Source organism: Cervus canadensis, chromosome X, assembly GCF_019320065.1.
Source record: "Cervus canadensis isolate Bull #8, Minnesota chromosome X, ASM1932006v1, whole genome shotgun sequence".
Classification (NCBI taxonomy): Eukaryota; Metazoa; Chordata; class Mammalia; order Artiodactyla; family Cervidae; genus Cervus; species Cervus canadensis.
In genome coordinates, this window is record NC_057419.1 from 5,363,324 (window position 1) to 5,507,502 (window position 144,179).

The following is a 144,179-nucleotide window of genomic DNA, read 5'->3' on the forward strand; positions in this document are numbered from 1 at the left end:
TAAAAAAGATTTTAGGATTTACATTGGAGAGCAAGGATGGGAAATGTGTTTTCAGTTCAGTTCAGTCACTCAGTTGTGTCTGACTCTTTGTGACCCCACGGACTGCAGCACGCCAGGCTTCCCTGTCCATCACCAAGTCCTGGAGTTTACTCAAACTCATGTCCATTGAGTCAGTGATGTCATCCAACCATCTCATCCTCTGTCACCCCCTTCTACTCCTGCCCTCAATCTTTACCAGCATCAGGGTCTTTTCCAGTGAGTCAGCTTTTCACATCAGGTGGCCAACATATTGGAGTTTCAGCTTCAGCGTCCGTCCTTCCATTGAATATTCAGGACTCATTTCATTTAGGCTGGAGTGGTTGGATCTCCTTGCTGTCCAAGGGACTCTCAAGAGTCTTCAACACTGCAGTTCAAAAGTATCAATTCTTCGGTGCTCAGCTTTCTTTAAATGTGTTTTACGTGTGGGTAATTTCTGGAAAATTCCCGGCCGGAGAAAGAACTGTACTGGGCAAAGTCATGCAAGGTCCCATCTGGCCTTACGGGCCCGAGGGCTGTCTGGGGGACTAAAGATTCTTGACTTTGACTCCTTTGCCCTCCGACTGTGTCATCGTGGCTCCAGGGAGAGGAGAGGTGGGAGACGATTTGACGGTCCAGAGTGGGGAGGTGACAGTGATGTCGTAGGGAGATTACGGCAATGGGGAGGGGGCTGATGTTGGAGACACTGGAGGGGAGACCCTCATGGAGGGGCCGCTCGTCCAGCCGGGAGGTGCTCACGGCCAGGAAACGGTGCTTGCTTGGCCTGAGAGGCCGCCACTGATGTAAGGAAAACACGCCCCAGGGGTCTTGTGAAGGCCTCGCTCGCTCGCTGCCTCCCAGGGAATGAGAGTGTTTATTTTACAAACACAACGGGTAAGGACGTTCATTCTGAAGCCGCTCTGCGAAGCACCGTAGTGAGGCTGACGGGCAGGCGGCAGTTCCGGTAAAACGTTTCTAGGTACCAGGTTCCTGGGGCCTGGGGATGCATTGGACACAAAATAGGTGGCTAGATGGATAGACACATAGATAGATGATAAAGATGGATAGGTGGATTGACTAATGATAAAGATAGATGATAAAGATGGATGATAAAGATAAATGATAAAGATAGAGGGATGGACTGATGATAAAGATAGATGATAAAGATGGATAGATGGATTGATTGATGATAAAGATAGATAGGGTGATAGATGATAAAGATGGATAGATGGATTGACTGATGATAGATGATAAAGATGGATGGATGGATTGATGATAAAGATAGATGATAAAGAAAGATGAATGGATTGATGATAAAGATAGATGATAAAGATAGATGGATTGATTGATGATAAAGATAGATGACAAAGATAGATGATAAAGATAGATAGATGGATTGATTGATGATAAAGATGGATGCATTGATTGATGATAAAGATAGATAGGGTAATAGATGATAAAGATAGATAGATTGATTGATGATAAAGATAGATGATAAAGATAGATGATAAAGATAGAGGGATTGACTGATGATAAAGATAGATGATAAAGATGGATAGATGGATTGACTGATGATAAAGATAGATGATAAAGATAGATAGATGGATTAATGATAAAGATAGATGATAAAGATGGATAGGTGGATTGACTGATGATAAAGATAGATGATAAAGATAGATAGATGGATTGATGATAAAGATAGATGATAAATATAGATGGATGGATTGATGATAAAGATAGATAGGGTGATAGATGATAAAGATAGATAGATGGATTGACTGATGATAAAGATAGATGATAAAGATAGATGGATTGATTGATGATAAAGATAGATAGGGTGATAGATGATAAAGATGGATAGGTGGATTGACTGATGATAAAGATAGATGATAAAGATAGATGGATTGATTGATGATAAAGATAGGGTAATAGATGATAAAGATACGAAAATACTCAGATGATAGAGACAGATGATAAAGAGAGAAATAAATAGCTTGATAGATGATAGAGACAGATGATAAAGATTGATTGCTTGACTGGTAGATGATATTGATAGATAAATACAGATATAGATGGATAGATACTCTAGTATTAGGATTTACCAGATAAAGATAGATTGATAGATGATAAGGATAGATATATTGATAGGTGATAAAAATAGATTGATAGATGATATAGATAGATGATAAAGATGATTGATGGACTGACTGCTAGATGATATTGATAGATAAATACAGAGATAGATGAATGGATAGATATTCTAATATTGGGATTTAACAGAATATTATGGAAACAAAACAATAAGTAAGTAAGTAAGAGTTAGTTGCTCAGTTGTGTCTGACTCTTTGTGACCCCATGGACTGCAGCCCACCAGGCTCCTCTGTCCATGAGATTTTCCAGGCAAGGATACTGGAGTGGGTTGCCAGTTCCTTCTCCAGGGGGTCTTCCCAACCCAGGGATCGAACACAGGTGTCCTACACTGCAGGCAAATTCTTTACCGACTGACCTATAAGGACTTAAGTGAGATGACTGTCTATTTCTCTCTGGTGTGACAGGAGGCCAGAGTGAACTGTTCAGGGTTGCTGTGGAGATCCAGGATGTCAGGCATCCTCCACCTTATGGCTCCATCATCCTCAGTATGTGACTTTCTACTCATGGTCCAATGTAGCTGCATGGACTCCAGCCCTCATGCCTGCATTCCAGTCAGCAGGAAGAGAAGAGAGAACAGCTCACACTTACTCTTCAGAAAGTCTCTTGAGAGTCCCTTGGACAGCAAGGAGATCAAACCAGTCAATCCTAAAGGATATCAGTCCTGAATATTCACTGGAAGGACTGATGCTGATGCTGAAGCTCCAGTACTTTGGCCACATGACAGGAAGAGATGACTCACTGGAAAAGAAAGACGCTGATGCTGGGAAAGATTGAAGGCAGGAGGAGAAGGGGATGACAGAGGATGAGATGGTTGGATGGCATCCTTGACTCAATGGACATGAGTTTGAGCAAGCTCCAGGAGATAGTGAAGGACTGCATGCAGTGAATGGCATGCTGCAGTTCATGGGTCGCAAAGAGTTGGACAAGACTGAATGACTAACGTTTTCACATTTGCTCATAATGTAAAGTTCACCCTGTTAACCAAAGGGGACAAGTCAGAGGCATTTTGTGCATCCACAACTTTGTGCAGACACCACCTCTGTCTGGTTTCAGAACCTTCTCACGCCCTCAGAAGGAGACTCCAACCCCATGAGCTATCCCGCCACCTCCCCCAGCCCCCGCACCACGAGCCCAATTTCTGTCTGTGGAGTCACCTGTTCTTGACGTTTCCTGTCAATGTCATAACACACTGTGTGTGTCCTTCTTTTTTTTTTTTGATCTTTGCATTTCCACAAATGTTTTTTTTTTTTATTTTTTATTTTTTCCAGTGGGTTTTGTCATACATTGATATGAATCAGCCATGGATTTACATGTATTCCCAATCCCGATCCCCCCTCCCACCTCCCTCTCCACCCGATTCCCTTGTGTGTGTCCTTCTGTGTCTACTTCTTACAATATTTCTGCTGTCTGTTTTTCAAATCACAGGAAATCAACACCCCATGCTCAGAAGATTCTAGAAGGTTCTAGGTTTGCAAAAAATGGAGAGGTGGTCCCCAATCTGAGTGGGGGTATCCCACGTCCGGTCCCGGGAGCAAGGCATCTCATCACCTTCGAAAAATGTTTGTGCTTTTCTCATGATTATACTTTTTATTTTTTTTTTAGTTAAATGATCCCCATCCCATGATATCATTTGCTAAGTTCCTTCACTCATGTCTGACTCTTTGCGGCCCCATGGACTGTAGCCCACCAGGGCTCTGGAAACCATGGGATTCTCCAGGCAAGGATACTGGAGTGGGTTGCCATTTCCTGCTCCAGGAGATCCTCCAGACTAAGGGACTGAACCCACGTCTCCCTCATCTCCTGCACTGCAGGCAGATTCTTTACTGCTAAGCCGCTGGGGAAGTCCTGTTAAAGGGAAACAATTTCAAATCACTTCTGACAGTATTCCGTGAAAACGGTCACTTGTCTTTCTTTAAATCGTTGCACTTATTTTTCCAATTGATTCATTTCCTCATGTCGCTGGACCAACTTGAACCTCTTCTTTGAATAAACCAATTGTGTCTCTGTACATATTTCTTTTAATAAGATCAATATTTTTTAAAGTTTTTTTTTAGTGTGGACCATTTTCAAAGTCTTTATTGTATTTGTTACAATACTGCTTCTGTTTTATATTCTTCGTCTTTTGCCCATAAGGCATGTGGAATCTTAGCTTCCCAACCAGGGATCAAACCCACCGCCCCTGCGTTGGAAGGTGAAGTCTTCACCACTGAATCACCAGGAAAGTCCCAAGGTCAATATTTTTAGGTTTAGAAACTCTAAAAAGTTCATAAGTAAGCCAAGACATTTTACTGTGCAAGCCACTTGCGGCAATTGGCTCCACTCAACACTAGTTCATCATTTTTTTTTTTTTTTTCATCAACGTCAGTTCATTTTTTTCCACCCAACACTGCCGGTTTGTTCAGCAGATAGGCTCTGCATCTTAGAAATAACTTGCTGTGAATTTACCCAGCTGGACAGTTCTGGAACCAGAGAAGTGCTGCTTCCATGGTGACCAGCCAGCCCCGCCCACCCTGTGGTCCGGGGATTAAAAAAACAGCGAGCGTGTTAGTCGGTCAGTCATGTCTGGCTCTCTGCAACCCCGTGGGCTGTAGCCCGCCAGGTTCTTCCGTCCTTGAAATTCTCTAGGCAAGAATACTGGAGCGTGTTGCCATTCCCTCCTCCAGGGATCCAGGGATCAAACCTGGATCTCCCACGTTGCAGGCAGATTCTTTACCATCTGGGTCGCCAGGCAGCCATCAGGGAAGTCCAATAGCTCTGACGGCTCGGTCCAGGGATAAGGCAGCATCTTTACCTGAAGGGCTGAAGAGGTGCAGAAAGCAGAGAGAATCACACGGAGGAGACCAAGGTGGGATTTTGAATAGTCTAAGCCAAAATAGGAAAAGGAGTACATCAAGGCTGTATATTGTCACCCTGCTTATTTAACTTATATGCAGAGTACATCATGTGAAATGCCAGGCTGGATGAAGCACAAGCTGGAATCAAGGTTGCCAGGAGAAATATCAGTAACGGTCAGACATGCAGATGACACCACCCTTATGGCAGAAAGCGAAGAGGAACTAAAGAACCTCTTGATGAACGTGAAAGAGGAGGGTGAAAAAACTGGCTTATAACTCAACATTCAAAAAACTAAGATCCATCAGGTCCCATCACTTCATGGCAAATAGATTGGGAAACAATGGAAACATTGAGAGACTTAATTTGGGGGGGCTCCAAAATCACTGCAGATGGTGACTGCAGCCATGAAATTAAAAGACGCTTACTCCTTGGAGGAAAAGCTATGACAAAAATAGACAGCATATTTAAAAGCAGAGACATTACTTTGCTGACAAAGGTCTGTCTAATCAAAGCTATGGTTTTTCCAGTGGTCATTATGGATGTGAGAGTTGGACCATAAAGGAAGCTGAGCACCAAAGATTTGATGCTTTTGAACTGTGGTGTTGGAGAAGACTCTTGAGAGTCCCTTGGACAGCAAGGAGATCCAACCAGTCCATCCTAAAGGAAATCAGACCTGAATATTCATTGGAAGGACTGATGCTGAAGCTGAAACGCCAATCCTTTGGCCACCTGATGCGAAGAGCTGACTCAATGGAAAAGACCCTGCTGCTGGGAAAGATTGAAGGCAGGAGGAGAAGGGGACGACAGAGGATGAGATGGTTGGATGGCATCACCGACTCAATGGATACAAGTTTGAGCAAGCTCCAGGAGTTGGTGATGGACAGGGAGACCTGGCGTGCTGCAGTCTACAGGGTCGCAAAGAGTCAGATACGACTGAGCGACTGAACTGAACTGAGCTGAAGCCCACTGGAAGTGTTGAGGGCTCTCTCTTGCATCAGGCCTGGGGGTCATGTTGGGAGTATCCTGAGACTTCACAGACAGGCCTCCACACAGTCAACACCCTCCCCTGCCCCCTCTTCCTTCTCCAGGAGGGGTGGGGGACGCATGTGGGCCGAGTCCGTTCCGGCCCCCAGCAATTTCAGGGTGAGTAATTTCCGAGCACGCAATTATAAGTGACTCCAAGACCAAGTGGTCCCTGAAGCACTATGGAGATGCCTGGATCCCGCCCGTAATTGCATCCAGATCTTAACCTCAGTGTGGCCTGTGTCCTGGCTCTAACCTGGGGCCCCCCGCTCCATGCTCCGACATATGGGATGGTTTTGAAAGTTGATTGCTGCGAGCTGATGAAGGGGAGTTATGCAGCATCTCAGGAAGGCCCTCCAACAGCTGCTCCGAGAGAGCATCCTCTGCCCGATCAAGCTCAGGCTCGTCCCTCAGAAGGAAAGGGATGCCCCCGGGTGTACAGGAGGCAAGTGCTGGGGTGGGCTAAGGGTGAAATGCAGTCAGACCAAAAAAAAAAAAAAAAAAAACTCACTGTTTCCAAAAGGTGGGAGCAAGAGGGGGAGATAGAGGAGGTGGAAGAGATGGAGGAGGAGATGGGGAAGGAGATGGAGGAGATGGGGGAGGAGATGGAGGAGGAGAAGGAGGAGAAGATAGGGGAGGAGATGGAGAGGATGGAGGAGGAGATGGAAGGGGAGATGGGGGAGGATGGAGGAGATGGGGGAGGAGATGGAGGAGGAGATGGGGGAAGAGATGGAGGAGGAGATGGGGGAGGAGATGGAGGAGGAGATGGAGGAGGAGATGGGGAAGGAGATGGGGGAGGAGATGGAGGAGGAGAAGGAGGAGAAGATAGGGGAGGAGATGGAGAGGATGGAGGAGGAGATGGAAGGGGAGATGGGGGAGGGGATGGAGGAGATGGAGGGGGAGATGGGAGAGGAGATGAAGGAGGAGGATGAGATGGAGGAGGAGATGGGGGAGGAGATGGAGGAGGAGATGGGGGAAGAGATGGAGGAGGAGATGGGGGAGGAGATGGAGGAGGAGATGGAGGAGATGGAGAGGGAGTTGGAGGGGGAGATGGGGGAGGAGATGGGGGAGGAGATGGGGGAGATGGAGGAGGAGATGGGGGAAAAGATGCAGGGGGAGATGGAGGAGGAGATAGAGGAGGAGATGGGGGAGGAGATGGGGGAGATGGAGGAGGAGATGGGGGAAAAGATGCAGGGGGAGATGGAGGAGGAGATAGAGGAGGAGTGGGGGAGGAGATGGGGGAGATGGGGGAGGAAATGGAGGGGGACATGCGGGAGGAGACTGTGAGGGAAGATGGCTGATGGGGAAGCAGGCCTTGCTTGCTGTTCTGCACCCCTTGGCCTGTGGCTCCATTACGCCACCACCTCCCTTCAGTCCCTCTTGGTTTCTCCTCTGTACCCCTGTCTGTGACCAACCTCCCCCTCTTATAGGGACCCCAATCATATGGAATTAGAATCCACCCCCACGACCTCATTCTGCCTCCATCATCTTTACAAAGACCTCCGTCTCCAAATACAGTCCCATGCTGACGTTCTGGGGATGAGGACTTCTTCATATGAATCTGGGGTCACGGGATCCGCTCCCTGGAGGGTGTCCAGGGGACAGACACTGGCAGCCGCAGGAGAAATCTCCCCTGTTCATCGATGATGGAGGGAGTTCCAAGCATGAACACCTGTATGGGGACCAGGAGCTCTGCTGGGAGAAACATACGGGCCAAAGGCTAGATGTCAGAGTTTGAAGATCCCTCACCAGTGGGTTGAGGGTCTTGTAGAGGGAGACAGATCTGGACTGCTCTGAAAATGAGAAGGTGACAGCCCTTCTCTGGGCCTTTCTTCTTCCTATTCCCATTTTGCTCTGTAGGCAAAGAGCTGGCTCATTGGAAGAGATCCTGATGCTGGGAAAGACTGAAGGCAGGAGGACAAGTGGTTGGCAGAGGATGAGATGTTGGGATGGCATCACTGACTCGATGGACATGAGTTTGAGCAAACTCCGGGAGATGGTGAAGGACAGGGAGGCCTGGTGTGCTGCGGTCCATGGGGTCACAAAGAGTCGGACATGACTTAACAACCGAACAACACAGAAAGTTATTTGCAGAGAACCAAGATACTTCACAATTTTTCACACCTGGACGAATACACTCACTTTTTCTTAATGTTATATTTAATTTTGATATTTGTTATTATTGTGGTAAAATGCACCACACAATTATAGCCTATAAAATATACCTTAGGTATATAAAATACATCATAAAATTTAGCACTGAAACTGTTTTTAACTGTATAATTCAGCTGTGTTAACATTCACACTGTTGTGTAGCCTTCCCCACCATCTGTCTCCAAAAATTTCTCATCTTCCCAAAATGAAACTCTGTCCCCATTAAATACTATTTTTTCATGCCTCTCCCCTGTCCCAGATGATCACTCTTCTAGTTTTTGTCAGTGTTTTGCCTCTATGAATCCTGGGGACCTCTTATAAGTGAAACCCTGTACTATTAGTCCTTTTGCATGTCTGACATTTCATTTGGCATCATATTCTCAAAGTACATCCACATGGTATGCATGTGTGCTCAATCGCTTTAGTCACGTCCGACTCTTTGGGACCCCAAGGACTATAGCTCACCAGGCTCCTCTACCCACAGGATTCTCCAGGCAAGAATATTGGAGTGGGTTGCATGCCCTCCTCCAGGGGATCTTCCCGACCCAGGGATCGAACATTCGCCTCTTAAGTCTCCTGTATTGACAGGCGGGTTCTTTACCACTATCGCCACCTGGAAAGCCTCTATACTCCAATAATTAAATTAAAAAGCAAAAAATAGGAAACAAAAGAACTCAGACCAACATAGGAATTCCCTGGCAGTCCACTGGTTCAGACGCTGAACTTTCATGATTGATGGTGTCGATTTGATCCCTGGTTGTCGGGGAGTCAAGATTCCAAAAGCTGCACGATGCGGCCAAACACACAAACAAAAATGGGCAAAGTACCTGAATTTGTCTTTCTCTGAAGAAGAAGATATACAAACAACTAAGAAGCACGTGAAAAGATGCTGAACATCTATCGGTTCATGTTGATGTATGGCAGAAACCAACGCAATACTGCAAAGCAATTATCCTCCAATTAAAAATCAATAGTTTTCTAAAAAGGTGCTCATCATCATTAGTTATTAAAGAAATGCAAGTCAAAATCGCAGTGAGATGCCACTTCACATCCATTCAGGATGGCTGTCGCCAAAAGTCGAAACCCAGCAAGAAGGGTTCTCCACGTTGAGAGTGTGGAGCAAGGGACACCTTTGTGCACTGCTGGTGGGATGTAAGATGGAGCAGCCCCTGTGAGGGACAGGAGGACTGTCCTCAGAATACGAAACACAGAACGACCGTGTGATCCAGAAACTGTGCTTCTGGGTGTGTGACTTCTCAGTGGGGACTTGGACGTGTATTTATACCTATGTATTTATATGTGACCTATGGTCACAACAGCATTATTCACAAGAGCCAAGAGTTAAATGCAACCCAAGTGCCCATCGATGGCTGGCTGCTGGAATTGGGGATGGATGGATGGATGGACGGACACATGATGGATGGATAGATGTATGGATGGAAGGAGGTTATGGATGGGTGGATTGATGGATGATGGATGGATGATGAATGGATAATGGATGATTGCTAGATGGATGGATGGTTGGGTAGAAGCATGGATGGATGGATGGATGGATGGATGGGCATAACAGTGTGGTCCATGCACACAGTGGAATATTATTCAGCCTGAAAAAGGAAGGGAACTCTGACACCTGCTACTACGTGGATGCCCAGAGGAGGGCATAGCAACCCACTCCAGTATTCTTACCTGGAAAATTTCATCGACAGAGAAGCCTGGCGGTTGCAGAGAGTCGGCCACGACTGAAGTGACTTAGCATGCATAGCATTGGAATATAATAATTTCACAATTTTATCTTGGTCTCTTCTGCACAGCAACATGAGAATCAGACATGTGTATACACATCTCACCTCCCTCTCCAGACTCTGTCCCACTTATCAACTGAGCAAGCTCTTGGTTAAGACACAAAAATATGGCTTTCAATAAAGCCCACTACGCCAGCATCAGTGTGGTTCTGCGTTAGAGAACCAGAAATAGGAATTATCAACTTAGGGCTGGTTAGTAAGAAGGCAAGACCTTGCCATCGCCACCCATGGGTAGAAATGTGAAGACCCCTCCTCAATACTCTCTGACATTGAAGGTTCTGGGGGGGAAAAATGTCTTTATTTACACTTTACAAAGAAAAGAGAAGCAGGACAACATTTACTGAGTCATCACTGAGCTATGGCCCAAAGCACCACGTATCTCGAGTCCTTTATGATGGTTTGGGGGAGCACAGGGCCGTATTCCCATTTTACAGAGAGACATGGGAGACATGCGAAGGTCTGATGACTGATGCCCACCATGCAGTGTCCAAGCTGATACTGGAAAAGTGAAAGTGCTCATTGATTAGTCATGTCCAACTCTTTGTGACCCCCTGGACTGTAGCCCGCCAGGCTCTTCTGTCCATGGAATTCTCCAGGCGACAATATGGAGTGGGTCGCCATGCCCTCCTCCAGGGATCTTCCCCACCCAGGGATCGAACCCGGGTCTCCTGCATTGGCAGGCAGATTCTTTACCAGTGAGACACCAGGGACTGGATGCTAGTGAATTTTCCTCGATGGACATTATTTTTTTCCTCAACGCATCCAAAATAATCTCCATCCTGAAATCGTCTGGAAAGAAAATGTCACATTCACAGCTACGGAGAAAAGATACGCTTGTCTTTCTACGGAGGGACTAATATTTATATAGCCCTTTCATGTTAAAATTTCAGCTCAGTCCCCAGACACCCGTGAGACATTTCAGAGAACCACGCCGGCATTTTAAGGAAGCGGCTCGGAAACTTCAGAGGCGTAGGAGGGGGCTGCCCAAGGCAATTCAGAGGGTGAGCTATAACGCTCGGGAGACTCGCAAGTTCTAAGTCGAAAAATCGAGCCTTATTGAGTCATTCTGTTCCCTACACCCAACGTCTTATCTGTTCCTCCTCCATAAAAGGCACTATGATTCAGAGGGATGCTATTGTCCTTATGAACCAATGGCTCAGTAGTAAAGAATCCGCCTACCAGTGCAGAAGACTCAGTTTTGATCCCTGGGTCGGGAAGATCCCCTGGAAAAGGGAATGGCCACCCACGCCAGTTATTTTTGCCTGGGAAATCCCATGGGCAGAGGAACCTGGTGGGTCACAGTTCGTGGAGTTGCAAAAGGGTCGGACAGGATTACAATGACATATTGTCCTTACAATTTTACAAAAAAAGACAGATGCCACCTGGCATATTCACGGGCTCCTTGCTGGGTCCTGCAAAAGGATGAGAGGGTGATGGTTGGAGCCTCACCCTAGTGATGTGAGTTTCAGCATCACAAACGCCATGACTATTAATCAAGGCTCATGGATCCAGAGAGTTTTGGCAAAGCATTCCTGTTTGCTCATTCCTCATCATCCGTGAAGCAAAACGGACTTTTCAAGCCACGTTTTAAAGGATTAGTGTGTTTACTCAAACAGAGGTTAAGCCCCAAATGGAAGTGGTTGGAAAATGCTTCCAAGTCTTGTAGCATTCACAGTGTTGCAAGCATTATACCAAGCCGGATAAAGACGGTGTTTCCTCCAAAGTCCTTCTTTAGGAACTTTGTGTGGGCTATTGTCATTCACTCACTCAGTCATGTCCTACTCTCTGTGACCCCATGGACTGCAGCCCTCCAGGCTTCCCTGTCCATCACCAACTCCCGGAGCTTGCTCAAACTCATGTCCATTGAGTCGGTGATGCCATCCAGCCATCTCATCCTCTGTCGTCCCCTTCTCCTCCTGCCTTCAATCTTTCCCAGCATCAGGGTCTTTTCCAATGAGTCAGTTCTTCACATCAGGTGGCCAAAGTATTGGAGCTTCAGCTTCAGCATCAGTCCTTCCAATGAATATTCAGGGTTGATTTCATTTAAGATAGACTTGTTTGATCTCCTTGCAGTCCAAGTGACTCCCAAGAGTCTTCTCCAACACCACAGTTCAAAAGCAGCAATTCTTTGGCTTTCAGCCTTCTTAACTGTCCAATTCTCACGTCCATACATGACTACTGGAAACTAGGGCTATTTGATGAAGAGTCGCTTTGGGGAAGTGAAGGTCCGTGATCCAATGAGGGCTGGCTCATGGAAAGACCAAGAATAGTCAGGGGATTCACGGGACTGGATTTGCAGGTCAAGTCTACAGCCAAGGAATCTTCAGATGAAAGTGTTCTCTCTCAGCTGCTGGGTCAGTATTACATGTGAGTATGCCATCAATATGGGCTTTCCAGGCAAATGGGCAGTGATATGAATGCACAGCAAAAATAACTATCACGGGCGTTACAATCTCCATGAATTGGTGGCATGGTTAAGAGGTAATAGAGACTCTGGTATCTACATGAACTGCTTTTGCTTTATTTTATTTATTTTTATTTATTTGACTGCACCAGGTCTTGGTTGCCGCATGTGGTGTGCAGGATCTAGGTGCTTCCCAGTTGGCGCTAGTGGTAAAGAACTGCTTGCCAATGCAGGACACGTAAGAGACACAGGTTTGTTGCCTGGGTTGGGAAGACCCCCTGGAGGAACTCTCTGCGACCCAGTCCAGTCACAACCCACTGAGAGGCATGGTAACCCACTCCAGTATTCTTGCCTGGAGAATCCCATGGACAGAGGAGCCTGGTGGGCTACAGTCCATGGGGTCACAGAGTCAGACACCACTGACTCTGTGTCAACTTAGCATGCATGCGGGATCTAATATTCTGACCAGGTATCAAATCTGGGCTCCCTGCATTGGGAGCAAAATGGCTTAGCCACTGGACCACGAGAGAAGTCCTTGCAAAACCGAGGTTTAAGAGAAAACACTAATAATTTCCCAGAAACCGAACAGAAGGTGGAAAGTTCTGGAATGAGAACCATCCTTTGGTCTTCGAGAGCACCTCTGTGGACTGCAGTACGGGAGCATCTCCCATCTTTGTCTGTGGGCAGGTGCTTGCAGGAAGCCTGCCTCCCTGTATCGCAAGGGAAGAACAAGTCTGGCTTCCCATGGGAATCTGTTTCTTTTACTTCAACCTTTGCATTCTACTGCTTTTGCTACAAGATAAGAATGTTGCCTATAGCCTAAAATATACAGAATAGCCCATTCTCAAGGCTCTGATCATTAAAGGTGTAACAAGTTTCCATTCATATAGGGATAAGAGGTTGCAGAACAAAGGAGAACATGTTGGAGGTTTACAGGAACGTGGTGCAGTGACCTGACCTACTTGGACAGTTGCAAGAACCAAGGATTCCAGCCCGGACGAGTTTGCAACAATAGCCACACCGTCTCCCCTTTTTGTATCAAAGAAGCCTGAATTCCGTCTTGGGGAAGATGATTCTTTGGGACGCTAGTCCACCATCTTCTTGGTCTGCTCAGTTTCTGGACAAAGGGCTCTATGCCTTGCCCCAACAACGGTCTCTCAGCTTTTACTGGCCTAAGCTGGATGGGCTTGGATGCAGTAACACCTGTTTCTGTCATAAATTAGCGTGTTAATTGCATGCACGGGGCTGTCTATTTGCGAGGTGTGGGAGTGAAGGCCTCCAGCTGGGATTTCCAGAGATCCTGTTGCTGGCTTGCTTAGGAGAAGTGTTTCACAGCCCTTCTTAATGTGCTCCTAAAAGTAAGTGACAGACGTTTTAACATCTGCCGAGCTGCAGACGTGTGTGGAGCATGGCTCCCTTTGCTGGCGAGGACGAGATTCATTTTTGACATGTCCACGGTTGCCTCAACACCGCCCATCAGGCACCCCGTTGGGGCAGGCTGACCACTTTGCTACTTTTTTTATTGCCTTTTCTTTTTTAAATAAACCTCTGTTCGAAAATATACTCAGACATTCTCTGTCACAGACTGAATCTGTTACCAATTTCTTGTCCAAACAATGAAAAATATACAAGCGCATTTTCCCGAGGACCCTTTCTGACCTTTTCAAAGGGAAACGGCAGCCGGCACAGAGGTTGATGCTTTCTAGACGTTTGATCTGAAGTGGAAGCCACCTGTTTCCACAACTCATCGGCTAACATTTGACTACGCTCCCCAAAACTGACATCCCAGAAGGTTGTAGATCTAAGCTTAGGAAAACAGGCATTCAAAGATTTTTGAAGTGTTTAAATGACTTCTGCTAATTTGATGGTGTTGACTATGGAGATAATCGGTACCAAAGTGAAATGGGCGGTTATATCATTAGACGTGTTCCCCAGATCCTTGGAAACAGAAATTATGTGTGTGTGTGTGTGTGTGTAGAGAACAGAGGGAATGATATAGTAGATCCATAGACAGATAGAAATTAGATGAAATAGATGATAGAGATAGATAAATTTAGATGATTAGTTGATAGAACATGATAGGTAGATAGGTGATAAACAAGTATAGATTCATGGATAGATACATGATACATGATAGATACATGAATCAATACATGATACATAGATGATATGAAACATAAATGATAGATAATAGTGAGATAGAAGATAGATGACAGGTAGATTGATGCAGGATCGATAGGAAAGATATATAGACAATAATAAGATAGAAAGATAAATGACTGATGATCGATCAGTTGATAGATGTTTGATACATAGCTAGATGGGAAGATAGAAAGCTAGCTAGGTAGCTAGAAGGCCCCATGGACCGTAGCCCACCAGGCTCCTCTGTCCATGGGATTCTCCAGATAAAAATACTGGAGTGGGTAGCCATTCCCTTCTCCAGGGGATCTTCCCAACCCTACAGGAGCAGGGCATAGCAACCGTCTCTAGTGTTGTCACCTGGAGAATCCCATGGACAGAGGAGCCTGGAAGGCTACACTCAGTAGGGTCGCTGAGACTCGGACACGACTGAGCGGCTAGTACTTTCTACTTTCTGCCTGGTCGAGCTGGCCATACACGCACGGGTCAGGGTTGAGGGGGAGGAGGCATTTGTACCTCTCCATCTCAGGATGACTATGCCCAGCACATCTTGCAACTGACGAACCAATGTAGGAAAATGTAGGAAAAATAACAGCAACTAACGCCCAACAGCAGCGTGGGGTGAATCCTCAGGTTTTCCCATTCAGGGCCAATGTTCTCAAACCAGGTTGACTGGAGGCCACTAAACTTTGTTTCCAAAGCACTCAGAACCTCTCGCCTTCGTGGTGAATTGTGTGTCCTTCTGTTACCCTGCGGACACCCATCAGGCGCTGTTGGGGGGCACCCTTCTGGAATTCCTCCACCCAGGACCTCGAAGCCGGAAACAGCATCAAAGCTACCCCATGGGACAGGCGGAGCCCTCCCCCTGCCTCTCCCAGAGGCCCCGAGGTGCTATGCAGTCCCAGCCCTGGTGGAAAATAAATTTGTTAATGCGACCGGGATCAACCGGCGGGCTTCTCTCTGTGATACATGCAAGCAAATTGGATGTAATTGGCTCAACGGAATTCCGAGCAAGTCCTGGCCTGACCTTCTGCCTCATGCTCTGCTGGCTCGGGGGGAGAGAGCTGGAGCTCATGACATCATGCAGGCAGTTGGCACACATTTATACAATTTGTCGTCATTCTGTCCTTATCATCTGGAGGCTGAAGGATTTGCCTCTGGCGTCCCTGTGAAGTCGGGGATGTGAGAATCACATGCTGGACGCACATGTGTGGTATGTGTGTGTGTATGTGTGTGGAGGGGATGTGTGTGTGTGTGTGTGTGGTGGGGATGTGTGTGTGTGTGTGTGTGTGGAGGGGATGTGTGTGTATGTGTGTGTGTGTGTGGTGGGGATGTGTGTGTGTGTGTGCTGGTGGCGTGGATCTGCTGGGCATCGGTGGATACCCCCCGACAGACACCAGAAAGTATCTTAGGATCTCAGGGTGCCGTAACGGGCACAGACGCGCCCGTGAGGCCCCCGAGCCAGTGGATGCACTGGGCCACAGGGGCGCCTCCCATGGGCCCCGCTGCTCACACGGCCGCAGGTCCCGCCGCGGCAGGTCAGACCTTGTCCGTCCCGAGCCCCACGCCGTATCCACCGGGAAGGGGCCCCCTGCCTTCGCCTAAGTGGTGTCTTAAGGTTGAGCCGGCACATCGGGCTTGCCAGGGAAACGCAGCATCGTTGGCAGAACGTGAATTTCAGGAAAGCAGAAGTGACATTTTCAGGGTCAGCACGTCCAAAGTGAAGGGCTTCCCCGATGGCTCAGCGGGGTGAAGAACTTGCCTGCCAAAGCAGGAACTGCAGGAGACGCGGGTTCGATACCTGGGTGGGGAAGACCCCCTGGAGGAGGGCACGGCAACCCACTCCAGTCTTCTTGCCTGGAGCATCCCATGGATGGAGGAGCCTGGTGGGCTACAGTCGGAAGGGTTGGAAAGAGTCAGACAGAACTTCGTATGCACACACACACACACACACACACACACACACACGTGCAGTCTTGACATGTGCTATTTGCCTGACATCCAGCTTCAGCGGAGCTTCCTGCCCGTGTAAGGGCCAGCCATAGCCACCTGCAAAGAAAACGAACAATTTTCAAATCTGCCTGCCCCCCGACAAAGTTGCAGATTTGTTTAAACAAAGCCAAGCAATCTCTTGCATGCATGCTATGTCTCTTCAATTGTATCAGAGTCTTTGTGACCCCGTGGACTGTAGCCCGCCAGGCTCCTCTGTCCCTAGGATTCTCCAGGCAAGAATCCTGGAGTGGGTTGCCATGCCCTCCTCCAGGGGACCTTCCCGACCCAAAGACTGAACCCACGTCTCTTATGTCTCCTGCATTGGCAGGTGGGTTCTTTACCACTAGTGGCCCCTGGGAAGCCCCCTGAAAATCGTGTACTTGGCATGTATTCCCTGCAGAGGTTGGGAGGGCCCTGGGTTACCCAGCGGCGGCAAGTCTCTGGTGGAGTTGGGGACGCAGACAGAGGGGATGGGGTGGAGGACGCGGGAGGGGCGGGTGTGAGCAGGACGCCCCCGTGGAGACCGGCCCGCTGGGGGCGGGCTGGCGGGGGCCATCTTCGGGCTGGCCCGTCGGGATGGAAACCTCAGAATGCGTTTGTGAACTCGCCACAAAGGAGTGTATAAAAGCAGATGAGGCATGACGGAATTAAAGTCTTTTTGAGTCGCGGGCCGGCCGTGGCACCCCGCCAGCTGCGAGGCAGCCGGCTGGCCCCGCTGACCCACGGTTCCAATTAGATGCCGGGATGACCTCATGCACAGGGTATACTGCCCGAATATTAAAAATTCCTGGGGCAAGTGGCATTAGGGAGAAGGGAAGGAGGGGTGTGTGTGTGTGTGTGTATGTGTGCATGTTTCATTTTATTTCAACACCCGCTCCGCAGACCGGGGCAATGGAGAGAGGAAATTGCTAGGTCTCGGCTCCGTGTTTGAGTGGATGGAAGACAGATTTACAACACATGGAAGAAACAATTAGGACGGGGGGCTCCGCCGACTACAAAGTGAGGAAATAAATTCCCATAATGAGATGGTGTGGTGGCGGGGGGGGGGGGGAGCGCGGGGCAGGAGAGAGCCGTGTGCTGGCGTCCAGAGGCTGCGGCGGGTCGCCGTGGAGCTGCCCTCAGCCACACATGGCCCACACATTCCTCGGTTCCTCCCGCTCACGGTTTCGTGAGGCGCTCCCTGCCGCCCGGCCCCAAACTCTGGCCCAGAAATGTCACCAGAGCACACAGGCATCTGTGGAACGAAGCCTTGATGGTCGACTTGGACGTCAAGGAGGGGACAGGAAAGAAGGTGAGGGGCTGGGGGTGTGGAGTGGTGCTTGTGATGTGACGCTGGGCAGATGTGTTTGTCTGCAAGGGGGCAGAGCCTCTCAAATGCAGAGGAACTGATCAGAGGTGCCTTCCCCAAAATATACATATATATGAATGAATGCAAGGGAATAGAATACAGCCACGAAAAGGAGGGAGGCTGGTTGTCTCCTGTAAATGGAATCACCCACTGTGTGTTCTTCTGTGTCTGCTTCTCTCACTGAGAATCATGCATTCAAGGTCCATTCACATTTTAGCCTGTGTCAGAGTTCCACTCCTTTTCATGGCTGCATAATATTCCACTGTATACATAGACTCCGTGCTGTTTATCCTTTATCCATCCATCCAACCATCTATCAACTCATCCATCCATCCATGCATCTTTCCATCCATCCATCTATCCATCCACCCTTCCATCCCCCACCCATTCACCCACCCATCCGCCCACCCATCCATCCATCCATCTACCCATCCATCCACCAACCCACCCATCCATCCATCCATCCACCCACGCATCCACCCATCCACCCATCCATCCATCCACCCACCCATCCACCAACCCACCCATCCATCCATCCACACACCCATCCATCCATCCACCCATCTATCAACTCATCCATCCATCTATCCATCCACCCTTCCATCCACCCATCCATCCACCCACCCATCCATCCACCAACCCACCCACCCGTCCATCCATCCACCCACCTATCAACTCATCCATCCATCCATCCATCTATCCATCCACCCACCCACCCACCCACCAACCCACCCACCCACCCATCTCTCCATCCACTCATCCATCCCTCCATCCGCTCATCCATCTCCTCCCCTCCCTCAGCCCCTAGCCACCACGAGTCCACCCCCTGTCTCTGGGGACTTGCCTTTTCTGGGCATTTCCTACAAACAGGATCACACACTGTGTGTGCTTCTGTGTCTGCTTCTCTCACTGACTGTTGTGTGTTCGCGTTGTAGCCTGTGTCAGAGCGTCACTCCTTTTCATGGGTGTGTAATACTCCACTGTGTGGATGGACCTCATGCTTCTTAACCACCCATCCATTGAGGGGTTATCTTTTAAACCCTTTGGGCACTGTGTGACTCGCCAGCTATTTTGGAAATGGTGTCCTTGTCCCATGGTGTCTCCCACAAGCTGATGGGGTGAATGGAATTCATGGGGCACATCTCTCTGTCCCTCCCATGACCTGCAAACTTGTAGTAGGATATGGAAGCCCGGTGAATTCAAATTGAATTGCATTCCTGCTGCATCTCACCACACGGGGCATGATGTCAGAGTGTCCATTCTTTGGTGCATCATCCTTAATTAGAGCCTTATTGGTAGTACCTAGCATAGCCAGCCGTTCCAGCGTCTGTAAAGTCCCCCATCTTTCTTTGTGCATGGATGGTTTAAACACCTAAAAGTGATAACCATGGCATCCCAGGTGGCTCAGGGGATAAAGAATCCATTAGCAGTGCGGGACGTGCAGTCAGGTGTGGGTTCAATCCCTGGGTGGAGAAGATGCCCTGGAGAAGGGCATGGCAACCCACTCCAGTATTCTTGCCTGGAGAATCCCACGGACAGAGGAGCCTGGTGGGCTACAGTTCGTGGGGTCCCAAAGAGTGGGACATGAGTGAAGTGACTTAAAACGCATGCACTCACAAATGACCTCAAATGACCACAGATCTGTTTGCTTGTCTTGCAGTCATGGAGAGGTACAACTCCATAATTTATTCTGCATTTCTGAGCTCGAATTCTTTCAGGACTTCCCCAGTGGTCCAGTGGTGGTGACTTCACCTTCCAAGGCAGGGGGTGCATGTTCAATTCCTGCTCGGGGAACTAAGATCCCACAGGCTCTGAGGACCAAGACAAGCAAAGCATAAAACAGAAGCAAATATTCTAACAAATCCAACAAAGACTTTAAAAATGACCCACATCCATAGGTATACAAAAGTCCCCTGATGAATGGCAGAAACCAACACAATATTGTAAAGCGATTATCCTTCAGTTTAAAACGTCAGTTTTCATTCCAATCCCAAAGAAGGGCAATGCCAAAGGATGCTCAAACTATCACACAGTTGTACTCACCCCACACGCTAGCAAAGTAATGCTCAGAAGTCTCTGAGACCGCTTCAATAGTATGTGAACCGAGAACTTCCCGTTGTTTAAGCTGGATTTAGAAAAGGCAGAGGAACCAGAGATCAAATTGCTAACATTCACTGAATCATAGAAAAAGCAAGAGAATTCCAGAAAAACATCTACTTCTGCTTCATTGACTGCACTAACATTGATTGTGTGGGTCACAACAAAATATGGAAAATTCTTTAAAGAGATGTGAATACCAGACCACGTAATCTGCCTCTTGAGAAACCTGTATGCAGGTCAGGAAGCAACTGTGAGAACTGGACATGGAACAACACACTGGTTCCAAATAGGAAAAGGAGTACGTCAAGGCTGTATATTGTCACCCTGCTTATTTAGCTTATATGCAGAGTACATCATGAGAGACGCTGGGCTGGATGAAGCACAAGCTGGAATCAAGATTGCTGGGAGAAATATCAGTCACCTCAGATATGCAGGTGACACCACCTTTATGGCAGAAAGCGAAGAGGAACTCAAGAGCCTCTTGATGAAAGAGAAAGAGGACAGTGAAAAAGTTGCCTTAAAACTCAATATTCAGAAAACTAGGATCATGGCATCTGGTCCCATCACTTCGTGGCAAATGGATGGGGAAACAACAGAAACAGTGGCAGACTTTATTTTCTTGGAGTCCAAAATCACTGCAGATGGTGACTGGAGCCATGAAATTGGAAGACGCTTGCTCCTTGGAAGGAAAGTTATGACCAACCTAGACGGCATATTAAAAAGTGAGACATCACTTTGCCAACAAAGGTCCGTCTAGTCAAGGCTATGGTTTTTCCAGCGGTCATGTATGGATGTGAGAGTTGGACCATAAAGAAAACTGTGTGCCAAAGAATAGATGCTTTTGAACTGTGGTGTTGGAGAAGACTCTTGAGAGTCCCTTGGACTGCAAGGAGATCCAACCAGTCAACCTTAAAAGAAATCAACCTTGAATAGTCATTGAGAGGAGTGATGCTGAAGCTGAAACTCCAGTACTTTGGCCACCTGATGCGAAGAGCTGACTCGTTTGAAAAGACCCTGATGCTGGGAGAGATTGAGGGCAGGAGGAGAAGGGGACGACAGAGGATGAGATGGCTGGATGGCATCACTGACTTGATGGACAGGAGTTTGAGTAAACTCGGGGAGTTGGTGAAGGACAGGAAAGTGAGTGAACACCAACAACAACAAAAAATAAATTTAATAAATCAATAAATAATTTTAAAATGTGGATTGTTAAAAAAAAATGATCCACATCAAAAAATCTGTTAAAAAATCCCTCCCTCTAATGTCTTCTTCTTGTGCTCAGTCAGGCAGTCGTGTCCGACTCTTTGCAACCCATGGACTGTAGCCCACCAGGCTCCTCTGTCCTTGGGATTCTCCAGGCAGGAACACTGGAGTGGGTTGCCATTTCATCCTCCAGGGCATCTTCCCAACCCAGAGGTCAAATCCGGTCTCCTGTATCTCAGGATTCTTTACCATCTGAGCCGCCTGGGAAGCCCACTTAATGTGTAGATAGTCGGAAATACAGAATACACGGGAAGACAAGAAATTGAAAACTTTTTTTTTTTTAGTTTTCAAAAACTGATTTTTGGAAAAGTGTTGTGGTTTCCTCCAAAGGTAATACACGAGCGTCTCTCTCTCTGTCTCTTTCTCTCCTCGTCTCTCTGTAGTAGAGCAAGTCAGAGATTTGCCATATTTGATGAGATTTGTTGGATTCCTGTCGCTGTTGATGTGGGGTCTCACTCTGCATCAGCGCAGATCCAGGCAGCCCTTGTGATCAGCCCCAGTCTCCTTTGGACATGAAACCATCGCTCTTTGATGGCTTTCATGCCGACTGGTGATATAAGATGCCCCCAACTCACGTTGTGTATTTCCTACCCGGACCTGGAGGTGTTTATTCTCGGGATTCCTGGCACCTGACAGCCATCGAGCATACAGGGAACGTGAAATCAGGTTTTCTTACAGAGAACACGCCAAAGATGCTAACACTTAACGTTTTGCTTTGTCCATTTCTGGGCTTCTCTGCTGGCCCAGATGGTAAGGGATCCACCTGCCAATGCAAGAGACCCGGGTTCAATCCCTGAGTCGGGAAGATCCCCTGGAGAAGGAAACGGCAAGCCAGGCCAGCATTCTTGCCTGGAGAAACTCCAGTATCCTTGCCTGGGCAATCCCATGGACCGAGGAGCCTGGCGGGCTGCAGTCCATGGGGTTGCAGAGAGTCAGACACCACTCAGTCACTGTCTCTTTCACTTATTCGTTTGTAGGGAATAGATGACTGGTGATTTGCAACACATAAGGCAGAGTAGCATATAAAACATGTCAGAAGTTTTAAAGTTATCACAGGTAATCGTACACACAATACTTAAACATGTTATCAGCTTTCGCATTGGGCATATTTTTAAGATCTTTCTTTGATGTGGACCATTTTTAGTTTTTATTGAAGTTGTTATGTTGCTTCTCTTTTGTGTTTTGATTTTTTTGGGGCCGCGAGGCAGGTGGAATATTAGGTCCATGACCACGGATTGAACGCCTGTCCCCTGCATTGAAAGGCAAAGACTTAACCACTGGACCACCTGGGAAATGCCAGATAGCACATATTTTGAATTAAAAAACAAACAAACAAACAAAAAAAACCAGTGGCCCCAACGCTTTCCAAGGGAAGATTCCGCTCAAGGTGACTGTCATCTCTCTGTGATAATTCCCTCCTGGCGTCCTCGCTATTGAATAAAATTCAGTAATATAATTTGCTCAGATCAAACCCCACTTAAGGAGTCCATCCAATTCCCCGAGCTGCCAAGTCTGAAGGGGTTAATGCTCTTTTATGCTTGAGATTACCATTTTATGACCCATGCTTTGCGAAAGACCCATTATCATAAAATTGAGAAATCCCATCAACCCCCCCCACCAGCTCCTGCCAACTGAAAGAGAACAAGCTTTTTTTTTTCCCCCACCTGCCTGAACAAGTCAGACGGTTATGCTAGGCAATTACCGGGTGACCGTCGTGGTCTGTGTGCCGAGGATTAAAAATAAAAATTAAAGTAACGAGGCATGCGTTGGATTTAATGAAGTGCCGCCATACTTCATTTGTGTTTGTGTTGAATAATTTAAACCCTCTACGCCTGCCCACACACATCCACTTGTGTTTGTAGGCTTGTCGTTGGGCGGGAGGGGGGTGGCGCGGAGACACGGGCTTCCTCCTTCCTGGGAGGGGGAGCCTCGGGGAGCTGCTAATTAGTGATGTGATTTTTGTTTAATGAAGGGGAAGCTTGATCTTGGGCTGAGTCTGTTCCCCACCCACGGGAGGCGGGGGAAGGGGGTGAGAGGGGTGGTCAGGTATTGATTCACAGGTCATTCTCCATAGACGTGAGAAGGTCCTCCTCCCGGAAGGAGGTCTCTGCTGGGAAAAGGACGATTGATCCGGCCATAATTACATGATCATCTTCTCACCTCCAATCTGCAGACCCAGGCATGCGTCTACACATTCCGCTTCTGGGTGTTGGGACGCTTGTGTTCTTGCGTCTCTTAAACCCACCCCGCGAAATCCCAGGCATTTCTTTCCTGGTTTTTTGTCTTCCAGCGGTGACGGCAGGAGCTAGTTTTGAAAATACCAGTGATCCACCATCTTGGGGCTTTTTTTGTTTTTTATTGGCCCATGGTGGATTTATAATGTTGCATTACCGTCAGGCGTACGGCGAAGTCACTCAGTTGTACGTACATACAGACACACGTGTATGTGTGTGTGCATATATGCAGGCCTGCATGCACGCCACGCTGCTCCAGCCGTGTCCGGGTCTGTGCAACCCCATGGACTGTAGCCTGCAAAGCTCCTGTGTCCGTGGGATTCTCCAGGCAAGAACACTGGAGTGCGTTGCCGTGCCCTCCTCCAGGGGACCTTCCCGACCCGGGGATGGAACCCAGTTCATCTCTTGCATTGGCAGGCGGGTTCTTTAACACTAGCACCACCCGGGAAGCCCGTAAACACACACATATACATATACAAAGGCAACCCACTCCAGGATTCTTGCCTGGAGAATCCCATGGACAGAGGAGCCTGGTGGGGCTACAGTCCATGGGGTTGCAAAGAGTCAGATACAACGGCAGTGAGTGAACGGCAGCCGTGTACATATACATAAATCCACTCTTTTTTTAGATTCTTTTACCATAAAGGTGATTACAGACTCTTGAGAGTTCCCTGTGCTATAGAGCAGGTCTTTATTAGTTATCCATGATATGTTGTTGTTTTAGAGTAGAAAAAGGCAACCCACTCCAGCAGTCTTGCCCGGAGAATCCCATGGACAGAGGAGCCTGGTGGGCTACAGTCCACGGGGTCACAAAGAGTTGGACACAAGTGAGCGGCTGAGCACAGACACATACACACACCTTGTTTTTTAGCCGCTGAGTCGTGTCTGACTCTTTGGTGACCCCGTGGACTGTAACCCATCGGGCTCCTCTATCCGTGGGATTTTTCCCAGGCAGGAATACTGGGGTGCGTTGCATGCCCTTCTCCAGGGGATCTTCCTGACCCAGGGATCAAACCCATGTCTCCTGCATTGGCAGGTGGATTCTTTATACACACACACACACACACAATGTTATATATACACACATATATATCTGTATATATATACACACATCATATGTGTATATATACACATGTGTGCACATACATGTGTACACACATGCATGTCCACACATACACATGTCTGTATGCACATATGTGTGTATTCACACACACGTGTGTGTGTGTACACATATATATCAGTACTAGTGTGTATACCCAAGCAATCCAGGAGAATCAGTCGCTGAACTCCTGGTGTGTAGTTTCACGATAAATGGACGGTATGAGGTGTGATTTCGATGGCAGAGAAACCACCACCACTTCTGATTCTCACGTGAGACCTTGAGGGTCCCTCATTAATCGACCAGATTAAGACAATCTCTCACCGGTTGACTAGGAATTTCACTCAATCCTGGGCTCGCCCCTCCCTCCCAGCGAGCCCTTTGGGGTTCTTAAGACGGAAGTGTTGAAACGCGGCTCTCTGGATATGCTGTGTTGAAAGAGGTTTCATCAGGGCTTGGGGGTTTTTCTTTCAACACAGGAATCCCACTAAAAGAGTCCAGGGGAAAAGTTAAAAAGACATGGAGTGTAGAAAATGCAGCTCAAATAACTAGCTAGGGGGTTGCGACAACCAACCAGAGATCCTGCCTGCCCCTGTCTGCACATCTCCGACATGGTGAGAACCCACTTTTTGTCTCTGCATCACCGATTCACTGGACATGAACTTGGGCAAACTCTGGGAGACGGTGAGGGACAGACAGGGCAGCCTGGAGTGCGGCGGTCCACAGGGTCGCGGAAAGTCGGACGCGACTTGGTGAGTGAACAGCTACAACAGATAATCCCAGAAGGAGGAGAAGCAGAAATGCAGTGTGCAGACTGGGAGAAAATATTCGCAAATGATTTATCTGATGAGGATCTGGCGTCTGGGGGATACTGACGAACGCTTACAATCTGGCAATAAAAAGATAGCCTCACTGTTTGGTAACACAGGGCGGGCAGAGGTGAATTTGACATTCGTCTGACGCTGGGACTGAGTTTAGTGTTGCCTGGGTACTGGTGCAATAATGGTGCATTTAATAGTGTTGGTAATTAGTCTAGGATTTATACTTAGTGTTAGTTTGGAATTAGGTTATGATTCCTACTAGTAATTAGCTCATGGTTAGTATTCACTTAGTGTTAGTTGGGTATTAGTTTAGAGTTTAGTGTTTAGAATCGTTACCTACTTTAGTATTGCTATTTAGTTCCGTGTTAGCTTTGCTTTCATATTTAGTATATTGGTTTTGTTTCAGTTTAATATTAGTACTAGTTTAGTCTTTAGCGCTGCTAATTAGTTTAGTATGAGAACTCAGCTTTTTATGAGTTCGGTAGTTTGCGTTAGTGACGAGTTCTGTATTCTGGTCCTAGTGCTGAGTTTGGCATTAATTTACTATTTAGAATTATTCATTAGGATTTAGTTCAGTATTACTGTTGAGTTCGGTGTTAGGTTTGCATTAGCTTAATATTTAGTATTAGTCTACATTTAGGACTAGTAATTAGCTTAACACTAGCACTTTGATGTATCTCAGATGGCAAAGAATCTGCCTACAATGCAGGAGACCTGGGTCCGGTCCCTGGGTCTGGAAGATCCCCTGGAGGAGGGCATGGCAGCCCACTCCAGTATTCTGGGCTGGACAAGAATCCCACGGACAGAGGACCCTGGCGGGATACGGTCTGTGGGCTCCCAAAGAGCCGGACACGACTGAGCGGCTCGCACGGCTGCTAACACGCATTGTGATATTACTCGGGTGTTTGTTAGCATTAACGTTGTGTTCTATATCAGCTTTTTACTCATGGAATACTAATGTTATGTAGTAATTGGTGTTGTTAATTAGTTTCGTATCAGCGTTAGTTCAGTGTCAGTCTGGGGTTTGCTTAGAACTACCATTTAGTTTCGGTTTTGTCTTTGTTCAGTATTAACTCGATATTTAGTATCAGTCCATCAGTTGAGGGTCAGTTTTTTCGTTTAGTTCTCGTGTTTGTTTCACATCAGTACTTAAGTCAGTATTGGCGTAGCAGAAGTCTTAGTATATACAGCTAGCCATCAGTATTAGTACATAGTATCAATCTGGTATTTGTCTAGCACTCGTAATTAGTTGATACTAGTAACTGACGCTTCTGAACTGTGGTGTTGGAGAAGACTCTTGAGAGGCCCTTGGACTGCAAGGAGACCCAACCAGTCCATCCTCAAGGAGATCAGTCCTGGGTGTTCATTGGAAGGACTGACGCTGAAGCTGAAACTCCAGTCCTTTGGCCACCTGATGCAAAGAACCGACTCGTTAGAAAAGACCCTGATGCTGGGAGAGATTGAGGGTGGGAGGAGAAGGGGACGACCGAGGATGAGATGGTTGGACGGCATCACCGACTTGATGGACATGAGTTTGAGCAAGCTCCAGGAGCTGGTGATGGACAGGGAGGCCTGGCGCGCCGCAGTCCATGGGGTCGCACAGAGTCGGACACGACTGAGGGACAGAACTGTACTGAACTGAACTGAGTAATTAGTTGAAAACTTCTCTGGTACTAGTATTTTGTTCTGTGTTAATTGGGTGCTAGTTTAGCATGTAGCATTAACAATGACTTTAGTGTTAGTTTTGGTTTAGCATCTAAGTAAAAGTGAAAGTTGCTCAGTCATGTCCAGCTGTTTGCGACCCCATGGACTATGCCTGCCATCCATGGAATTCTGCAGGCCAGAATACTCGACTGGGTAGCCTTTCCCTTCTCCAGGGGATCTTCCCAGCCCAGGGATCGAACCCACGTCTCCCACATTGCAGGCAGATTCTTTACCAGCTGAGGCACCAGGGAAGCCAGGTTTAGTACGCAGTGTGAATATTAGTATTTTACAGGTGAGGAGCCCCCCACTTGACACATTGATGATCCATTTGTCTCATTCTTCAACCCTGAACACGCTTGATTCTCGGCCACAAACGATGCAAAATCAAACACTTCTGGGTCCTTCCCCCACCTCCCCTACTCACATGAAAGGTGCTTTCTCAGTTAATATTGTGATGCTGCGAGAGGTATGTTGGCAACTTGAAAGATCATGCTCCTACACCCATTTCCAACAGCATCCGTTGGCTCCTCGATCTCATAAAATCACCCCTGGTATCCCCCGTTCCACCGCGTCCTCCCCTCCCCCATCAGATGACAAAGGAAATTTGAACGTGTCGTTACGGTCCTCAGCTTCCCCTGCGACCTCAGACAGGTCTGTGTTTCACGTGCGTGCCGGTTCTGCTCAGCCATAAAATCCAGTAACTGCCCTCACCGGTGCAGCCGCTTACATAGCGTGCGCTGTTGGAATGAAGTCGTGGAGAGGAAATGAAAGCCCAAACATTAAAACAGCATGGAGGGTGTGAGTTTGCAAAGCCCGACTAACGTTAGAAAAGCATCTGAACTTTCTGGAGGTTTTCCCTGCCTGGTCTGTGGAGGTGCCCCGCCTCCGGACTCTCCATGTGGGTTTTCCCCTCCGTTTTCCTGCTGCTTGTTTTGGGTGTGGAAATTGTTGTTCAGTGGTTCAGTCCTGTCTGACTCTCTGCGACCCCATGGACTGCAGCACACCAGGCTTCCCTATCCTTCAGTATCTCTCAGAGTTTGCTCAAACTCATGTCCATCGAGTCGGGGATGCCATCCGACCATCTCATCCTCTGTCGTCCCCTTCTCCTCCCGCCTTCAATCTTTCCCAGCATCAGGGTCTTTTCCAAGGAGTCAGCTCTTCGCATCAGGTAGCCAAAGTATTTCAGCTTCAGCTTCAGCATCAGTCCTTCCAATGAATATTCAAGTATTGATTTCCTTTAGGATGGACTGGTTTGACCTCCTTGCAGTCCAAGGGACTCTCAAGAGTCTTCTCCAATGCCACAGTTGGAAAGTATCAATTCTTTGGTGCTCAGCCTTCTTTATGGTCCAACTCTCACATCCGTACATGACCACTGAAAAAACCACAGCTTTGAATATTCAAACCTTTGTCGGTAAGGTAATGTCTCTGCTTTTTAGTACGCTGTCTAGTTTTGTCTTAGCTTTTCTTCCAAGGAGCAGGCGTCTTCTAACTTCATGGCTGCAGGCAGCATCTGCAGTGATTTTGGAGCCCAAGAAAATAAAGTCCATCACTGTTTTCACTGCTTCCCCATCTAATTGCCATGAAGTGATGGGGCCAGATGCTGTGATGTTAATTTTTTAAATGTTGAGCTTGAAGCCAGGTTTTTCACTCTCCTCTTTCACCTTCATCAAGAGGCTCTTCAGTTAAAAATGAAGTGATCTCAAAAGTAAAGTTTCTAGGACACAGTGTGGAGAATCGATGAGGTGGGCTTGCTTTTCTGTGGTTTAAAGTCCAGGTCTCCCCCAGTGAATTCCAGTTGAGCAATGTGGACAGCTTGCGCAGAGTCCAAGGAAGAACCAGCATCTACACGCTGCCTTGTGTGTGAGGAGGGTTCTACGTCCCACACAAATAGAGCTTTCCCAGCAGCTTCCGAAGTCTGTGGTCCCCACGGACTAGCTGCAGGAGAAATGGATGCTGCATGACCCCAGAAGAGCAGGTGATGGGACTCGATGCATGAAAGCAGGAGCCTTCAAAGTTGACCGTTTATCCTCGTGTGGACCACTGACCGATCCTCTGATGGCCAAAGTACACTGTTCCGGGGTCAACCGTTGAACAGGGCCTGTAAGCTTTGCCCCTGAGATTTTTCTGCCTCCGACAGTCCTTCTAACTACATTTTGGATCCTAACACCCTTTCTCCAGCTGTGTCAAGCCATTCATTAGGTCACTCTGAAGTCAGAATCGCCCGAGGACTACCCTATGGACATCATTATCAGTCTGTGCTCTGACCCAATATGATGTGACTTCAGACATTGCCATGAGACTGGTTTCTGCTTCATGACCCTATGTTTCTCTGAGGTCACCACTTGCCATTTGCTGTCCCCTCTTCTCGAGCAGAGATTTCCAATGTGGCGCTCCATGTCTATGCAAGATGATGAGAACAATCATCTCGGAAAGAGTGAAACCAGATGCCTTTGAGTCTACATTCTAGACAGCTAAAGAGACTGGTCATTCTGGCAAGTCGGCTGGATCCCTTCAGGCCTGAGTCTCTTCCCCAGGACACGCCTGCGTCTCTCAAGTCATTGAACTCAACTAAGGCCACACTGAGAGTGGGTTGACCTAGCTGACATTTCCCTTGGGTTTACACTGTGCTATGCTGGTTTTCTGGGGACTTTCCTGGTGGCTCAGCTGGTGAAGAATCTGCGTGTTGTGCAGGGGACCCGGGTTCAATCCCTGGGTCGGGAAGATCCCCTGGAGGAAGAAATGGCAACCCACTCCAGTATTCTTGCCTGAGAGATCCTGCAGACAGCAGATAGTGGAGCCTGGTGGGCTATAACTCATGGGATTGCGAGTTGGACACGACTTAGCGACTAAACCACCACCATGCTGGTTGTCTAACATTTACACCCTTGGTCCTCTCACTGGCTCGTTGATAAGGACTCACAAACGATCCGGTTATTTTGTCCCCGCGCCCAAGTCTTACTAACCTTCCAACGCGTTGTGAAGACAGCCTTCACGCCAACCGTCTTAAGCCGGCTTGGCCCAAGGTTTACGTGGGGAGAAAAGTGTGTGTCTTCACGACATTCCGCTGCCTCTTTGTCTCTTTCTGGGATATCGCCCACAGGGCCTTCTTGCTTTGGGAGCATGTGTTCACCAAGCTGTGTGCAAGCATTTGACCCCAAGTGAACGGCTGAACTGCTCACACGGTGCAGAGGGGCGGGTGAGCGGGTGGTGGTGAGGGGGATGCGAAAACAGAATCGTTGCAACGTGGTTTGAATAAAAGATGACAGCGGAATGAATTTAGAGCCGTAAGAAACGCAGACGTTTCAGGGTCTCGGAGGACTCGTGTGAACATTTTTTTGGGGGTGGGGGGGAAGGGTGCAGAACCGATTAGCATTCTGTGAGTTCGCATTTGAATTTTATTTCTGAACCGTGTCCCGGTGTCAAGGCGAGCGTGGCCGGGGTGAGCTCTGCAATAATTAAGTTTTGCATAAGCAACCTTGGAAATCTGGCTGCAATTGACTTTCTGCTCTGCACAGCTCCAGCACAGATTGACCCTGAGAGTGGGATTGGTGGTAGAAATTAGGCAGCGGGGCGGGGCGGGGGGTGGGGGAGGTCTCTTCAAAGAAAACATTTGTGCCTCTCACGGCTGAGAGGGAAAAGTCTGCCCTGGAAACGAATGAGATTCACTGACTCTGTTTCCCTTTCAAGAAGGGAGAGTTGATGCCCGACCAGTGGTTAGCCACAGACCAGGTACCCACGTGGAACATCAGTGTGAGCGTCTGGGGAGGCTCGTCTGACCTGGGGTCTCTGTCTCTCTCCCTCTCGCCCTCTGTCTAGCTCCCCTCTGGGTAAAGTTCTGGAGGATTCTCTTTGGTGTCTTCTGGGGAAACAGTGAGAAAAGAGATAAGGAGCTAAGGATGGTCTAGGAGTCATGGTCTACCTCTTCCCCGGGTGGTTCCAAAAATTCCGCTCACTCTCAGCCAGCACCTCTGTTTCTCCAAGTGGCTTACCTTGCGGGCTCTTTCTCTGTCTTTATCTGACTATCGTCGATCTTCCTATTTGTATTTCTACCTATTTATCTAACATCTGTCAATCATCTACCTATCGCCTATATACTTATCTATCATCAGTCAACCTATCTATGCCTTTTTATCTACCTTTATATCTACCTATGTCTGCATGCATCTGTCTTTGATGTCATTCATCTGTTTTTCTATTAATCTACCTATGTATCTATCTATCAATATCATCTGTAACTATAACTCTATTCATCCACCTATTGCCTATCTACCATCTATCAACCTATCTATCTTGTCTACCTTTATATCTATCTACCTCTATATTCATCTGCCTGTCTTCTATCTGTCATTCTATCTATTAATCTACCTACTAGGTATCTGTCTATCAATATCATCTATAACTCTCTCTGTTCATCCACCTATGCCTATCTACCATCTATCAACCCATCTATCTTGTCTACCTTTATATCAATCTACCTCTCTATTCATCTGTCTTTCCTTTATCTGTCATTCTATTAATCTACCTACTAACTATGTATCTGTCTATCAATATCGTCTATAACCCTATCTATTCATCCACCTGTTGCCTATGTACCATCTGTCACCCTATCTATCTTTTTGTCTGCCTTTGTACTTATCTACCTCCATATTTATCTCTCTTTTGTCTGTCATTCCAACTGTCAGTCTGCTTCCCAGGTGGCCCAGTGGTAAAAAAAAAAAAAAAAACCCACCTGCCGAGGCAGAGAGACGCAAGGGACCTAGGTTCGATCCCTGGATCAGGAAGATCTCCTGGAGGAGAAGGTGGCCACCCACTCCGGTATTCTTGCCTGGGAAATTCCGTGGACAGAGGAGCCTGGTAGGGGACAGTCCATGGGGTCGCAGAGAGTCAGACGGCCCAGCACAAACACATCTATCAATCAATGTATCCTCCTGTCTTCCTACCTATTTAAAGTCTGTCAATCTACGTGTCCATCCACTATCACCCATCTACTTATTTATCTACAATTTTTCAACCTATGTACATTTTATCTCTATATCTACCTCTATATTCATCTATTTTTTAATTTGTCATTCATCTATCTCCTTTCCTGCGTGTCATATCTGTCTACCCATGCATCTATCCACCTATCATCTATCTGTCTGGGCGCTAAGTCGCTTCAGTCATGTCTGACCCTTTGTGACCTCATGGACTGTGGCCCACCAGGCTCCTCCGTCCATGGGATTCTCCAGGCAAGAACATTGGAGAGGGTTTCCATTTCCTCCTCCAGGGAAACCTTCCCCACCCAGGGATTGAACCCAGGTCTCCTGTATTGCAGGTGGATTCTTTACCATCTGAGCCTCTGGGGAAGCACGACATCTTAGGAGACACAGTAAGAGGTGAGGTATACAATTCTGATGGAGATCTGATTTTTTTTTTTTTTTAAAAGAGCGGACATCTTTGAAAGCCTTAGATGAGACTTTCACGTCTAAGTTTCAACATCACACTGTTGAGTTGTTCTGAATGTCTCAGACAGCCAGAGAGGAATGATAAATCCCTCTTACTGTCTTTCCGTGAAATACACAGGCACCGCTCCATAGGCACGGCAGACTTGTTTGGAATTACCCCGAAGATGACTCAGCTAAGAGCACTTCCTCTCAAGCCCACAGCCTCATGGGCGCAATGTCAGCCACAAATCCCATGAACCTGTCCACCTGCTTTCCCTTAACTCGAAAGAATTCCCATCTCCAGGGCTTCCCTGGTGGCTCAGTCGGTATAGAATCCGCCTGCAATGGAAGGGACCGAGGTTCGACCCCTGTGTTGGGAAGATCCCCTGACGAAGGAAACGGCCACCCCCTCCAGTATTCATGCCTGGAGAATCCCACGGACAGAGGAGCCTGGCGGGCTGCAGTCCCTGGGGTCGCAAGAGTTGGACACGACCCAGTGACCAAACCACGAAGCAGCCAGGGATGTCTGAAACCCGCGTCCAGCTTGGGGGTGGTGGTTATCAGACTTCTGTGTCCGCTGCTCTCATCAATCTGCTCCTCAGCTCAGCACTTATTTTTCTAATTCACCTCCAGATTCTTAATATTTATAGCTCCATAGAAAGCAATACGCGCTTTGCCGGAGAGAAGGCATTCTGGCTTAATTTCATGCCGAGCTCCTTGCTGTCCTCTTCCCGCAGCCGGGATTTTTCACGGCTCCCCCGGCCGATCCATTTTCTGAAATATGTAAAAGCGTGCATTTGAAACATTGATGAGCGCACATCGCGGGGCCGTGAATCAACGTATTTAAAGATCAGCTCTTATGGCTTGAAAGATACAATGTAATAAATGACTGTAGGAGTTGATTAAATAGTGAAACTCTGCCGAGGCATTTAATCTATCTCCCTCGCCGTTTACCGGGGGAGCCGGCCGCCCAGAGCCGGAGCGGTGATTGCAAGTTATGTGACAAGCCATAAAGCGAAAAATAGAAAATATACTGGATGGAAAGTAATAATATTGTAATCAAAATGTATCTACTTTACACCGGAGACAAATGCGCAGAGAATAATTCCAGACGGACACACGGTACCTCGCTTCGGCAAGGGTGGGGGTCACTGCTACCAAGGGAGGATTTTTCGGGCTGACTTCAGAGGACGGGAACTTCTGTCAAACTAAGATCAGACCCAATAGAGAATTCTGGAGACCCTCCCCCTGAGGTGACTACAGGCCAAAGTCCTCGTGGTGGACATGATCTTGGTGGACCCTGTCTTCACGGCCATTTCCACCGCGTGTGTTGAAAACAACAGCCTAAAGTGAGTCCTCCTGAAGAAATAATGCTGTTGCTGGTGGCGTGGTTTGCCTTGTTGGTGTAAATTGCTTAACACCCTGTGTTACTGACTGTATGCGTTTCCTAGGGTGGCTGCAACCAGTGACCACGAACCAGGGCATTTTTAAGAGGAAATCCACCCTCCCCCAGCCCTGGGGACCACACGGCTGAGGTCCAGGGGTCCCAGGGCTGAGCTCCCTGCAGTGAGGGTCCTTCCCGCCTCTCCCAGCTTCTGGGGGCTCCAGGCGTCCGTCCCTGGGCTGGTGGCCGCCTCCCTCCCGTCTCCGCCTCCGTCTCCACGTGGCTTCTCCTCTGTGTCCTTGTCTCTCCTCTTCTGTGCCTTATAAGGACCCTGTCCGTGGGTTTAGGGCCACCCCCGTCCAGGAGGGACCTCATCTCAGAGCCTTCACTCCAGCACGGCTGCAGAGACTCTGTTTGCAAATGAGCTCCCACTGCTGGTCCCGGGGTGTCAGACATGAACATTTCGGGGGGTGCGGGTGGGGACCAATCAACCCCTTCCAGGGGGGCACACACATACGCCCCCTTTCATGGGGTCAGGCACTTTGCCATGTGACTCGTGGGTCCCACGCATGTCAGTGGAGGCAGCACAAACAGAAGCTTGAAATGCACCTGCATGCTTGGGTTTGCCCCCATTGTGAGTCTACATCACCGTGAGAAGAACTTGCCTTGGGGGTAGCTATTGCCCCTTCATCGGGGGTCCCGGAAGAAGATGCGAGGAGCCGGGGGCACGCCCTGGGTGCACGCTGGTAGCAGGGGCTTCAGGTCTGCAGGTCAGACCTGAAGCCCAGGGTCCATGTTCCAGCCGAGCCCAGCTGGACTACAGCTGACCCACAAATCTCCTCTGAAAAAATGTTGTGTTTTGGCCACCTCGTTCCAGGCTGATTTCTTACAGAGTATTCTTGTGGCAGCATCTGACGATCATGACAAATAGCGTATTAAAAAGCAGAGACATCACCTAGCTGACAAAGGTCCGTCTAGTCAAAGCTGTGGTTTTTATACATAAAGTCATGTATGGATGTGAGAGCTGGACCATAAAGAAGGCTGAGCGCCGAAGAATTGATACTTTCCAACTGCAGTGTTGGAGAAGACTCTTGAGAGTCCCTTGGACTGCAAGGAGATCCAACCACTCCATCCGAAAGGAAATCAACCTTGAATATTCATTGCAAGGGTGGATGCTGAAGCTGAAGCTCCAATACTCTGGCCACCTGATGCGAAGAGCTGACTCCTTGGAAAAGACCCTGATGCTGGGAAAGATTGAGGGCAGGAGGAGAGGGGGACGGCAGAGGATGAGATGGTTGGATGGCTTCACCGACTCGATGGGTATGAGTTTAAGCAAACTCCGGAAGATAGTCAAGGAGAGGGAAGCCTGGTGTCCTGCAGTCCATGGGGTTGCAGAGACTCGGACACAATTGAGCAACTGAACAACAGAACAAAGTTCAAGGGCAACAGTTGTGATCTTGAGCTGCGTTTCCACTCAACGTAGAGAAAGTCGCAAGGAGGCTTTTTAGTGCTGTGTGTTATGAACTGGCTCCTCATGGCTTTAACGAAGAACATACTTGAGCAAATTTTTTTTTTTTAAGTTCTTTAGGCCTTTCCCCCTACAAACAGAGCTATTTTTATGACAGTGATGTCGGCGTGCCCCAAACATCGCAAAATGATTACACACGCTCCATCGCAAGATTTTAATAATTACGAAAACATCTGAGTACAATTAGAACTTCCTGTGTAACTCCTCAGTTCCTGTTGGCCTGACGAGTTGCCTCTGCGGGCTGCAGAACTGTGAGGCATTCTTTATGCTACGGGGCAATTTAAGAACAAAACAGAGGCCTTCCTCCTGAGCAGAGAGGTGTGGGGGAGGGGAGCGGGTCTCTGGTTTGAGGGGGCCCTGCGTCCCACTGGCTATTGTCAGAAGGTCCGCTTGCTCAGAGCATGGGGCGAAACCTGGCGTCTCAGCTTCTGTCTTTGCAGGCTCTCCTCTGGAGTGGAGAGCGGCCACTCCACAGAGACTCTTCTCATCATCACTGGACACAGAGAGAAGAGTCAGATGGCTTGTGGGGTGGGACCCCAAGTGAGAGGCTTTGGCCAGGGTGTTCCGTGAGGGGGTGAGTCCCCAGACGAGGAGACAGACAGACTCAACACCTGCTCGTTATCCATCGCAACCGTCCCCAACCTTTTTGGCTCCAGGGACCGGTTTCGTGGAAGACAACTTTTCCAGCGACTGCGGGATGGTTTCAGGATGATCCAGGCACACTGCATTTACTATGCCTTCTGTTTCTATGAGTAGGACATCTGTTTCCATGTCAGATCATCAGGCTTGAGATCCTGGAGGTTGGGGACCTCTGATGAGGAAGAAAGGTTCTAGAAGGACCTCAGCAGCTGTGTCTCAGATGCCCACCTAGAGATGGGCACCCCCTTCCCAGAGCAGGAAGCAAGGAAAACTCCTCGTTGGGGCAGAGAGTCACGTGTTGCTTTTGCGCTTCGCCCAAGGTGAGGTGTTGACCTGCAGACGGGTACCACGGGAGCTGGGATGGATGAAGGATGCAGAAGCAGACGGCTTCAGGCAGCCCTTGATGGACTGTGTTCAATGTTGTGTTCAACGTTCATAGAGGCACAGTTGAGGATGGATGAGGAGGTTCACGGGGACATAAGACCCACACTCACAACCAAGGTGTCCACAGGAGAGAACTCTGGACTCCTGGGAGCTGACAGAAAAGTCATCCCGGGTGGAAAAATCAAACGGTGATGTTGTCTGAGGTGAAGTGTTGGTCACGCCGTTGTGCCTGACTCTCTGCCACCCCATGGACCGTAGCCCGCCAGGCTCCTCTGTCCGTGGGATTCTCAAGGCAAGAATACTGGAGTGGGTTGCCATTTCCTTCTCCAGGGCATCTTCCCAACCCAGGGATTGAACCGGGGTCTCCAGCATGGCAGGCAGATTCTTTACCATCTGAGGGACTATGGATGCCCCAGTGTGTTGAAAGCAAGGTTTTTATTTGGGCAGAAGTGACCGAAATCAGGACAGCATGACAATGAATTCAAAGACCATCACTCTACACAAACGTGGAGCGTCCAGGTCTCCATGCAAAGAATTGGGAGGGCAGAGAGGACTTCCACAGGGGACACCGTGAGGAGAGAATTCTTAATAATTAGAGCGATGTGGCACCCTTAAAATATGGTACGGCCAACAGTGTTCTATGCTCTAGAAGGTTTTGTCTGAAAGCCGAGCTTTCAGCATCTCCGTCGTTGGATGATGCGCTGGATACACATTTTAAAGTAGAGATTCATAGGCTTGGATTCTCAAGACGATGTGTAAATGATATCCCCCTATCCTTCTATTAAACTAGTGGGGAGAGATATTTATGAGACAGTCTCCCCCACACATAAGAGATTACAGGAAGAATTGAAGACAGCAGGAAGGATATTTCCCTCAACAAGGTTGTGTGAAAAAGATGGATGTAATTGCAAATAAGGAATTTATGAAATGCATTCTCTATGTTCGTCCTCGCAAGACAGTTACAGCGACAGGAGCCTCTCCAACCCCCGCCTTCCCCCACCACCACCAGGGACAGCCCTGCTTGGGGTTGGTCATGATGCTCTTGGCTTTCTTCTTGCCCCTGTTTCACGTTATTCCTGTGCGGCTTTTGTCTGTCTGTTGGACAGGGGACTCCCGTATGAACCACACGAACTTCCAAAGAACCACCGTATGACCCAGCAATCCCACCACTGGGCACATACCCTGAGAAAACCAAAACTGAAAGAGACACGTGCACCCTGAATGCTCATTGCAGCACTTGTTTGGTTGGTTTTTTAACAGTGTCTGGAAGCAAACCTAGATGTCAATTGACAGATGAGCGGATACAGAAATTGTGATCCATGTATGCAATGGAACGGTGCTCGGTTTTTAAAAAGAACCCGTTTGAGTCAGTCCTAATGAGGCGGATGAACCCAGAGCCTACTGCACAGTGTGAAGTAAGTCAGCAAGAGAAAGATCAATACTGTATATTAATGCATGCGTATGCAATCTAAAAAGATGGTACTGATGAACCCATTTGCACGGCAGCAATGGAGATGCAGACACAGAGAAAGGACCTGTGGACACAGAAAGGGGGGAAGGAGAAACTGATGAGTTGACAGAGTAGCGGGGAAACATATACACAGCCGTGTCTGACTCTCTGCGACCCCATGGACCACAGCACGCCAGGCCTCCCTGTCCATCACCATCTCCCGGAGCTTGCTCAGACTCATGTCCACTGAGTCGGTGATACCGTCCAACCATCTCATCCTCTGTCGTCCCCTTCTCGTCCTGCCCTCAGTCTTTCTCAGCATCAGGGTCTTTTGCAATGAGTCAGCTCTTCGCATCAGGTGGCCAAAGGATTGGAGTTTCAGCTTCAGCATCAGTCCTTCCGGTGAATATTCAGGACTGATCTCCTTTAGGATGGACTGGTTGGATCTCCTTGCAGTCCAAGGGACTCTCAAGAGTCTTCTCCAACACCACAGTTCAGAAGCATCAATCCTTCAGTGCCCAGCCTTCTTTATGGCCTGATGCTCACATCTATCATCTGTTCATGATAGCTAGATATACGGCAAAGGCCAACACAGCACTGTAAAGCAATTATCCTCCAGTAAAAAAAAATGGCGGGGGGAAAAGAAAGAATTCAGCTGAAAGGACTTCCCTGGCAGTCCAGTGGTCAAGACTTCACCTTCCAATGCAGGGAGCGTGTCTTCAGTCCCTGGTCAGGGAGCTAAAATCCCACGTGCCTGGTGGCCAAAAAAGAAGGCAGGAGGAATGTTGCAACCAGTTCAGTAAGGACCTTAAAATGGCCCATGTCAAAGAAATACCTTTAAAAAAAATAAAAAGGAATTCAGTGGAAGACAGCTGAAATCTGTCTGCAGAAATGCAGAGGAAGGTGAATCCTGAGAACCTATCCGAGCACACTGGGCTTATGGTCAATTTTTTTCCCCCCCAGACCTCTGCACCTCTGCCAGGAATTTTAATTGTCCCAGAAATTATACATGATAATTCCAGCTTATAAAAAAAATCTTTTGTAAAATTAGAACTTGGATGCATCTTCAGAAAAAAGGAAACCCAAATCCCACTCATCTCGCAGGCGTATTTAGTATCGAAAAGGCAACCCGCATATTTGCATATAATATTCTAAATAAGAACCATCTGCTTGCAATACAGCTGAGACAACGCAGAGTTCACATAAAACAAGAGTATCCCTTTATTAAAAAACATTTGCACGAAATGTTTGCGTGTAGGGAGGTTTTTTTCCACACGTCCCAAGATAGTTGCTCTAAAATGGTTAATTTTTTTTTTTTTTTGGTTTCTACCACATCGAAGAAAAGTTGCAGGCATTAAAATCCAACACATTAATTTTGTCTTGCTGAAAACCTTCTGGCCGATTATAGACAAGCTCCTGGGGCCGCCCCACGAGTAAATTCACTTACTCTCATGATGTGGGCACATTCTCCTGTTTCTAATACACTCTGTAGCAGTGACAGTATTGATCTGATGTTATTAGATATATTAAAACTCCAAAACTACTTTTGAAAATATAATAATTCTGCAAGTTTTCAGAAACTTAAGAACGTTAAAAAAAAAAAGAAGAATAACCCATAACTGAACGTCGGCCAAAATATAATTCTGTCTTATGAATAAAATCATCTTTAGATTCCCAAGAAAAACTCAGAAAAAAAGTTGTCTGCCAGTTTCTAGCAAGTCATGATAAATATCTCTGCACAGAGCCCTCTTCGAAGCAGAAGTTAAAGGGATGGTATTGTTGGGATTAAATTTCTTCTGGAAAATTAGTGCTCCAGGAAATATCCCCAAAGAGTTGATTGACCCATGTGTTGAGAGTTATCCTTCATGTGATGTGAACTTACCGTGGCGTGCAGAAAGAGGAAAATGGAACCAAGGAAACATTCCTTAATTAGTACAATTATATCTGTCCATCACCAATTAGGAGGAAATTATAAACCCCTCAGAAATGGAGGAGGGACGTTAAAATCAATTCTTGCTTTTATCCCTTTTTTTTTCCTGTCATATTGAAACTTCAATGCCCAGAGCTCCGGGGCTTTAAAAAGTCAAACTGAATACAATCCAATTAGGGTTAATTTGATGTCTCATTTGTGGTTCAGTGTGGTGAGCCAATGAGGAGGTTTCTGAACCCAGAGAGCACACAGAAATTAGCCTCAGTTGCACCGTGCTGGGTGTAACCCTTTAAGCAGTAACTTTTCCAATGAACTTAGCGTTTACAGGAGTGCAAATGATTAAACACACGGGGGCTCCGTGTGACCGGCAGACAGCTGTGTCCGGAGACCAGGCACTCGACCCCCTTAAGCAAGGGGGTTCTGGATAGGAGCTCTGTCTTTTTTTCCTGGAAACACACCTGGTTTCCCAAGGGCCCTGTCCCAGAGTGCTCTCATGGGTAATGAGTTGGGGCCGGGGTGGCTGATTTCTCTTTACATCCTCTGTCTGTGTCTCTCCTGTCATGGGACCTTCTGCCCCTCTACCCTTCTCCAGCTGCCCAAGAACTCACAGTCATGTCGAGAAAGTTCTGTTCAATTATGTCAAGATATGTCATGCACCCACCCACTCACAACCCATCCATCTATCTTTCCACCCACGCATTCACCCATCCACCCATCCATCCAATCATTCATCATCCATCCACCCATCCATCTGTCCATTCATCCATCTATCCACCTATCCATCCATCCATCCACCTATTCATTCATACACCCACCCACCCATCCATCCATCCATCCACCAACCCATCCAACCATCCATCCATCCATCCATCTATTCACCCACCCGTTCACCCATCCACCCACTTATCCACCCATCCATCATCAACTTATCAATCATCCATCCATCCAAGCATCCATCTATCCATTCACCCACCCACTTATCCATCCACCCATCCATCCATCCATCTATTCACCTACCCATTCACCCATCCACCCACTTACTCATCCATCAACCCATCCATCTATTCTCCCATTCTTTCACCCATCCACCCATCCATCCACCTATCCATCCATCCATCCACCCATCCATCCAACTATTCTTTCACTCACCCACCCATTCCTCCACACCCACCCATCCATCCACCCACCCATTCATCTATCCATTCATCCATCTATCCACCTATCCATCCATCCACCTATTCATTCATCTATCCATCCATCATCCATCCATTCACCTATTCATCCATACATCCATCTATTCACCCACCCATTCAGCCATCCACCCACTTATCCCCCATCCATCCATCCATCTATCACTTCACACATCTATCCATCCATCTATCCACCCATTCATATATAAATCCAAATACACTTTTATCCATCCTTCCATCCATCCATCCATTCACCCTCTTACCCATCCATCCATTCACCCATCCACCCATCCATCTATTCATCCATCATCCATCCATCCATCATCAGTGTATCAATCATCCATCCATCCAAGCATCCATCTATCCATTCACCAACCCACTTATCCATCCACCCACCATCCGTCATGAACTTATCAATCATCCATCCATCCATCCTCCATCCATCCATCCATGCACCCATCTATCCATTCACCCAGCCAATTATCCATCTACCTATCCATCTATCCACCCACCCACCCATCCATACACATATCCATCATCCATTCATCTATTCACCTATCTATCCATCCATCCATCCACCCACCTACTCACTGATCCACCCATTTGCCCATCCATCCATACACCCACCTATCTATCCATCCATCCACCCACCCTTTGCTCACTGAGAAACAAAAGAGACATCTTCCCCTTCCTCATAAACAGTCCAGCATCCACTCGGTCACAACCAGCATTATCATACGGAGCCATACTAGCAAGACGAATGATGTAACATGAGGCCCAGAGATGCAACCACAGAGGCCCCGTGGGAAAGGCAGAACCAGGCCTGATCTCCTCACTCAGCAGCTAAAAGAGGAACATGGAATCAACCAGCGTACAATCGTGCGTCTGACAGACGTGCCATCTGGACCCCGCTGTATCGTTTATTTTTTAATAATTTTAAATTAATTAATTTATTTGACTGCACTGGATCTTATGACATTTAGTTGCAGCATGTGGAATACAGTTCCCCGACCAGGGATCAAACCCAGACTGCCTGCATCGGGAGCATGGAGTCTTAGCCACTGGACCACCAGGAAAGTCCCGACCCTGCTATGTTTTTTAATAAAAATCTTCCCAACTTGCATAAACATGACTTCTCAGCGGACTCCTGCCTCTTCATCACTTCTCAGCGGGCAAATTCCTGGGGGCGTGCTTTATGGAATCCCTATCAGTAAGACATTATTTGGAACTACAAAAAAAAAATCATTAAAAGTGACCCTAGGGAAATCTCTCACGTGCATCCTCTTAAAGGTAGCCAGCTTGCATTCCACATCAGCAAAACCTTCTGAAGCGTGGGGCAAGGCGGGAGGCCCTACAGGAAGGTGGTAGCTGCCGTGGGCTTTTTCCGGCTTCACTGACAGGCTCAACAGGTACCATCTTCTCCCTCTTGCCTTTTTCAAGAGGTGCGTCTGGGGTGCAGGGACCTGCAAGTCCACTTTCTGTGAATGATGAGTGGGTAGGAAGAGGGACATCTCCAGGAGGAAAGAGTCAGCATCTCCAGGGGCCTTCACTTCTCCAAAGAAATGCTTCTTCTTGACTGTGTGTCTCCTTTCTCCTCTGAAGCTTTGCAGGTAAAGGTTCTCATTTATATAAGTGGTTATAGGCTTGGCTGAGAGTTGGACCATAAAGAAGGCTGAGCACTGAAGAACCGGTGCTTTTGAACTGTGGTGCTGGAGAAGACTCTCGAGAGTCCCTGGGACTGTAAGGAGATCCAACCAGTCCGTCCTAAAGGAAAATCAATCCTGAATATTCATTGGAAGAACTGGTACCAAAGCTGAAGCTCCAATCCTTTGGCCACCTGATGCGAAGAGCAACTCAGTGGAAAAGACCCTGATGCTGGGAAAGATTGAGGGCAGGAGGAGAAGGGGACGACAGAGGATGAGGTGGTTGGATGGCATCGCCGACTCAATGGACATGAGTTTGAGCAAGCTCCGGGAGTTGGTGATGGACAGGGAGGCCTGGCGTGATGCAGTCCATGGGGTCGCAAAGAGTCAGACACGACAGAGTGACTGAACAGTGGACTTGAATACTGCCCATTACCTGGGGTGCCTGTGGGTTTGCCCTCAGAGATGCCAAACCTGGGTAGCTGGCCTGGTTTCCCCTTGGAGAAGACCAGTTACCTGGGTTATTGTTTAGTCACTCTGTCGTGTCCGACTCTCTGCAGCCCCATGGACTGTGGCCCGCCAGGCTCCTCCGTCCATGGGATTCTCCAGGCAAGAGTACTGGAGTGGGTTGCCATTTCATCCTCCAGGGGATCTTCCTGACCCAGGGATCGAACCTGCATGTCCTGCATTGGCAGGCGGGTTTTTTACCGTCTGAGCCTCCTGGGAAGCCCCCAATTCCGTGTAGCTGGCACAGTTTATCCTCAGCTCACAAAGGCACCCCCGTCTCCCGCCCCCAAGGGGACCGTCTCGAGTCCCCTGACGATCGCTGGCTACTCAGCAGCTCACCCTGGTCCTTCCCGGAATCTCGCTTCCCTGCCCATCGTTGTCACTTCCAGGCTGCGCTGTACCTTCACGTCTCTCTTCGAGACGTTTGTGACCCCTCCTGACCTCACGTCCTCTGTCCAGAGTATCAAATCCGGCGTCTCTTCCCGCCGTTAATGAAACTACAGCAGAACCGCGGGTCCTTCTCAGAGGTCGCCCAGCTGTCCTCCCCACATCCTCCCAACCTGATGGGGCGTCATTAACGATGACTTCGCCGGGCTTGACTTTTCAGACAGCGGCGGCGTAACAATGCTGCCTTCCGACGTCTTCCTAGTTTCTCGCTGAGATGCTGGGGCCGGGCTCTGTTAGGTTTTAATAGGATTCAACTGCGGCCGGTTCAACATTTCCCCCCTTCCTCCCTCTCTGGATTTTTCTCGCCCTGAAACGAATTCATCTCTTTGACAGGATTCAGGTGAGAAATTCCAAGTGCGGTGTCTTATGATTGAATCACTCAGGGAACTCGAAGGCCCCCTTTGATAACCTAAGTGTCATTGCCTTGAAGGCTTCCCTGGTGCCTCAGATGGTAGAGAATCCGCCCACAATGCGGGAGACCCGGGTTCGATCCCTGGGTTGGGAAGAGTCCCTGGAGGAGGGAGCTGCCACCCACTCCAGTATTCTTGCCTAGTGAAACCGATACTTAATTCTTCTCTGGGAAAAAAACTAAATGGTTGGGGACATTCCTGGCAGTCCATTAGTTAAGAGGCTGCCTTCCAATGCAGGGGTTGAGGGTTTGATCCCTAGTCAGGAAGCGAAGATCCCAGGAGCCTTACAGGCAAAAAGCCAAAACAGAAAACAGAAGCAATATTGTAACAAATGCAGTCAAGACTCAGAAAATGGTTCACATCCGAAAAAAAAAAAAAAACTAACTTAACGGCAGTGGCTTCCCCAGTGACTCAGTGGTAGAGAATTTGCCTTCAAATGCACGGGTTCAGTTCCTGGGTCGGGAAGATCCCCTGGAGGAGGAAATGACAACCCTCTCCAGTGTTCTTGCCTGGAGAATCCCACAGACAGAGGAGCCTGGCGGGCTGCAGTCCACGGGGTCACAAAGAGTCCAACACGATTGAGCAACTGAACAACAACAAAAGAGCTGATTTACAAAGCTGTGTTCGTTTCAGTTGTATAGCAAAGTGATGCACTTAAACTTATGCACACACACATTTCAGGTGGATAGCAAAGTGATGCACTTAAACTTGTGCACACACACATTTCAGGTGGATAGCAAAGTGATGCACTTAAACTTATGCACACACGCATTTTTTTCCTTTTTATTTTCCCTTTGTAGGTGATTCCGAAGTATTGAATAGAGCGAGTGTAGTTCCCTGGGCTATATGGTGCGTGCTAAGTTGCTTCAGTCATGTCCGACTCTTTGTGACCCCCATGGACTGTAGCCCGACGGACTCCTCTGTCCACCGCATTCTCCAGGCAAGAATCCTGGAGAATCCTGAGTTGCTGTTTCCTACTTCAGGGCATCTTCCCGACCCAGGGATCGCACCCAGGGCCTGTGCATTAGCAGTCAGATTCTTCACCCTCCGAGCTACCAGGGAAGTCATATCTATCTATCTATCTATCTATCTATCTATCTATGCATACATACATACATATGTGTGTGTGTAATATGTATGTATAACTGAATGACTTTAACGTATACCTGAAGCTAACACAACCTGATACATGAATTACCCTCTAATATAAAACAAAAGTAAATTTTAGAAAAGAAAACAAACTTAGTCAAGGAGAAAAGGGGTGAGAGGAGGAATAAATGATGAGTTTGGGAGTAGAAGATACCCACAGTACAACATATAAAATAAGTAACCGACAAGGACCTGCTGGACAGCACAGGGAAGTCTGCTCAATACTCTGTAATAACCTTATGGTCACCAGCGGGGAAGGATAGGGGGAAGGGATAGTCAGGGAGTCTGGGATGGACATGGACACACAGCTGTGTTTAACATGGAGAACCAGCAAGGACCTGCTGGACAGCCCAGGGAACTCTGCTCAATACTCTGTAATAACCTTATGGTTTCCAGGGGGAAGGATGGGGGAAGGGATAGTCAGGGAGTCTGGGATGGACATGGACACACTGCTGTATTTACCATGGAGAACCAGCAAGGACCTGCTGGACAGCACAGGGAAGTCTGCATAGTATGTTATACTAACCCATAATGGAAAAGGATATGAAAAAAAAAAAAAGATGCATACGTGCATGTTTGTATAACTGAATCACTTTGCTGTGTACTTGAAACCACACAAACATGTAAATCAACTATACTTCAAAAAATAAATAAATAAAATTGAAGGAAAAAAAAAAAAAGAAAAAAACAGACGCAGACCCGACTTTGAATTCTCCAGGGAGCCACGCAAACAGAAATGAACATCTAGGTACCACCTGGGGCCTGTTCTTTATTCCTCCAGGCATAGAGATAATAAACCTACCAAGAAAAGATCTCACGGGGCTGTTGGTTCAAAGCTCACCCTGACAAGGGGGTTGGCCCCTGTGGCTCGCACTTGGCAGAGGCCCCAAGGCAGGCAGAGAAGAAGGAGAGCTGTGGAGTGAAAGTCCGTAAAGAAAAGAAAGAGGTCATCTCGGGGGGGGAGCGGTCTTCCTGTCTGTTTCCTGCAGGGACGAGGCATCTCAGTAAAGAGCCTCACGCTCCCCGAGGTGGGTGGGCCTCGTCTAATCAGGCGACGGCCCTCATAGTGAGACAAGGTGGGGGGTGGATAATTCTTGGTCTCTCTGTCTCTCTCTGTCTCTCTGTGTCTGTCTCTCTGTCTCTCTGGGTCTGTCTCTCTCTCCTTGAGCTAGGACACTGTCTTCTCCCACCCTCCAGGCTTTGTCCTTGGACGGAATATACCACCAGCTTTCCTGCGTCTCCTGCTTGCAGACGGCAAGTGGGGTGCGGTCTCAGCCTATTCCTAAGATCCTTCGTGTCTGTGCGTGCTAAGTTGCTTCAGTAGTGTCCGACTCCGGGCAACCCCGTGGACTGCAGCCCGCCAGGCTCCTCTGTCCAGGGGATTCTCCAGGCAATAATAGTGTGGTGGGTGGCCATGCCCTCCTCCAGGGGAGCTTCCTGACGCGGGGATGGAACCTGAGTCTCTCGTGTCTACTGCATCGGCAGTTGGGTTCTTTACCAGTAGCGCCCGCCTGGGAAGCCCTAGATACATACTATCTAGGTATACGTGATACATACCAGACATCTCATATGTATCTAAATTCAGCCTGTGGGTTTTATTTCTCTGGAGAACACTCACTGATACTGTATATGTCTCTGGAACTTAAAGGAATAGGCATTCCTCCCAAATATGCTCGCACGTCCCTGTTAATATCTCGGGGTGCATCTCACAGCGACGAACGGCCCCGACGATATATGGATAAAATTATGTCGATAGAAGGTGCATTCAGGCCCCTCCCAGCCAGCCTTGGGAAGTTTGGTCCTTAAAGAGCAGAGGTGTTTCCTGACCTAGTCCCCATTTCTGTATCCAGAGAGATGCCGGCCTATTCACACACCACGGACTTCCAAGGAACGACTGTATTTGTTTTCATGTGCTATCTGCAAGCTTTATGGAGCACCCCAGCCAGCTACGTTGCAAGCCCCTATTTTTTTTTTCCAATGTGAGTAAAGTGGACCTTTCGCTATTATTTACTTTTTAAGAAAAATCTCCCTCCATACAATGCCATGCCTTTCGCAGGAAGCCTGTCTCTTCCTCTCCCTGTTTCTTTTTGTTTGTTTGTTTGTTTGGCTTCTAATGAGGCAGAATATAGTTATTTTCGAGGCAGGCATGGCGACCCACTCCAGTATTCTTGCCTGGAGAATCCCATGGACAGAGGAGCCAGGTGGGCTACCGTCCACGGGTTTGCAAAGAGCCAGACACGACTGAGGTGACTTGCCACGCACACAGGCAAAGTCATTTTCAAACATGCCCTTTTAATTGAGACAAAACCAGCCGTGAGATTGTTCAGTCCATTTACTAGTCCGGCCGAAAACATATTTGATTCAGACGCATGCATGTTTTTTCTGCGCCCCCTGCCCCGTACTTCAAAAACACAGTGAGTGGAAATGAAGCCATATGAAAATGAACTCCTGTCTATGAAATATTTCCACCACGGAGCTGGGATCCTGTCCACAGTTTCTGCTGTACAGGGCCTGGCCGGCAGGCTGCATAATCAGCCTTCTATGGGGACCCATCAATTCTTGCATGATTTTCTCACGCACCAAATGCATGGACTTCATATCCCAACAATTTGAATTAAACCTTTCCTTATAAGCTTACTGATTTTTTTTTTCCCTCCACGGACCCATAAAAGGGTGGCTACACATTCATTTCCCTACAAAATGCCAGCACTTCCGCTCAAAATAAAATGCAGGCATGGTTGAGTAGAAGAACATTTTTATCATTCTTTGAAGATGTGGGGGTATGAATGAGAGCTATCTAATAAAAAAGATTCCAGAGACTGCATTTTTTTTCTTAGATGGTCTACCCGAAATAAGCAATCTCCACATGCAAGTTTTTCTTTTTCTGTAATATTTTTTTTTTTGTAGAAGGGGAGTTTGTTCAGATGTTGTTTGCACAGAATTGGAACGATACTAATTCCAAGGCAATCTTAATCAACTTTGAACACACAGTATAAATATTAGGATTACTGACGACCGTAGGAGATTTTGTTTTCACTTTTGTTCCTTAAACAAGGCAGGCTGCGGGTGCTGCTACAATTTGGAGTTGAATAGTTAAAAATAGCCTGGAAACATTTTGAATTAAATTAAAATAGCAACTGTCACTTCCTTTTCTTGTCAAGTTCAGGATCACCCAGCGTTTGCATATGTTGATTTTTGTCCCCCGCCACCCTCCCGCAAATTGGAAGAATTGCCCATAAAAGTGGTATCAAGAGATGATTTCCTCTATGCAAATGATTTACTGGTTTCGGTTTAATTTTAGAAAATCAAGGCAGAGGAGGGGGGCAGACAGCAGGCTGCGGTGGGCGTTAGTACCTTGTCGGAGGTATTGTGCGTGTGAGCAGGTGTGTGCAAACACGCATGTTTGTGTGTGATGTGGGCGGCACGGGGGTGTTCTGAGAAGGGACACATGTTCCAGGCGGGGCTTTACCACCCTGGGGGACGCGGGCTTGCCCGGGGACCCACATTCCAGCCAGACGGTCACCGGACCCGAAGGAACCCCTCCACGCTGCCGTTTCAGGCCGCGTGTCTTCACTCGCCGAGACGCTGGGCCTGGACTGATTTTGGAGCTCGGCGGATATTTTCGAAAGCAGTCTCGACAGGCAACCGCCTTCCGCAGCTCTGCTGTAAAAATTTGTTTTGAAAATGCGAATCTGTTCCAGAGCAACTGATCTCTATTAGAGAAACAAGTTGGACCCAACGGGAGTTCTGCATTTGTTTATGCAAAAAATCGCATGCTGGAAAGAAAAAGGCGAGGTGAGGGCAGACAACCGCACACGGGTCAAAACGAGGCCTTAAGGAGGAAGACACAGACCACGCACACGGGGGCGGGCACGCCTCCGGAATCAACCAGGGCGCTTTGTTCACGGGGATATCAGGAAGGGCCCCGCCTGTCCACGTCCGGGGTTACACCTTTCCGTCTGAAAACAGACAGAGCTTTTTTCCATTTCCTCACCTAAGGCTGCAACACTGCTGGTGCCCAATTCCACCAGCAAGCCGCTTATCTGATCCTTTCTCAGGTCCAGTGCCACAGGCAGTGAAACAGGGAAGCATGTCTTACCTGTTTAGCAAGTATAAAATCACACCAGCATCTTTCTTAGAGTCCTACCTTTTTTGTTTACTTATCTTTAATTGCGGGATAATGGCTTTACAATATTGTGCTGGTTTCTACCGTCCGTCAGCATGAATCAGCCATCGGTAGGTGGTCTCCCCTCCCTCTTGAGCCTGCCTCCCACCGCCCACCCCACCCACCCCTCCAGGTCATCACGCGAACGCCTGCTATGTCGCTTCCGTCGTGTCTGACTCTCTGCGACCCGCATGGACTGTAGCCCGCCAGGCTCCTCTGTCTGTGGGCTCCTCCAGGCAAGAACACTGGTTGTCACAGAGCACCGGACTTCAGCTCTCTGGGTCACAGAGCAAATTCCCACTGGCTGTCTAAGTTTTAGGTGGTGATGTCTATGAGTGCCCCTAATCCCGTTTCCCCTCATCACGTCCATGGTTAGGCGGTGATTTTGCACAGCGCATTGATTTTCCAACACGCATATATCTATTGGAGCAAAACCGACTTCCGTATCTCCTTTAAATTTCAGTTTTCTCTCAGTTTGAATGATTTCTATCTTCTGCGTCTGCGAAAGAGGAAGACGAGATTGTATATTATTCCGTGTGGGCTCAGTCGCTATGTTGTGTCCAACTGTGTGTGACCCCTCGGACTGCAGCCTGCCAGGCTCCTCTGTCTGTAGGATTTCCCAGGCAAGAATACTGGAGTGGGTTGCCATGCCCTGCTCCAGGAGATCTTCCCAACTCAGGTATCAAATCTAGGTCTCCCACGTTGCAGGTGGATTCTTTACACTCTGATCCACCAGGGAAGCCCAACAATACTGCAGTGGGCAGCCTTTCCCTTCTCCAGGGGATCTTCCCGACCCAGGAGTCAAATGGGGGTCTTCTGCATTGCAGGCAGATTTTGCACAAGCTGAGCTACCAGGGAAGCCCATGGATATGTATAGGTGACCCGAACTGTATAGGTCACCTCAATAACATGGGGCACCCCAAATAGATATGATATTGCAACTACATGGGGTACCCCACCTGCATACGTTACTCCAACTACACAGGTTACCTCCATCACATGGGCGCCCCAAATATACAGGATACTCCAATTATCTAAGGTACCCCAACATATACAGGACACCCCGACTACATAGCGGGCATCCCCAGTGGCTCAGTCAGGAGCCCGCCTGCCCAGGCAGGAGATGCAGTTTCAGTCCCTGAGTTGGGAAGACCCCCTGGAGGAGGACATGGCAACCCGCTCCAGTATTCTCGCCTGGAGAATCCCAAGGACAGAGGAGCCTGGAGGGCTACGGTCCACAGGGTCACAAAGAGTCGGACACGACTGAGGGACTGAGCTCACACACAACTCGGGTATGTGTGTATAGGGTACGCCCACCCGCGTAAGGTGTCACAACTATATACGTTATGTTAATAACCCAGGGTACCCCGAGGACAGAAGACAGCCCAACTGCAAAAGGTACCCCATCTACCCAAGTTATCCCAACTATATAAGACACCCATCTGCAGTGAAAGCTTCACCTTCACAGGGTGCCCCATGTACACTTCATCAACCATCCACCTGTGGAATTCTCACGCTGCCCCCTTTTAAACACATTATGTATCAGTGGTTCAGTATCCTCATAGACCTCAGCATCACACATGAACGTCTAAGTTTTAAGGAACCAGTTCTGAATGAAGGTACTAAAAAGCAGAGACATCACTTAATCGGCAAAGGTCTGTCTCATCAAAGCTACGGTTTTTCCAGTGGTCATGTATGGATGTGAGAGTTGGACCATAAAGAGGGCTGAGCACCGAAGAACTGATTCTTTTGAACTGTGGTGTTGGATAAGACTCTTGAGAGTCCCTTGGACTGCAAGGAGATCCAACCAGGCCATCCTAAAGGAGATCAGTCCTGGGTGTTCATTGGAAGGACTGATGCTGAAGCTGAAACTCCAATACTTTGGCCACCTGATGCTAAGAGCTGACTCATTGGAAAAGACCCTGATGCTGGGAAAGATTGAAGGCGGGAGAAGAAGGGGACGCCAGAGGATGAGATGGTTGGATGGCATCACCGACTCGATGGATATGAGTTTAAGCAAACTCCAGGAGATGGTGAAGGACAGGGAGGCCTGGTATCTTGAATGCATGGGGTCGCAGAGACTCAGACACGGCTTGGCAGCTGAACAACCGCACTCTGAACTGAGGACAGTGCACACATCTGTGATGAGTGAAGATCCAGATAAACAATCCCCAGGGTCCTTAACAAACGCACCGCGTGGTCAGAGCGGAAGCCGCCAGGACGGTGCCTCCGCGGTGGGGACTCCTGGGTCTCATCCCCGCCCTCCCCACCGTGGAAGTCTCCTCAGGGGTGGCTTTCAGCCCTGCTTAAGACTGTTTCAGGACCACAGAAGCCTGGCATTCCAGGCCACCTCTGCTTTCTGCGTGGGTTTCGGCGGACTCTCACACGGGTTTATTTTTCGTATCTCTGTGGCTCAATGAATAGAGCCAGTGGCGAGGGGGGGAAAGCAGGCTTTTTTCCTGCTGAGGACAAATTCCCGGCGCCTTAATTGACGAGGAAAGTGGGTCACTCGCTTGCCTCGTGTACCTTTTTTACATAATAGGTTACTTTTAATGGCTCCTTGAAAACAATTTCTCAAAAATCGGGTAATTGCCAAATGTACTGCCCTAGCTCTTTTTTTTTTTTCCTTTTTTTTTTGTCCAAATATGCCAATTTTTTTTTTTCAAAGTCTGACCTGCTCTCTTTTCCCTGAATTCCGTTGCTTGATTGAAAGAGATAACTTTTTAACGTGGTACGTGATCACCCAATTGTGTCAGGGCACATATCATTAATGAGATGTAACTAATGTTCAATCCTAAAGGAAATCAGTCCTGAATACTCATTGGAAGGACTGATGCTGAAGCTGAAGCTCCAATCCTTTGGCCACCTGATGCAAAGAGCTGACTTATTTGAAAAGACCCTGATGCTGGGAGGGATTGAGGGCAAGAGGAGAAGGGGACGACAGAGGATGAGATGGTTGGATGGCATCACCGACTCGATGGGCCTGAGTTTGAGTAAACTCTGGGATTTGGTGATGGACAGGGAGGCCTGGCGTGCTGCAGTCCATGGGGTCGCAGACACGACTGAGCAACTGAACTGAACTGATATTCACAGGTGTTAAAAAATCTGCACTAGACTTTTTTTTTTCCCCTAATGGTCTTGAATCTCTTGGACACCCTCAATTCCGGTCTATCAGAATGAGGGCGTTAGGACACTCATGGAAAACGAGGTTTCGTTCTTATTTTGACAGCTAAAGACCTTGGCCAACGTGCTTGACAGGGAGATGGGGATTCAAAGATGTCTTCATTTCACCAGTGTTTGAAGGTTCCATTTCACGATTTGCATTGTATCAGTGTCCCAGGGCGATTGTAATGAAATACTCCAAATTGGGGACTTTAACAAGAGACACACATCCTCCCCTGGGGACCAGACATCTGAGGTCAAGGGGTCCCAGACATCTGAGGTCAAGGGGTCCCAGGGCTGAACTCTGTCCAGAGTCTCCGGGGGAGGGTCCTTCCCACCTCTTCCAGCTTCTGGGGGCTCCAGGCGTCCGTCCCTGGGCTGGTAGCCGCCTCCCTCCCGTCTCCACCTCCGTCTCCACGTGGCTTCTCTGTGTCCCTGTCTCTCCTCTTCTGTGTCTTATAAGGGTCCTGTCTCCGGGTTTAGGGAGGGCCACCCTAATCCAAGAGGACCTCATTTCAGACCTTTCACTTCATTAGCTATGCAGAGACCCTGTTTCCTAATAAGGTCCCATTCCAAGAATCGGAACTTGGAGGGCACCGATTCAACCCCGGGCAGGTGAGAATCAGATTCGGGAGAAGCCGAGAGCCCCAGGGATATCTGTAAGAACCGACGACACGGCCAGACACACGCCCCTCTCAGCGGACCACATCACTGCACAGCTGGCAGAGAAGACCCAGTCGGGTCCTGCCATCGCTGGCCTGCCACTTCCTTCCTCCAACAAAAGTTCCCAGAACCAGAGACTCATCTTTGCCGGAAAAAGAGCCCAAGAACACGCACCCAACACCCACCATGCTGGGGGAACTAAGGGCTTCCCAGCAGCTAAGAAAAAAAATAAAAATACACTTCACCCCTGCTCCCTCTTTATCTCGTTTGCATGTCAATTGGAGACGTCACCTTAACCTCCCGGACGGACGGTCTCTCCTTGTCCCCTGAGAAGTGACATCTCTTCTTCATCAAGTCGGAGGGCGACTCTGAGGCTTCCAGGAAACCCACACTCTCGGTAGGTACCTTATTTGATCTCTGGAATCTGCGATCACGTCCCGTGTGTGCACGCCTCCTGTGATCGTGACAGATTTGGTAGGGGAAAAAAAAAGTCAGCGAGCATACACTGGGAAAAGGGACCTCTTTCACCGGCAGCTGTCAGGGCTGTGAGCAGCTCTTGAAACAAGCGAAAGCATGCTTTTTGTAAAACCGGGCTTCCGGGGGAGGGAAAAAGAAAGTGTAAAAAAAAAAAATGTTTTCTCTTGCAGCAGGAAGGTCAGGTTAGTCCTGAGTTGGACTCTTTAGCATGAAGCAGGTACCCTGGTTCGTTTTGGATAAACACTAGTTATACATACCTGGTACATAAAGATGCTTTTGCATTATCTGGGGCTCCTCTTTATGGTTGATAAAATAAGGTCCCCAATGAGAAGCGGGCCTTCTGTGGTGGCTCAGATCGTAAAAAAAAAAATCAGTCTGCCATGCAGGAGGCCTGGGTTTGATCCCCGGGTTGGGAAGATACCCTGGAGAGGGGAATGGCTACCCACTCCAGGATTCTTGCCTGGAGAATTCCATAGACAGAGGAGCTTGGAGAGCAGCTACAGTCCTTGGGGTCGCAAAGAGTGGGACACAGCTGAGCGCCTAACACACAGCCCGTGAAAACGTAACCGTGCTGTATTTCGGGGCTCTGTCTTGCTCCCTGTTTGTTTCACCTTCTGAGACGGCCCACGCTCTGTCTGTGGAGCGTGTTCCTCTCTAAGCAAAACCGCTTCCTAACCGAGAAGGAGGAGGGACCTCAAATTCACCGGCAACAGTCGCAACGCGAGCTGCGAGGTGCCTCAGCTCCCAAGACGATGGTGACAAAAGTGTTCAATATTCAGCCAATGTGGGGGCAGAGGCTTCTTGTCTGTAGGTGCAGAAACAGACGCGGCATGCTCGGCTTCCTGGGGGGCTCACCTGTGTGGCGAAACAGGTTCCTTCCAAGACCTCTGGCTCCGTGGGTGCACCAAGGATCAGTGACCACTCATGGGTGGGTGGTAGGAAGAGCTGCTGAAGCTCAAAGTGGCTTTGGACGACGCCCAGCTGCCACTCAGCGCACGGGCCCCTGCTCCGGGCTAAGTAGGAGCCCCAGCGCGCCTGTAACCTTGTTTTATGGACCTGCCGAGGCCGTAGCCCATAAATCTGCCCTGGGCTGCCGTAAAATCCCTACATCTCCCCCTTCTCTCTCCCAGCTGGGGCCACCTGAGAAGGCTAAGTTGTTTACCCACACAGGAAAATTCGCCTGCCAACCTAGGATGCTGGGGAGAAAGGGGGGTGCCCAGAAGGAGATCCCGGTGTTGAGTCTCTTGGGCAACCTAAGGGCATCTGGAAAGTGGACGTTGAAATGGAAAATCATATACATGTGTCCAACGCAGCACAAGTCAGAACGGCCAAAAGGCAGAGGCAACCCAAGTGTCCTTGGATGGATGGGTGGATAAATGGATGAGTGGATGGATGGATGGGTGGGTGGCAGGAGGGATGGACATATGGATGGGTGGAGGGAGGGATGGACAAATGGAAGATGGATGGGTGGATAAATGAATGGTGGATGGGTGGGTGGGTGGATGAATAAATGGATGGGTGGATGATGGTGAGTGGATAAATGGATGGACAAATGGATGGTTGAATGGATGGTTGATGGATGGGTGGGTGGATGGATGATGGATGGGTGGATGGATGAAAGGATAGATAAATGGATGGTGGATGGGGGGTGGGTGTATGAAAAATGGATTTATGGATGGATGGATGGTTGGATGGATGGATGATGGATGGGTGAATGGATGATGGATGGGTGGATGGATGATGGATGGGTGGATGGATGGTTGGTGGGTGGGTGGGTGAATGGATAGATGATGGATGGATGGGTGGATGAACGAATGGATAAATGGGTGATGGATGGAGAGGGAGGGAAGGAGAGGGGTACAGAAAGGGAGATATACCAACAGTCAAAGTCAAACCCATCCCCCCACTTGGACTTTCTCTAAAGCCAGAATCAGTGAGTCGGCAAGCTGGGATAACTAGAAGAGAGTTCATGCGATCTTCTCATTTTTCAGGTGGGGATTCTAAGACCTGACTGCATCTAGTCGCCCAAAGATATTTGAAAATAGGTCTTCAAGCAAAAACTGGCTCATGGACATTCTTAGCAGCATTATTGACACAGTCTGAAAGGCGGAGATAGGTGCTATGTAGCCAGCTTTGCAGGGAGAACTGCCACAGCCTTCTTGCTCCCAAGAGGGCCATTGAAGGTGGGCCATCCCCAAGGAGTTTATTGGGGAGAGATGGGGAGGAAAGGACACAGACACATGCATCTGAGCAAAGCGCCTTGATCGAGCCATTCCTGAAATCCACCTCACAGATGTTTGCATTACATTAAGCAAATACTTTCTGTGTCACTTTAACCCATTAAGGTTAGGGTGTCTCTGAGTGGTACCCTAACATCCACACATCCCACCATCCTTCCTTCTTCCTTAAAGCCCAGCTTTGAGAATGGGGTTCCCACTTCTGATGCCACAGCTTAAAAACCACCAGTGTGCCTCAAAAGAGCCTCTCATTTCTAGGACACCCTGAAGAGCTGGGTGTTTCTTGTTCTGGAGGTGAGATTCCCCTTGAGGGCTGGATCAGCCCCATATTTGAGGGCAACTTACAGAGCCGTGGGCTTCCCTGGTGGTGCAGATGATTAAAAAATCATTACGGGAGACCCGGGTTCAATCCCTGGGTCGGGAAGATTGACCACAGAAGGGGATGGCTACTCACTCCAGTATCCTTGCCTGGAGAATTCCATGGTTGGCTACAGTCCACGGGGTCACAAACAGTTGGACATGACTGAGTGATTATCACTTTTCCTACAAAGCCACAACCTCAGATGATATTGTCAAAAATGCATTTGTGGATGCGAAAACCCCTTCCATGGAAAAAGAACCATGTCTAATTTCACATCAAGAATGCCACCCAGCTGCAGTTCTATGTCAAAAGACATAAATATATAAACAGACAAAGAAAAGCTTTAAACATTTTTATACCATTCTAATTAATTAGATGTGAAGCACTCAGCAGAAAAATGTAGGATTTATCCTATGGCCTGATTTTGTATGGAGGGGGAAAAAAAAAAAAAAGGCATTGCTTGAATTCTAAACAATGGGAATTTTGTTCCAATTTCCATCATTTCACTACTGATTAAACCTGAAAAGGTGAAAGGGAAATAGACCAGCTCGAACACATGCTTTTAAGGAATAAAACCAAGGTTTACATCCTTTGTGAATTCGGCTGTGTGTTGTAAGGGTGTGTGTGTGTGTGTGTGTGTGTGTGTGTGTGTGTGCCAGAAAGGGAGTTGTTTCACGTCTCCAGATCATAAGAAATATAGACGTCAAGGAATTAAGGGGGCAACATGTAAATACGATCACTTAAACCCTGAGCATATTTCAACTGGAATGAGACTGCACCCAGGCGAACAAATTTATCGCAGACGCGGGGAGGCCGTTCTTGGGCACTTCTGCTCGGGGAGGCCAGAGGCGCCAGCCAGGGGGAGGTTCAAGGATCGCAGAAACTCCTACTTTTATTTTATTTCGCTTTATTTTACTGTGGCCGCCTCTGACCCTGCAAAGAAAGACCCGATTCATAAGGAAACTGCAGGCTCGCCCTCCTGGACGTGATCCTCATTAACACCCCCCAATTGCAGGCGAGTGTATTTTCAATTTGCTAAATGGCGAATAAAACTTTACAGCCACGGGGCCTAGCCTGTGAGTGGCAGCCCGCGCACGGTGGAAGCCGCCACCCAGCGCCAAGGCCGCGGAGGAAGGCGAGGGGGCCAAACGGAGACACCCCGAACGTGGTTTCAGGCCAGCGGACGGAGCAGAGAGCCTCAGGGAGGTGGGGGCCGTGGGGCAGGTCAGCGGGGGCAGCTAGTGGGGAACAGCCGTGTCTGTGTCTGCAACAAACAAGGGAAGCGGAACACACGCTTGTGTCTGCACTCTGCCCGATAACACGTGCGTGCGTGCTAAGTCGTCCGACTCTCTGCAACCCCACGGATTGCAGCCCACCAGGCTCCTCTGCCCATGAGGGTTCTCCAGGCAAGATGACTGGAGTGGGCTGCCATGCCCTTCTCCAGGGGATCTTCCAGACTGAGGGATGAACCCGCGTCTCCCGCAGAGCAGGCAGATCGTTTACAGTCTGAGCCACCACAGAAGTCCCCATGGCCCAAGGAAGACGGACATGAAACAATTCCACAGACGCTTGGTACGATTCCCAGCTTCCCCACGGGGTCTGGCATGAGGCGGCCTGGTCATCCGTGTCCGTTCCTCTCCTTCCTGATAACAGTGTCCCAAACGAAAGCAGCGCTTCTCGCGAATGCAAAAATACCAACTCGGGCTGCATTCTGCAACTGTGCCTCATGTCCGTGGGCAATAGCCTGGGTCCCCTCTACGCCCCGCTTTCTGCCACGCTGCGTTTCTTTTAGAGATCCAGGGTCAGCAGAGATTCCGAGGAGGGGTTCCCTGGGCCTGCATCGTGCAGGGCCGCGACCACCCCAGCCAGACGGCCTCACCCTGTGCAGAGGTGGCACCTGGAAGCTTATTGAAATGTGAACACTCATTATTCCGCTGCCATCTAATTGTTATTTTGCCGAGAGAAAAGCCCGGAGTTTGCTCTTAAGAAGGCAGGAACACGATGGTCCTTTTGGGGTCCCCCCGGGAGAGGGGGGGGAATCATCTTGAAAAATTTCCCTCCCTGTTTTTTTTTTTTCCCAGCAGCGTGAGAGCCTGCCATCAGGTTCAGTTACTCTGTAGAGTGAAGGCCGTGGAGGCAGGGAGGAGGTGATGGGGAGGGTGGGGTGTTGAGATTCCACCCTCTGGCTGGGAGAGAAATCGGTGAGGGTTCTCCAAACTCGCGGCCTTAAAAACCCTTGACAGCTTGACATTCTCGCCGCTAAGTGGAAGCGGCGGAGGCCCGTCAAGAGCACGACACGCTGATGGAGGCTGGCAGGGATCACGCCAGAAGCGTGATGGGAGCTGATGACTCCCGGCCCCGCGCGCGCAATTGCGCTTCAGTTGTTGCTGCTTGTCTGACGGGGCCCGGAGAGGAAGTCGTTCAGAGGAAACCTGTGTTCGCCCCATTTCCACCTCCGTCGTCTTGGAAAGAGGTTGCAAATTGTTTAAACCGAACCCCCACCCACCCACCCACCCACCACCACCGCCGTCGCCCCAAAATACGGCAGAATGAATATCTCATTATGACAACGAGTTTTGATACATCTGGGGGGAGGGAATTTTAAAAAAAGAATAGGCTCCACTGATGGGTTTCAGATGTGGGTGTCCGCCAAGGCCGAAAACGCCAGGCGCACGATGAAATCACACACACACACACACACACACACGCAAAATCAGAAGGCTGCTGTCACGGGCCTTGCCAGCACTGTTTCTCTGTCTGTCTCTCTCTCCACGTCTCTCTGTCTGTCCTTACCTCTGAGTCCCTCCATCTTTCTCCGTGTCTCACTCTGTCTCCACGTCTGTCTCCACATCTGTCTGTCTCTCCATGTCTCTCTCCCCATCCCTCTCTTCATCTCTCTCCATCTTTCTCCGTGTCTCACTCTGTCTCCATGTCTGTCTCCACGTCTGTCTGTCTCTCTCCATGCGTCTCTCTCTGGCCCATGTCTGTCTCATCTCTCCCTCTCTCCATCCCTCTCTCTCCATCTCTCTGTCTCACGCGCCATCCCTCAGTCTCTTCTGGTCTTTCTCTCTCTCTCCTTTCTGCCTCCCCCGCCCAGGATCTAGCCGCGTTAATGAGAGTCTCGGCAGGCCGCGCGTACCTGTGACCTTTCACGTCCGGGACCGGCGGAGACACGCCGCCTCCACCCGAGTGACGGGCAACCGGCCGGATCTGAAGGCTGCCCGCGGTCCGGGCTAGAAATGATTTCTGACAAGTCTGAGCTGAATTCCCCCAGCGCGGGCACGGCCGCCTTCCCATCCTTCCTCTGCCATTTTTTTTTTTTTTAAATGGTCCCAAATTGGCTGTTTAATATCTGAGCGCTTACAGAGTCCCCAAGGATGTGGAAACGGAAGGCGAGGGCCCGGGGCCACCGGAGGGGCCCCCGCAGAAGGTAAGACGGCTCTGATGACAGCTCCGGGGGAGCCCAGCACCCCCCAGACACATGCCACCCTCCCCTCACCGCCGCCGCCACCCCAGCCGGGGGTGACCTTCAAACCCTGCGTAGGAAAAAAATTAACGGAAGGATTTGGGGGGCTTACCTTCCTTCCCTGTCATCCTGCTGCAAGAGAGGCAGTCAATAAATTAACAGAGAGATGAAATACGGGCCTTTCAGGGCCAGAACCCGTTGACAAAAATGAAGCATGAGACGTGGGGAGAGGGGCCGGGATGGAGCGCCGGCAGGAGAAGGCCTCCTTGGGGTGTCCGGGGGAGCGGTCCTCACACAAGAGCCAGCAAGCCCTGCGCCCTGACTCCGCAGTGGGCCTCGGGAGAGAAGTCCCTTCCAGAGAATGCAAGCGCTTCCAACTCCACCATCACATGCACGTCAGCATCAAGAAAAGGAATCTGAGAGGAAAACACTGAGGACCTGAAAAGGGGCTTGCCGGTCTGAAGACCCTGTGAAGGTCCTTATGGATGCCTGCATTTCATAAGATATACACCCACGTCCTCACCTGGAGCTTACCGTGAATAGTGAAAGTCGCTCAGTCGTGTCCTGCTCCTTGAGACCTCGTGGACAATACAGTCCATGGGATTCTCCAGGCCAGATTACTGGAGTGGGTAGCCTTTCCCTTCACCCGGGGCATCTTTCCAAACCAGGGATCGAACCCAGGTCTCCTGTATGGCAGGCAGACTCCTTACCAGCTGAGCCCCCAGGGAAGCCCAACCATGAGTATGTGCATTCTATAGGGTATAAACCTCTGTCCAACATCCGGGGGACCTGTATCTACATAGGAACACCTCTGGAGTCCATCTGAGGACCTCTATCTACAGAGAAACACCCCTGTCCTCTACTGAGGACCTGTATCTATAGAAACACCCCTGTCCGCCTCCTGAGGACCTGTATCTATAGGGAAACACCCCTGTCCTCCTCCTGAGGACCTGTATCTATAGAAACACCCTGTCCTCCTCCTGAAGACCTGCATCTACAGAGAAACACCTCTGTCCTCCTCCTGAGGACCTGTATCTATAGAAACACCCCTGTCCTCCTCCTGAGGACCTGTATCTACAGAGAAACACCCCTGTCCTCCACCTGAGGACCTGTATCTCCAGGGAAACACCCCTGTCCTCCTCCTGAGGACCTGTATCTATAGAAACACCCCTGTCCTCCTCCTGAGGGCCTACATCTACAGAGAAACACCCCTGTCCTCCACCTGAGGACCTCTATCTACAGAGAAACACCCCTGTCCTCCTCCTGAGGACCTGTATCTACAGAGAACACCCCTGTCCTCCTCCTGAGGACCTGTATCTACAGAGAAACACCCCTGTCATCCACCTGAGGACCTGTATCTCCAGGGAAACACCCCTGTCCTCCTCCTGAGGACCTGTATCTATAGAAACACCCCTGTCCTCCTCCTGAGGACCTGTATCTATAGAAACACCCCTGTCCTCCACCTGAGGACCTGTATCTCCAGGGAAACACCCCTGTCCTCCTCCTAAGGACCTGTATCTATAGAAACACCCCTGTCCTCCTCCTGAGGACCTGTATCTATAGAAACACCCCTGTCCTCCTCCTGAGGACCTGTATCTATAGGGAAACACCCCTGTCCTCCTCCTGAGGACCTGTATCTACAGAGAAACATCCCTGTCCTCCTCCTGAGGCCTGTATCTACAGAGAAACACCCTGTCCTCATCCTGAGGACCTGTATCTACAGAGAAACACCCCTGTCCTCCTCCTGAGGACCTGTATCTATAGAGAAACACCCCTGTCCTCCTCCTGAGGGCCTGTATCTACAGAGAAACACCCTGTCCTCCTCCTGAGGACCTATATCTACAGAGAAACACCCCTGTCCTCCTCCTGAGGGCCTGTATCTACAGAGAAACACCCCTGTCCTCCTCCTGAGGACCTGTATCTACAGAGAAACACCTCTGTCCTCCATGTGAGGCTCCTTCACCTGATAGTATTAATTCCCTCTCTCACCATCATGACTTCGTCAATGGAGAGAAGTGACTTATCAGTTACCACTCGTGATCCAGTCCTCTTAACCTCATGATTTTGCAATTTCCCTGCTTTTATTTTGGTGAATTCTCCGGAAACAGAGTTTATAGAGTCTCATGCCCGTGAAGACCACTCTCTCATTTCTCCCTAGAAAGATTCCAGAAAGAATTCCTTCAGTTCACAGCGTTTGTCTTTCAACGGTCCCAAGTTTCCAAGGTCGCCTGCCCCCGCCAGCCACTTGAGTATAATGTTCATGGTGACGCTCTTGAAATGTTACCCACTCCTAGAGGGATGTGCCCACGAAGGGAGACAGTCAGCGAGAATGAAATGTTTCCCTGAAGTGGTAGAATGCATGTCACCCTCCCCGGCTTCCTATCGCCGGGGCCCCTCCACGTTCTGTGGTGACAACCCGAGCACCCCAGCCTCTCCTGGAGGAAACACCTGTTTTTTCTGTACCCCGGGGGCTGAGCTCTGCCCAGGTGCCTCCGTCCCCTCCTGCTCGGTCTCCCAGGTCACCTCGGCCAACAGGTGTTTTCCCTCAGAATCGGCTCTCGTCTGAATTCAGCCCAGGAATCACAGGACTGCGGGGTCAGGGGTCAAATGCAGCCGCGCGGATTCCCCCGGGGGGCTGAGGCTTACCAGGTGTTTAATATTATCAGCCCTCATTTGCCGAGAGTCTGATGGCGTGTTCTCCGCGGTCCCAAATAAATTTAACGAGAGTAACTTTCAAAGCCCGCTTATTAGAGCGTCTGCTCAGTGGACGGGCCGGTTAACGGTAATTTGAGGAGGCAGGTGGACCCTTTCTGAGAGGGAACACATACGCTCCGCGGCCTGGCCCCATTTGCGGTAATTTTGGGGTCTCATTTCCATTTGTAAGGAAGATAACTACTTACATATGGAAGCAATAAATAAGAGAAGTCATTAAAATTTCTCTCATTTAGGAAAAAAAAAATCTTAATGAAGTAATATCTTTGCCAGGGCAGGCAGAAATGTAAATTAGACATAGGAACGAAACCTATTAAAGAGAATTGCTGTGTTGCTAGTCTTTTTTTTTTTTAATCTAATGAATTTATGAATTGTTGGTTGTTGGGTCACAGACTTGGTTAATTTCCGACGTGTTTAGCTAGGCTGAAAGGAGGAGGGAACGGGCTGCTTAGGAGCCCACAATGCTGAGTCCATTAGTGAGGTCTCGCTCATCGGAACACAAATGCCAATAGCGGGGGCCTGATGTTAAAAACTGTGGGTTCGCACTTTTTGACTCTGGGTTTTGTTTTCCTCCAACATCTCTCAGTTGTCATGAGAGAACTGAAACAGCAGAAGGCACGGCCCACCTGCTCCACCGGCCAGCAGATTATCAAGTTTACGGCGAGGTTCTGCTAAGGTCTTGTCACCCACTCCTTCTAGCGGGATGTGCCCATGAAGCGAGACGGTCACTGAGAAATGCATCAGGTAGTTGTTTCAGAACAGAGGGAAGTGCTGAATGGAACAGGAATCTAATTTAGGGGTCCCTGGGCGGCTGTGTAATAAAAAGAGAGGTTTCTCCTACGCCACCGTGGCTTATGTGGGGACTTGAAAAGCCCTTTGCTTGAATGTGCAGGAGAAGGGCTGCTGTGGGTCTCAGTGGAGTTTCAGGGGGGTGAAGCTGTGTGCACCCCTTCACCAAAACAGAGTCAGGCAAGATTCTGGTGTCTGGAAATGTGTAATCGCTGTGAAGTTCCCGGTGGTCAAGGTTTTCGCCAGGAACAGCTAGCACATGTGTCTGAGCCGCCCAGGGACCACGCTGACCTCCCAGAGACGCGTTCACCTGGAGACCCCAGACTGAAGCTTCAATGATCCATTTCCCTGTGATCCAATAGCTGTGCGTGAGTAATGTGTCATGGCTTTTCACGGAAACCTCATCCTAAAAGTAGAAATGGACTCTGGTCTTAGTGAATGTTGGAGACTGAATTTTGTCTCCCCCAAATTCCTACATTGAAGTCCTAAACCCCTAGGACCAAAGGATGTGGTTGGATTTAGAGATGGATATCTACAGGGGATAAAGGTAAAATGAGGTCACTAGGGTGAGTCCAGAACCCGAAGGACTGGGATCCTTAGAAGAACAGGAAATCAGGTCACACACACACACAGGGGGGTGAACACCCATGACACAGGGAGGAGATAGCCGTCTACAGATTCAGGAGATAGGTAAGCCCTGCAGACACCTTGATATTGGACTTCCTATCTCCAGTACTGGAAGCCAACATGTTGTTTTTCAGTCACAAGGTCATTATTGACTCCTTCCAACCTCATGGACTTCAGCACAACAAACTTCCCTGTCCTTCACTATCTCCTGGAGTTCACTCAGGCTCAAGTCAATTGGGTCGGTGATGCCGAGCAACCATCTCAACCTCTGTCACCCACTTCTCTTCCTGCCCTCGATCTTTCCCAGCAACAGGGTCTTTTTGAATGAGTCGTTTCTTCATATCAGGTGGCCAAAGGATTGCAGCTTTAGCATCAGTCCTTCCAATGAATATTGGGGCTTGATTGTCTTTAGGATTGCCAGGTTTGATCTCCTTCCCGTCCAAGAAAATATCAACGGTATTCAAGCACCATTCTTTGGCACTAAACTTTCTTTATGATCGAGCTCTCACATTTGTACATGACTACTGAAAAAAGAATAGCTTTGACCATACAAACCTTTGATGGCAAAGCGATGGCTCAACTTTTTTGTAACGACATAAGATGTGATACCTAAGAGATGAAATCTGACAGAAATTAGGGGTTTCTGAGGTAAAATCTGACAGAAATGAGGGGGTTTTGAGGTAAAATCTGACAGAAATGAGGGGGTTCTGAGGTAAAATCTGACAAAAAGATGGAAGTTCTGTGGTAAAATCTGACAGAAAGAAGGATTTTCTGAGGTAAAATCTAACTGAAAGTAGGGGTTTCTGATGTAAAAATCTGACAGAAACTAGGGGGTTCTGATTCCAAATTTGATAGAAACTAGGGGTTCTGATGTAAAATGTGACAGAATGAAGGACGTTCTGAGGTAAAATCTGACAGAAAGTAGGCACTTCTGAGGTGATATCTGACATGAACCATGAAGTTGTGAGGTATAATCTGACCGAGTCTAGCGGGTTCTGAAGTAAAATCTGACAGAAATTAGAGGGTTCTAAGATAATATCTGATAGAAACTAGGAGGTTCTGAGGTGAAGTCAGACAGAAGATAGGGGGTTCTGATATAAAATCTGATAGAAACTAGGGAGTTCTGTGGTAAAATCTGTAAGAAATGAGGTGGTTCTGATGTAAAATTCACCAAAACTATGGGATTCTGTGGTAAAATCCGACCAGAAGATGAGGTTCTGAATTCAAATTTGACAGAAAGAAAGTCTTTGTTATCACCCAAAATTCTGAAGTAAAATCTGCTAGAAAATAGGTGTTTCTGAAGTAAAGTCGGGCCGAAAGAAGGAGGTTCTCAGGTAAATCTGACAGAAAGTAGGAAGTTCTGAGGTAAAATATGATTGAAAAAGGAAGTTCTCATGTAAAAATTCATAGAATACAGGAGGCTCTGTGGTAAAATATGGAACAACAGGAAGCCAGTTTCAGGTACAATCTGAAGTTCTGATGTGAAATGTGAACATCAAATAAAGTTCCAAGTTAAAGTCTGAAAGAAATAGGGAAGTTCTGAGGTTAAATCTCAGGTTCTGTTGTGACATTTGACAGAAAGAAGGAGGGTTAGAAGACTGGTCAAAGGATTCTTGAGTGAGGTGGTGTTTCAAGGAATTTTCATGATGGAGGTTATGAGGGAATGATGGAATTTTAAGAGATGTATGATGACAGGGATTTCTGTGAAAATTAGATAGAGAGGTTACTCTAAGAAGAGGAAAATAGAGGTCATCTAATAGATGGATGGTGAGAATGTTTTCTGAGTAAAAATGTGTGAGTGATTTCTGCGAGATACAATGTGAGTGAGGTCTCTGACACATTGGGAGGATGTGAGGAAATTCTGAGAGGAGAGTGAGAGGTGATTCTGAGTAGGGGAGTGATTGGAATTCTGATGAAGGTTAATGAGGTCATCAGTGTGGGCCCTGATCCCATAAGACTGGGGTCCTTATAAGAAGAGATCAAGATATAGACACACACAGAGGGATGACAATGTGAGGACACAGGGAGGACATGGCCGACTACACACCCACCAGAGAGACCTCAAGAGGAACCAGCCCTGCCCACACCCGGATCTCAGATTCCAACCTCCAGCACTGGGAGGAATAAATGTGGTGTTTGAACCAGCCATGTGGTATTGGCTCCGCAGTCCCGAGCAAACTCATACCCTGACATACATGCCTGGATTTTCCAGCATCATTTAGGGAGAGTTCACCTTGTCCCATGGAGAAGAGATGGCTGGGTTACAGAGTAGCTGGTGCTGGAAATGGGGTCCATTCTTTGGCTCCATCCAGGCGGAAGGTGTGCCAACAACTGCACGATGACTGGAAACAGAAGTGGAGTCAGGTTCTTCCTGGAGAGGAAGGTGTGCCCTTCTCAGGGGGTGCAGTCCAACTGCCTCATGTCCTCAACACTCTTGGTGTCAATGAAGTCTCTTGTCAATGAACAGACCAGGAATCCAGAAACCTGATTTTTGGCAGCTCTGTCTACACACACAGGTGGCGCTAGTGGTAAAAAATCTGCCAGCCAATATAGAAGACTTGAGAGACATGGGTTCGATCCTTGGGTGGGGAAGATCCCCTGGAGGAGGGCACAGCACCCCACTCCAGGATTCTTGCCTGGAGAATCCCATGGACAGAGGGGCCTGGTGGGCTACAGTCCATGGGGTCACAAAGAGTCATGGCAGGTCGGTTACGACTGACACACACTTAAAACTAACACACACACACACACACACACACACACATGTGATTGGTTTATGTTTCAGGCTTCCTCGGATGAGAAACACAGTCTCAAAAGGGATACATGTGGTCTGGAGGTCAAAGGGGGCAGTCCGGGTTGACCTTGCTTGGAGATCCCATGTGCCAGTGTGGTACATAAAATAAATAAATAAATAATTTGAGAAATAACAAAACAGATGATCAACAAGGACCTACTGTATAGCCCAGGGAACTCTGCTCAATATTCTGTAGTAACTAAATGGGAAAAGAAGAGATACTCGTCTATACCTAAGTGAATCACTTTGCACCTGAAACTAACACGATGTTGTGGGTCAACTCTATTCCAATATAAAATATAAAAAATTCTAAATAAAATAAAATAGCTTTAAATTTATGCTCCCAGAGATGTGAAACTGGCATTTGCTCCCCCATGTTCATTGCAGGGTTATTCACAATAGCAAGATACGAAAAAAATTCAAGTGTCCGTGGTGTAGATACACAACAGAATAGTATTCAGCCTTCATAAAGGAGACTGCCATGACTCTTTGTGACCCCACGGACTGCAGCCCACCAGGCTCCTCTGTCCATGGGATTCTCCAGGCAAGATTATGGGAGTGGGTTGCTATTCCCTTCTCCGCAGCAGATTTTTTTGTGCATCTGGACATCCATCCATGACTCCAAAATTCATATTTGAATACAAGATACAGTGACAAACACCGGTTTCTTCATGGGGTGCTCTTGCAAGCAATAGGTGCATTGTGAAGGAAATTTTTTCTAAGCGCTCAGACTGGCGAAGATCTAGTAGCCCTGTTTTGTTGTTGTTCAGTCACAAAGTCATGACCAATTCTTTGAGACCCCATGGACTGCAGCATGCCAGGCCTCCCTGTCCATCACAATCTCCCAGAGTTTCCTCAAACTCACGTCCATCGAGTCAGTGATGCCATCTAACCATCTCAGCCTCTGTCGCCCCCTTCTCCTCCCACCTTCAATCCTTCCCAGCATCAGGGTCTTTTCCAATGAGTTGGCTCTTTGCATCAGGTGGAGCTTCAACTTCAGCCTTATTTGGTCAAGAAAAAAAAAAGCTAAAACGCTGGGGGCTGGCAACTTCGAGAAGGTGCGTTGAGAGGCAGGCATGGAGAAATCCACCGCAGAGTGTTGTGGATTTTATGTCCTGACCACAGCGGGTGTACATGGAAATACTTGGGTGGGTTTGTGTGAATTAAAACATTTATAGAGCCCCCGGCTCCCGTTACCTCTTAGCCGTCTTATTAAAGTCCCGTTAGTGTCGACACGGGGCTTGTAAACCTGGTGGGCCCCGGCACCAATTAAAATAATAAAAAACAAGCAGCTGCCATGGAGCGGAGGGTGTTGGGACGAGGTTGATGGAGGAACAGGGAGGGGAGGGGAGGGGAGGGGAGCCCCCCAAGCCGGCTCAACCAAGAGGCAGGGCGCTGGCTGGAACAGAGAGCGAGCCCCTGGGCTCCTGTCTTGACTGAAGTAGTGCGTTTTCAGGGACTGGGACGGAGCTTAAGGCGTGTGTGAGCCTTTGGGGTGAAATGAGAGAAAGGAAAGGAAAGGTTAGTCACTCAGTCGTGTCCAACTCTTTGCGACCCCATGGACTATAGCCCTCAGGGCTCCTGTGTCCATGGGATTTTCCAGCCAAGAACACAGGAGTGGGTTGCCATTTCCTCCTCCCGGGGGTCTTCCCAACCCGGGGATCAAACCCAGGTCTCTCGCATTGCAGGCTGATTCCTCACCATCTGAGCCACAAGCGAAGGCCTAAATTGTGAAATGCCAGGACAGCCCTAAATTGTTGCAAAAGCAAGAAATAAGGCTATGGACCAGCTAGCTAGACGGGTTGTCTGTAATGCAGATGGGTCTGCACCCACCCTCCGTCTCCAAGGATGCGAGGAGAAGAGGTGGGGTGTCCACGCCCTCTGGGCAGACCACGGACCCAGGATCGAGGGGATAGGGACATCCCCACTTGGCTGATGGGCCAGGGCTGGTCCGCGTCCCTTCCTCCGCCCACCTGACTCCCACCCTTCACGCCTTTATAGCACCACCTCCTGCTCCAGCACTGCTGTAGCCCGCTCCTTTATCACACACGCCTCCCACTCCACCATCCCCAGGTACTTCCCCACCAACCCCGGTTTCCAAGATCCACTCTCTCCTCCGCAGGGTTTCCTGCCTTGAGTCCACCCCTTCCTAGCTTCCAAGATTCAATCTCTACTTGCCATGTTTCCTATCTTCTGTTCATCTCTGCCCATCACTCGTGGAGGCGCCAAGAGGCACAGCGTTTTCAAGCAGAGAGCGCGTCAGGGACTTGACCAGTAGAAGCAGTGGATCACTGGTGGTAGACGGATGGGCTGCTGGTGGTCTGAGAGCCCCCATGTGTGGGAGAAGCTCAGAACTTATTCCGATCATCAGTCAAAGACCAGGACCTGGGCTCTTGGAAGTGCTGTGATTCTTAAAGAGATGTGAATACCAGACCACCTGACCTGCCTCTTGAGAAACCTGTATGCAGGTCAGGAAGCAACAGTGAGAACTGGACATGGAACAACAGACTGGTTCCAAATAGGAAAAGGAGTATGTCAAGGCTCTATATTGTCACCCTGCTTATTTAACTTATATGCAGAGTACATCATGAGAAATGATGGGCTGGAAGAAGCATAAGCTGGAATCAAGATTGCTGGGAGAAATATCAATAACCTCAGATATGCAGATGACACCACCCTCATGGCAGAGAGTGAAGAGGAACTAAAAAGCCTCTTGATGAAAGTAAAAGAGGAGAGTGAAAAAGTTGGCTTAAAGCTCAACATTCAGAAAACAAAGATCATGGCATCCAGTCCCATCACTTCATGGTAAATAGATGGGGAAACAGTGGAAACAGTGGCTGACTTTATTTTGGGGGGCTCCAAAATCACTGCAGATGGTGACTGCAGCCAAGAAATTAAAAGACAGTTGCTACTTGGAAGAAAAGCCATGAGCAACCTAGACAGCCTATTAAAAAGTAGAGACATTACTTTGCCAACAAAGGTCCATCTAGTCAAGGCTGTGATTTTTTCAGTGGTCGTGTATGGATGTGCGATATGGACCATAAAGAAAGCTGAGCTCCGAAGAATTGATATTTTTGAACTGTGGTGTTGGAGAAGACTGTTGAGAGTCCCTTGGACTGCAAGGAGATCCAACCAGTCCATCCTAAAGGAAATCAGTCCTGAATATTCATTGGAAGGACTGACGCTGAAGGTGAAACTCCAATCCTTTGCCCACGTGATGCAAAGAGTCAACTCATTTGAAAAGACCCCGATGCTGGGAAAGATTGAAGGCAGGAGGAGAAGGGGACGACAGAGGATGAGATGGTTGGATGGCACCACCGACTCGATGGACATAAGTTTGAGTAAACTCCGGGAGTCGGTGATGGACAGGGAGGCCTGGCGTGCTGCAGTCCATGGGGTCGCAAAGAGTCGGACACGACTGAGCGACTGAACTGAACTGAACAGGCACCTGAGCTAACGCCTGGGGGGAAAGGCTGGGAGGGGCTGGGGCTGGAAGCAGATGTGGGAAACTCTGCTCATTGGAACCGACAAGGCGGCCAGGCGAAACGCCGGGGAACTTCCAAGAAGAGCTTGTTTGTAGTAGACCGGGCCGTCCCAGCCTGCCGTTGGGTCAAAGAAACATCTTTAAATGATTTTTTTAGTTTTCCACTGCCCTCCCTGCTCTTTTCCGACAGCCTCTCCCATTTCCCAATTCATGAAGGTTCTCTGCCGAAAAGTGAATCCATCTGGTTCTCATTTGATGGCCGTTCACTGGCAGGTCGTCCTGGTGGTTTTTGCTTTTTTTTTTCTTTCTAGGTTGACAGGCATTTTAGGAGACGAGCTGGAGCTAGGAGAGTTCTGACAACGGCGAAAGGCGTTTTCGAGGCTAAAAGTTGAAGAGTCCAGATGTCTGGTGTTATATGCACACAGCTCACCCGTCCTTCAGTCTGGGTGCAGGAGAAGGGGGCGCTTCTGGAACCTTCCTTGGGGGAGCATACTCCAATGAGCCCACACCCCAAGCCTGAGAGAGCGTGGCTAAGGGTTGACAGATAATTATGTATTTTAAATGCAGCAGTGTGTCCATGTCCATCCCAGACTCCCTGACTATCCCTTCCCCCATCCTTCCCCCTGGTGACCATCAGGTTATTACAGAGTATTGAGCAGAGTTCCCTGTGCTGTCCAGCAGGTCCTTGCTGGTTCTCCATGGTAAATACAGCAGTGTGTCCATGTCCATGCCAGACTCCCTAACTGTCCCTTCCCCCATCCTTCCCCCTGGGAACCATCAGGTTATTACAGAGTATTGAGCAGAGTTCCCTATGCTGGACAGCAGGTCCTTGCTGGTTCTCCATGTTAAATACAGCAGTGTGTCCATGTCCATCCCAGACTCCCTGACTATCCCTTCCCCCATCCTTCCCCCTGGTGACCATAAGGTTATTACAGAGTATTGAGCAGAGTTCTCTGGGCTGTCCAGCACGTCCTTGCTGGTTCTCCATGGTAAACACAGCAGTGTGTCCATGTCCATCCCAGACTCCCTGACTATCCCTTCCCCTATCCTTCCCCCTGGGAACCATAAGTCCTGGTCTAAGTCTGTGAGTCTGAGAAACTGGATATTTTGGATCAATTGGGTGTTTGTTGCTATTCTAGGCATAGAAATCAAATTCTAATTACCGGATTCAGTCATGGTGAATCCATTTATTCACTCAGCATGTTGTATTCCATTTTGACGATTCTCTGCTGAAAGGATACCTTATCCTCTATTTTTTTCCTAAATGGAAGCTTCTGTCTGCTCACATGCAAATATATAAATATTCAATTAGGGGCCGTAGATAAACAAGATCTGAGCCGTAGTATAAAGTGGTTTTTAAAAGTCTATAGTTGATTAAAGACTGTATTTACTGGAATTTTATAAATCCCCCCAGTGTGTTATAAATTAATAATTCGCTATATTTATTTGTGTGCCATCTATGTAATCCAGTCAATTATTAATGAATACATTTATTGCATATAAATAGTAAAAATTTCCGTCTCATAACACGACCGATGCCTCATGTTAATATACTGAGAATAGCACATAAATAATGAAAGAAAGGTAGAATAAATAATTGTATCGGAGCTGCCAAGCATTTGTTTTCATTTTTTTTAATTAAAAAAAATTTTTTTACGGAAGCGTGCTTGACATACATTCCAAGCATTTGTTTTTATCCAGACACTGCAAAATGATGTCTGAAAAGGCACAGAGAAGACAGGCCGTTGAGCTCAGAAGGATATTCACGTAAACACTTGTTCTGCAGACAGGCTGAAGCCTTGTACAAAGAACCTTCCAGGGTAGATGCACATTCATGTTTCTGCCCTTCAGTACCACAAGCATTTATTGGGTACCTACCATTAGCCTTACCCTGGACGAGGGGTTGACGTATCCTCTGCTTAAGGCTCATGGTCCCCTGGCAAGTGGATGCCGTTACCCTCAAAACCAGAGCTGTGCTTTATGATCCAATCGTCATGTACGGATGTGAGAGTTGGACCGTAAAGAAGGCTGAGCGCCCAAGGATTGATGCTTTCCAACGCTGGTGCTGGAGAAGACTCCTGAGAGTCCCTTGGACTGCAAGAAGATCCAGCCAGTCCATCCCAAAGAAAATCAGTCCTGAATGTCCATTGGAAGGACTGGTGCTGAAGCTAAAGCTCCAATCCTTTGGCCACCTGATGCAAAGAACTGACTCCTTGGAAGAGACCCTGATACTGGGAAAGACTGAAGGCGGGAGGAGAAGGGGACAACAGAGGATGAGACGGTTGGATGGCATCATTGACTTGATGGACATGGGTTTGAGTAAACTCTGGGAGATGGTGATGGACAGGGAAGCCTGGCGTGCTGCAATCACTGAGGATTGAAAGCACGGTCTTCAAGAGATATTTATACGCGTGTGTTCAAAACACCATGACTCACAGCAGGCAGAAGGCAGAGGAAGCCTGGTAGTCCGAGGCTGGATGACAGATAAAGAGAATGTGCTCTGTGCCTTCTGGGACAGCAGCTTCCCGGTGAGGTCTTTGTGGACGCCACACGCCCTCTCCGTGGAGAAGACGCCCATCCCCGAAGCTCCATTGACACATTCAGATTTTCATCTGTGCTTGTTTTCCACTCAATTACGCCCCCAAAAGCTTGTGGTCCCCAGGGATGTGATGTTATTTACCCCTGCATCCCACACAGCTGGAAAATGGTCGGGTTTGTGGTTTTTGCAGGAAAAGGGAGCAATTTCAGAAGCCAGAACTCTATGCCTGGAGTTCCCAGGAGAGGGAATGAGCCCCAAGTCTGGTCGTGTGTTGGCCGTCCGGTTGCCTAAGTCTCCAGTCTGCATCCCCAAGGACCTCTCTCTCCCCACCACCCCGCGGGGCATTGCCTGTCTCCCAAGTCCTGTGCATCCTTAAAAACTCTGCAAGCGTGCTGGGGTCTTTTCAGGGCATCTTTGCTGATTGCCCAGGCAGAGGACGGCGGTGAGTTCTCCTTAGGTCTTCACGTGAGGTCGGCCACTTGGAAGGGGTGGCCATCGGCCACATGTTAAGAAGGGTTCTGAGGTTCCGTTCGGCTTGAAGGGAAGGAAGCTGCGCCTTCCCTCAAGAAGGGGCCCCTGTGGTGTGTCCCAGGGAGGGAGAGGCAGGAAAGAAGTCGGAGAGAAGGCACTTTCTGTTTTCTTTCTGGAAAAAAACTGGAGAGAAGAAAGCCACATCGGCTGAGCTATTTGAAGGTGGGAGGGGCTAGAATTTTCAGCCTAGAGTCTATAATACCACGTCTTTCCTTCCTTCCATCCTTTTTTCTTCCTTCCTTTCTTTGTCCCTTCCTTCTCTCTCTCTCTGTCTCTCACCCGCCTCCCTGTCTCTGTTACCTATCTCTATTCTATAATCTATCAATATGTTGTATCTACCTATCAGTATAAGCACCTACAGGGCTGCCCTGGTGCCTTCAGATGGTTAAGAATCTGCCTGTAGTGTGGGAGACGCAGGTTCAATCCCTGGGTCAGGAAGATGCCCTGGAGGAGAGCATGGCAACCCACTCCCATATCCTTGCCTGGAGAATCCCATGGACAGAGGAGCCTGCTGGGCTACGGTCCATGGGGCTGCAAAGACTCGGACACGACTAACACTTTCATGCATGTATCAATTCATCTATCTACTCATCCACCCTATCTATCTATCTGTTCTATCATTTATCTCTCATCTTTTATATGTATCAGCTGTTATATCTAGGTATGTCCTCATCCATCCATCCATTCATCCCCCTCTCTTTCTGTCCATCTGTCTGTCTGTCCATACCCATCCATCTATTATCTGTCTATCTATCTATCCATGTATTTATCTGTCCATCCATTGCATGTAGCTAGCTACTGATTCTGTCCCTTGTCCATCTATATACCTATGCATCTACCATCTCTCACCTCTCTCCCCTCCTCCCTTTTTTCCTTCCTCCTTTTTTCTTCTTCTTTTCCTTCCTTCTTGCCTCCCGCATTCACCCCCTCCCTTATTCACTCCTCCCCTCCCCCTCCCCTCCTTCCGTTTCCTTCCCTGTAAACTGATTCTGTTTACAGATTTGTCTGCGGCACTCTGGGCAGAAAGAAATACAGCTGCATGCCGAGTTTACGGACGTCTTCAGTATCAACTCAAAATTGGAAAGGCATGGGTGAAAATGAGATTAACCATACTCTCATCAACAGAGACCCAATAGAGGTAAGCCCTATCTATCAAAGCTTAGGATACCTAAGAATACATACTTACGTCCAGAATGACTCTTTGTAGGCACATAGAACCAAATGTCAAAAAAAGAAAAAAAAAATCCCAAACAATACACACACAAAAATATGTGATGCATATTTAGCATCATTTAAGCTTATCAGATGAGCGAAGGGCAAACTGCCAAACACATGGACGCTAATTCAATGTTTACTTGGGATTTTCATCATGAGAACCTTATCTGTAATGGGATATTGTTAAAGAAAACACGAGAAGGAAAAGAATCTCTCGGATTTTGGAGAGCAAATTTTGCAGTGTTTGACCTTCAAACTTTTCCTTGTGTCTTTGAAAAAGGGTTGCGGTTTTCAAATACGGCAACTGTCTCAGAGCTGTAAGGCCAGCTGCTGCTGCTGCTAAGTCACTTCAGTCCTGTCTGACTCTGTGCAACCCCATAGACAGAAGCCCACCAGGCTCCCCCATCCCTGGGATTCTCCAGGCAAGAACACTGGAGTGGGTTGCCATTTCCTTCTCCAATGCATGAAAGTGAAAAGTGAAAGGGAAGTCGCTCAGTCGTGTCTGACTCTTAGCGACCCCATGGACTGCAGCCTACCAGGCTCCTCCGTCCATGGGATTTTCCAGGCAAGAGTACTGGAGTCGGGTGCCATGCAGTGTGACCCAAACTCCTTGCATATTCACGTTTTCAAGTGTTTGTGTGCGTGCGTGCTAATTCACTTCAGTTGTGTGACTCTTTGCGACTCCATGGACTGTAGCCCACCAGCCTCCTCTGTCCATGGAATTCTCCAGGCAAGAACGCTGGAGTGGGTTGCCATTCCCTTCTCCAGGGATTGAACCCTGATCTCCTGCACTGGAGGTCATATTCTTTACTGTGTAATGAAGTTGACCTCAATTTCTTAATTTTATGCCACTTTTCCACTTTTCCAAGGGCTTCCGTCAGAGCTCAGTTGGTAAAGAATCTGCCTGCAGTGCAGGAGACCCTGGTTCAATTCTTGGGTCAGGAAGATCCCCCGGAGAAGGGATAGGCTACCCACTCCAGGATTTGGGGGCTTCTCTGGTGGCTTAGCTGGTAAAGAATCCTCCTGCAATGTGGGAGACCTGGGTTCAATCCCTGGATTGGGACGATCCCCTGGAGAAGGGAACGGCGACCCACTCCAGTATTCTGGCCTGGAGAATTCCATGGACTGTATAGTCCGTGTGGTTGCAAGAGTCGGACATGACTGAGCGACTTTCACTTTCACTTTTCCTGTGTATTCCAAGCTTTGAAACAGACTTTTAAAATACCTCTCTGTCTGTTCATTCATGCAATGCATTGTTCTCATGAACATCAACAGCACCCCCAGATAGCCACACAGAAGCAGTGTGAGCTGTGTGTACCGTGGGGACTTGTCCTTCGCTGTTGCTCACGCGCTAAGCCGTGTCCGACTCTGCGCGACCCCATGGACTGTAGCCCACCAGGCTCCTCAGTCCATGGGATTCTCCAGGCAAGATTCCTGGAGTGGGTTGCCATGCCCTCCACCAGGGGATCTTCGTGACCCAGGGATGGAACCCGCGTCTCTTTATGTCTCCTGCTTTGGCCAGTGGGTTCTTGACCACTAGTGCCACCTGGGAAGCCCTTTCCCGTGTTTGAGTCCAGTCATGTTTGGCATCCCCGTGTGTACGCAGGAGGAACTCCAGACTACTCTGCATCCTGAAAGAATCTACTGCAGTCTCAGCACCCTGAAGGTTAAGGAGAAGGAGCCCGCACCCCCATAGAGATAACTGCATTCTTTGGGATGACTTTCTAACGACAAGGGGGTCTAAACATTATCCAAGGAACCGAGAAATCCACTGAACCAGGGATTCCAGTCATCGACCGTAGATGCACAGGACTCTCTACGGCCTAGACCTTACTATCCGTAGTAGGACTGTCTGTCTGTCTGTTGTATCTGTCCCTCTATCTTTGTATATATCATCTCTGTCATCTACCTAATCTGTGCAAGCATCATGGCTACCATCCAGCTGCCTGTCCACCCATTCATCTGTCTATTCATCTCTCATCTCTATGACCATATATCAATGCAACTAGCTACCCATCCATCACATCTATCTATCTATCTATCTATCTATATATCTATCTATCTATCTGTGTATCTATCATCTACCTAGCTGCATGCATTATATCTACCATCTAGCTAAGTATCCATGCATTCTTCTAGTTATTCACTTATCATCTATACAATTGTCTATCAATGTAACTAGTTATCCGTGCATTATCTCTGTACCTACCCATCTCATATATCTGTCTATCCATCCGTTGATCTACCTGTTGATCTACCATCTATGTAACTGTACACCCATGTAACTGGCTATCCATCCATCATATCTAACCATGTATGATCTACCTAGCCATGCAGGCATTATATCTACCATCCAGCTACCTGTCCATCCACTCGTCGATTTTTTCACTTATCATCTGTGTAACTCTCCATGTAACTAAGTGTCCACCCAGCATATCTGCGTGCCCATCTACCTCACGTATCTGTCTATCCATCCATCCACTCTTCCTTCCTCCCTCCATCCAGCCATCCCTTCATTGTATCTATCCGTACATCCCGTCTGTTTTCTCTCCACCTCACAGTCGTTCTCACATGCAAATGACTTTGCCTTCCTGAGAACATCCGTCGATTCGTGGAGACATTTCTGGTTGTCACGACGCGCAGGAATGGTTCGACTGACACGTGATGGGTGGAGACCGGGGCCGCTGCTCACACACCCCACAGGGCACGGGACGCCCCGCATCAGAGGGCTGTCCAGCCCCGGAGGGCAGTGGTGCTGAGGCTGAGAAAGCCTGCCCGGGCGTGACTGTCTGATTACCTCTCTATCTACTTATTCTATCTGTCAGCCTTCTTAGTCTATGTGTCTGCTTAGTCTGTGTATCAACTTAGTCCATCTATCCACTTATTCCATCTATCCATTCATCATCTATCTGTGCATCCTTTCACCCATCTGTCTAGCTGCTTATTCTATCTGTCCACCCATTCACCCATCTATCTATTTATTTTGTTTATCTATCCACTTAGTCTCTCTATCCGTCCATTCACCCAACTGTCTATGTACTTATTCTATCTGTGCACCCATTCATCTGTCTATGTATTCTATTTATTTATCGATTTATTCTGTCTACCCATTCATCCATCTATCTGTCCATCCATTCACCCATCTATTGACTTATTCTATTTATCCATCTACTTATTCTGTCCAATCATTCACCCAGCTATCTACTTATTCTATTTATCTATCTACTTATTCAATGTATCTATCCATCCATCCATTCATCCATCTTTCTTTCTACTTATTCTATTTATCTATCTGCCTACTTATTCTATCTATCTGTCTACTTATTCTATCTATCCATTCATCCATCTATCAATCCATCCATTCATCATCTATCCACCCATTCACCCATCTATCTACTTATTCTATCTATATATCCGCCTACTTATTCTATCTATCTGTCTACTTATTCTATCTATCTATTCATTCATCCATCTATCAATCCATCCATTCATCATCTATCTATCCACCCATTCACCCATCTATCTACTTATTCTATCTATATATCCAGCCATCCATTCACCCATCTTTCTATCTAGTTATTCTATTTATCTGTCTACTTATTCTATCAGTCTACTTATTCTATCTATCCATCCATTCATCCATCTATGCATCCATTCACTCATCTATCCACTTATTCTATCCATCCATCTATCTATCTGTCCATCCATTCACCCATCTATCTACTTATTCTATCTGTCCATCCATTCATCTACTTATTCTATCTATCTGTCCATTCATTTCCCCGATCTATCTGTCCACCCATTCATCAATATATCTACTTATTCTATTTTTCTGTCTACTATTCTACTTATCTATCCAGCCATCCATTCACCCATCTTTCTGTCTAGTTATTCTATTTATCTATTGGTCTACTTATTCTATCTATTCATCCATTCATCATCTATCTATCCTTCCATCCACCCATCTATCTACTTATTCTATTTATCTATCTACTTATTCTATCCATCCACTCATCTATCTATCTACTTATTCTGTTTATCCATCTATCTACCTATCCTATCTTTCTATCTAACTATCCATTCATCCACCAGGCTATCTATCCATCACTTCATCCATCCATCCCTTTATCTGAGATGGCTGTGGTTCACAATCTGGGAGGATGTTTGCCCCCAGGGGACACTTGGCAAAAGTCTGGGCACGTTTTGGTTGTGACCGCGATGGGGGGAGGGGGTGCGCCTGGCCTGTGGGTGGGGCGAGCAGAGATACGCCTTCCACACCCCACGCAATGCCCCGGGGCACCCCACGTCAGAGACTCACCCCGCCCCCGTGTCAGCAAGACGAGGCTGAGCAGCCCTGACCCAGACAAACGCCTTGCCTGCTGCCGGTCCATTTGGCAGCTCCGCAAGAATCTTCACTCCTACCCCTTTTCTCGTCATTTTTTTGCCCGCCACGCTTCCCCTGAAATACAGAATTCGGTCCCAAAGCCAGCAAAGTGCACTCGGAGTGAGAGCCCATGGCCCACCTTGAAGGAAATCGTGAAGCCAGAAACGCACGTTGATCGTCTGCTGGGGGGCCTGGCGGCGAGTCAGACTCTCTGGGGGTTTTCTGGGCCCGTCGCTGTGGCTTCTCCCTGGGGCCCGGGCCATTGTAGGAAGACAAAGCAAAGAATGGGCCCCTGCCGAGACCAGCTGTGCCGGCGTCCAGCCTTTCTGAGAGGCCTTTCGTATTCAAATGCACCCCCGCCCCAACCCCGGTGTTGGGGGTGGGGGGCTGTAGCCTCACCAAACTCTTTCCTCCTCAGACGTGGAATTTGGAAACCTACACCCACACCCCACCCCGCACTCCCCCAGCCTGGAGGATCCCAGCTCAGACCCAGGGCCAGGCAAATGCCAGTCCAGGCCAGTCTGTCTGCCAAGCGGAACCTCCAAGAACGTCTTCCAAGGAGCCCCTGTTGCCCGGCAGGACGTCCCACCCCACAGCCAGCAGCCTTTCCGCCTTTCACTGTGTTGAGACCCTCTCAACTTCTTGCCATTCATGCGGTTCTCAAGGCAGGAATGCTGCAGGGGCCTGCCATTCCTTTCTCCAACCACTGGGCCACCTGATGACTGTTGCGGAGAGCTGACTCACTGGAAAAGACCCTGATGCTGGGAAAGATTGAGGGCGGGAGGAGAAGGGGACGACAGAGGATGAGATGGCTGGATGGCATCACCGACTCAATGGACATGAGTTTGAGCAAAATCCAGAAGATGGTGATGGACAGGGAGGCCTGGCGTGCTGCAGTCCATGGGGTCGCAAAGAGTCAGACACGACTGAGGCGACCTAGCATGCACGCACAATGGTTTAAGTTAACCCATGAAAACTGAAAGAATGAACTTCCCTGGAATAAGAAAACAGTAAGGTCACATCTTTTTCTTTACAGAGAAATAAAGCCAGGGAGTTGGCCATGAAAGACAAAGCAAGAAGAGAGGGCACCTGCTGGAGGAATTGCATTTCATGGAAGGATAGGTATTCTCTGTGTCCACAAACTTAACACATAAAACTTTCAGAGGACAGGATGACTGAATAAAGCCCTTGTTTATATTTCTTGAAAAGAAGCTAAAAAAAAAAACACTGCTTAAAAATAAAACGTTTGCAAATGCTAATGAAAGTACAAGGTACTGTTACAACTACATTTAACTTAAGCTTGTCCGTGAAAGTGAAAGCGTTAGTTGCTCACTCAGGTCAGACTCTTTGCAACCCCGGGGACCGCAGCACTCCAGGCCTCCCTGTCCATCAACAACTCCCGGAGTTTACTGAAACTCACGTCCATCTAGTGCCATCCGGCCATCTCATCCTCTGTCGTCCCCTTCTCCTCCCGCCCTCTATCTTTCCCAGCATCAGGGTCTTTTCCAATGAATCAGATCTTCGCATCGGGTGCTCAGAGTATTGGAGCTCCAGCATCAGTCCTTCCAATGAATATTCAGGACTGATTTCCTCTAAGATGGACTGGTTGGATCTCCTTGCAGTCCAAGGGACTCTCTCGAGAGTCGTCTCCAACAGAGGCAGAGTTTGGAGCAAATAAAAAGCTGGCTTTAATTCTCAGTTCAGCAGAGAGGGGAACAGAGCATGTTCCTGCCTCAAGGCCTGTGCCCCGCCCCCTACGAAGGGTCTAGTGCCCCCTCCCTCCCTCGTCCCCTGACCCCCCACCAGGCTTCATGAGAAGTCTAGGGACTTATAGAAGGCAAGGGCTCACAGTCAGGAGTTGGTGACAGGGACCAAAGGTGATAGCATCTTGACTTCTTCCTCTTGCGTTGTTTTGGAGACAGTCGTGAACAGGCGTCAGTAACCCAGTAACGGGGTCTGGCAGTTCAGTGGCTCTTCAGTCTTGTTTCTGAAATACGTAACTACAGGGGCAAGGGTGTCGTAAGGGTGAACAGCAGACAGGGGATGCATTTAGCACAGAGTCCAAGAGAAATAGGTGCAAAGGGTAGCTCCTGCAGAATTAAGGGGCAGGAAAGCAAACTTAGTTATACACACGTTCAGAGTTAGGAGCAGTTAAAATTCAAAACAAAACAAAACTAGGAATGTTCAGGCCTCACTGCTATCTTCTTTGTTCTCAGGAAAAGGAAAGAGAAAAACTCATTCCTCTTTTTTCCTCCTGTTCACCGCAACAGTGCTATCTCCTGGGCTAGAAGTCCTGTAAGTTCCCAGCAAATAGAACACAGCTTTCATGACGTTTAGGTCGTGAGGAATTTTTTAGGTCGACAGTACCACGTGAGTGCATCGCTTCCTAAGCGACGTGATCGATGTTTTGGGCAAAAGATGCCTCAGAGGGCGGGGACCCAGGGGCGCAGGCTGGCTGAACCCTCCCGGGGTACAACCCCGTGTTCTTGGAGAGGCAGGAATTCGTCAGTCCAGGGGTGACGCCGGAGATGCAGGAGAAAGGGCCCCCTCGCTGGGGACTGTCTGCTTCGCAGGTCTTCTCGATGCCATCGGGCAAATCCCTGACTCCCAAAGGAACAAGCCTGACTCAGAAGACTTGGGTTCGTTGCGTGCTCTAAATAAATGCTGTCTTCTCCCGCTTCCCCATAGAACTGCCGGTCAAGACCTTTCCAGGAGCCTTCAGAGAGTTCCGCTCACCTTGGTGTATTCATCTCCCTACCTCCAACCACGGTCCAAAGGATGCCATTCCCGTAAAATGCACAGAGCCCAGATTTCATTCTTTGGCCTTTTGAAAATCTACACATTCCTGGGAGGAAAAAAAAAAAAAAAACAGAAAAAAAAGGAAAAAAAACCATTAAATGCTCTGCAATTGTGAACAGTGTTTCTCATCTTTGCAAATCAAAACACCAGCTTATTGTTCTGATATATAGACATTTCATAGACATTCTAAGTGTGCAAAGGGCCTTCATCCTACATGCAGGGTGTGGGATGGCACACGCCGGGGCATGTGCGTTATGTAACTGACAATGTCTGTGGTGCCTGCTTGGGGGAAGAGTTTCCGTGAAGACGGAAATACCGTTGGGCTAGTAAGAGACGCAGGCAGGAGGAGAAGGGGACGACAGAGGATGAGATGGTCGGATGGCATCACCGACTCGATGGACATGGGTTTGGGTGGACTCCCGGAGACGGTGACGGACAAGGAGGCCTGGCGTGCTGCAGTCCACGGGGTCGCAAAGAGTCAGACACGACTGAGCGACTGAACTGAACTGACCTGCGCGGGGGCTTCCGGCGGAGTTCTGGCCACACAGCGCTGGTGGGGCTCAGGATATGAGACCCCAAATGTGGCACCTTGCCAGATGGAATATTTTAGGCTGAAAGGGTTCTAGAAAACAGAACAGGGAAGTTCAGTCTGACCACATCAATGTGACATATCAGGAAAGCTGGCTTGGAGGGCTTAGTGACTGGGGTGAGGGGAGGAGGGGAATGTGAGAGACAGGAGACAAACCGCATATCGGGAAGAGGGCATTGTTGTGTTGTTCAGTCGCCCCGTCGTGTCCGATTCCTTGTGACCCCATGGGCCGCAGCACGCCAGGCCTCCCCGTCCATCACCATCTCCTGGAGCTTGCTCAAACTCACGTCCATTGAGTCGGTGATGCCATCCAACCATCTCATCCTCTGTCGTCCCCTTCTCCTCCTGCCTTCAATCTATCCCAGCATCAGGGTCTTTACCGATGAATCAGCTCTTCCCATTAGGTGGCCAAAATTTTGGAGTTTCAGCTTCAACATCAGTCCTTCCAATAAATATTCCAGGACTGACCTCCTTTAGGATGGACTGGTTGGATCTCCTTGCAGTCCAAGGGACTCTCAAGAGTCTTCTCAACACCACAGTTCAAAAGCATCCATTCTTCGGCGCTTAGCCTTCTTTGTGGTCCAACTCTCACATCCAGACAAGAGGGCGTTAGGAAGGAGCTTTGGCCCAGAGACAGGCAAAGCCGTGACGTTATGGGACTACAAATGGGGTGGCATCAGGCAACGGGTTTGTAAAATGGTGACAGGAAATGGACTTCTCTAAAGCTGAAACGCTGCCAGAATTCACGTTGATGACACTGAAAATGTAATGAAGATGGATCATCACCAACCAGTAACTGGCCGAAAAATAATAATAATAATTCGGTTAGGAAAAGTGCACGCATGACGAAAAGACAGAACATAGATCATATAGAGAGCATGTTACTATTACAACAAAATCAGCTTCATGAGAAACGGACGTGGGCTATTGAAGACAAAAAACACAAAGCTTCACTCAGAGGCACATAAAAGAAGAATTAAGTTGAGACGCGTATTGCCTTTCTGGATGTAGAGGTTTACGATTGTAAATATGTCACCATTTCCCAGATTAAAATATGGACTTCATCCCCTAGGAACTTTTTTTTCAAGATTTGAAAAGAGTAGAGTGATTCAAAAAATGTGGCCATAAGCATAAATTTGGTAAAAAAAAAAAAAAAAGGAAAGAAACTCCAAGTCATTTCTGAAGAAGAGTGGAGAGAAGGAACATGCATTAGCAGACAATAAAATCTTTTATAAAGACCTAATAAATGAAACCAGGAGCGTCCTGGCATAGAAGCAGACAGATCCACGACAGCTGAGAATTATATCGAGGGTTTACGACGTGACGAAGGTGGTTTCTCTAATTCATTCCATAAAAATATCCAAGACTTCTGTGCGTCACAAAATATATGCAAAATTAAAGGGTACATGGGGGGGGGAACATTTGGAAAATACATCATGGACCAGAAAACATCATTAATTCATAAACGGCTGTTTCGAATCAAAACTAATGTTCCCCAATCCGAGAGCCAGAGGATGTGAGACAATTGGCCAGTAATCAAAAGAAAATGTTTGAGTCCAGTAAACATTAGACTCTTGAGAGTCCCTTGGACTGCAAGGAGATCAAACCAGTCCATTGGAAGGGAAATCAACCCTAAATATGCACTGGAAGGACTGATGCTGAAACGGAAACTCCGATACTTTGACCACCTGATGTGAAGAACTGACTCCTTGGAAAAGACCCCGATGCTGGGAAAGATGGAAGATGGGAAGAGAAGGGGACGACAGAGGATGAGGTGGTTGGATGGCATGACCAACTCGTTGGACATGAGTTTGAGCGAGCCCTGAGAGTTGGTGAAGGACAGGGAGGCCTGGCGAGCTGCGGTCCATGGGGTCGGACACGACTGAGAGATTGAACAATGAGAAATAATGCTGGAGGGAAGTGGGTGACACGTCAGACCACTGCCCTTCCTCACCTGGACTGGCTGGCCCCCAGGCTGCGTGTTTAGAAACTCCAGGGGTGGGTCAAGACACTGTCAGATCCTTGATGCATCCACTGAAACATCTGTTCTGTAGGGTTTTTTTTCCTCCCTTCAGCAACCCATGTCTCACCAGAAAGGAGGAAATGCAATTAAAAATGAGAAGGACTCACGGACATATTTCTGAAGGCGGTTCTTGGAATTTCGGTGGTGACCTCGGATTGGACCATAAATATAGAATTCATATGTGCCTGGCTTCCTGCCCGTAATTACCTATCAAAAGGTTCAGGCGTTTAAAAGAAGTTCTTTATGAAGGAGAAACGGCCTCATCGTAAGGCTGCGGCTGGTGCTCCCTCGCCGAGCCCCTCGGAGGCCCGCCTCACCCCGACACACACAGGAGGAAGCCCCGTTTTCACATGTCGAAGACATACGACGGCATGTGGACTCCAGGCACGTTGAGCGTTGCAGTCCTATCATCAGATGTTAGTTTATTTCGCTAATGTTCCTCGTGGAACGTTTCGTTTCTGCTTCTGCGTGCTGAGTCACTTCAGTCGTGCCCGACTCTTTGCAACCCCGTGGGCTGTAAGCCACCAGGCTCCCCTGTCCTTGGGAGTCTCCAGGCAAGAACACTGGAGTGCCTTGCCATTTCCTCCTCCGGGGGGACCTTGCCAACCCAGGGACTGAACCTGTATCTCCTGCATGGATGGGCACGTGCTTTACCACTGAGCTACCAGAAGAAGTGATGGTCACTCAGTCACGTCTGACTCTTTGCGACCCCATGGGCTGTAGCCTGCCAGGCTCCTCTGTCCCTGGGATGCTCCAGGCAGGAATCCCGGAGTGGGTCGCCACGCCCTCCCCCGGGGGATCTTCCCGACCCGGGAATCGAACCCGCAGTCTCTCACGTCTCCTGCATTGGCAGGCGGGCTCCTTGCCACTAGCACCCCCTGGGGAAACCCTTCTGCTCGTGAACCATGTGAGATGGGTGCAAACAGGTCTCGCCCTGCAAAATGCCGGAACGTGGCTTTTTGTGAGCCGAGGAACTGGGTTGCATGTTCGCAGTTCCCCGGTCATTATCAGCACGTCATTGACAAGCACGTCATCCCACCTCGGATGTGAAAGTTCTACGGGGCGCAGACAGTTCCTTGATTTTCTTTTCTTTTTTTTTGCCTCCTTCTGTTCTAAATTCTTCCAGGAAGCCTTTAATCACAGAAGGCGGGAAGCTTATTGTTTTTGCATTGTATCTATCATTTCCTCCGTGTGGACGTGCGTCTGTTCTCAAATTTCTGCTCGTGTTTCCGGAGACTGTGTTGTCTTGTCTACTAACGAGAACCCCGGGTACCGCTCGCAGAATGACAGATCCATCTCGTGCGTCGCCGTGGAGAGCGGGAGACCCGGGGGGCGGCGGGGGGCTTGAAAAAAGGATCGGGGTGCCGAAACCAGCCGTCACTAACGCTTTTCAAAGGCCCGCCGATCGTCTGGCAAATCAATATAATTCTAATGGATGTTTCTGCCTGCTCTACAAATAAGGCTGGGCCATGTGTTACAAATTTTTCCCCCCTCTCTTTTCCTCTGCATGTAATTTTTAAACTCTTTTTTTTTTTTTTTTTTTACCCTTCTCTCTCCCGCCTCCCCCCTGCCCCCCTTCCTTGGCTTAGCTGCTGAGACGGAGCTAAATCAAACTAATTCTGGAGAAGTACAAATTCCGGGTTAATCGGAATCTGTGCTTGTTAAGATAAAGACTGTGTGACATCTGGTCTTTATTTGCAGGGAGCAATTTGCAGAGAGAAGGGGGCTGGCGGCTGCGGTCCGGGGGGTGGGGGGGAACGTGTGATGCGTCCGGTGTAGCCTGTGGCCCACGGATACGAAGGAAGGAGGCCTGAGAATCTCAGTTGCAGGACCGAGTGTCTTTGACCGGGGCGGGGAGGAGCCATCTCCAAGGCTCGTGGTGGGGGCGGGGGGGAGTGGAAACCTGCGGCTCTCACCTGTAGGACCTCAGCCTGAAACCTTGCGGAAGGAGCAGCCGTCTGTAAACACGCCTCGCTTCTCAGCAGCTCAGAAGGACTTCTCCTCTCTTGCCTCTCGGCAGCCCGGACAGATCCGACGCGTGAAACCCCAGCCTCGGGGATGTCCCTGCTGGTCCACTGGTTAAGAATCTACCTACTGGTGCAGGGGAGGTGGGTTCGATCCCTGGTCCAGGAAGATCCCACATCCTGCAGAAAGACCAAGCCCGTGGACCACAAGTACTGACTCTGTGCTCCAGAGCCTGAGCTTCGAAACAAGAGAAGCCGCCGTAGTGCGGAGCCTGGGCACCCGCAGTGGAGAGTAGGCCCGCCTCACTGCAACCAGAGAAAGGCGGGATGCAGCGGTGAAGACCCAGCACAGACAAAAATAAACAACTTTCTTTCATTTAAAAAAATTATTAAAAAAAAGAAACTAGGTCTTCAGAAGACAGGCCACATCGGAGAGCAAAGGATATTTTTCAGAATTAAAAGTGGTAACCTGATGCCTCCTCCTTAATAGGTAGAAAAATCCCTTAAGTATCATGTAATATATATTTAAAAACACTACTGGGCTTCTCTGGTGGATTAGATGGTGAGGAATCCGCCTGAAATGCGGGAGACCCCGGTTCGATCCCTGATTTGGGGAGATCCCCTGAAGGAGAGCGTAGCAACCCACTCCAGTATTCTTGCTTGGAGAATCCCATGGACAGAGGAGCCTGGCGGGCTGCAGTTCATGGGGTTGCAGAAAGTCGGACACTGTTTTCCCAAATCACAATCCTCAAGCTTCTGCCCGGGTTGAATGAACATGCCATCATTTCAGGAAACTCTATCCCCCCTAAGGGATGTTTCTCCAATGGATGCCAAGGACAAGCTCCTAAAGTTTAATTTTGGGATTTTCCAGTTACATGTACCATGCGTCGTTATCTCCAGGGCTGAGTTAACACAATGGTGTGGTTTAGTCTCCGAGTCACGTCCGACTCTGCGACCCCATGGACTGTAGCCCACCAGGCTCCTCTGTCCGTGGGATTCTCCAGGCAAGAATACTGGAGTGGGTTGCCGTGCCCTCCTCCAGGGAATCTTCCCGACCCAGGGATCGAACCCAGGTCTCCTGCATTGGCAGGCGGTTTCTTTATCATCTGAGCTGCCTGGGAAGCCCCTGCCAGTCGGGTCCATTTGAGGAAACGCGGTGGATTTTGAGACCCAGCCTTTCATGAACCTCTGCCTTCTCCACAGTCGAGTCGATGCGTGGAGGACGCGTCTAAAAACGGCTCGGCCGTAATGACCCATGGAGGTCAATAACCGGGAGGGTCTCATAAGTGACTCACTTACCAGGTGCAAATTGAAATCTTTAGAGTCTTGGTTGGTTCATTAGCAAAATAGACAACGTTACTCTTGTCGTCCCGGAGACAACGTGATAGATGACCTAACGAGCAATTAATAGGTTCATAAGTTATCTGACGCGTCGATACCTAGGCTGGACTCTGTCCATTATTTAGCCATGAAGATATCTGATTAGGATCGACCCCTCAATGTCAGATGAGTTCCGATGGACCCTCACGGCAGCCGGACTAACGGGTGCTCCCACAGCAGGGCACCCGCAGGTGTGAACGTTCCCTCTTAAACACAGGGGGTCACCCCGGGTCGGCGTTCCTTCTGGCCAGTAGCTCTGGTGGCCACTCAGGACAGGACCTAAGGCGAGGCAAGTGAGGCTTTGCCTCGGGAACGAAATTTACCGGGGGCTCCAAAAACTCACTCAACACAGGTATTTTAATGCCATGTTGCTCCTGTTCTGTCACTAAGGCACATCCAGCTCTTTCGTGACTCCAAGCACTGTAGCCCATCCAGGCTCCTCTGTCCATGGGATTCTCCAGGCAAGACTACTGGAGTGGGTTGCCATGCCCTTCTCCAGGGGATCTTCCCCACCAGGGGATGGAACTTACGTCTCCTGCATTGCAGGCGGATTCCTTACCACTGAGCCACGTGAGAAAGCCTTCTAATGCAATTGTTCTAAACAAAGTGAATGTCAAAGAAAAATCTGTGATGGACAAATATCAATTTATGGAGAACCCACAAGGACCGGCTGGACAGCCCAGGGAACTCTGCTCAATACTCTGTAATAGCCTCATGGTTCCCAGGGGGAAGGATGGGGAAGGGATAGTTAGGGAGTCTGGGATGGACACGGACACACTGCTGGATTCAGCATGGAGAACCAGCAAGGACCCGCTGGACAACACAGGGAACTCTGCTCAATACTCTGTGATAACCTGATGGTCACCAGGGGGAAGGATGGGGGAAGGGATAGTCAGGGAGTCTGGGATGGACATGGACACACTGCTGGATTTAACATGGAGAACCAGCAAGGACCTGCTGGACAGCACAGGGAACTCTGCTCAATACTCTGTAATAACCTTATGGTTCCCAGGGGGGAAGGACGGGGGAAGGGATAGTCAGGGAGTCTGGGATGGACATGGACACACTGCTGTATTTAACGTGGAGAACCAGCAAGGCCCTGCTGGACAGCCCAGGGAAGTCTGTTCAGTATCACGTGGCAGCCGGGATGGGAGGGGAGTTTAGGGGAGGATAGATACATGTATGTGGATGGCTGAGTCCCTTGGCTGTCCACCTGGAATCTTCACGACATACTTAATCAGCTACACTCCAGTATAAAATTGAAAGTTTAAAACATAATAAATATGGCCAAGATATTTGGAAAAAAACTTTAAAACTATTTCAGGAATATGTGATTCAGGGACAAAGATGTTTGAAAGAGTGATAACATATTTCTTCTGAGTCGTGCCGGTTGAAGCATCAGCCACAGAGGTGTGCCTCCCCCCCCACCCCAAGAAGAAGTACCATGTGACCCAGCAATCCCACCCCTGGGTGTCTACCCTGACAAAACCATAATTCAAAAGGCCACGTGCACCCTGATGTTCACTGAGGAACTATTCACAATGGCCAAGATGTGGAAGCAACCTAGGTGTCCATCGAGAGCGGGATGGATGAAGAAGATGCGGTAAATATGCACAGTGGAATATTACTCAGCCATGAAAAGGGAACAAAACTGGGTCATTTGTAGCGAGGTGGATGCGGCTAGAGCCGTCGTACAGAGTGCAGTAAGTCAGTGAGAGAAAAAGAAATACAGTATATTAACGCATACATTTGGAATCTAAAAAAAAAAGGGGGTAGAAGTGAAGCTATATGCAGGGCAGGAATAGAGACACAGATGTAGACAGTGGACTTGTGGACGCAACAGGGGAAGCAGAGGAGGCCATGAATTGAGAGAGAATTGCTGACCCGTATACACCACCATGCCTGAAACGGACCGCTGGTGGGAAGCTGGTTTAGCGCCCAGGGAGCCCGCCTCCAGGCTCTGCGATGACCTAGAGGCGTGGATGGGACGGGGTGGGAGGCAGCGTTAACTGACTTGAGGGTGATAATCATTTCACAAAGTATCTGTATATAAAAAATTTAAAAAAAGACAAAACACTCTGCCTGGCGAGCAGGAGAAAGACCTGCAGCTTGGGAAGGAGGTGAGATGGGCAGGGTCGGGGGGCAGGGGGCAGGAAACGGCCTTAGACACGTTTTCCGCAGGTTGAGTCCGGAGCGCTTTCAGCCGGGGAGGTGGAGACGCGGGGCTCTGGGGCTGAGCAGGACGTGGAGATTCGGGCCTGCCTTCAGGATGGAGCTGGTCGCACCTCGGGGCCAGACTGGGTCCCTGAGTGGGTGCGGTCCGGCCCATCTCGGAAGGGTCTGCGGTTGTGGCAGCTTTGCCCATCGGGAGAGAGGAGACGCAGGAGGGGGCGACGTCCCAGGGTGGGCTGGATCAAGGGCTTGGAAGGCACCGAGGCGCCCTTCGGGCTGGGCGGCGCGGTGGGCGGTCCTCGCCGGGGTTCATCTGGACCACGGGCAGACCCGTCGCTCCGCGAGGCCACACAGGGCGCCGGCTGGAAGGGCCATAAAACTCAGCAACCCGCCCATCCGCGTCGCATATTTGGCATCGGGCTTTTATTAACATGACTAAGCGCCCGGGGAGGTGGAGGCCTTGAGCATGGGAAACTGTGCTGAAAAAAAACAAAAAAAACAGGAACACTCTGGGTCTTTTGAGTTAATGCTTTAATTATGCAACCCGGGGATTTATTTCACGGGGCTCACGCTAAGCCGGCAGGCGGTGGGTGGGTGGGGGGTTTCTTCTTGGCCTTCTCACACGCCCGGGTCTGCAAAGACAATCAGCCGATTGATGACGGAGGTGGATCTGAAGGAGATGCGATGGCAGAGTCTATGGTGGAAGGGGGGCTGAGATGTGGGAAATCCTGGGTTTCGGGGACCCCCTCAGAGGTGAGCCGAGGACATGATTAAAGTGAACGTCTAGCCCAACGTCCGGTCTGTGGAGCTTTCTCCTCCTGGAGCCCGAGAACCCCAGAGAACCAACGCAGTGGACAGAGGAGGTTGGAAGGATGGTGAATAAAGAACCCAGCCAGTTAGTTCCCCCTGACACACACACACACAGCCTGGTGTTTCCTGGCAGAGGCTCATTTACAGAGCTCGACAGGTACCCCCCGTCGTCAAAATGAAGGTGGGCCCTCTTCACGATGGATCCCGTGCAGGCCAGGGTTTCTGCAAAGGGGCAAACACCACTTGCTAACAGCCAGAGAGGCTACCTGACCAGAGTTTACCCCTGTGGAGCACCGGGAAGGCTCTATCTCTGTCTGGGGCATGTTTTTCTAACCTTCTGGGCTCCCCCGGTAGCTCAGATGGTAAAGAAGCCACCTGAAACGCAGGAGACCTGATTTCGATCCCTGAATCGGGAAGATCCCCTGGAGGAGGGCATGGCAACCCACTCCAGTGTTCTTGCCTGGAGAATCCCATGGACGGAGGGGCCCAGTGGGCACCAGTCCATGGGGTCACAACTAGTTGGACATGACCGAGCGACTCCCAGGTCACCATGGAATGTGAGGTATTGGTGCCTGTCTGATGCATGTTTTATGAGAAGGAATATTTAATACTAAAAATCAGAGTGCCCTGAGGGCAACTCTGAGTCCCGGCTGGTTGGCTGAACTTAGAGGAATGTGGTCATGAAAGACAGAGTTTTTCCTACACAGGAAGCGTTCACTGTTATCACAGGCTTCTTACCCACAAAGAGTCTGGAAACCAAAAGGTAGGACCAGACACTGGACGTCCGGCCGGCTTCTGCAAGCCTTGTTTGCCCCAGCAACCTATTCCATTGACCAATTCTCTGTGCCGTCACTCAGCCATGTCCGACTCTGTGACCCCATGGACTGCAGCACGCCAGGCTTCCCGGTCCTTCACCATCTCCCGGAGCTTGCTCACACTTGTGTCCATCGAGTCGGTGATGCCATCCAACCATCTCGTCTTGGACCCGAAACACGGCGGACATGGAAAGACCCCCAAGAAATGATGGAGTCCCACCCTCCACGTTTCACAGACGCAGGAGCTGAAGTAGAGAGGGATGGTTTGGCTTCCCAAGATCACACTGACAATGGGGTGATTTTTTTTTTGTCAACCCACATTCCCAAGCCCTGTCCTATTTCAGGATACTGCACTTTCTAAATTCCTTGAATGTGAAACTGTTAATCGCTCACTCGTGTCCAACTCTTTTTGACCCGTGGACTGTAATCCACCAGGCTCTTCTGTCCATGGGATTCTCCAGGCGGGAATACTGGAGTGGGCTGCTATGCCCTCCTCCAGGGGGTCTTCCTGACCCAGGAAGATCGAACCCAGGTCTCCTGCATTGCAGGCAGACTCTCTACTGTCTGATCCACCAGGGAAGCCCCATAGGTGGTCCCAAGGGATGGAAAGACAGAACCCACGCTAATGACCTCATTTTACCTTCATCCCCTCTGTAAAGACCTCTGTCTCCAAATATACTTGCATTCTGAGGTCCTGGGAGTTAGAGACTCACCATAGGAATTGGGGAGGGGGGTGGGGTGGACACCATTCAGAGGCGCTAGTTGTAGAGAGGCTGCCTGCCAATGCAGGGGACTTGAGACTGGAGTTTTTGATCCTTGAGTCGGGAAGATTCCCTGTAGGAGGGCATGGCAACCCACTCCAGTATTCTTGCCTGGAGAATCCCATGGATACGGGAACCTGGCGGGCTGCAGTCCATGGTGTTGCAGAGAGTGGGACACGACTTCAGCCCAGAACAGGGGTAAGTTCTATATCACGGCTTTCCTGGGGAGCTCAGAAGTGTAGCCGCAGAGAGCGCGCCATCACCCGGGCTGATGGAACGTGCGTTGATGGTGCGGAACGTGTCCAGCTGACCACGCAAGGCTCGGTTCCTGCCGGAAAGAGAGACATCCTGTGATTCGGTCCACGCCGCCCAGCTCGAGCCTGTTCTCTTCGGAGATGAAAATCAGACAAGAGCTGGCGGATCTCGGGGTACGACTCCCCCAGGGTCTTGCTAGCTGACTAAATTAGCACGGCGCTGTCATCAGCAAGCGCGCGGTCGTGGTGGGACGGGGCGGGGGCGGCTGGCGTGATCAAACGGAGCCTCCGCCGAGCTGACAGCGGAGGCGCGGGAGATGCCGGCGTGGCCCCCCTGGTCCCCTCGCTCCGGCAGCAGGAGGGGCGGAGATGAGCCCCTGCTCCCCCTGCGCTCCGAGGTGGTTGCCGGGGCAACCGGGGGAGCCGCGCAGACCCTCGGGAGGGGGCGGAGCCCTCGCAACGCACGTGGAGGCCCAAGTTAATCAGGGGGCCTCGGGGGTGGGGGGGCCCGCCTGTCCGGAAGGATGCTCTCGGCGCGGGACCCCGGGGACGTCGGGGGGAAGCTGACACGTGCTCCTCGTTGCCTTTGTGAAGCGGGTCCTCGCCTCCCCTGCGAGGGAACTGATTTCCGTCCGGACGCCCTCCAGTTTAGAGCACTCTCTGATCTTGCGGGGGTGGAGGAGGGGGGACCCCAAGTGATGCCCCGTCGCAAGGTTCCAGGCGGGGCAACAGGAGTGTTGGTACCTGGGGGGTCCCACAGAGCTGGCACCTCCGACCGTCTTGTTGGGCTTCCCAGGTGGTGCTGGTGATAGAGAATCCTCCTGCAACGTGGGGACCTGGGTTTGATCCCTGAACTGGGGAGATCCCCTGGGGAAGGGATGAGCTACCCACTCCACTATTCTTGGGCTTCACTTGTGGCTCAGGCAGAAGGCGATGGCAGCCCACTCCAGTCCTCTTCCCTGGAGAATCCCATGGACAGGGGGAGCCTGGTGGGCTGCAGTCCATGGGGTCGCAGAGTGGGACACGACTGAGCGACTTCACTTTCACTTTTTCTTTTCATGTATCAGAGAAGGAAATGGCAACCCACTCCAGTGTTCTTGCCTGGAGAATCCCAGGGATGGAGGCGCCTGTTGGGCTGCCGTCTATGAGGTCGCAAAGAGTCGGACACGACTGAAACGACTTGGCGGCAGCAGCAGCTTGTAGTTCAGCTGATAAAGAACCCAACTGCAATGTGGGAGATCTGGGTTCGATCCCTGGGTGGGGGAGATCCCCTGGGGAAGGGATAGGCTATGCACTCCAGTGTTCTTGATCTTCCCTTGTTGGCTCAGCTGATAACGAATCCACCTGCAATGTGAGAGACCTGGGTTCGATCCCTGGGTTGGGGAGATCCCCTGGGGAAGGGATAGGCTACCCATTCCAGTGTTCTTGCCTGGAGAATCCCATGGACAGAGGAGGCTGGGCTCAGAAAGGGTCGGACACAACTGAAGCCACTTAGCATGTATGCAGGCGACTCAGCCTCTGTTGTCCGCAACGCCCGGGGCTGACTCCCAGGAGGAGGAGGTGTTGCTGGCTTGGCTTACAGCTTCCCTGCAGAACATATGCCTTTTGCAGTATAGGGTTCCCCCGGAGGTCCTTACTGCACATGCATATGTTTCAGGAGCTTTCGCGTCCTGGGTCCTTTCTGTCCCGGCCAGATGAAGGGGCGTGAGGACAGTTGGAGCTGGGAGTGCCGTCTGCTCATCACCAGGGAGCTTGTTCAAGCAGCCAGGCAGAGAGGAGAGATATCTCCCTTTCTCTATGTCCTGTTCGCCTCAGACCGTCAGCTGATTAGACGAGGCCCACCCTCATCCCCACCCGCCCCAGCGAGGACCATCTGCTTCGCTCAGTCCACGGATTCAAACACTCGACTCATCTAGAAACACGCTGCAGACACGCCCAGAGTCACGTTTAAGCAGCTCTCTCTCGACACCTCTCAGCCGGGTCAGGTGGATGGCTAGAGTCCACCAGTATAGAGCCTCCACGTGACCAGATATCAAGAACTCCTCCGAAGTGGAAACGCACGAAACAGCGAGAAAGAAATGCCTTAAAGAGAATTTGGATGGAGACCCTGTTGGGTTTAGAAACGCAAGCTCACCTCCCCCCAAATGTCGCATCTTGCTTAGTAGATGTCTCTCCACTTCTGTTCCTATAGTAATAAAAAAATTTTTAAAGATGCTATGGGGTTGGGAGTTCCCTGGCAGTCCGCTGGTTAGGACTTTGCCTCCCAATAGAGAGGGTGCACGTTCTATCCCTGGTCACAGAGCTAAGACTCCACGTGCCTCAGGGATCAAGAGGCCAAAATATAAAACAGAAGGAATATAAAACAGTCAGTTCGGTGGCTCAGTCGTGTCTGACTCTTTGTGACCCCCTGGACTGCAGCACGCCAGGCCTCCCTGTCCATCACCAACTCACAGAGTTTACTCAAACCCATGTCCATCGAGTCGGTGATGCCATCCAGCCAACTCATCCTCTGTCGTCCCCTTCTCCTCCCGCCCTCAATCTTTCCCGGCATCAGGGTCTTTTCCAGTGAGTCGGCTCTCTGCATCAGGTGGCCAAAGCATCAGCTAAGTGTACACACACATCCCCTCCCGCCGGAGCCTCCCTCCCACCCCCACGCCCACCCCTTTAGGGCAGCAGAGACCACCAAGCTGAGCCCCGCGTGTTACCCAGCAGCTTGCCACTAGCTGTCTAGTTGGCACGTGGAGCTATGTATATCTGGCTTCTCTCTCCGTTTGTCCCAGAGATGCCGTGTCTCTCGACAGCTCTGTTTCTCATGGAGCTGCTTTCTGAGTCACTTTTACAATATTCCTCATGCTTCTCCACATGGTTCCCGGCAGGAAGCATTCAGAGACCAAGTTCCAGGGCATACACTAATGAGGAGGAAGGGTGGGGGGCCCCGGGCACCCATCTCTGGTGAGAAAAGCGCCCCTTTCCAGGACTTTTCGTCATCCAAGCTGTGCTCAGAACCCACGTACGCTTCTGCACGGGGGAGAGAGGAGGGTATGGTGGGAAGCGGGTTTCGGGTGCTTCAAAGCATCAGGGGTGCTGGTTATAATCGGGGCACCTCTAATTACCTCTAATCTACAGGCAGAGCAACCGGGGACGGCTCCAAGGACTGGTAATCTATGGAGATGTAAGCTAATGACTTAATCACTTGCATTTGTAAATCGCGTTATTGGAAAAGAAATTACTCTGGTGATCGAATTACAGATATTTATCTGCTAATAGGCCTGATTAACTGGTGATGCTAATCTGTCATTTTGAAAGCTAATATTAACAGCATCAATCTCACCGGAAAATAAACAGTTTATAGGAAATAAAACTCGGGTCCGTTTAAAGAGCGGAGGGTTGTGAGGAGCTGGAGCCGGGGTGCTGTGGGGTGGCATCTCCCTCGGCCTGTTAACCCTTCTGTTGGGGTCGTTCACTCCCTCAGTCGTGTCTGACTCTTTGCGACCCCGTGGACTGTAGCACGCCAGGCCTCCCTGTCCATCGCCAACTCCCGGAGTTTACTCAAACTCATGACCATTGAGTCGGTGATGCCATCCAACCATCTCACCCTCTGTCATCCCCTTCTCCTCCCGCCCTCAATCTTTCCTGGCATCAGGGTCTTTTCCACATGAGTTATCTCTTCACTGAACATCTGAGTAACTTTGCTGTACATCTAAAACTATCACAATCTTGTAAATCGACTACACATCAATTTTTAAAAAAAAAAAAAAAACCCTACAATGGAAGTCATTAAACAAAAAACTAAGGTTGCTTGAAATATCATTTTTTTCCTTAAAGCTCTTGTCGAAGGAGATTCCTATTCTCCCAGCTTCTCTCTGAGCTTTTTCCATCTCCGCTTGTCTCTTCTTGTCACCTCCTGACTTTCCAGATGCACTCATCTCTTGGCAAAGGAAGGTCAGGTCATTCTCAGATTCACTCACTCGGGGATGCCAACACTGTCGACCCCATCAGCTGTCCATGTGTGTCCAGCTCCACGGAAACTACAGAATTTTTGCTGCTGTCCTGTGAAACTATACGTTTTCATTCCCTTGGAAACAAGACACGTTTTAAATCGAAGATGCCATAAATGGTTTTTTATGAGGTCGGGGTATTGACGCCCTGTACGCTCAACCAGGCTCAACATCCTTGTTATCAAAAAATATATATGGAACACGTTATCACAGGAAAGTGTCACCGGGTGGGGAATTCTCAGAAGAATACAAGGAAACCATCAGAAGGCATTAGAGGGCGGCCCTGGGGGCTCCGTGGTAAAGAATTCGCCCAGCAATGCAGGGAACACGGGTTCGATTCCGGGTCCCAGAAGCTTCCGCATGTCGGGGAGGGACTTAGCCAGTGAGCCACAATTCCTGAGCCCGCATGCTGCAGCTACTGAAGCAAGCACCTCCTAGAGTCTCTGCTCAACACACAATGAGAGAAACCGCCACCACGAGAAACTCACACACCACAACGAAGAGCCGCCCCCGCTGACCACAGCTAGAGAAAGCCCGCGTGCAGGAACAAAGACCCAGCACGCCCCAAGATAAATGAATAATAATTCTGAAGATCCGTCTAGTCAAAGCTATGGTTTTCCCAGTAGTCGTGTTTGAAAGTGAGAGTTGGGACGTAGGCAAGGCTGAGTCCTAAAGCATCGATGCTTTTGAACTGTGGTGCTGGAGCAGACTCTTGAGAGTCCCTTGGACTGCAAGGAGATCCATCCAGTCCATCCTAAAGGAGATCAGTCCTGGGTGTTCATTGGAAGGACTGATGCTGAAGCTGAAACTCCAGTCCTTTGACCACCTCATGCGAAAAGCTGACTCCTTGGAAAAGACCCTGATGCTAGGAAAGATTGAGGGCAGGAGGAGAAGGGGACGACAGAGGATGAGATGGTTGGATGGCATCACCGACTCGATGGACCTGAGTTTGAGCAAGCTCTGGGAGCTGGTGATGGACAGGGAGGCCTGAGGTGCTGCAGTCCATGGGCTCACAGAATTGGACACACCTTAGTGACTGAACAATAATACCCAACACTGTGTGATACTGGCTAGAATGTTCTCCCTAGAGCTTTGAAGACGATCATTTCCCTGCCGTCCAAAGACGCTCTGACATTTCAGGTCCAGACAAATCGCTTTCACCGATTTCCCCTCCTATCTTGTAAAAAAAAAAAAGAAAATCTGTTAACTGATTTCCTTTAATAACCTCGACGTTCCATTCTATCTTGAAACTTCCTAAATGGGTCTCATGGCATCCCTGGAATTTCCTTAGAGGAAGTCGTTTCGCTTTGATTATGTTGTATGTTTGCATCTCTCTTCTCTTTCTAAGTACCCAATCCTCTGAAGCACATTTTTCATCCTTTTCCCACTACACGCTCAAAGCGGTCACCAATATTTTTTGACCAATGAGTGCTAAGGTTTCACACTCGATTGAAAAAAAAGAAAAAAATCCACTCAATTGAAAAAAAAAAAATCCACCTAAGTTAAAAATTCAGAGTGTGTGTTTAATGAATCATCCAGGCTTCTTCGGATTTGAATATGAAGGAAATAAAGAAGGAAAATGTGAAGGATTTAGGATTCAAGGCATCCTTATATCTGGGTGTTCAGAAGCTCCTCTGGAGTCCTTACCATAGTACCAACACAGGTTCTCCCGGCCCTGGGGATCACATTCCATGGGGACTGTGAACCCAGTGATGGAGATAAACCAGGAGCCACTGCAGAAAGAGAAGTTCCTTTTTCTGCAGGAAATTGGCCCCTCCAGAGTTCACAAGGGACTGTGTTTGACCCGCTCAACTCAACCCCGTTGGTGGAATTCTTTCTTTCAAGGCTGAGCTATGACCAATGGCATCCGATCCCATCACTTCATGGCAAATAGATGGGGAAAAAAAAAATAAATGGAAGCAGCGACAGACTTTATGATCTTGGGCTCCAAACTCACGGCAGATGGTGAGTGACGCCATGATGTTAAAAGATGCTTCCTCTTTGGGAGAAAAGCTTCTATCAACCTGTGTATGTGTGAGTCACTCAGTCGTGTCTGACTCTTTGCAACACAATGGACTGTAGCCTGCAAGGTTCCTCTGTCCATGGAATTCTCCAGGCAAGAATACTGGAGTGGGTCACCGTTTCCTTCTCCTATGATCAACCTCGACCATATTAAAAAGCAGAGACATCACTTTGCCGACAAGGGTCCGTATAGTCAAAACTATGGTTTTTCCAGTAGTCATGTATGGATGTGAGAGTTGGACCATAAAGATGGCTGAGTGCCGAAGAACTGATGCTTTCGAGCTATGGTGCTGGAGAAGACTCTTGCAATTCCGTTGGACTGCAAGGAGATCAAACCAGTCCATCCTAAAGGAAATCAACCCTGAATATTCACTGGAAGGACTGATGATGCTGATGCTGAAGCTCCCGGACTTTGGTCACCTGATTCGAGGAGCCAGTGCATTGGAAAAGACCCTGATGCTGGGAGAGATTGAGGGCAGGAGGAGAAGGGGGTGAAAGACGGAATATTCTTTCCAAAGAATACTCAGGGCTGGGTTAGGATCCATCTTACCTTGATTATATCTGTGAATACCCTGTGACAAATGAGATCACAATGGCAGATAGCAGGTGTAGGGCTAAGGGCTTCTACACGCCTTTGGGGGTGGGGGTGGATGGCAGAGAATTCAGCTCGCAAAAGCCTGCCCAGCACCGCTTTCTGTAAACACCGACACGTCCCAGCCCGCGTTGTCCAGCATCGGAGCCACCCACTCCTACTTGTGACAGGACCACTGAGGAATCGATGGCCTAATTTAATTAATCGCAATTAATTTCCATTGAACACACCCCATATGGCTACTGAGGACTGGGAAAGTGGCTGGGGCGCTGGAGGAATTGAATGTTTACTTTAATTAATTGCAGTTCATTTACATTTAAAAGCCACATGTGGCCGGTGGCTATTGAACCGCCCACCATTCTAGGGATTTTTAAAAAAAAAAAAAAAAACCACTTGTGGGGGCCAGAGAGGAAGCCGATAGGAAATTAATTCTTCCCAACCAGAACGCATTCGTTGAGAGCTTACTATGACCAGCCCGATCCTCAAGGAGGTGACATTTTCAGCACATAGACAGACGAGAGAGAAACAGATATCCTGTGGTTTGGGGGTGTGAGTGGTCCGGAGTAAAACACAGCCAGGCGAGGGTGATGGGGTGCAGAGTGATGGATGGGCATGGAGACACGTCATCAGGGTGCTCAGGGCAAGCCCTCACTGATGACCTAAGGTACGTCCAGGAGAGCGGTGCTACCTCGTGGTTAGAACTGTGGGGACCGAAGCCACTTCCTCAGCCTGCATGTTCCGCAGTTTTCTCCTTCTGCAAAAAAATAAAAAATGGTGCAACTGTGCTAAGTCGCTTCAGACGTATCCGACTCTCTAGGACCCCACCGACCATAGCCCGCCAGGCTCCTCTGTCCACGGGATTCTCTGGGCAAGAACACTGGTGCGGGTTGCCATTTCCTCCTCCAGGGGATCTTCCCGACCCAGGAATCGAACCTGCATCTCTTACGTCTCCTCCATTGGCAGGCAGAGTCTTTACCACTAGCATCGCCTGGGAAGCCCAAAGAAAAGAAAAAGGAGGTTAACAACAAAACTCCAGTGTGGAGTCGATGAGCCAGTGGGGGCTTCCCTGGTGATTCAGTAGTAAAGAGCCCACCTGCCAACACAGGAGACTCGGGTTCCACCCCTGGGCGGGGAAGGTCCCCTGGAGGAGTGCATGGCAACCCACTCCAGTCTTCTGGCCTGGAGAAGCCCATGGATGGAGGCGCCTGGTGGGCTACAGTCCACGGGGTCGCAGAATCAGACAGAACTGAGCAGCTAAGCAACACCAGTTGGTTTACAATGTTGTGTTCATTTGTGCCATGAAGCAAGGCGACTTGGTGACACACACATATAATTCGTTTTCCAAATGTATTTTTAATTGGAGGATCATTGCTTTACACGTTGTGTGGGCTTCCGCTGTACAATAGCATGAGTCGGGCATAAATGTACAGAGATCTCCTGCATCTTGAGCCTCCCTCCCAACCTCCACCCCATCTCACCCCGGAAGGTCCTCACAGACCATTGCAGGGAACTCCCCGTGTTATACAACAACTTCCAGTTAGCTAGCTATCTCTCATACACATATGATAACATATGTTTCAATACTATTGGATACATTCATTTTTATATTCTTTTTTCCAGTTTCGGTATGTCCTACAAGAACTAGATGTCTCTGTGTGTATGCACACTGACTTTTATTGTAACAAAGCGACTTCGATACTTTTAACATTTAAAACGGAGCGCCACATTTCTTTTCCAATAAAAAGGAAAATTGCCAAGCAAACAGGAACAAAATGACAACAGGGAATGTCAAACGCAAGCAAGATCCGACAGGTTCTACTGATTCTTCAGTCAAGCGGCAGGGCTCATCATTAGAGTTTAAGACGACACTTTTATTCTTTTAAAAGCTTTGTATTGGGGTATAACCAATTAACAATGTTGTGATAGTCTCAGGTGGACGGCAAAGGGCCTCAGCCATAGGTTTACACGTATCCCTTCTCCCCCAGACTCCCCTCCCATCCAGGCTGCCACGTGACATTGAGCAGAGTTCCCTGGGCTGTCCAGCAGATCCTTGCTGGTTCTCCATGTTAAACACAGCAGTGTGTCCATGTCCATCCCAGACTCCCTGACTATCCCTTCCCCCATCCTTCCCCCTGGTGACCATCAGGTTATTACAGAGTATTGAGCAGAGTTCCCTGGGCTGTCCAGCAGGTCCTTGCTGGTTCTCCATGTTAAATCCAGCAGTGTGTCCATGTCCATCCCAGACTCCCTGACTATCCCTTCCCCCATCCTTCCCCCTGGTGACCATAAGGTTATCACAGAGTATTGAGCAGAGTTCCCTGTGCTGTCCATCAGGTCCTTGCTGGTTCTCCATGTTAAATCCAGCAGTGTGTCCATGTCCATCCCACACTCCCTAACTATCCCTTCCACCCCACCCCCCGCCCCCGGGAACCCTAAGTTGATCCTCTAAGTCTGTGAGTCTCTTTAAGGTGACCCTTTAAAATCGTCTCCTAAGGATGACTTGAACTGGATGCATGTTAGTTAATGACACGGAATGCTTTTGAGCATGATTTAAAAAATAACACCATCTTGGAAAGTGCGCTTGCAGCCGTGGCGGACAGTTTCCGGACCCCGTCCTGTCTGACATGAGGGACAGGGGGAGGAAATTGAAACATAGAAGTTTGACATCTTTTAGTATCTGGTCACTGGGACGCTAGGGTCTCCCAGGTACCACTAGGGGTAAATAACCCTCCTGTCAATGCCGGAAACACACAAGAGTCTGCTTCAGTCTCTGGATGGGGAGGGTCCCCTGGAGGAGGGCATGGCAACCCACTCCAGTATCCTCGCCTGGAGCATCCGAGGGACAGAGGAGCCTGGCGGGGCTGCAGTCCACGCGGCCGCAGAGAGCCGGACACGCCTGAGCGGCTGAGCACAGTTCTCATCCAGGGGAGGCAGGGCTCCGGGCGCCCCGCCTTCATCCGCCCCCCTCCACCCCATTAGCTTCGGCATCCGCGATTAAGTCAGTAAAGAGACGCCACGCGCGCCTGCGATTTGTTCCCGCTGAATCGACGCCTCCGTCGGCCCTGTGAGGGGCCCGCCGCATGTGCACACATCACACTGCCTTTCACCAACCATCACGGAGATGCGTGAGAGCCTAGGGGCTGTCAGACCCACGGGCTGGTGATCCTGTCGGCTTCAGACGGCACAGGAGGCGCTCACTGGTCCCTTGAAAGCGCTGTCAGACAAGCCAGTCTCCACAGCCCCTTTTAATTTTTTTTTTTCTTTTTCTCTTGAAGGGAAAGGTGAGCTGATAATCACCCTTCAGTGTTGGGACGAGATCCCATGGTGGGGCGTGAAGAAGTTGTCGGCCGGGGAGATGCTTCTGTGGCCGCGAGAGAGGCAGATGAACGTGGACACTGCGGGGTTTCCGGAGGATGCCGAATCAGGGGCACTCAGTTTAAAATGTTCCAAGCAGTCAAGTTGCTTTTGTTACAATGAAGCTAAATGTGCACACACACACACACACACACACAAATATATCCGGTTCTCCTGGCATAAGCCACAAGGGAAAAGACTATTAAAAAGAATGTATACAGAGTAACACGGAAACCTGTACGTGACCTGTGTGCCAAAGAGATAGCCGATGGGAAGTTACTATGGAACACAGACAGTTCAGTGCCAGGCTCTGCAAGGACCCAGAGGGGTCAGATGGGCAGGGACGGTCGAGAAGGAGGAGATCTATGTATAGTTGAGGCTGATTCACCAGAAACCAACGCAACTTGTAAACCTATTATCCTCCAATTAAAAATACATTTAAAAAAGAGTTACATGTGCGTATAGCCGAGACACTTTTCTGTGCGGAGCAAGTGAGCTCAACGCTGTGGATCGACAGCCGTTCAGTCGCTCGGTCGGGTCCAACTCTGTGACCCCGCGGACTGTAGCCCGCCAGGCTCCTCTGTCCATGGGATTCTCCGGGCGAGAATACTGGAGTGGGTTGCCTTGCCCTCCTCCAGGGGATCTTCCCGATGAGGGGAGAGGACGGAGGAATGGAGAGACCCTCCCCCAGCTCCCTTCGCAGTCCTCTAAGAATTCTTCTCCTGCCTTGACCGCCCCCCCACCACGCCAACCCCCGCCCGCCCCAATAGAAAACACCGTCGGTGAGACATTTGGCCGCCAGATCCATTTCCATCAGCCTTCAAGACACACCTCCCGGGTTACTGCGGTTCGATCTGCAATATCAAAGGAGGCTTCCTCTAGATTTATCGCCGTGTCCTACAGTAAATCACCGTCCGACACTAATCCCCCTCGGGGCCGAGGGCGGCCCGACACACGTGTGGGGGCTCCAGCCGATGGCGCGGTGGCAACCCCGCCTTCCAGCCTTCCCGGCCGGGGTGTCCACGCCGGGCACACGGCTGAGCGCTGAGCGAGGTGGGGGGGAGGCACGCCTGGTGTCCTCGGGACCGGGCACCCTCCGCTGTGGCCGCAGCTTGGGTCCCTGGCTGAGCACAGTGACCTTGAGAATGTCAGCGCTGCCCCCGAGCAGGGAGCAGTAGGCTGAGTGATGTCCCCAAAGACAGACATCCACTTCCTGACCCCTGGTGTCCATAGTAGGACCTTAGTGGAAACAGGGTCTCTGCAGACTTGATGGAGTGAAGGGTCTGAGATGAGGCCCTCCTGGATGGGGGTGGCCCCAAACCCAGGGACAGGGTCCTTATAAGACACAGAAGAGGAGAGACACGGACACAGAGGAGAAGCCCCGTGGAGACAGAGGCAGGGACAGGAGGGAGGCAGCCACCAGCCCAGGGACGGACGCCTGGAGCCCCCAGAAGCTGGAAGAGGCGGGGAGGACCCTCCCTGGAGCCTCTGCAGGGTCTAAGCCCTGGGACCCCTTGACCTCAGACATCTGGTCTCCAAGACGGAGGGAACACAGATGAATATTTGCTGTTTGGAGCCACCCGTTTTGGGGTGAGGTGTCTTGACAGTCCCAAGGCCCACACAGACACACAACACCCGAGGGGCTTAGGTTGAAACAGCAGCAGGCAACGCCCGAGGAAGGCTCGGAATGAGAAGAGCGGCAAGCACGGTGCAGAGAAGGACGTCTGCAGCCGTGACGCAGCAACGTGTCTGTCCAAGGCTCCCTCACCCACCCAGAGTTAATGCAGAGCTCCCGCACTCAGGGCGAGGCCACGTGGCGTTGGAGAATGGATGGGAAATAAGCCCGCAGCAAGAGAGCTCTGTCAGTGGATCCTCCAGAGGCTTTCATGTCTTGGCTGGCGGCTGTCCTGGGGGCTAGAATGGTAAAGAATCTGCCTGCAGTGCAGGAGACCCAGGTTCAATCCCTGGGTCCAGAAGATCCCTTGGAGGAGGGCATGGCAGCCCACTCCAGTATTCTTGCCTGGAGAATCCCATGGACAGAGGAGCCTGGCCGGCTACAGTCCACGGGGTCACAAAGAGTCGGACAAGACTGAGCGACTAACTTTGACTTTCAAGAATGCTCTGCCTGCATCTCCTCTCTTTCCCCATCAACGGAGAGTGGGCCAGCATGGGTCTACCTCCCCCAATTCACCTGGGAGAGTGAGCTGATGCTGGCTACCAGACTGGTGAATATAGAGGGTCTGTCTGCATCATTTCTATTTAGATTCCACACATAAGGGATGTCATGCGATACTTCTCCTTCTCTGCCTGACCTACTTCACCTCATATGATGATCCAAGATTCAGCCATGTTGTCGCAGAGGACGTTGTTTCCGTCTTTTTCATGGCTGAGTGGTATTCCATTGTGCATATGGACCACCTCCTCTTTGTACATTCATCTGTCCATTGATAGGTTGGGCTCCGTTTGCGTCCATGCGTCCGGCTACTGTAACCACTGATGCTCAGAACATTGTGAGGCTTGAAGTAGAAACAGACCTAGATACTTAGAGAAAGAATTTAAGGTTGCCGAGGAGAAGGATGGGGGAAGGGATACTCGGGGAGTCTCGGATGGACATGGACACACTGCTGTGTTTACCATGGAGAACCAGCAAGGACCTGCTGGACAGCACAGGGAACTCTGCTCAATACTCTGTAATAACCTGATGGTCACCAGGGGGAAGGATGGGGGAAGGGATAGTCAGGGAGTCTGGGATGGACATGGACACACGGCTGTATTTAACATGGAGAACCAGCAAGGCCCTGCTGGACAGCCCAGGGAACTCTGCTCAATACTCTGTAATAACCTTATGGTCACCAGGGGGAAGGATGGAGGAAGGGATAGTCAGGGAGTCTGGGATGGACATGGACACACTGCTGTGTTTAACATGGAGAAGCAGCAAGGACCTGCTGGCCAGCATAGGGAACTCTGCTCCATGTCACGTGGCAGCCTGGATGGGAGGGGAGTCTGGGGGAGAGGGGATACGTGTACGTGTCTGGCTGAGTCCCTTCACTGTTCACCTGAAATTATCATAACAGTGTTAACTGACTATGCCCCAATACAGAATGAAAAGTTTGGAAAGAAAAAAGACAGGAATAGAGGGTTTCTCTGCCGCTGTGAAAGGACAGTCCCCGAGCCAACAAGAGTGCCTCTGATGATTTCAGCACCCCTGCCATCCTCAGAGTCCACGTCTGTCTGCGCCCGCTGAGTCACAGGCAGGAGACAGAGTCCCCACAGACACCGACATCGAGGTTGTCTTTCTTCATCAAAGAGGACCCATCGGCGAGGCCCCGGGCGGCAGAGGAGGCTTGGCCAGCACAACAGAGAGGAGAAATCACAGCCGCTTCTGCCGGTGCCTTTGGAAGCGAGCCTGTGTCCACAGCACCTCGAATTACCCCCGGACAACAAAGAGCCTTGTGGTTTCCTGTGCCGTCTGCCCCGCCGCCCGGGCCGCCTCTGCGGGCATCCGAGGAGCCGACGAGGAGGTCATTAAAGGAACGCCTCGGGAGGAGGGCGGGGCCCGCGCTCTTTGCTGCGGTCCACAGAGTGCCCAGCTCACGCCTCCGCGACCCCGAGTTACTTGCAGCCACACAGAGAGAGGCCTTTCCACCACGGACGAGCTCACACCATGTGAGCCGCGAAATACCTTACAAGGAGTGCAGCGTGGGGAGATGGATGGTGGAGTAAACCTCCCGTGGAGGACTTCTGGGAGCATCTGTTCGATGATGGGTACAGAGCAGTGGGAGGGAGCAACAGAAATCCACATGCCTGAGTGTCTGTCGCAGGAAAAGACCTGCAGGGGAAACAGTGTCAAACGCACACATCACGATGTGCAGACACGGGTCGCCTCTCGGACTGGCCGCTGCCCCTGGAGCAGACGTGACGGAGAGGCGTCTTGGTGAAGAGCACGCTGGAGGATGATTTGGTGGTTGAGCCGCTGACTCATGCCCGACTCTCAGGACCCCGTGGACTGTAGCCCTCCAGGCTCCTCTGTCCATCGGAGGATCACAGGGAGCAAAAGATGAACCGCAACTCACAATCCCAAGAGATGGTGAGCTCCAGAGCTGGGGGACACTTGCTCCTTGGAAGAAGAGCTACAACAAATGCAGACAGCGTATTAGAAAGCAGAGACATCGCTTTAACCACAAAGGTCCGTCTAGTAAAGCTATACGTGTTCCAGGAGTCATGTATGGATGTGAGAGTTGGACCATAAAGAAAGCTGAGTGCCAAAGAATTGAACTGTGGTGTTGGAAAAGACTCTTGAGACTCCCTTGGACTGCAAGGAGATCCACCCAGTCCATCCTCAAGGAAATCAGTCCTGGGTGTTCATTGGAAGGACTGATGCTGAAGCTGAAACTCCAATCCTTTGGCCACCTGATGCGAAGAGCTAACTCATGGGAAAAGACCCTGATGCTGGGAAAGATTAAAGGCAGGAGGAGAAGGGGATGACAGAGGATGAGATGGTTGGATGGCATCATTGGCCCAGTGGACATGAGTTTGCAGAAACTCCTAGAGACAGTGAAGGGCAGGGAAAGCCGGCGTGCTGCCGTCCACAGAGCTGCAAAGAGACAGAGATAACTGAGTGAATGAACAACCACTACAAGGGCTGGTGGAATTAAGACTCCGAGCGCTGTGCTAGCGTTTGCCCTGAGTCTTCAGGGTCTTGGGAATAAACAGCTGGATGGCTTTGAAGACCAAGGCAGATTCTACATTTGAGTTATCCTTGGCGATGACTGTGCTTAAAAAAAAAAGCTTTTCTCCCGTAAGACAATCTCTTTCTCCATTTCTCCCGCCCTGTTCTCGGTAGTCCATGATCTAAACTATTTCCAAGCTGCCGCCTTATTCCAGGGGTTGTCACTGATGTCGCCAAGGTCCTCCCTGCCTATCTACAAGGACGGGGCAGCTTGCTTTTCAGCCAGGAGCCTCCCTCCTTAAGCATTTGGTGACGCTGGGCTTTCTTCCGGCGGCTTGCCTCTCTGGTCATCTCAGACGTGGTTGCTAACACCACCGGATGCCAGCAGGTATGGACGTTGGTCCTGTATTGGGTATGTATCACGCCACCACTGGGGTCCCTGTCACCCTCTCGTCCCCCACGTCCTGGGACGGCTTTCAGCCTGTGACCTCATCCTGCCCCGAAGTTCTTGTTATGTTCTAAGTGTTAGACGCTCAGTCATGTCAGACTCTTTTGCGACCCCCATGGATTGCAGCCCTGCCAGGCCCCTCTGTCCATGGGATTCTCCAGGCAAGAAGACTGGAGTGGGTTGCCATGCCCTCCTCCAGGGGATCTTTCTTCCAAGGACTGTGGGTCTGCTGCATTGCACGCAGATTCTTTACCATCTGAGCCACCAGGAAACCCAAAGTTACCCCCTAATCTCTCCATTCCTCTCCATCCCCTGCTGGAGGCATCAGTCACTTACTGGGTCCTTGCCTTTAGAGATCTTTCTAATTATTCTGTGTTGTTTCTTTCTCCAGGCATGGTTTGCTTTATTTATATTTTTTCCACTGATCCAATAACTGTGCTAGCACAGTTTTCCAAAGAGTAGACCCGTGCCAATTCAGCTGGACCCTGGTACCCGTGTGTGTAGGAAATTTACCTGGGTAGCAGAAAGAGCGCTTCCAAAGAGTTTCTTCTGCTTTTCCTTTAATCTCAACCTCCAGCGGGGCTTCCCAGGTGGGTCAGTTGGTAAAGAACCCGCCTGCCAATGCAGGAGACCCAGGTTCAATCCCTGGGCGGGGAAGATGCCCTGGAGAAGGGAATGGCAACCCAGTCCAGCATTCTTGCCTGGAGAATCCCAAGGACAGAGGAGCCTGGCGGGCTGCAGTCCATGGGGTCGCAAAGGGTCGGACACGACTGAGCGCGCAGGCAGGCAGCCAATGTCCAATACATATGGCCCCAGCCGAGTTTTCAAATTCTCATAATTCAGCCCCAATTCAACCGAATCGGTTTTGTTTGCCGCCGTCTTGCGGTTTTCTCAGACAAGCTTCAGTACCTTTTAAGGTCCTCCATGGTTTTTTGTTGTTTTTTTTTCTTTTTACATTGGTTCCTTTTCCACCAGGTTCTGTTTCCATCAGCCCGAAATCCTCTTCCCATGAAAGAAATAGAAACCAAGACATTAAGGATGAAACGGGCTGAGGGCAGCGTTCAGGAGACAGGAGGGCGGGCTCCGTCTTTGAAAGCTGTGAGGTCTCCGGCGGAAGCCAAGATGCCGATGGTTCCCGGCAGCTGGGCCAAGCCAGGCAGATCCTCTATCAGCTGAGCTTCCCTGGTAGCTCAGACGGTAAAGAATCTGCTTGCTAATGCAGGAGACCTGGGTTCGATCCCTGGGTGGGGAAGATGCGCTGGAGGAGGGCATGGCAGCCCACTCCAGTATCCTTGCCTGGAGAATCCCGTGGACAGAGGAGCCTGGCGGGGCTACAGTCCCCGGGGTCGCAGAGAGTCGGACACCCCTGAGCGACTAACGCACACAGACACTTTTCCATCAGGGTTCTGTCTCCATCAGCCCCACAGACTCTTCCCGTGGAAGAAACGGAAAGCAAGACAGTAAGGATGAGACGAGCTGAGCGCAGAGCTCCCGAGGCGGGAGGGCAGGCTCATCCTCTGCCCGCTGAGAGATCTATCCCCCGAGCCAAGATGCTGAGGGTTTCGGGCCGCTCCGGCCAAGCCAGCCAAGGCTCTCCCGCTCTCCCCAGGGGGCGGGGAGGGGGGGTGCTGCCCTGGGATCCATCCCGAGGCTGGACGTGGGAGGTCTAGCAGGGGAATACAGCTGTCTCATGTTTCATGTGGCGATCGGAACGGCGGACCCCGCGACCGCTTGGCCCTGCGCAAAGATATCACACCTCCGCTGGAACCCAGACCTGGCGGCCCTGCTGCGGACGCGGCCCCAGCTTCCAAGGCATTGCTGTGGGTGGGGACTTGAGATCTTGCTTCATCAGCTTTCTTGTCCCCGAGCTGAAAAGTAAACACCAGGTGGGAGCAGCAGGAAGCCCGTGGGGGGACAGCGACCCCCTCCTCCCAGGGACCTCTCTGGGGGCTGCGGGCTCTGCAGACAACACCCAAAGACGGAAATCGGGCTGGAGGTGGGCCAGACCCGCACAGATGAGCCCCTTTCCGAGGGAGAATTGAAACTGGAAACCCTGCTGCTAGGCTTCCGCGAAGAACTCTGATGTTGGCACCCTCTCACGCGGCCTTGCCCTGGCAGGCTTGAGAGTGGGAAACATCTCATAAAAACGCGCTGGAAAGCAGAGACCAGAGCAGACAGCTGTACGCACAAGATTTCCTGCACTTCACGATCTCTCTTCCAGGGCACTTGGACAGCAAGCAGATCCAACCAGCCCGTCCTAAAGGAAATCAGCCCTGACTGTTCATGGGAAGGACCGATGCTGAAGCTGAGACTCCAGTCCTTTGGCCACCTGATGCGAAGAGCTGACTTATTGGAAAAGACCCTGATGCTGGGAAAGATTGAAGGTGGGAGGAGAAGGGGACGACAGAGGATGCGACGGTCGGATGGCATCACTGACACGATGGACATGGGTTTGAGCAAACTCCGGGAGTTGGTGATGGACAGGGAAGCCTGGCGTGCTGCAGTCCATGGGGTCACAGAGAGTCGGACGCGACTGAGCGACTGAACGACAACAGGAAGTCAAAGCCTGTCCGCAACCCCCAGTGCGGGGTTGCTGAAACTGCTCATGGGCCCTCATTTAGACAAAGGGTCTTGTTCCTGGCGGGGCTGGAAGAACCTGCATTTTCCACCTGCTGGGAGCCTCTCTTCTGTGTGTGTGTGTGTGTGAACAGCGATTTTAATGCTGTTGTTTCTATATTTTGCAGCGTCCTAATTCCTTCTTTGCCGGCTCAAACGATCAGTGACAAACTAAGTGTGTGGGCATCTCCCACCACGGAAGGCAATTTGTGAACTTTTTTTCCTTCTTCCTTTATAAGTGCGAGCAAAGCTGTGTCATCAAGGACTGCGTGCATGTAGGACCGTCATGTCTTCTCCCTAATTGAAATGTTTATAATCACACAGTGACTGTATCTCTTCTCATGCATATTTTTTTCCCCTTTAAAATTCTGTTTTGTCTCCTCTTGATGTAGCCTTTTAATTCTCCACTTTTCGGTGTCTTTATGTTTCAGGGACGCTGTGTGCAAACAGCATTGAGCTGGTTTATCGTTTTAGTTTTAATACAGTCTCGAATGGAGATTTTAAGTCCGTTTAAGGCAGTAGGTTTCCAGTCAGTTTAAGGAACTGACTGGTTGGAAAAGACCCTGATGCTGGGAAAGATTGAGGGCGGGAGGAGAAGGGGACGACAGAGGATGAGATGGTTGGATGGCATCACCAACTCGATAGACATGAGTTTGAGTAAGCTCTGGGAGTTGGTGATGGACAGGGAAGCCTGGCGTGCTGCAGTCCATGGGGTCGCAAAGAGTCGGACACCACTGAGCGACTGAACTGAACTGAAGGCGATATGTCTTGATTTTTTTTTTCCTACAGTTGCATTCTGTACTCCATTGTTCTTGCTTTTAAAATTTGCTTTCTCGTGGCTTGCCATCTTCTGCTTTAGTTGCGTCTTCGTCCTCTTTTTAACAGTTTGGAAGTGATTCCTCCTCTCCCTCCACTTTCAGCGTCTGCTTTAAAAATTCTAACATTGCATTTAAGGTAACAGGTTATACACTTAATCCTTCTCCTCGTCAGCCTGGTGAACATCCCCACTAAGAACGCCAGTCTTCTCTCTCTAAGCTTATGCCTGTGGCTTGAAGTGTAGTAGGAAATTAGGTGGATGGTGAGAGAATTTGGGAGTTTTCACAGAAAATGAGTTTTTAACACTAAAACGCCCCAGCAGGTCATCTGAAATTGCCCCTCAACACGTCAAGATACAGTCGTTTGGAGTCTGTCTCATGAAATTCATTTTCTTTTGTAGGCAAAAAAAAAAAAAAATTGTAATCCAGCAAAAGTCTCTTGCTCCTTGGAAGGAAAACTATGACCAACCCAGACAGCATATTAAAAAGCAGAGACATCACTTTGCTGACAAAGGTCCATCTAGTCAAAGGTATGGGTTTTGCAGTAGTCATGCTTGCATGTGAGAGTCAGACCATAAAGAAAGCTGAGTGCAGAAGAATTGATGCTTTTGAACTGTGGTGTTGGAGAAGACTCTTGAGAGTCCCTTGGACTGCAAGGAGATCCAGCGTGTCCATCATAAAGGAAATCAACACTGAATATTCATTGGAAGGACTGATGCTGAAGCTGGAGCTCCAATACTTTGGATGTGAAGAGCTAACTCATTAGAGAAGACCCTGATCTGGGAAAGATTGAGGGCAGGAGGAGAAGGGGACGACAGAGGATGAGAGGGTTGGATGGCATCACCAATAATGGACATGAGTTTGAGCAAGCTCCGGGAGATAGTGAAGGACAGAGAAATCTGGCGTGCTGCAGTCCGTGGGGTTGCACAGAGTCGGACATGACTGAATAACAACAATCCAGCCATCAAGTTTCTTGGTATTTCCACAAGGAGTTGAAAACTTTGTTGACACAAAACCCTGCACATGGATGTTTATAGCAGCTCTGTTCATAAGTGCCAAGACTCAGAAGCAACCGAGATGCCCTTCAGTAGGTGAGGCATAAACTGTGGTCCATCCAGTTGATGGAATATTATTCAGCACTAAAAAAGAAATGATCTGTCAAGCTATGGGAAGACATGGAGGAACTTTAAATACATTTAATGAAGGTGAAGGAAACCAGTCTGAAAAGGCTACAGACTGTGTGGGTCCAACTCTGTGATGTTCTGGGGAATGCAAAACTATGGAGACAGAAGAATTCTCAGTGGCTGTCAGCAGGAAGAGGGAGGGATGAACATATGTGGAGCATAGAGGATTTTAGGACAAAGAACATACTCCGTATGATGCTATAATGACCAATGCACGCACGTGTGCTTAATCACTGAGTCGAGTCTGACTCTGCAACCCCATGGACTATATAGTCCACCAGGGTCCTCCATCCATGGGCTTCTCCCAGCAAGAATGCTGGAGGTACTGTACAGGAAAGTGAATCTGAGACTTGGGAGAGTGTCTAATACAAACAACAGAGAGACAAGGAGAAAACTCCTTGGTGCCCATGCCCATCCTTCTTGTTAGGAATTGTATCTTGAGGGCGTGATGTGTGGCGCTTCAGCAGCCACTTTGTGACAATGAGGTTAGACATTTCCCCCTGCCCCAAACATGCTGGATGGCATTACCTGTGCTCACCCTTTAGATTTTAGTGTATAACTTGAGTATCCCCTGCCTGCATCACAGCCATGGATGGTTCATGGGGCTCTGACAGCAGGCAGAAGGACCACAGCTTGGGTGTGTCTGATTCTTTGCAGCCATTTCTGCCACTGTGACGTGGATCCACATCCCCGTGGAGACGTTTTCCTTGTCAGAGCGCAGCAGACGTGGCGGACGGGGGGGATCTGACTTGGTCCATCAGCATTTCTCAGTCTTCCCACCTGGCTTTGTGCATTCTAGCCAGAAGGGGGACTTGTGGAGTGAGATTTAGGCAGAAGATCACACATGCCTTCACAGGATGCCTTTTCCAAGACTCAAACCGCCAAACACTTCTCCTAAAGAAAGCACACACGGAGCCTTCCTTTCTCCCCGCCCAAGCCCCGATGAGGTGTTGTGAGAATCCTCACTGACTTCTCTTCCGCCCGAGAAGAGACGCCCGGTCTTAGGCTTTATTACGGGGCCCATAAATTACCTTTTCATAGGCAGCCGCGACGCCGAAACCACACGGGCCTTGTTCTCGGTGCCTGAGTTGCTCCCCCGCTTCTGGGGGCACGGAGTCCTTTTCCAATCACTCATCTGTCAGCTACCCACTTAAGCAGCACCTCAGAAATCCTTTCAAGTCCTGGAGCAGCTGCGGATAAGAGCGCTCGGCGTCCGCTGGCCCGGGCGTTCGATCCCTGCCACGTTCTGCGCCCCCCGCCCCCCTCCAGGCCCTTCCTCCTGCTCCCAGGACATGTGTTTACAATCACCGAAAACTCAAGATCGGTTCCAGCCGCCCGCCCGCTCCTCCAACCTGGAGCCTCGTTCTCAACGTTCTCCGATGTCATTTACACCGGATCTGCGACTGCATTTTTTCCTCTAGAATGCTTGGCCGCGTTATGATCTTTTCTTTTCCCCCTCCCCACTCTTCTTTCCTCAGACACGATGCCCTTTGTTCCACCGTGCATGTTGGAAGCGCAGACCTTGTTTGCAAGAATTCCATTGTACGAAAGAGTCAGACAGAGATAATAAAAGATGAAGGTTGCTTATGAGCGAAAAAAAAAAAGTGAAAGGAGAGGGTGCGAAGATTTAGCTTTGTCATTACTTTTTTCTTCTCTCTTTTTTTTAACTAGGAGACATTTGATAATACATATGTGTGCTAAATTGCTTCAGTCCTGTCCGACTCCGTGACTGCATGGACTATAGCCCGCCAGGCTCCTCTGTCCATGGAATTTTCCAGGCAAGAATCCTGGAGTGGGTTGCCATGCCCTCCTCCGGGGGGTCTTCCCAACCCAGGGATCGAACCTGGGTCTCCTGAAGCTCCTGCATAAGCAGGTGGGTTCTTTGCGCCTTGAGCCACCAGGGGAAGCCCCCTCTACCTTTAGGAATCTGCAATCAGTGATTTTGGGATCAATCACAATCAAATATCAATAGCCCCATCACTGTAGGTAGTAAGTTGGTTCCGAGATGGCTGTTTGCTCAGGATTTGTCCTCTGCACCAAATCAGATGATCTCAAAGTGGTTCATTTTGATTACGCTGCTTCCCATGGTTTGATGTTGACCCCGTTTTCCTAGGATAACCTGTCAAATGAGTGTCGTGAGTCACATTTTATATCACACTCCCCAGACCCTACCAACCACACCCAAAATACACACACCAATGCAAGTACACACACATGCATCCTCTTTGGGGTTTTCTATGAGAAAAAAAAAAATCATACTGTGTTTATAGAAAAAAAAAAAAAGTTTCCCCAGGGAAAAGGAGATTTTTGAGGCTCTGATTATTGTCAGTTAGACAATCATTGCAAGAAAGACATGGCGGATGCAAACAGATCAGGTGTATCTGAGACATGGACTTTAGTAGTTTGGGAAGATGCTATCAGATCAGGTGTATCTGAGACATGGACTTCAGTAGTTTGGGAAGATGCTAGCAGGCAGGCGGAAACATCCTTGTATCGAGGCCGTGCGATCTGGGTTATGCTGTGTCGTGAATGAGGAGTGTGCCCCCAAACTGGGGCGTCGGAACAGGACCTTACTAGGAAACACAGTCTTTGAAGACCTCATGCAGTGAAGGGTTTGAGATGAGGTCCTCCTGGGTAAGGGTGGCCCTAAACCCAACAGCGAGGGAAGGAGGTTTAGTTGCTTAGTCGTGTCCAGCTCTCTGCAATCCCATGGACTGTAGCCCACCAGACTCCTCTGTCCATGGGATTCTCCAGGCAAGCATACTGGAGTGGGTTGCCATGTCCTCCTCCTGGGGATCTTCCCCACTCAGGGATCAAACACACATCTCCTGCATTGGCAGGCAGGTTGTTCACCACTGAGCCAGCAGGGATGCCTAAACTCTCACTGAAACCACCCACTCTGGCCAGGCACCATAGTAACCATTTGCGTGTGTTACCTTACAACAAGCAGTCCCGGTAAGGATGGAACGAAAACGGTAAAGAATCTGCCTGCAATGAGGGAGACCTTGTTTCCATCCCTGGGTCGGGAAGATCCCCTGGAGGAGGGCATGGCCACCCGCTCCAGCATCCTTGCCTGGAGAATCCCATGGACAGAGGAGCCTGGCGGGCTGCCGTCCACGGGGTCTCAGAGAGTCGGACACGACTGAGCGACTTAGCTCACAGCACAACGGCAGGAAGAGGTCAGGAAAGGTCAGAAGAAGCTGTCACATGTCCTTTCACCTCCCGCAATCCTTCTCGCTCTTTATTTATTTATTTTTTTCCTTAAGGAATTCAAACTAGAAGCCAACACTGGCTGCCGTTGCCGCTTATAAAACGTGCCCGATTTCACATACTTGGACTTTGATTTTTATTTACCTACGTTTGTACCCAGCAAGATTTACGTGGCTGCTGAAGAAAACTCTTAAAAAAAGAATGCCGGCCCTCTGAGTTCTTTGTGCTCCGTTTTGTTATAATTCTGAGCAAGGGTTCCCGGAGGTGGGCGGGGGGGGTGGGGGGGGTGGGGGGGGCGGGGGATTCAAGCTGACTCAATATTCTCGCTAACCTGAAACAGATCTTATTTATGCCTGCACTTCGGGAAAACGTCCCCACGCGTGCGGTTTCCTGTAAGGACGCACTGACAACGTAATAACGAAACGAAATGAGCTGCAGGGCTGTAATCACCGGCTGGAATGCGGATTTTTATTTTGGCCCAATTAAGAGTCTGAGAGGGTTTCAGGGGCCCTGATGTTCGTTTTCTGGAGGGCTGGAACAGAAATCTCAATTTACTGAAGGAAAAGAGACAGAGAAAGACAGGCAGAGGGAAGCCAGTGACATCCTTCGTGCGTGGCCGGGGTCACTGGAATGTTCCCAAACATTTTGGACTCCCCTTGTCTCTCTGGGATGAGCAGGGTGTTTGCAGGGCTGTTGGTGAAGGTATTCACACATTCCGGTCTCTCTTCCAGGATTTGGTCAAATGGTTGAGGGTAAAATGTAAGCAACTCTTGGGCTTCTCAAGTGGCTCAGATAGTAAAGAATCTTCCTGCAAAGAGGGAGACCGGGGTTCAATGTTCAATTCCGGGGTCAGGAAGATCCCCTGGAGTAGGGCATGGCAACCCACTCCAGGATTCTTGCCTGGAGAATCCCAAGGACAGAGGAGCCCATGGGAAGGCAGTCTAGGGGGTATCTAGTACATATAGTAGAATAGAAGGGGAATAAGCATATGCTACACTATATATATATAACATATTTCTTTCTACATGATATATAGGAAGGAATATCTCATATATACTTGTATACATCTACTGTATTTGTTTCTACATAAGGTAATTACATATAGTAGCTATTTATGGTAATTATCTATATCTATCTATCTACCTGTATATCTTCTCTACCTATTCATCTATTGATGGGCACTTAAGAAGCTTTTGGGTTTCCCGGTGGCTCAGTGGTAAAAAAAAAATCTGCCCGCCACTGCAGGAGACGTGGGTTCGATCCCTGGGTGGGGAAGATCCACTGGAGGAGGAAATGACAACTCACGGCAACCCACTCCAGTCTTCTTGCCTGGAGAACCCCATGGACGGAGGGGCCTGGCGGGTCTACAGTCCACGGGGTCGCAAAGAGTCAGACACGACTGAGCACATACACACGGCCGAGAAGCTACCACGCCTTGGCTACCGTTAAATAATGCTGCAGTGAGCATCAGGGCACACGTATCTTTTGAGTTATTGTTTTTTTTCTCTTTTTTTCTGATAAATACACAGAAGAGGAGCCCTCGAATTGCACAGTAGTTGCTATTTTACGGCAGGGCTGCTTGGAATATTTCCACATGTAGTTCCCGATGGGCAGGTCAAGACCCCAGGAGGACAACCTTTTGAAACAGGAAGGAGCTTGGCAAACGTTTTTTTTTTTTTTTTTTAATGAATTAAGAATTCTGGCGCTTGGTGAGGAGGTGGCATGCATGGGCTCCCCCACATTGAGAGTGCCACCGTCTTGGAAACTCGGGGGGCTCTCCCATTGTGGGGTGGAAGAAACAGCATCGCCTCCCGGGAGCTGGGCGCTGCGGTCCAGGTGTTCGCCTGCCCGGTCAGTGATCCGAGCGAAGCTGTTCCCGACTCACTAGGTGGTTTCAGGGGCCGCGTTAAGTCATTTGCCACCACCCCCCACAGCCTCCTCCTCTCCCTGCGTTTCCCGCCAAGGCGAGCATGGATTAATTCACAGGCTTTTCTCCAAGAGTTTTAAATTCTTTATGGAGGGCTTGTAAATGTTTTTATGTAATTGCTCCTAAACCAGGAGGACGCTATAAACATGGGCCGGGAGAGGTTTCGCGGCCTGGAAGGGTGCGGGAAGCGAAGACATGCGGGAGGATTTATCCGGTCCAGCCCCCGGCCACAGAGGGGTCAGGAGACCAGGGGGTCCAATTTCATGAAGCAGCTGGCCTGATCCGGAGAAAGCTTGAGTGTGTAGAGACTCCCTTTCCTGCCAGAGGGACGTCTTTCTCTTCTGTATTTATTTTTAATTTTTATTTTATATCGGAGCTGATTTACAATGTTGTGTTAGTCTCAGATGTACAGCGAAGTGATTTGGTTATTCATACATATAATTTTTTTTTGCTTTTTCATATATACTTATTTTTTTTTTACAGATTTTTTTTTTCCATTACAGGTCATTACAAGATACATCGACTATAGGTTCCCTGGGCTGTACAGAAGGTCCTTATTCCTTATAGTTTATGTTACAGTACTTTGTATCTGTTAACCCCCGTCTCTTTCCTCTTTGATAATCCTAGATTTGTTTTCTATGCCTGTGAGTCTATCTCTGTTTTATAAATAAGTTCATGTGTACCATTTCAAATTTCTTTATTTTTTCATTTCATTATTATTATTTTTTTATTTGGCTGTACTGCATGTCGTGAAGGATCTTAGTTCCCCAGCTGGCTGTCAAGCCCATGCCCCCTGCTACAGAAGCACAGAGTCGTAACCGCTGGACCACGGCCAGGATTCCCCGGCATCATTTTTCTTTACATCCCACACGTAAGTGATGGAATACGAAATGTGTCTCTGCCTGGCTTATCTCACTTAGAGTGGTCATCTCCAGGTCCTTTCATGCTGCTGAAAATGGCACGATTTCCTTCTTTTTATGGCTGAGTAATATTCCATGGTATACAAGGACACCCCTCATCTTCCTTATCCCTTCCTCTGTCGACGGACACTCAGCTTGCTTCCACGTCCTGGCTCTTGGCCACAGTGGTGCACTGAACACAGGGTGCGTGTATCTTCTCAAATTACGCTTTTCTCCGGGTATATATGCCCAGGAGTGGGATTGCTAGGTCTTACGGTAGCTTTCTCTCTTGGTTTTTCAAGGAAACTCCATACGGTTCTCCATAGAGGCTGTGCCAGTTTATACTTCCACCAACAGTTCGGGAGGGATTTTTTTTCTTGAGCAACTCACTCTCTTGGTGAAATGGGAGGGGAGTATATAGTGTTGTCTGCAAAGAACTTCTACGGAATAACACTGCACCCAACAGCAATCTCTTGAACCTCATCTTTGTTCTTCAAACTTACTGAACTTACTTCTCTCTTTCTAGCTCTCTTATGATATAATTGACATAGAATATTGTATCGGTCACATGGTGATTTGACATAGGTATATATTGTCAATGATGATCACAGCCAGGTTAGTTAACACGTGCCTGTGTGTGTATGCTAACTCTTTAGTCGTGTCCAACTCATTGGGACCCCATAGACTGTCCCAAATAACGTTATTTATTTCCTGGTTCCCAGACCTGGGATCAAACCCGTGTCCCCTGCTTCGGCAGGTGGATTCTTGATGACTGACCCACCAGGGAAGCCCCCGCCCCCCGCCCCCCAGAATTCTATAGGGAACACATTGACAAACCTCTGCCCTCAGGGGTGTTTGCAACACAAAATGAAAGAAATCTGGTTGTCTAAAAAAAAAAAAAAAAAGGACTGTTTAATGAGAGAACAATTTAAATGTTGTATATTCCAAAAAAAAAAAAGTGAAACACACACAGAACTGAGAAGAAAAGGCAAAACTCTTGATGACCCTGTTTTGTTGTAGTTCTTTGGTCGCTCAGCTGTGTCCGACTCTTTGTGACCCCATGAATCGCAGCACGCCAGGCCTCCCTTTCCATCACCAGCTCCTGGAGTTTACTTAAACTCAAGTCCATCGAGTCGGTGATGCCATCCAGCCATCTCATCCTCTATCGGCCCCTACTCCTCACGCCTTGTTTAAGCAGTGATTTCCTCCGTAGACTCCGGAAGACACAATCGCTATTTCTGTTTAGAGGTGATAAAGGTGACGTTATCAAGAATATAATCGTTGGGGCCTTTGGAAGTCACACTGAAGGCAACGAAAAGGCAAGACTCGGTCTTGAGCTGTTTGCAACACGTGGGGCTGATGACAGGTTCACACCCGGGATGACAACCCTAACGCAAATAACTCCATTCTGAGAAAGAAAAAGAAAAGGCAGTTGATGGGAGGAGATGGTTCATCAGCGGAGACGCATGGATGGCGAACGAGTACGTGAAAGGACGGCCGGCATCGTTAGTCATCGGGAAGACAGAAATGAACGCCAGCGCGGGATGCCCCAGCACCCGGGGATACATGAGAGAGCACGCTGACTGTCTCCTGCTGTTATTGCCGTAGATCGCTCGGTCGCGTCTGAGGCTTTGCAGCCCCAAGGACTGTAGCCCGCCAGGCTCCTCTGTCCGTGGGATTCTCCAGGCAAGAACACTGGAGTGGGTTGCCCTGCCCTCCTCAAGCAGATCTTCCCGACCCAGGGATCCAACCAGAGTCTCCTGCATTGGCAGGCGGGTTCTTCACCATCTGAGTCACCTGGGAAGCCCTTTGATGTATTAGGACAAACTTTTCTCATCTTGCCGTTGATCCGTGAACCGAGAGCTGGTGAAACACATGTCCCACTTCACTTGGCAAATGTTTTTCTTACATGAGTTCACTTACTCAGTTCACTTACTCAGAATTATATATATATATATAATTTGAAATTTTTATTTTCAAATCAATGACCCACTTTTAAAATTTTTTTTACTGTTCTTTGATGTTTCTTTCCTATGGTACATTTTGTTGTCCTTAAACTACACTGAAGCTCCAATCCTTTGGCCACCTGGTGTGAAGAGCTGACTCATAGGAGAAGACCTTGATGCTGGGAAAGACTGAAGTCGGGAGGAGAAGGGGATGATAGAGGATGAGAGGGTTGGATGGCATCACCGACTCGATGGAGATGAGTTTGAGTAGACTCCGGGAGTTGGTGATGGACAGCGAGGCCTGGTGTGCGGCAGTCCGTGGGGTCGCAGAGAGTCGGACACGGCTGAGTGACCGAACAGCACCCCAGCCAGCCTGATTTCAGGCTCACGCCAGGAGTGGGACGCTTAAAACTGCAGGGCTGGTGAGGACAGTGGTTCCTTGCCCTTCTCTGCCTCCCACCCTCTTTGCAGGGCAGTGGGAGTTTGTACCGCAAGCAAGGCAAGGGGGAATGGGGAATAAGCGATTCCTGTTTTCTTGTAATCCCCACTCTAAGCAGATTTAATGGCCCTGTTATTGCCGAGCAAAATTAAGTCCTTATGAAACAACTTACAGAGTGCCTTTGTGGGTCCCGTTTTTTCAATAATAAAAAAATAAAAAAAGAGGGTTTGGGTCATGGCGGGCATCTGCTCCTTATTAGCACGTTGCCTGCACCAGGCTGCCTAGCTGAGTGAGCGGTTCTGTTTTCATTAAACGCCTCGTAGAGTGGGGCTGTAATATTTTTTTCTTTTTTTTTTTTTTTTTAACGTTCAAGCGAAACAGAGAAGTTGAATTGCAGATGACCTCGCAGAAGAGATGGGAGACCCTGACTCCAAGTTCTCGTCCAAATCGAGCCCGTTGTGACCGTGTTCTTGTCCCGGCAGATGGGGAGGTAGAGACGAGTAGATAATTACGTTTATCTCGGGGGGTGGGACACGTGGGGACCCGCAGGGAAGTGAAATGGAGCCAAGCGAGTGAAGGTGGAAGTGTTAGTCACTCAGTCGTGTCCAATTCTTTACGACCCCATGGACTGCAGCCCTCCAGGCTCCTCTGTCCACAGGATTCTCCAAACGAGAACACTGGAGTGGGTTGCCATGCCCTCCGCCAGGGGATCTTCCTGACCCAGGGACCAAACCCAGGTCTCCTGCATTGCAGGCAGATTTTTGACCTTAAAAGACAAGAGCAGACCGAAACATAGCTGACACTACAAATAGCTATATCGTGATCCTCTGCCATGGATGTATGCCTACCCATTAGCAAAATGCTGATGCTCCGACATAGCTGTGAGCTGGTTTTAAAGGTTCTTGCTTCTGTATGTTCTGTGTCTGAAAGCACAATGCTCTAAAAAAGAAAAAAAAAAAAAGGACTTTTTCATTTCATATTGGACTCTAGGCGATTAGAAATTTTGTAATAGTCCCAGGTGGACAGCAAAGCGACTCAGCCACATATACACATGTATCCCTTCTCCCCCAAACTCCCCTCCCATCCCGGCTGCCACACGACATTGAGCAGAGTTCCCTGTGCTGTCCAGCAGGTCCTTGCTGGTTCTCCATGATAAATACAGCCGTGTGTCCACGTCCATCCCCAACTCCCTGACTATCCCTTCCCCCATCCTTCCCCCTGGTGACCATCAGGTTATTACAGAGTATTGAGCAGACTTCCCTGGGCTGTCCAGCAGGTCCTTGCTGGTTCTCCATGTTAAATACACCAGTGTGTCCATGTCCATCCCCAACTCCCTGACTATCCCTTCCCCCATCCTTCCCCCTGGTGACCATCAGGTTATCACAGAGTATTGAGCAGAGTTCCCTGTGCTGTCCAGCAGGTCCTTGCTGGTTCTCCATGTTAAATACAGCAGTGTGTCCATGTCCACCCCAGACTCCCTGACTATCCCTTCCCCCATCCTTCCCCCTGGTGACCATCAGGTTATTACAGAGTATTGAGCAGAGTTCCCTGTGCTGTCCAGCAGGTCCTTGCTGGTTCTCCATGGTAAATACAGCAGTGTGTCCGTGTCCATCCCAGACTCCCTGACTATCCCTTCCCCCATCCTTCCCCCTGGTGACCATAAGGTTATTACAGAGTATTGAGCAGAGTTCCCTGGGCCGTCCAGCAGGTCCTTGCTGGTTCTCCATGTTAAACACAGCAGTGTGTCCATGTCCATCCCAGACTCCCTGACTATCCCTTCCCCCGTCCTTCCCCCTGGTGACCATCAGGTTATTACAGAGTATTGAGCAGAGTTCCCTGTGCTGTCCAGCAGGTCCTTGCTGGTTCTCCATGTTAAATACAGCAGTGTGTCCATGTCCATCCCAAACTCCCCGACTATCCCTTCCCCCATCCTTCCCCCCTGGGAACCATAAGATCACTACAGAGTATTGAGCAGACTTCCCAGCAGGTCCCTCTTGGTCCTCCGTATTATCCCATCCATGTTATCCCATGATATAAAAATATCCATGGTGATCCCATCCTTCCCCCAGTGACTGTCAGAAAACACAACCCTCTGAGAACCAAATTCCATTGTGTTGCTGCTTCACCAGCCGCTTGTCTCCAACGAGGATGTTCTTTCTGGCTCACTCATTCTAGTGCTGGAAACTTCCCACAAAAATACATTTGCCACCCTCACGCCTTGCCAACTGCCTCCAAAATGGTGTCGATGGCAACTTTGTCCAGAGGCATTTAACTTTCTTGCCTCGTTAGTGATGGCTCAGTGGTAAAAGATTCCTTCTGCCACTGCAGGAGATGTGGATTTGACCCCTGGGTCGGAAATATCCCCTGGAGGAAGCCATGGCAACCCACTCCAGTATTCCTGCCTGGAGAATCCCAGGGACAGAGGAGCCTGGTGGGCTACATGGGGTTGCAAAGAGTTGGAGACAATTGAACGACTGAGGAAAGAAGCAAGACTCGTCAGTGAATTTAGAGTCCGACGGTTTTGCAAGTAATCGGGTTGAGCAGAGAGAACGCTTTGTAGGGATGTGTACAGCGTGGAGCCCCCAATTCTTGAGGAGGGTTGGGCCACAGGTCTGAGGCCCCACCTGCATGACCTCTTGTCCACATGCCCCCAGACGGAGCCACAGATGAGGCTTTCGGCCGTGGTTCTGAGCACACCACTTCTGGTTTCATTTCCTGTTTTACTGCGTGAGCTCCCTGGTGCCATCAGTCTGAGAAGTGGTTCCAAGAAACCACGGGCAGCCGTAGGGAGCAGAGACTTGGATGGGGGAAAAGGACAATGAAAGACGTGTTTTCCAGCAAGTCTCTGCTGTGGGCGGGGGCACCCAGACCTCTGGGATCCTGCGAGAGGACGTTGGGAGCCTGGGGCAGGATGGCGGTGCCCAGGGTCCAAGAAACTGGCTCCTTTCCACGCTTGCGTGAAGGCCTTCAGTCCTGGGGTGGTGCACCCTCTGACGTGTGCAGGACAGTGTCTTCTGACTGTTTTATCCAACACACATGTGCCCCGCAGGAGGCGCCTGGCACTCTCTCAGCTCTGCGTGTACAAATGTGAGACTCGGACAATCACCAAGGCTGACTGCTGAAGAATGGATGCTTTGGAACTGTGGTGTTGGAGAAGACTCTTGAGAGTCCCTTGGACTGCCAGGAGATCCAACCAGTCCATCCTAAAGGAGATCAGTCCTGGGTGTTCATTGTAAAGACTGATGCTGAAGCTGAAGCTCCAATGCTTTGGCCACCTGATGCAAGGAACTGACTCATTGGAAAAGACCCTGATGCTAGATTCAAGGCGGGAGGAGAAGGGGACGACAGAGGATAAGATGGCTAGATGGACTCATCAACTCGATGGACATGGGTTTGAGCAAGCTCCGGGAGATGGTGATGGACAGGGAAGCCTGACGTGCTGCACTCCACGGTGTTGCAAAGAGTAAGACACGAATGAGCAGCTGAACAACAACAGCTCTGCAAGAACCGACTCTGTTGGTTCAGTGAGGGCTGGTGCAGTCAGCATACAACGGTCAAGATCTCTGCGTGGCCCTCTAACACAGGGACCCTTTGGCCAGATCCCTCGAGCCGTCTCATTTCCTTTTGCCCCACTGACCCACTAGCCACTGCCTCCCGCCAGAGCTTGCTACGTTGGCTTCTCTACGTGTTCCATCCATCCCAGCCCCAAGCTGCCCCTTCACCCATTCCTCCAGCCCTTGCAGTCTGCCTTTTGGTGCTGGGCTTAATCTTCACAGCCCGCTCCTTGAGCCCCACCCATAACCTGGTAGTCAGCCCCCGCCTGCTGTACCACGGACGCGAAACGCAGGAGGATGGTCAAGAGAAGAGATGAGTCTTTCTCCGTCTGACTTACTTCACTTAGTATGATCATCTCTAGGTCTATCCAAGTGCGGCAAATGGCACCTTCATTCTTTTTTGTGGCTGCATAATATTCCAGTGTGTGTGTATCACACCCTCTTTGTTCATTCTCTTTTTTTTAAATTAAGGAAATACGTTTTCAATTAATTTTCTTTGATGGACATTTCGCTTGCTTCTGTGTCTTGACTATTGTAAACACTGCTGCTATGAACATTGTATGTGTGCATTCTGAGGTGCCGCACTAGGGTCTGACTCTTTGCAACCCCATGGACTGTAGCCCGCCAGGCTCTTCTGTCTATGGGATTCTCCAGGCAAGAAAACTGGAGTCAGTTGCCGTTCCCTTCTCCAGGGGATCTTCCCAACCCCAGGGATTGAACCCAGGTCTCCAGGATCACAGGCAGATTCTTTACCATCTGAGCCACCAGGGAAGCCCCTATTTAAATGTCAGGGATCAAACCCACATCTCTTATGTCTCCCGCATTGGCAGGCGGGTTCTTTACCACTAGCACCACCTGGGAACGCCATGAACACTGAAGTCCACAGGGTCGCAGAGTCAGACAGGACTGAACATGAGCAAGAACTCCTTCTAACTTGTGGATGGTGTCTGGGTAAGCTTTCGAGAGGTGCCACCGCCATGCCCGTGATAGGAACAGAGGTGATCAATAGCACCCCCAATTTATTACATGCCCCCAGACGCCGGGGAGCGACGGATGCAATGAACCTCCCCTTTTGCTCATTTCCGAGCAGCAGAACCCCAAGCCTTCACCCTCAGTCTCCTTGGTTGCAGAGAGATTCCTCATCCCAGCATTAACTTAGGCGGGTCTCCATCCCTCTTCCCAGGCAGTAACCGTGTCCATCAGGACAATTATTCCTCTCGATGGGATCTCATCCAACCAAGAGTCTCCTCCCCTAAGTACCTGTCCTCGGCCATGATGAAAATGTTGCTCCTCGGCGGCGCAGATATGGAAACCCGATTTGTAGTAAATCATACGTCCGGGAGTCGTCGTGCTTGCTAAGTGGATGCAGGCATTTTAAAATGCACGCAGGGTTTGAGAGACCCGACTTGCCAGGGGCACTTTCCTCCCCCGCTTTAGACTGCCGAAGCGCTGAATAAATAAAGCACGTTTCAATGAGTGACGGAGCATCTGTGTCGTCCTCCAAGTGGGGAGGGAGTGAGCACCCTTCTGAGAGGCTCCCGTTAGTATGTAGATACGGGTCTGTCGCGAGCACGCTCGTCCTGACAAACATTTACCCTGACACCTATTATATTTACCGACGCATAGATCTCCTTTTTCATTATAATAGAAATTTGTAGGCGACCGACGGGCTCGCTGTTGAATATTAAAGGACCAGAGCTGATGTGTGTGCAGGGTGACAATTTGAGGAGCGACTGGCTTGTGTTCCTTACTTTTCCCCTGAGTTCACAGGACGTGGACTCATCAGAGGAGAGCTGTTCTGCTCTCTTTCATGCGTTAAGGTCCTTGAGGGAGGCAACTGGGTGTTTATAGGAGGTGGGTTGTGCTTCACTTTTGAAAAGTGGACTTCCCCCACTCCCAACTGCTTTTTATTTAACTTAAAAGACTTTCAAATTGAGAATATTGTGCTGGCTGAAACACTCGTTCAGGAGTTTCTGTGATATCTTGCAGAGAAAACCCAAACTAACTGTTTGGCCAACCGAATAGAAATGCTTTAAAACATGTGAGTGTGTGCAGGTTTGATCCCTGGGTTGGGAAGATCCCCTGGAAGAAGAAATGGTAACCCACTCCAGTATTCTTGTCTGGAGAATCCCATGGACAGAGGAGCCTGGTGGGCTACAGTCCATGGGGTCACAAAGAGTCAGAGATGACTGAGCACCTGAGACCACACACACACACACACACACACACACACACACACACACACACACACCTTTCTGGCCAATGGAATAGAAATGCTTTAAAACATGAGGGAGGCCTTCCCCAGTTGTCCAGTGGTTACGACTCCATGCTCCTGCTGCAGGGGATATGGGTTCAATCCTTGGTCAGGGAGTGCTAAGGTCCTACATACACATGACCAAAAAACAAAACAAAACAAAACGAAAACATGTGGGAGGTCTTATAATGAAAAGCTACACAGTTCTGTCTCATAAGATTAATATATATAATAATGTCCTATATATGGCTCTCTAATGTGTATCTTAGTCTATGGTTAGACCTTAGAACAATATAGCTGACACTGTGTGGCTCCACCTATACATAAATATTTTTCAGGATGACATATTACAGGCCAGGCATCCCGAGACTGGTTGAATTCTGAGAAGTGGAGGCAGAGGTCTGACTCCCGTAGATATGACACCCAAAAATATGGGTGGGTTAACCTGTTTTGTTCCAAGCTAGACTGTATTATATGACTCATACATATATAAAATCACCTATCGGTCTGTTTCTCTGGAGAACCCTAACACATTCAAGGCAGCCAAGAAGTGGAAACAACCCAAGTATCCGTGAATGGATAAGTGGGTACATGGATAAGTGGTTGTGTGGATGGATGGATGGATGGGTGGGTGGATGGATGGATGAATGGATGGATAAGTGAGTATGTGGATAGATGGATGGGTAAATGGGTAGATGGATGGATGGAGGGATAAGTAGGTAGATGGATGGGTGAAGGGATAGATGGATGGATGGATGGATCAGTGAGTATGTGGATGGATGGATGGATGTATAGATAAATGGATAGGTCAATGAATGGATGGATAAGTGGATATGTAGATAGATGTATGGATGGGTAAGTGGGAAGGTGGATGATGGATGGGTAAGTGGGTACGTGGATAGATGGATGATAGATGGATGGATGACAAAGGATGGATAAGTGGTTGTGTGAATGGATGGATGGATGGATGATGTATAAGTGAGTAGGTGGATGGATGGAGGGATAAGTGGGGATGTGGATAGATGGATGCATGGGTAGGTAGATAGATGGATGGATGGATAGATAAATGGGTAAGTGGATGGATGGATAACTGTGTATGTGAATAGATGGACAGTTGGGTAAGTGGGTAGGTGGATGGATAAGTGGGTAGGTGGATGGATGGAGGGATAGATGGATGGATGGATGGATAGGTGTGTATGTGAATAGATGGATAGATGGGTAAGTGGGTAGGTGGATGGATGGAGGGATAGATGGATGGATGGATAAGTGAGTATGTAGATGAATGCATGGATGGATAGATAAATGGGTAGGTGGATGAATGGATGGATGGATAAGTGTGTATGTGGATAGAGGGATGGATGGGTAAGTGGGAAGGTAGATGGATGGGTAAGTGGGTACATGGACGGATGGATGATGGATGGTTGGATGACAAAGGATGGATGGGTGGGTGAGTGGGTGGATGATGGATAAACCGCATGTGATCCATCCACGCAGTGGAATATTACGCAGCCATGAAAAAGACTGAAGCTCTGACACAGGCTACAACACGGATGGACCCTGAACACATGATGCTCAGAGAGAGAAGCAGACACAGAAGGACGCATGTGTGTGATTCCATTGACAGGAAACATCCAGAACAGGCAAATCCACAGAGACAGGAAGTGGGTTCGTGGTGCCGGAGGGGCCGGGGGAGGGGGATGGGGGAGTGACGATTCATGAGTACGGTGTCTCCCTTGGGGGATGAGGAACTTAGAAGTTCTAGAGCTTGACAGGGGTGGTGGCTACATCACATTATGAACGTGCTAAGTCTCCACTGAACTGTGCAGTCCACAATGTCGAATTGTGTGCTGTGTGAAATTTTGCCTGAATAAAAATTAAAGATAGCAAGCATCTGTGTGAATGCAGAGACCAGGATATATGAAATCTAAAGCTTAAACCCTTCCTAGGGCTTCCCGGGTGGCTTGGATGGTAAAGAATCTGCCTGCAATGCAGGAGACCCACGTTCAATCCCAGGGTCGGGAGGAGCCCCCTGGAGGAGGGCATAGCAACCCTCTACAGTATTCTTGCCTGGAGAATCCCCACGGACAGAGGACCCTGGCAGGTTACAGTCCATGGGGTTGCAAAGAGTCGGACACGACTGAGTGATTAACTCTCTCTCCTTTTTTCTTTCTTCCTTTCTCTCTCTCCTCTTGGAGAAGCTGAGCACCCTTCCTGCCTGTATCGGGGTGTCGCTCTCATCACTACTTCCTAGGCAAAGTCCAGGTGGGCGGGGTGATGGATCAGCTGGTCCTCACCGAGCAACTTGGCTCTGACGAAATACCTCGAACACAGACCCCTTTGCCCTTCCGCATCCATGTCACTGTGCACCATCACCTCTTCCTTTTCGGGTGCGTCGAGGGAACTCTTACACCAAGTGTCGGGTTCAGACTGAAGTCTCCAAAGCCATGTGGGACTGGAGAGTCCACACATGGCCTCACAGGCTGGGCAAGCCCATCTCACAGAGGCTGTGGATTTTTCCCGGGGCATCTAGATGGAAGGGGAGGTTTCCTAATGGGAAGCTCCTTCCTTCCCGGCTCTTAGCTCAGAGGAAGGGGCAGACAAGGTTTTTGTATGAATGAAAGGAAGGCTTTCAAAACATTTGCTCTCTCGGTGGTTTTTTTTTTTTTTTTTCAAAGAAAGGGTCAGAGAAGAGAGCTTTGTGAGGAGCAGGAGGACTGCAGGCAGGCTTTGATAAGACTTCCTGGGCAGTTGGTTTCGTGGAAGCCGGGTGTCAACTCAGATGGGGCATTTCTTTTTTCTTTTTGGAGAGTAGAGATCAAATGCAGGTGGCAGAGGGGAGGTGGTGAAGGTCTCAGCTGTGAGGATGGAGAGTCCAAGGGAAAAAGTAAGAAGTGTCAACCCCCACCTTCCTGGGATGACAGCTAAGGGGTGCCTTTGAAAGGAGAGTTCCATGGTGGTGAGTGTGTAAGAAATTTACGGGGGGGGGGGGCGCGGTGGCGAGAGGATCAGACAAGTCAGTGGAAGCAGTAGGTTTTCATCTCGGAGGATGGCAGATCAATGCTACAGAGTTGGTGAACGAGAGCCTTCTTCACTGACTGCTGAGTTCTGGGCTCTTCCATCTGTTTTCCAGTTAGAAGGCAGCCTCAGAATGAGGCAGTGATTTGCTATCATCCAGCCAGGCTTCCCAGGTGGTGCTGGTGATCAAGAAGGCCCCTGCCAATGCAGGAGACCGTGGTTCCATCCCTAGGTAGGGAAGATCCCCTGGAGGAGGGCATGGCAACCCAGTCCCGTTATTCTTGCCTGGAGAATCCCCATGGACAGAGGAGCCTGGTGGGGCTACAGTCCATGGGGCTGCAAAGAGTCGGACATGACTGAGCATGCCCGCAGCCTACAAGTTAGAGCTCTCAAGTTAAACCCCAGCTGACTTCATGCATCACGCAGATGAACACCAAATGCATTAGAATGGCCACCACCAACAAATGGAAAATAACAAGTGTTGCAGAGAATGTGGAGAAACTGGGGCCCTTCTGCCCTACTGCTGTGAAGGTAAGATGGATATCAAAGCCCGCTGAGGAAATTACTACGGAAGTTCCTCAAAAAAACTCAACGTCCATCTAGTGTAGGATCCAGGAATGCCAGTTCTGGGCGTGTATCCAGAAGAATCAAAAGCAGGGTCCTGAAGAGACTGTCTGGGTGTCCGTGTTCATGGCAGCATTATTCTGAAGAGCCCAAGGGGTGAAGCCATCTAAGTGTTCACGAATTGTTGATGGATACTCAGGGTATGAAATATTGTGCTAAGTTGATTCAGTCATGCACTGTTGTCTGCAACCCCAGGGAGTGTAGCCCACCAGGCTCCTCTGTCCATGGGATTCTCCAGGCAAGAATCCTGGAGCGGGTTGCCCTTTCCTCCTCCAGGGGATCTTCCCTACCCAGGGATTGAACCTACATCTCTATAGTCTCCTGCATCAGCAGGTGAGTTCTTAACCACCTGCACCACCTGGGAAGCCCAGGATGGAATATTATTCGGCCTTGAAAAAGGAAGGAAATGGAGACACAGACTGTACTGCGTGCAGACCTTGAAGATGTGATGCTGAGTGAGATCAGAAAGTCACCCGAAGATAAACACTGTGTGATTCCACTCATGGGGGGTGGTCTCTAGGGGAGTCTAGTTCACAGAGACCAGAACGTGGAAAAAGATGGGATGGGAAGTCAGTGTTTCACAGAGACAGAGTTTCAGTTTGTGGAGATGAACATGTGCTGAAGGTGGATGGTGGCGAGGGTTGTACGATGCTGTGAACATGTTTCACTCCACGGAGCTGTGTGCTTAAAAATGGTTAAGATGGTAAGTTTTATGAGGTTTTTTTTTTGTTTTTGTTTTTTTGCCACAGAGATTTTTTAAAGGTCAAATGCAAGTTAAAGACGTGTCGGGAGATGGTCGGCTCTTGGCCAGTCTTCTTATGCACAGCTTGGACCAGCCCGCCTCGCTCCAAATCGCCTTGTACTGCACCCACTTTGCTCTCCTGCACCTTCTCCTCCGAGCTCTTCTTTTCGGGTCGTCTGGAAAGGCACGCTTGACTTGCTGGAGGAAACTTGACCCTCCCCTCTTCGGGTGTTCTTTTTCCGTAGTGCACTAAAGCGGTTGGGCACTTGATTCCCGCTATTTTTTTTTTTTTTTTACGAGCAGCTCTGGGATTTTATGAGAGACCCACATCCTTCCTCTACACAACTCTCCCAGAGATGTCTTTCCGTTACAGAGGCACGTCCTTGGCTTTGACTTTTTTTTTTTAATGTTAATTTATTTGATATTCAGAAGTGCTTCTCCGACTCAGGGTTCTTTCCAGTTTAATTTGAATTTTGCCTCAAGGCGTCATGGGAGACCCAAGGTTGTTTCGAGGGCATCGGGATGTGTGAGCATCACGGTGACCACATGGGTACCACAGGGAAGGGAAGCGGGCAGCATGTCATCAAGCCTTCCAGACAACACGGAGCTTGGAGGAGCTCAGAGGTGGTGATGGGCTTCCTGGTGCCCACGGAGAAAACCCCTGAAAGCTCCTTTTCAGCCAAAGAGGGTTGGTGGACCTGTGTTCTGCTCCAGGGAGGCGGTAAGGCTTTTAGGATGAATCCAAGTGGAGGACCCTAGAGGAGGAATTGGCAACCCACTCCCGTATTCTCACCTGCAGAATCCCATGAGCAGTGGAGCCTGGTGGGCTACAGTCCAGCGGGTCACAAAGAGTCGGACACATCTGAGAGACAGAGCGTGCACTCACACCAAGAAAAGCACCTCTATGACTGGGAAATATAAGCTGGGATCTATAAGGCTGTGACCCGTAGTTTTATGATCCATACGGCTAGGACCCATAGAGTGGGAGGTCTACACAGCTGGGGCTCACAGGACTGGATTCTGAAAGGTTGCATCCACAGGAACGGACTTCCCAGGGCTGGGTCCCAGAGGGCTTAGATACAACAAGAGCCGGAATCTATCGGTTTGGGGCAGACCGAGGTGGGAGCTAGCTATCGTATTGGGGTCCATAGGGTTGAGATGCAAAGAGTTCTATTTGTAAAGCTGAGATCCATAAGACTGGGACCTATAAGGCTGGAATCCTTAGGGCTGTAACCCATACCGTGGGGGCCAACAGCGTGAGAGTGAAAAAGTTAGTCCATCGGGTCAGACTCTGCAACCCCATGGACTGTAGCCCACCAGGCTCCTCTGTGCATGAGATTCTCCAGGCAAGAATACTGGAGTGGGCTGCCATTCCCTTCTCCAGGGGATCTTCCCGATCCAGGGATCGAACTTGGGTCTCCCGCATCGAGGGTAGACTCTTTACCGTCGGCCGTTCAGTCGCTCAGTGGTGCCCGACTCCTTGAGACCCCATGGACTGCAGCACGCCAGGCTTCCCTGTCCATCACCAACTCCCAGAGCTTGCTCAAACCCATGTCCATCGAGTCAGTGATGCCATCCAACCATCTCACCCTCTGTCATCCCCTTCTCCTCCTGCCTTCAATCTTTCCCAGCATCAGGGTGTTTTCCAAGCAGTAGGCTTTGCTCATCAGTCTTAGCCATCTGAGTCACCTCACACTGCGGAAGACAGAGGCGAAGCGTGTGGCTCGTGGGAGAGCAAGGCTTTGCCCAAGAGCCTTCTGCTCAGTGATGAGCCCGTTGACTTCAGTCTTGCCCTGATCAGGACGATTAAACTTTGTCATCGGGAAGCATGGGCCATTGCTGCAGGAACGCTCCCTCTCCAAGCTTCCGGATGAACGCTCTGGGTGGCATGTCTTGCTTTTCCCCGTCACAGAGTCCCCTCTCCTCCTTCGGGTTTCTGCAAAAGCAGGAGAGTTAATGTGGCAATTATACAGACCAGCAGGTGATGAGCCGTCCCTGGAGGGGCGGGAGTGGGGAGGTGGACGGCTGGTTTGGGGGGGGGAGGGGGGAAGCTGGAGGGGGGGTTGCTGCCGTGTCTGTCAAGGGCTTGATGAAGACAGCTTCTCCCCTGCCAGGCTGGGTTAACGAGGCTGAGAGCGTGGCGTGACAACGGCGTGCTCCCGGACGGGAGGCCGGAGATTTTCCTGTCTGTGAAACGTCAAGACAAAATAAATTGACCTCTGCGTTGAAATGTTTCCAGTTGGTGATCAGCCTGCATTTTTCAACCAACCAGGAGAAAAAAAAATTTTTTTTTTTTTCCTCTCAAGATGCTCTGGCCACGGACGGTAAGAGCTTTCCATCGAAATCCACGCACCTGGCTCCTCATTACCGAGGTGGCTCTCACATCTTGTGCAGATGATCGAGGGGTCTCTGTTGGGGGGGTGAGGGGTCCACCACACCGTCGGCAGTAGTGACCGACCCCCCTCCTGCCGATTGTAGACACGGACGCCAGGCTCCTCTGTCCATGGGATTCTCCAGGCAAGAGTACTAGACTGGGTTGTCATTCCCTTCTCCAGCGGATCTGCCCAACCCAGGGACCAAACCCAGGTCTCCCACGTTGCAGTCAGATTCATTCCCGTCCAAGCCAGCAGGGAAGCCCACACTTTCTTGCAAAATGCTCAGGGAGACGGGCGGAGGAGATAAGCTCATGTGCAAGGTGGGTCGTGTTGATGGTGGGGAGGTGGGGGCGGGGGGCAGACGAGGAAAGCCACCAGGGGAGGTTTCCTGGAATCACTCGGTCACCCCCTCGGAGACTCGGGGTGCACGTGGCTGGTGAGCAGACCCGATGTGGGTAAATGCCAGCTTGTCAGCCTCATCGGGCGCCCGGCAACCCAGGAGTCAGGAAGGCACTTTTTTTTTTTTTTTTTTACCCCAGAGTCAATTAAAATACAGTAAGTCTGACATCTGCAGAATACAGGATGATCAAAGGAGAGAATGCCCATACAGATACTGACATAAAAAAAAAAAACACCGTGTTTGGCGGCAGACTGACACCGTGTAACAGGTCAGATAATTATGAGAAAATGTATGATATATCTGTTGCAATTGCTCCTCTTGTTTCCATTATCAGAGCCATCAAACATACCGGCGGGCTCACTGCCGCTTGCCCGATCCGAGTGCCGCTGACACTCTCACCAGGCTGATACAGACGGCATCTTCAGAGCCGCTGAATTAATTTGACAGTAAATAGGTGGTCGCAGTTACTGCCTGGTTTATATATTTATGTATTTTTTTAATTGCAGCAGATAAGGGTTTGTTTTGTTTTGTTTTGTTTTTTGCATTTCTGGGCAAAATTGGGAAAGCTCGGGGGTGGGGGTAGTTTCTCATTCACACCATGCCCCTTCTCCCAATCCCCGGTCCACACGCACACTCAGCCATCCATGCATCATAATTCCATGTGCACCTCAAGACAAGCTGCTGTGGTTTTATCGTTTGCATGGTAATGACTCTGCGGGCTCACTGTTTTTTTTTTTTTGTCTCCTGTCTCTTTCCCCCCGCCCCCCCCAACCCCAAAACCCCAAGCTGAACACGTGCGTTAATTACGATGATTAAGGAGTCGTCCCGTCTCTGGCCTTGATGTGTTGATTAAACCAACGAAGGATGTGACAGATGAATCGTCACGCACAGGGTACGGTCGGGAGAAAGCCATGGATGTGTTCTGGAAGGCTGGATATTCTCTGCCCCTCGCCCATCTTAATTGGCTTAATGGGCCCTGCCGTGACGCAGACCAGCTCTGAACCTCCTCCAACCCTCGGCAGCTCTCGGAAGCAGACTAATTACAGCTTTTTACATTAAATCGTAATAGAGTTCCATCTATCTCCTCTAAAACGTCACAACGATTACAGTAATAAATGAGGCATACGGATGCCCTGTTCATCGTTTGGGTTTGTCATCATAGCAGCACGTTATGACGCATGCTGACTAACTGTGTGATAATTACCGCGGCGAGGAGTGGTACCTGTGTGTGTGTGTGTGTGTGTGTGTGTGTGTGTGTGTGTGTGGAGGCGTCTGTTTAAGTGAGTCTCTGATGCATTCTGAAAAGTCTGCAAATACTTCCCACACAGGAGAAGGTTCACATCAAAGGCAGGAATATTTAGAAATAATGATTTTATACCATCCCAAGTCTCTTTTTTTATTTATTTTTTTTGGTCTACCTGCCTTTTCTCCCGAACGCCCCTCAGCACAGGGAAATGTCTTGCCCACACAAATATGCATCACAAATGTCCTCTTTGCTGAGTGAGATAAGCATCGAATTCCATTTATATTACCAGCACCTCTATTCCATTTTAATGGCCTCCCATTATTCCAGCGGAGAAGCAAGGAGGCTGTCGCCAGCTCCCTTAATCAGGGCGGACGTCCCCAACTCCCGGGTCCCGAGGCCCCATGAATATCGAGTCCAGGACATACTTCAGTGGCCTGGACAGGCATCTCGGCTTTATTTGTCACTCCTTGCCGAGGCGGCATGTCATGAGTGGGCTGCCTGTGAAGTCCACGGCCGGTTCTGATATAAATTGTAAGAGGACAGATGGTCCCAGAGTTTCAGAGATTTCGACAGGAGTCTTTTTTTTTTTCTTTTTGAAAGGTAACTAGACCAAACTTTCAGATGAGCTTTCCAAACTCTGGAGGTGATTGCTCACGGGCAGTCAAAGCTTTTTAGACGTTCACTCTGTGTCTGACTCTTTGTGACCCCAGGAACTGTAGCCTTCCAGGCTCCTCTGTTCATGAGGATTCTCTAGGCAAGAATACTGGAGTGGGTTTCCATGCCCGCTTCTCTTTAAACGCATATCTGTGCAAAAAGATAATAATAATAATAGCAGAAAGACAAAATACAACACAGCCTTTGGATGTGATTTTAATCCAACTTTTTTCCTAGTGCAAGAATTGTTGACTTCCTCAGCTCCTTAGAATTGCTGCACTTTCCTTTGAAATCGTATTTTTGAGATCTTTTTTTCTTTTACTTCTTGGGCTTATAAGGACTTCAAAGAAATGACTTTTATGGACCTGCGTACAGATATCGACAACACGATCCTAACTGCCTTTGTTCTTTAAAAAAATGCCCCTTAAAATGCACACGCTCCACATTTGCACTCAGTATTTCGAGATGAGGACACAAATTATCTCTGCAAAAGAGTAAATACTATAGAAATTCTAAACTCTGCTACAAGACTCTGACGTCTTAACACAAAAGCCACCGCCGACAACAGGTACAGGAGTGAACACGTGGGTGTTTCAGTAAAACTTTATTAGCAAAAACAAGTACGGAGGTCAGATCTGGCTCTCGGGGCAAAGTCTGCAGATTTTAATAACGCAAATGGCTTGATCACCGTGATCGACCTTCCTGCCGATTTCAGGTAATGTTTGGCTGCATCGAATTCCATCCCAAATTTATTCCTGGTGTTGTTGCTCAGTCGCTCTGGCGTGTCCGACTCTTTGCAAGCCCACGGACTGTAGCACGCCAGGCTCCCCTTGTCCTTCACTATATCCCAGGGCCCTTCAGTATATCCCAGAGTCCTTCACTATATCCCAGAGTCCTTCACTGTATCCCAGGGCCCTTCACTGTATCCCAGGGCCCTTCACTATATCCCAGGGTCCTTCAGTATATCCCAGGGCCCTTCACTATATCCCAGGGTCCTTCACTGTATCCCAGGGCCCTTCAGTATATCCCAGAGTCCTTCACTATATCCCAGAGTCCTTCACTGTATCCCAGGGCCCTTCACTATATCCCAGGGTCCTTCAGTATATCCCAGGGCCCTTCACTATATCCCAGGGTCCTTCACTGTATCCCAGGGCCCTTCACTGTATCCCAGGGTCCTTCACTGTATCCCAGGGTCCTTCAGTATATCCCAGGGCCCTTCACTGTATCCCAGGGCCCTTCACTGTATCCCAGGGTCCTTCAGTATATCCCAGGGCCCTTCACTATATCCCAGAGTCCTTCACTGTATCCCAGGGCCCTTCACTGTATCCCAGGGTCCTTCACTATATCCCAGGGTCCTTCACTGTATCCCAGAGTCCTTCACTGTATCCCAGGGCCCTTCACTGTATCCCAGGGCCCTTCAGTATATCCCAGGGCCCTTCACTATATCCCAGGGTCCTTCACTACATCCCAGAGTCCTTCACTGTATCCCAGGGCCCTTCACTGTATCCCAGGGTCCTTCAGTATATCCCAGGGTCCTTCACTGTATCCCAGAGTCCTTCACTGTATCCCAGGGCCCTTCACTGTATCCCAGGGCCCTTCACTATATCCCAGGGTCCTTCAGTATATCCCAGGGTCCTTCACTATATCCCAGGGTCCTTCACTGTATCCCAGGGTCCTTCACTATATCCCAGGGTCCTTCACTGTATCCCAGGGCCCTTCACTGTATCCCAGGGCCCTTCACTGTATCCCAGAGTCCTTCACTGTATCCCAGGGCCCTTCAGTATATCCCAGAGTCCTTCACTGTATCCCAGAGTCCTTCACTGTATCCCAGGGCCCTTCACTGTATCCCAGGGTCCTTCACTGTATCCCAGGGCCCTTCACTATATCCCAGGGTCCTTCACTATATCCCAGAGTCCTTCACTGTATCCCAGGGCCCTTCACTGTATCCCAGGGTCCTTCAGTATATCCCAGGGTCCTTCACTGTATCCCAGGGTCGTTCACTGTATCCCAGAGTCCTTCACTATATCCCAGGGTCCTTCAGTAAATCCCAGAGTCCTTCACTATATCCCAGAGTCCTTCACTGTATCCCAGGGCCCTTCACTATATCCCAGGGTCCTTCACTATATCCCAGGGTCCTCCAGTATATCCCAGGGCCCTTCACTATATCCCAGGGTCCTTCAGTATATCCCAGGGTCCTTCACTGTATCCCAGGGCCCTTCACTGTATCCCAGGGCCCTTCACTGTATCCCAGGGTCCTTCACTATATCCCAAGTCCTTCACTGTATTCCCAGGGTCCTTCACTGTAATCCCAAGGGCCCTTCACTGTATCCCAGGGTCCTTCAGTAATCCAGGTCCTTCACTGTATCCCAGGGTCCTTCACTGTTATCCCAGAGTCCTTCACTATATTCCCAGGGTCCTTCAGTATAGCCCAGAGTCCTTCACTATATCCCAGAGTCCTTCACTGTATCCCAGGGCCCTTCACTGTATCCCAGGGCCCTTCACTATATCCCAGGGTCCTTCAGTATATCCCAGGGCCCTTCACTATATCCCAGAGTCCTTCACTGTATCCCAGGGCCCTTCACTGTATCCCAGGGTCCTTCACTGTATCCCAGGGCCCTTCACTGTATCCCAGGGCCCTTCACTGTATCCCAGAGTCCTTCACTATATCCCAGGGTCCTTCAGTATACCCCAGGGTCCTTCACTATATCCCAGGGTCCTTCACTGTATCCCAGGGTCCTTCACTGTATCCCAGGGCCCTTCACTATATCCCAGGGTCCTTCACTGTATCCCAGGGCCCTTCACTGTATCCCAGGGTCCTTCACTGTATCCCAGGGCCCTTCACTATATCCCAGGGTCCTTCAGTATATCCCAGGGTCCTTCAGTATATCCCAGGGTCCTTCACTATATCCCAGGGTCCTTCACTATATCCCAGAGTCCTTCACTATATCCCAGGGTCCTTCACTATATCCCAGGGTCCTTCAGTATATCCCAGGGTCCTTCACTATATCCCAGGGTCCTTCACTATATCCCAGGGTTTGCTCAAACTCAGGTCCACTGAGTCAGGGATTCCTAGAGGCCCCCAGATCCAATAAGATGGGATGGATTGTTTATTCAGTCATCATCCCATGATGAGCAAACACTGTGTTGAAATACATAAGTGTGATCTAAGACAGGAAGACTTCCGCCTCACGCTTCTCAACACAGCAGACCCGGGAAGGGTTCTGTCCAAGGACTACAATGAAATGCAAGACAAGACTTTCCTGTTGTCTTGACTGGGCCTTAACTATGAAGGTTTCACTCCCACGTCCGCCAGTATATATGTGTCTCTCTAGGAAAATATTATATACACCACGAGCCGCTCACTTTTCCCCTCAAAACCTCCTGCTTTCTGTAACTTCTCCCTCAGGACCTCCATCTCTTCCTCTCTGCCTCAGGACTTCCTGCTTGCTCTGAGATTTCCCTCACTTGTCACTCAGTCATGCCCAATTCTTGGCGACCCCGTGGACTGCAGCACGCCAGGCTTCCCTGTCCATCACCAACTCCCATAGCTTGCTCTATGCGTTCCTTCAGACACCACTTCTTTGCTGGGATTTTCCTCAGACTGTCCTTCTCTGTCTCACAGTTCCCGTCAGCCACACCTTATTCTCAAAATCCAAAGAGAGAAAAAGTACAGAGACAGAGATAGGAGCAAAGAGAGAGAGAGAGAGAATTACAGAGAGAGGAAAAGACTTCATTCAGGACGGGACCGCTCAACCCCTAAGAGCTGAGTCCAAAGAGTGGGACAAGGGGAGTTGTGTGTGCAGCCGGCCTGGCAAAGTGATAACTGGAATCACGTGTGACTGTCAGAAAGTGAGATCTACACCCCATCAAGAGAGCGCAGACCCTTCTCATAACGAAACGCAGGGCAGTGCATATACATGCCTGGTCTCTAGCCAAGGAAGGCACAAAACGGTTCAAACACATGGGGGAATGAAGCGTAATCAAGTCGCCTTTGCTTGGCGATTCAATGATCTATGTCCTAAGTGTTCAGGGACTTCTCTCTTTGGTGCCCAGAAGTCATGCAACGTTTGTTGTGAAAGGTTGCCATGCCTTGGGCTCTGTAAGGATGTGTCCCCAGAATGGCAGGTCACCTCCTCCACGCTGCCCTCCTGGGTTTGCCAGGAGACAATCAACTCTGCTTCTATTGAGGTGGAAAGGAAAAAAAAAAAAAGAGGAATGAGGTTTTTTTCTTTCGGTTTCCTGACAATAAACAAGATAAAGAGATCAGTGAGCAGGCCTCAACATTCCTAGTTGGTTTTTTGGTTTTTTTCATTTTAACTACTCCTACCTCTGCATGTCTGAAACTAAGTTTGCTTTTCTGCCCCCTAACTCTGTAAGGAGTTACAATTCACACCTGTTTTCCTTTGACTCTATGCTAAATACATCCCTGAAAGTGAAAGTATTAGTAGATCAGTCGTGTCCGACTCTTTATAACACCATGGACTATAGCCCATGAGGCTCCTCTGTCCATGGGATGCTCCAGGCAAGAACACTGGAATGGGTTGCCATTCCCGCCTCCAGGGGATCTTCCTGACCCAGGGATTGAACATGGGTCTCCAGCACTGCAGGCAGATTCGTTACATTCTGAGCCTCCAGGGAAACCCTATATTAATATATTTTATACATCCCATGTCTGGTATTAGCCCTTACAACACCCTTCCCCTTTTCAGAGCCACCAAACCGCCAGACTCGATTAGTGGGTTACTGACACCAGTCTATGACTTTCGTTGACAAAATTCTAATACCTTTGTCCCTCATCAGCCACTCCTGACTGCAAGCCCTCATTTTATATAAGCCCCGAGACGCCTCATCAATTCTAAAGGAAATCAACCCTGCATATTTGTTGGAAGGACTGAAGCTGAAGCTCCAATACTTTGGCCCCATGATTCGAAGAGCCAAGTCATTAGGAAAGACCCTGATGCTGGGAAAGATTGAAGATGGAAGGAGAAGGGGATGACAGAGGATGAGATGGTTGGATGGCATCACTGACTCGATGGACATGAGTTTGGGTAAACTCCGGGGAGACAGTGAAGGACAGGGAGGCCCAGCGTGCTGCAGTCCATGGGGTTGCAAAGAGTCGGACACGACTGAGCGACTGAACAAGACTCCCCGTTGAGGAGGGGGCTGCACTGTCCTGGAGGGAGGAGTCTACTGGGTTCCCCTTTCTGCCAGCTGAGAATGAAAGACACCTTTCTGTTTCCTCCAACCTCTGTCTCCATATTTTTTCATTCGGCCTTGGTTGGGCAGAGAAAGCCAGGGTTTTGGCTGGCAACGATTTCTGGGCTGCCCTGACACATGCTCTTCCTCTCTGCTGTGTGTGTGTGTGTGTGTGTGTGTGTGTGTGTGCAAGCGCACGCATGGGGGTGGGGATGGGGGAGGGGATGATGGTGGGGGTGGGGCGTGAGCCCCTAACCCTAACTTCACCCTTACTGCCCCTCACCCCGTCTTTCCTCCTTCCCCCTTTCCCCTCATCCCCTCTTTCTGCCCTGTTTCCTCTCCCTCCCAGACACTGATAAAATGAAAGTTGCTCACTCGTGTCTGACTCTTTGGGATGCCACAGACTGCAGCATGCCAGGCCTCCCTCTCCATCACCATCTCCCGTAGCTTGCTCAAACTCATGTCCGTCGAGTCAGCGATGCCATCCAACCATCTCATCCTCTGGCGTCCCCTTCTCCTCCCGCCTTCCATCTTTCCTAGCATCAGGGTCTTTTCCAGGAAGTCAGTTCCTCGCATCAGGTGGCTGAAGGATTGGAGCTGCAGCTTCAGCATCAGTCAAAAGTCCGTCTTAGGGGCACGTCACTGAGGGAAGCTGAGGGCTGGGTACCGATGGGGTGAGGAGCAGGAGACGGTGTGCTTGCCTGGAGACGGCTGGGGATCTGGGGGCCTCTGACGGGGGTTGAGCCTGTGGAATTCCGTTGGAAGGGAGTTCTGTTGGGCGGGGTTCTGTTGGAACGGTCGGAGGGCCAGGTCAGTCATTCAGCGGCCGCTCAGCTCAGCTTGCAGAGCCGGAAGGAAGACATGCAACGGCAATAGCGGGCACACGGGGCAGAGAGGGGGGCCAGGGGTGCAGGGGACCCCGGGGACAGAACGGGGGGCGGGGAGGGGAGGCGTGGATAGGAGAAAGGGCAGGCCGCGGGGGAGAGGAGGAGGGGGTGGGAGGGGGAGGGGACACTGTTTCTAGAAGCGGATGAGAAGTAACACCGGGGCAGACTCTACCTGTCAGCGCAGGGACCACACGGCCAGCTTTTCTGTCTCAGATGGGACTGGAGGCCGGTAAATTCTTCTGAACTGTCTGCTCTCCAAGAAGGAAACAGAGACACAGAGAGACAGGTGGAGAGGGGTCTGTATTACGTTTGTCTTTTTATACGTTCCTCTTGTTCAGCTGCTCCATCATGTCCGACTCTTCACGACCCCATGGACCGCAGCACGCCAGGCCTCCCTGTCCATCACCAACTCCGGGAGCTTGCTCAAACCCATGTCCATGGAGTCGGTGATGCCATCCAGCCATCTCATCCTCTGTCGTCCCCTTCTCCTCCTGCCTTTGATCTTTGCCAGCATCAGGGTCTTTCCCAATGAATCGGGTCCTCGAAATTGGGTGGCCCAGGTACTGGAGTTTCAGCTTCAGCATCAGTCCTTCCAATGAACATTCAGGGTTGGTTTCCTTTTTACATACATATGCATTATGTGTACACGATATATATAATATACATATAATGCATGTATAGTATATACTGGAGAAGATCCCCTGGAGGAGGGCATGACAACCCTCTCCAGCATTCTTGCCTGGAGAATCCCAATGGACAGAGGAGCCTGGCGGGCTATAGCCCATGGGGTTGTAAGAGTTAAACACGACTAATGACTAAACTATTACTACTATATAATATATACACTCTATATACATATATATGTGTTCACATATATAACATTTTATATACATTATATAAAATATAATGTATGTATGTAATATTTATATATATCATATACGTGTTCGTATATATGACATATTTTATATATCTCTATATAACTATTATGTCTATACATATATACATTTTAATAAGCATATATTTACCGTATATATTCTGTGTTTCTGTATGGAATGGGAGAGATTGAGACAAATACGCACGTTATGCATATAGACTGGCATATGTATGTGTGTGTACGGATGCTGGATTTTGTGTTGTGTGTGTGCGGTCTCCCATCCGGTTACTAACCAGGCCCGACCCTGCTTAGCTTCCAAGATGGAACACGACCGGGCACGTCCAGGGTGTTAGTGGTAGGGCGGTAAGCCATGTCGTGTATGTGGACACATAAGTATTAGTCGCTAAGTCGTGTCTGACTCTTTGCGACCCCATGGACTGTAGCCCTCCAGGCTCCTCTGTCCATGGGATTCTCCAGGCCAGAATACTGGAGAGGGTTGACATTACCTTCTCCCGGGGATCTTCCCGACCCAGGGGTCGAACCCAGGTCTCCCACATTTCGGGCAGACTCTTCACTGTCTGAGCCACCAAGGAAGTCCTATGGACACATATAGAATACATATTTGTAAGTGCGTGATTATAGGGGAATATGTATACATGAGTTATATCTATACATAGAGGATGCTGTATATGTGTACTTGTCTCAGATGTATGTCTATATCACACATACATAACATGTGTTTATGTGTGTGCACGATGGTGTGTATGTCTCATATGCATACACAGTACATGCATACCCATGTAGAGGCTCTGTTATGTACATATAAGACATACATGTATGCATCTATCTGGATGTTGGATACTGTTGCATATGTATATATAACATACATATATACATACAAGAAATTTATGTAGGTACATAATTTGTGTGTTTTTATTTACACAAACTGTATGTATGTATAGCAGATATTCCATGGGGTGGCAAAAAGTCGGACACGACAGAGCAACTGAACTGAATTGATAGTATATATTATATATATACACAGATACATTATTCCCATATATATTTATATGTTTTCTGTATACATTGATATATCGCATATAAATTTACACACACATATAATATGTATACATGTATGTGTGTTTGTAAATTTATAAGACTTCCAATGTGTATATGTGTTAGATCCCTGGTCAGGCAGCTAAGACACCACATTTCCCCGTGGCCAAAATACATACAACAGAAGCTATATTGTAACAAATTCAGGAAAAACTGAAAAAATGGTCCACATCAAAAAGAGAAAAAGAAGTTACAAGTTTGACGCAAGAACAGCAAGCCTCAAAAACGCAGAGACTGTGCCAAATTACTGGCCTATGAAGAAAGCTGAGCGCCGAAGATTTGATGCTTTTGAACTGCGGTGTTGGAGAAGACTCTTGAGAGTCCCTTGGGCTGCAGGGAGATCCAAACCAGCCCATCCTAAAGGAAATCAGTCCTGAATATTCATTAGAGGGATTGAGGCTGAAGCTGAAACTCCAATACTTTGGCCACCTGATGCGAAGAGCTGACTCTTTTGAAAAGCCCCTGATGCTGGGAAAGATTGAAGGCAGGAGGAGAAGGGGGCGACAGAGGATGAGATGGTTGGATGGCATCCCCGACTCGATGGACACGAGTTTGAGCAAGCTCCGGGAGTTGGTGATGGACAGGGAGGCCTGGCGTGCTGTGGTCCATGGGGTCGCAGAGAGTCAGACAGGACTGAGCGACTGACATTATTACAGTCAACAGTGAGCTGCTGTGTCTGGACCAAGGTTACATGTTAGTGACGGACGCTGCCCGCCTGCGCCAGGTATGAACTCAGCAGGGTCTGTGACCTGCAGCTGCTCTGGGTGAGTTCAACCCTGACC